Raw genomic sequence first — 143,698 nt, 5'->3', positions numbered from 1 at the left:
CTGACACTTAATGAGAAGCCTGCAAACTGGACATGAAGCATGATAGCCCAGTGACCTTGGGCCAGTCACTGTCTCTCAACCTAACCTGCTTTGGAGGGTTGCTGTGAGCTTAAAATGGACAAGGCAGTGGGGGGGGGGGAAGAACCATGAATGTTATATTGAGCTCCTTGGGAAAGATGGGATCACATGCAACAATGAATAAATACAGCATGGCCCCTGTGTACTAACACATATATAGCAGCATCATTCAAACACATTGCTTGGCCCTGCAAATAACCATTTTGGAGGTAGGCCCTGAGCGTGTGTGCCTTACAGATGACATTACTGCTCTTCCAACAGCAAAAAAAAAAAAAAAAGTTGACATGACTAAATGGATCAGAGGAGGCAGAACTCATGGTGCAATTATCATTAATAGCCTGTCTTCCGGTTCTTAGCAAGACTCTGGCGCTGCAGTGCTTTACCCTGGGTCTCTTATAGATCCTTGAGCTGGGGAAAATCAATGGGACAGGGCTCTCTAGTAACAGCAGGCGCTTCCATTATTTGTTTGTTTGTTTGTTTGTTTGTTTGTTGCCGCATGAGCATCCAGAGATACCCCCCCGCGCGCCCTACCCTTGTGTACCAAAACAAAGAGGTAGCTAGTTTTAGTCTGCCTGTTTGATTTGACAAGATGCAATTAAGGGCAGGTATGTGAGGAACCTTTGGCCCTCCAGATATTGCTGAACTACAGCTCCCACCAAGGATGATGTGCATTGTAAGATGCTATTTGGATTCCTTAAAACAGGCATCCCCAAACTGCTGGCCCTCCAGATGTTTTGGCCTACAACTCTCATGATCCCTAGCTAACAGGACCAGTGGTCAGGGATGATGGGAATTGTATCCAAAACATCTGGAGGGCCGAAGTTTGGGGATGCCTGCCTTAAAAGAAATTGTCCATGGAAGAGGCACTGAATGCACGGGCCTGCGTAAAGTTGGGCTACAATAATTCTTCAGTCTGACTGAGAAAGTTTTTTATTGACAGTAGTCTGAGCTGTCCACCAGTGAATGAAATAAGTAAAATAAGCCACCAGCCTCTTAAGGTGGTTCCTGGTTTCATCTAGCATAAGAAAGGAGTGAGGAGTGTCCTGTTTAGTAAATCAAAGAGGCCATGCCAGTTTATTCTAGCATCTCTTTTCATTCTGGATAGTGCTGTATGGTCAACATTTCTAATTTGGAGCCTAGTGGCGACTAAAATAAAACAGTGGTCAGTCTCCTAAAATAGTCACTTAGCCATGTTTACTGCAAGATAAACCCCTCCAAAGCAAGTTTCCTTGGAGTTCTACCAAATTCTTCTAGCACTGTAATTATGCTGAGAAAGAAAGATTATGATGTAGTTTAACTTTAATTTCACTTTAGGATGAAACTTGGAGCTCCTTGTAGCCTTACCTGCAACCCCATATTTCAAAGACGAATTTTGTTTTTTGTTTTGCCTGCCCCCAAACAACAAAACAGCTTGGAGAAAGTGCAGGAACTTCTCTGTGTTTTGTCTTGTCTACAGTTTGTTAAAGAAGAATAAAAAGAGGTTCTCCATGGCTTTCCTAAAGGTACAAATTCCTCAAGGGCATTGAAACTTCCGAGAGAAGCATTGTAGCTCGAAGATGTTACTTGACCTAGCATAGCACTCTGCCCACCGAGGCCGGTAGAAAGATTATGAAATTTTAATTTGTCTGAGAGCAAGATACAAGAATAATTGGAGCCCAAGTGTCTGCGGAACGCTGAGAACCAAGAAGAGGACGGAATGCCGCAACGCTGAAGCTTTTCTAGGGCCACTCGGCTTCCCTCTGCTATAATATTAAACACAAAAGCCAGGTATTCCTCTTCAACTTGCTATCTGGGGCGCCTTTGCAGAATTAGGAGAAGCAACCTGTAAGGCTATATACATGAATCCTGCCTCTCTTCGGGCCTGTGTGTCTTTCATTTCTCCACCCTGGTTTGAGGTTATCGGTGCCAATGCAGAAACAGAAAGGCCTTAAAAGAAAACCTGTGCCAGAGCTGAAGCAAGCAGAAAACAGAAAACCCAATAAGGCCCATAACTTGAAATCTTGCGCAAACCAGCTTAATGGGGCAGGGGATCATCAAGCAGCCAGCATGTTAAGTAACATGGGCTGTGTAAATAATTTACCTTTAAAGCAAATTCAAAGCATAGTCTTACCCACAGAGAATTCTGGGCACTGTAGTTTGTTAAGGGTTGCTGGGACCTGTGACTCTAAGAGGGGTAAACTACAGTACCCATAATTCCTTGAGGGATAGAATATGCTCCATTCCGTCACCACCCCCCAAACAGGAGGTGGAGCCATAGCAAAGGAGAGGCAGAACAGAAGTAATTCTAGTTTTCTCCCCATCTACCTCTGCTGTTTAAAAGGGCAACACCAAGAAGGGGGAAACAGACCACCGGGGCCACTCCCTGGCTGTAAGCAAGAGTGCAGAAAGGTGGGGACTGGGCTGGCTGAGGACAGAATGATGTTGGCTGGGCACTACCCCATTTGTCCAAATGGATCAGCTGCCACAGCCACACCAAAGATAGGGTAAAACTCATGTGTCAAAACTGGAAGCTGTGCCTGACAGGCCCCTCCTAGTATGGCCAGCCAGGAGGGCCAATACAGCTCATTTTACTAAAAAAAATTTAAAAAAAATTGTACCTCTGCAAACTGGGTTTGTCCCCTCAAGCTTGCTGATACCTCCCTCTTGTGCATAGATGATATCATTTTGGCCACATTTAAATATCCACATTTGGATAATGATTTCTGTTTTAGTATACTGAGGTTGTAATTATATTTGCCTTACCTGCTTCTTGTAATTAAGTGGATTTCTTATTGTGACTGTTTAATTTGGGCAAGATTTAATTCTGCTGTATTCTGCTCTGAGATCAGTAATGATGAATGGAGGATTAGAAATAAACAAACACAGGGACAAAGCCATAAAGCTGAAGGGAGTCTTGTAAGCCATTTATCACCATCATCTGTTTGATTTCTTGCTCACCCTTTGCCATAATGTTTCAGGGCAGGTTACAACAATATAAAAACACAAAGTTAAAATTCATTTTAAAATGTACAATCAAGAATTCTATCAAAGGCACTCAGGAGGGGAAGGCCCTGCCCACCTTTGCTCCCCTCTCCCAATTAACTTCCATCTCCAGGACCCACCCTGTACCATCACCAGGGAGCCGCACCTAGGTCTCAGGTTTGGGCCCTGAAATCTCAGGATCTGGGATGCTCCTGACTTGGCAACCCAAATTCCTAGTGGATATGAGCCAGGCATCTGAGTCATGGGGGGAACCACTAACAATGACACCCCTGGAGACCCCATTGATTGGGGCAAGGTTATAAGGGCTCAGGCTGTCCCTGAGGCATCCTGGGCCAAAGCGTTGGACCAGCCCTGTCTAGGAGCAGGTAAAACACAGGCTCCAAAAAGGAAACTATTATATGGCTGGTTAAGCCAGGTGCTTGCTATTGTAATTACCATTTCCATACACCGTCTGCGGGAGCAGTAAATTAAGCAAGAACTGCTCCCCACAAGAATCCCAGAGGGAGCTGTAACATTCCAGGGCACATACACTGAAACTCCCAGGTGTGTTTTTTTAAAAAAGAGAGAGAGAGACTTAATGAAAGGCAGCTACCCAGATGTAACTGTCCCAACCTCAGGATGGCAAAGCTGTTAATGCAAAAAAATATTAGGAACATGGCTTTCCTCTTTCTAGAAACACCCAGCCTAGAGTGCTTGGAGAGTGCCTGGAACAATAGACAGCATTACCTCCGCCAACCAACATGGAGGCCAGAGCGTTTCCTTTTCTTTTTTTAGGCTCAATAATTCAATTTTGTTTGGATGATGGTGATGGGTCTGGTTTGTTTCAGCATCGCAACAGTAAAGTGGGGAAAAAGTAGGAGCTGGAACAGATCTGGCTCTCCTGTGCCAAGGTGAAGTTTTGCTGAAGAGGCCGTCAGTCGCCTTTGATTTTACAAATGGCCTGTGATGGGAAGCAGGCAAACTTTGAAGGTAGGCAGGGAGATATCAGAGGCAAGATATCAAGCCCGCCCCCATTAACCGTGAAGAGGGTTGTTTGCTGTGCTTGTTGACAGCTAGTGTAACACCGCAGCAGCTAATGTTGTGCGAGCTGTAAGGCGGAAAATCCCTGCATTAAAATCTCACCACAGCCACAAAACAACCTGCTACTATGCCTCATCCATTTGTATCTGTGATACAAGGATAACAACACTTAACTGCCTTTGCGTCTTGTTGCGCAAACAGCCGGTATAAAGAATATAGAATACCTTAAACAATCTTAAATTCTAAGGGCAGCTTGAGATGGTCTGCTTATTCAGCATTTATTCCAATTTGCCTTCCACAAACGTGACACGGCGGTTAGACTGTGTCTGGTCTTTGTTGAGCATTTGCGCCGATTTGTTTAAGGGGCTGTTTTAGGACAATAAACAATCATCCTATGTTCATTCTAGCTTGCTTGTGGGGTGTCCACACCAGGGGCTGCCAGCCCAGTCTCAAAGGTCTTCACTTTTGCCTCAAACAGGTGCCTCAGACCCTGAGCTTTCATTAAATAATAAATAAATAAGTTTCTAGTCCTCATAAAAAGAAAGTTATGGGGCAAAATGCACAGGTACCTTCTAAGCGTGTTCTCTGAAATGAGAGTGAGTTTGGTGTGGCCACCTGGTATATTTTCCCCAGTATAATACCGAGGAATGTTGCCTGTTGCTCTTAGACAATCTCAATCTCTCTATTATTATTTATTTATTATTTATACCCCGCCCATCTGGCTGGGTTTCCCCGGCCACTCTGGGCGGCTTCCAACAAATACCAAAATACATTAAAATATCACAGATTAAAAACTTCCCTAAACAGGGCTGCCTTTAGGTGTTTTCGAAATGTCAGGTAGTTGTTTATCTCCTTGACCTCCGATGGGAGGGCGTTCCACAGGGCGGGTGCCACTACCGAGAAGGCCCTCTGCCTGGTTCCCTGTAGCTTTGCTTCTTGCAGTGAGGGAACCGCCAGAAGGCCCTTGGTGCTGGATCTCAGTGTCGTGGCTGAACAATGGGGGTGGAGACGCTCCTTCAGGTATATAGGACCGAGGCCGTTTAGGGCTTTAAAGGTCAGCACCAACACTTTGAATTGTGCTCGGAAATGTACTGGAAGCCAATGTAGATCTGTGTGTGTGTGTGTGTGTGTGTGTGTGAAATCAAAATTCACCAGCAGGACATAGCTGACTTCCCATTGTAAGCATAACATTGTTGGGGATGCCTGTGTGATTTTGTGTCACCATGGCAGCCATTTTGGTCTATGCCACGATCTGCATCAGTCATTTTGTGGCTGGTGCCCCCAGCACACTCATTTGAAATGTGCCCTCTGGTCCAAAAAGGTTGTCGACCTGTCAGTCAGTTTTCCTGTGAACCATTTTTTTCATCCCACACTTTTCAATGCATTTCCCCATCACTTTCCAAACTGGGAAAGGTTCTTAAAACATACCAAAAAAGGTGGGTTATTACACTAGTCTGAATTCCGCTTTGAATGTGCGCTTGAATTCATCCTACGAAGTACTTACAATCTGGAGGCATCCTTATGCCAATGACAACAAAACAAAAAGGCTGCAATCCTATGCATACACACTCTGTGTGTCAGGGGCAAATTTATTTAAATCTAGTTTTCCTGGCCAAATGGTGCTGAGAGTAGCTAGCAACATAAAATCTATTTATATCCAGTATACAATAATTTAAGTGACAGTCGTGATAATTACAGTGTCTACAAGTGAGCTACCCCCCTTCCAAAGGCCTGAACAAATAGAAATGCCTTCAAATTCTGCCTGAATATGGCCATCAAATGGGGTGGCCTGATCTCTCCCAGGAGAGAGTTCCAGTGGTTGAGACTCAGTGTTCCCTAGCTGTAAAATGGGACTTGGTGCTTAAAAGAGCCGTTTCAACTTTTCTGTTTTCATCCCAGCATATGGTTTATGAAAGTTACTTGAACACTGTATTACTTATGGGATCAATGCCCACCCCCATGTATGACTCATGGAGGGGTAGCTGGGGGGGGGGCAGCCGTCATTTTGTATCTGGATTCACTTCTTATGCCACAATTTGGTACCTCGTTTCTGTCGATTTACCTCAGGGTTTTAGAACCCCACCAACACCACCAAAGTTGATCCTGAAAACCTAGTGTATTTTATTTATGTATTTATGATCTAGGTTTATATTACATCCTTCAAATTTATCAATGGGGCCTACTCTTGATACAATCACCCTACTTATATCTGCTGTGGGAGTTCTAAACTAGGCAATGCAAGAGGAAAAGTGATTTCTACAGGAACAAGACTGGGCATGCGCTGCTGGTGAAGAGGTCAGGGACGGCTCTACCATTAGACAGAGCAAGATATCCACCTCAGAGCAAATAGCTCCTGGCTCCTAGCTGCTCTCTCTGCATCCCCTAGCTAATTCCCATTCACCTGAGCCAGTACCCCGCTGGCAGCAATGGTTTCTTGTCACTGTTCTGAGGTGACTGAACAAGTCAGGTCTAGTCATTTTCTCCTACAATACCATAGTTTTTAAACATGTAAAGTGATGCCCGTTGACACACAGACTAAAAGCATTAATTTCTTATTTGCATTCCTGGGGTCCCAACTGGAGGTGTGTGAGTGTCTTGAATCCTTGGCCTACCTGGCAACAAGTGCAGTATACCAAATCCAAAGTTCAATCCACAAGAGCAAAGTCCAGAGGTCAGGAAATGGAGTTCAGAGTCAAACCTGAAGCACTGCCAAGGTCCACCAACACAGGCAGTTGAGCAGCAACAGTACCTCAGCTCTGCTTCCCTTTTGTAATTTGCATGCTGATCGCAGCATCTGGGCTTGACGAAGCATGTGACCCTCACCTGTCCTGACTGAGCCTACCTCAGCTGAGGGATGACACCTGGCCCTTGCCTGCCTCAGCCTCCCAGAGCACCCCTCTCACTGCTTCCTACACCTCAGAGCAGGCATCCCCAAACTGTGGCCCTCCAGATGTTTTGGCCTACAACTCCCATGATCCCTAGCTAAGAGGACCAATGGTCAGGGATGGTGGGAATTGTAGTCCAAAACATCTGGAGGGCCGAAGTTTGGGGATGCCTGCCTCAGAGCCTGCTGTGTTCGTGGGGACAAGGCCCCTCTGGCTCTGGTGGTGGGTCCTGCTGCTCTGGTTCCTGTGCACCGACTTCCATCCCCTGATCATCCTCCATTGCACTGTGAGTACTTCCTTCCCCATCCTCACCCCAGCTTCACCCCTCGCTGAGATTCTCTTCCTCCTCTCCGTCTTCCTGCCAGTTCATGAACAGTGAGCAGGGATGAGACATTGGAGACCTGGCAGATCACTTGACTAAGATGTTGGCTGTCTGGTAGACATAATCTTGTCCTTTGCCTCAGTCAGCCCGACCCTGTGAGGAAAGCCACTCTTTTTGCATTTTAACTGAACACAACCAACCAAAATAACATTACCATAGATTAGGGGGTTTCCAGGCCAGAGAGGCCCACCCCATCCCCAGGTGTTGTGGAGACCAGAAGTCAAAGGTTCCTAACCAGGAAAGTGTGAACTTTCATGATACATCCTCATTGATTGTCACCATCCCTTGACCTAAACGATAAACTCTTGAGGAAATCGGAGACAATGGGGATCACTGCTAGGTTTTATCGCTATTATCTTCCATTATTGCCAGTTCCCCCCTCCTCATTATTTTGCTCAGTAAGAAGCATGCTTTGCTTTTGCTTTTTTTTAAAAAAAAAAGGAGGAGAATAAAGACAGATTTAAATGAGTGGCTGCAAAACATGGGTTACAGCGAAGCAATTCAAATAACAAGATTTTTTTTAATTGCAGAAATAAATGCTATTAATACCTCCTTTCTAATTAAATTCCTTCAGAAATAATACAGGGGTATTCTTGTCCTCCTGCTCGTTCTTCTCCCGTCATCATTTGATTAACTCTCTTCATGCACAAGGAATTAAGGCATGACCTCTAACTTTGCAAAAGATGTGCTGTTTTTAATATTAACATCGGCCAGCCCTCTTCACTGTACTTCGGAAGGGTGTTGGGAGGAGAAATCTAATTACACACAATGGGGGTATGATTCATACATTACGAGCTGCATTAGAATGATAGGCAGCGAAACATAACAACATAACACCTTGCCTATTGTCCTTTTTAGTGGATTACAGCACCCTTTTCGACTCTTGAGCGGATACGTTGCACAGATCGCACAATATATATTAAAGCTGCCCAGAGATCCTTGGGGAAAGGCGCTCAATACTTTGGGGATCCCTTGTGCAGAAGCTTTCAGGCCATCTAATTTAAACTTACTCTGAAACTATATTTCACCCTGAAGCTCCGTCTGAGGAGCCAGGCTGCAGGATTCCCCACGGTACGCGGGGGGATGCAGGGAGGCAAGGCGCACTGTGACATATTTTCTGATACTTTCCCTGTATTCAATCCTTCTGGAGGGGGTGTGACAGACCAAATATTGCAAATTTCCTCCAGTGTAATCCCAGTGCTCCTATTAGGAGAGAACATTATGCAGTTTGATGTATCTGGGGCATCAAAGGCCCTAGTACATGCGTGACTTTTTTCATTTGGAGGAGCAGACCCCCTTGTCCTGGACATATTCTCTTTTTACCAAAATAACATAACTGAGCAGTCTTCAGCTGCCTGGAAAGGTAAATTTAGCTTTAACAATGAACGCTTTTAGAAAAACAGAAGGGTCTTCTTTTAAAAAAACAAAACACCACCACATACACCTGATGCATGGCCTTCTTCCTTCAGTTTAGATTTGTGTATCTATACGACTTTTGTACTGTAGTTGCGTATTAGGATTTCAGGACAAGATTTTCACATATTAGCGTAGCAAACTATGATGCTGTTTAATTCAGCCAGTTTTCAGCATAATCTACCTCTAATTCAGGGTAGCCAGCATGGGGTCTTCTGGATGTTGTTGTATTTACGGTGCCATCAGCCTCAGCCAGCATGGCCAATGATCAGGGATGGTGGGTAGTTGTTCCAACTTACTTAGTGTACTGGGTCAATTATATGTGGACAGCATCCTCTCTACAATTCTATGATTCGCGGCTGGTGGTCCATATATATTTTTTGGAGGGGGCACATCAGCCCAATACAGTCCTGTGCTTTTCTACCAGATTTATTGATGCAAACATTATCTGATGCAACATTTTTGCATAAGGCAATTATGAGCTTTAGATTTCTTTTTACACAATCAGTCTTTGGGGAGTAACAGCACCAGGCTTAGCAATGCTTCCCGAGGGGTGACATCATGTTTGGGTGCTGCTGTGGTTGACTCCAAGCAACTGGGCGAAGTAAGAGCCATTGCCTAAGTTGAAACAACTCTCTAACTCGAGCCCACATAATATAAATGGGATGAACTGTGTCTAGTCCTTGACATCTCACCAGCTGCTTTGAAAGCCTGTTGAAAGCGTGATCTGCTCACATTTTAATATCCCTCTTCAGCAGAGGTTTAATGTACCTTTAGTTCCATGCCCTCCTCCCATTGATGGGAGGTTTAAGGTCAATGCATGGATAAATCCTTTCTGGTTCAGATTCTTAATATGTGCAAGCCAGATCTTTGGCACGTCTGCCTTGGCCTAGGTTAGAATGGAGCAATATCAAGGTATCAGAAACTTTAACATCTTCTGCCCAGGTTTCATCAGTATTCCTTTAGGTGTTATTTCTTGTGGTTTTGACATTTTCCTTTTAAGAGCTTCCAGTTGTTTCTTTTTCTCAATGTATGTAAATGCTGTTGGAGCTTGAGCAAAGGAGGTTGGCTAGAAGTGGGTTTTTAGATTTGCTGTTCTGATTACTGTTAAAAAGCATTATTATTTAAAGGAACGACTGAGCAGAGTCCGAGAGCTGACAAAATAATGTTAATTTTCTTTAATGGATGGCTGGTGTCTTTTTTTTATGAGAGCTTAATTCTTAGAAGATGCTTTCTTAATACAGTGGTACCTCTGGTTATGAACTTAATTAGTTCCGGAGGTCCGTTCTTAACCTGAAACCGTTCTTAACCTGAGGTACCACTTTAGCTAATGGGGTCTGCCGTGCTGCCGGCGTGTGATTTCTGTTCTCATCCTGGGGCAAAGTCCTTAACCGGAGGGACTACTTCCGGGATAGTGGAGTCTGTAACCCGAAGTGTTTGTAACCCGAGGTGTTTGTAACCTGAGGTACCACTGAGGTACAGGGATCTCTGGGGTATATTTGAAATGGGAAAGCCTTCAGAGTTGGGGGGAGGCAAGCTGGATACAGCATACTAAACTAAGTGTGGGGGGGGGCAGAGGAAGAAAACAAAAAAAGAGAATTTGGAGAAGAGAGAGGTGTACTAAAGGCTAGAAGCATCTCTCTGAGCATCTGATGGATCTGCTGCCTGTTTTAAGTGTGCCTAATGTTTGCATCCATTTATGCTTTACTTCTAAATTTGTAAATGAAGCAACTATTACCAGTCAAAATGCACATCCAAAACAGTTACACAAAAACACAAGGGATGGTCACCCCAGCAAGTGAATAGCCAGTGCTATTTTTTCTAGAAAAGGGGGTGCTGGAGCTCACCATGAACTTCTCCCTTGTTCTTAGAATGGCCATGGCGCCCACCTGAGAGGTGCTGGAGCTGAGCTGATGTGAGCTCTGGCTGAAAAAAACCACAGTGAATAGCACTTAGTTTTACACACTCCAAAAGCGAACCTTTTCAAGTATAAGGGTGAATCGTGCCTCCATTTTTAATTAAGGAAAAAAACTGTATAGGTGACCCTTTGAAAGATAATATTCACAAGGATCTTATTGACTGCATTTGGATGTCGCAATAAACTATGGCTTAGCTCATGATGGGAATGAGTCTAACTAAGCCTTAGGCTCGTGCTGCTCTTCTACTCTGACAGAGCCATGTAGAGGTGTATGGAAGTGCTCCTTTTCCTTTTTTATTAAGTACAGTTTGTTGTTTTGCCTTCCTTAACTATGGTTTGCCTCCTGTCATTTGACTTTACCCCCAATGGTGCACTCTTCCATTGTCTCTTGAGACAGATGGATGCCAACATGCTAACATCTGTATATGTCTGTATAGCTGTCAAGGATAACACGTCACGTGTCTGATGAACTGAGCCCTACTCCACCAAAGACCATGTCGGTTGGTCTTTAATCTGCTACAAGACTCTTATTGCATTTAAATTTTAACTGTGTTGCATAACAGTTCTGTTAAATGAAATTGGTTGGTGTTTCCTCTTTCCCTTTTAAAGGGGGGGGGAGGCAAGGAAGAACCACCCATAAGAAAAGAAGAAGACAATGTTTTAAGAAAACACTAATAAAGAACTATTTTTTAAATAATTTCAAGCAGAAAATATATAGGATTTCGATTTTTAAAGCTATTTTCTGCTTGAGACTATTACAATATTAATTATTCACTTGTGTGGTTTCCAAAACTTTCTGTGGTGTTTTTTTTTCCTTTTTTGAAAAAACAAAAACAAAACAGTTGATGCAGAATGGGAACAGGAAATTAAGTTTTGAATGTTTCCTTCATAAAAATAGGACCGTTTACTCAAGGTAACAGTCCACCTTCACCTCCAGAGCTTAAGGATATCTGATGGGAGGAGTTCATTGGTGCTCTCAACTTAGCAATTGACTAGACATAGATCTGTTTTCTTCCCGCTACATGTAGAAATATACTATCATGGAAAGCTGATAAGAGACACCAGTCAGGAAGCCCAGTAAGAACTTGGTTGCCTCTCTTCAGAACAGACAAGTGGCAGAAAAATTCTGACACCACCCAGAGAAAACTAAGTCCAGTGCCACCTAGTGATTAAACACCATAATGATACTATTCATGCATGCATTTTATGAGGCTTAGTGAGCGGCGGCGCACAACCCTGGCTTCAGGCAAAGTTTATTTTTGGCCTCTTTCTTCCACCTCTCTCATCTTCTCCTGCTATCTCTTTCTAGAATGAGAAGATAAGGTAGACCCACACAATTTAAGGAAATTGAATAAGGGTTGACCTTCTGTTCCTAGGTCCTTTAATCTCTGACCCATTTATCAGTTGGAAAGTAGAAAACGGAATAAGTGACGTATCTACAGGTGGGGGGATTGAGATTGTTAAGAATGCAGAGAAAGGAGGAAGACAATCTGAGGTAGACCCCTTGCCACTTGGGTGAACATAGGTTACTTCCTGTTCATATCTCACAGCCCATGGTTTCTTCCTTCATCTTGACCTTCTCTTTTCCCATCCTGTTAATGTCTCAGTTTCTTACACTATTGGGAGTGGATTGTGTGCGGATCACTGTAACTTCTGGACAGGTCAGCCATCTCAGCCTGAGCACTAACTACATGGATACCACTAATAAGAAGAAACGAATGCATCAAACGCACGACTCTCTTTATCTTCTCCTACCCCTCTCCATGGCACTCGGCTTTCTTCTGCTCTTGTTGTTCCTGCCCTTTCTTTCTTTGTCCTCTGATTTTTCTTCCGCCCTTGTATAGATGGTTCTGTAACAAGGTAAGGATGGGAAGTTGACTTTTTCTAGGGTTTCGCCGACACTGCCTGAACAAAGTCAGTCTGTTGCTAGCAATTCAAAAGGGAGGAGAGAGAGAATGGCAAGCGTCAGATAAACAGGCATTCGCATGCACACAGGGTACAAAACTCTTCCCATTCTTTTCCTGCCCCGGCTCCTAGGTCAGTTGAAGGCAAAGTGAAGAAATTATAAAGGGATGTACTTGTGGAATTTGAAAATGGCTATCTGAAAGGCGAATGTGAACCCTGAAGGTCCTATTGTGCAACAGAAAGCAATCGACACAACACCGGCCCTACCATTTGGGAGCATGAAGCAGCTTCCTCAGCCAGCAGGTGCAGAGCAGAGCTGTGTGTACCAATGGTCCATGGCCAATATCACAAGGCATTCAGGCAAGATACAGCATGGCAAGACATGAAGACTAGACTTGGACATTAGAACCCAGAGTTGTTGTTGCTTTCAACAACTGGAAGATTCAAAGGAGAGGCCTCATATAATCAGGCCTCCTAAACTACACCCTAACCACAGCTGCTGGCCGTGAAGGAGTACCTTGCTCATGACAGTGATGGGATTGCTTGCTCTTGAATAGACTGGCAGCTCTAGGTTCACGAAAGCATACTGTGCCATCACTCTTTGGCTTGACCTAGAAGCTTTTGATGACAGTGGTCAGAAGGGTTGGGCATGGAGATGCTCCACCTCTTCCTGTGACAGTTCCAGGAATTCTTCATTATAACAACCTAGAAGGCCCCTCAAAGGGATCTTCAGGATTGGGTCCAGGGTGCCCTTTGACCTGTGGTGTATCTGGTTCATCCTGTGAGGACTCTTAAGTCTGGTACCAGGTCAGGGCTGAGCATGACATTTTAATATGAAACTAACTATAGTAGACTTGCAACTTATGTGGTGTTTATGTTCTGGGGATGGCACATAAAGCTAAACTCACGTTTAATCAAAACTGACCCCACATGAGCAATCTTACCTTCCAGAGCTTTTATGCTCTCTGCCTTGCATACCGGGCTCTAGGAGGCTTCCATGAGATCAGAGCCTGGTGAGCTAAGCAGGGAGCTTAAAAGCTCTATGCTTAAAAGTTGAAATTGCAAAAGTTAAATGCATGTAAGTTGCACGTCAACTGTAATTCACAATTCATTACACAACATGTGACGTGAAACAACACTATCCTTTGAAGTTCAGATCTTGCAGTGCAGTTCTCCAATCAAAAGATGTTTAGGAATATGTGTGCATTGGAGGAAAATATGCACACAAATGCATATACTAGTGAAAATACCATGCACAAGTGCATTATCTTAGCAGAAATTGCTATCAAAAATATGTGTGTGTTAGGCAAAAATTGTGTATGGAAATCCATATCAGGAGAAATGCACAGAATATACTGATGAATTTTCATGATGACGTTTCCCCCCGGTTAAAGTAAACTGATGCAGAAATGTGCCAAACTCCTCTTAAGACTGGGAAAAATGAAAAAAGTTAAATTGACAGATTTGAGTCCTTATTTCTGTAGCTTGTCATTCCACCAACTGACCTCCCCCAATGAGGGCAAAACAGCACTTGCAGAGTTTTCAAAATCTCTTTAGACAACCTCCTAGGAAGGTTAGTCTTACAGCATCAATCATAGCCCTCTTCAAATTTCCAAACCGTTTTTCTAATTATTTTGTTATCTTTCCCCCCTTTTCCTTTTGCTGTTTCTGAGTTAATCTGATTTCCCCCCTTTTTCCTCTATTATCAGAGCCATGTTTCCCTTAACTAATTTTCTCCTTTCTTTTGTACCCCTACCTACATGGTATTAAATTTTATAGTGATTTACGAGAGATATAATTTCAAACTCTAATACAACAAATTAAATATTTGCCCAAACAATGAGGATTTACCGGTAATTGCCTTCAAAGCATCTCAGATATATTTATTCACCAGCAAATTAGAAATAAATTTCATATTAAAATACAGGGGCTGATAAGTATATTTAAAAGCAGTATAAATATTAACAAATTGTTCCGGACATTAGAAATGAATTGAATTTTTTTTTTATCTTAAAGTCCAATTGTTACTACGGTAAGTGCCACAACCCTGGCTTAGGCCTTAAACTCAGAAGAAGAACCTGGGAAGACTAAGTCTCCACCTGCACTATACATTTTAAGCTATATTATACCTCCTTTGTGGGATCCTGGTAACTGCAGCTCCTTAAGGGTGCTGATAGTTTTTACGAGACCCCTGTTCTCCTTGCAGAGCTACAGTTCTCAGAGTGGTTTAACTATGAATCCCTCATTGCAGGTAACTCTGGAAATTGCAGAGGGCTCTCCAAATAAATCAGAATCAGTGGCGTAGGAAAAGGGGGGCGGAGGGAGCGCATCGCCCCCGGCACCATCTCTGGCAGGGTGACAAGAAGGCACCCCATGGGGGTGCCATCGCGCTGCCGCAGCCATGTGCAAAGCATCCTCCGCTCGTGGCTACACCCTCCGCTGCTGCCTCTTCACCCCCACAGCAAGGATGGAGGGGCGGCAGGAGGAGGAGCAGCAGCAGCCGGCATGGCAGCAGTGGCAGCAGCAGCAGCAAAGGCCACCGCCTCCCCGAGGCACACAATCCCTGCCTGCGTCTGCTCTTGCTCTAACCACCACCGCCTCAGAGTCACCGCCGCTGTCTCAGGCGGAGTTGGGTGAGGTGGGGTGGGGTGAAGAGACGGAAAGAGAGAGCGATCTACCCAGCTCTCCCTCTCTCGCACACCCGATGCCTGACTCTTCTGATGGAGCAGGGCAAAGGGCTGGACACGTGAGGCAGAGGGAGTGAGCAGAGCTGTGCAGATGTTTGCGGCGCCATCAGCAAACCGTCCGTATGGGGGGAGGCCGCGAGCAGGCAATCCCGCCGCCGTATGGACAGTGCATGCACCGTATGGTCAGTTTGACCCACCCCAGGTACCGTTCATGCTTCATTCGCCCCTGCTCAGCATCCCTAACAAAGTAGAGTTACCAGAATTCTTTGGGTGGGTGGGGGGGAGCCATAACTATTTAAAGTGATGTGATACTGCTTTAAAATGCATACTGGAGATAGTGCTACTGACTGGGGAAATGGACCAGGCTCCTGATACTGAACCTAAGGCTGATGATTGAGACTGTGCAGAACTCGAATCAGGACCATCACTAGCACCTTCCCCTGCACCCAAGGATCTGAGTCCCTCTTGCACTTCTCCTCCTGCCCAAAAGCATCAACACGATTGCACTGGATTCTGGAAGAATGTTAGCTCAAAAGACAGAGCATTGGCCCTGTGGCCTAACACGGACAGCAATGGAGGCGTTTAGATTTGTTCAGGTTGGGGCAGGTGGCCAGGATTGCTCCTGTGACTTTCTGTCTCAGTAACGGCAAGGCATACACCAGCCCAGTTCGGACATAACAATGAGTCAAAGTTTCCCACAATGCAAACAAGAGCATGTGCCCCCCTTCTCATTATCTTTCGTGTGCCAGGGGAGATTGGAAGCTTCCAGGTTCTGTTTTAAACAAGCCACAGCTCCTTTTTACATCTCAGCTCAGGGAATTGTGATTTAGTTAAATTTAGCTCAAAGGTGGGGAATCTGTGGCCCTCCAGATGTTACTGGACTCCATGCCCTAGCCAGAATGGCTGAGGATTATGAGAACTGTAATGCAAAAATACCTGAAGAACTACAGGTTCTCCAGCCCCAGGCTTAAGATCTAATTCTCCAGCTGTTGAAGAGCTACAACTCCCATTATCCCTGACCTTTGGCCATGCTGACAGAGGCTGATGGGAATTGGAGTCCGTCATATCTTGAGGGCACCATGTTGTCTAGCTTTGCTCTAGCTGGTGATAGCACATCAGGATCAAGCTCTGATTCCTGAGCATGTTTGCATTCTGTTGTTGTTGTTTTTAAACTAACTTCTGAGTCACAGCTGAGCGGGGATTTGAATTTAAGGAATCTTAGTCCCACCCATTCTCTCAAATCATATGGCCTGGACAGGTCACAGGCATAGCAAACCCTAATGGCCTTTGATATCCCTTCCCCTCCTACAGTTTCATTTGCCATATTTGTCAGCTATATTAATTATGCCAGTCTGGGAGCTTCCTAGCCAAGTGCTGCCACTTGGACATCAGTAGTTCAGTAATAATGATGACTGACAGCAACCAGTTCCACTTCACACAGGCGGCCAAGTTCTCGTAAGCTTCATTTGACAAGAAAGCTGTTAAACAAATCAAAGGCCTTTATAACCCCCCCCCAATGTTCTAAACATCCACCCACCACACATTTATTAAGAATTCACTGCCATGCCATCATTGGATATTCAGGTGAGAATGTACCATAAGTGAACACCCTGAGAGACTTGACAGTAATTCAGTATTTGTTGTTGTTGTTGTTTAGTCGTTTAGTCGTGTCCGACTCTTCGTGACCCCATGGACCATAGCACGCCAGGCACTCCTGTCTTCCACTGCCTCCCGCAGTTTGGTCAAACTCATGTTCGTAGCTTCGAGAACACTGTCCAACCATCTTGTCCTCTGTCGTCCCCTTCTCCTAGTGCCCTCAATCTTTCCCAACATCAGGGTCTTTTCCAAGGATTCTTCTCTTCTCATGAGGTGGCCAAAGTACTGGAGCCTCAGCTTCACGATCTGTCCTTCCAGGGAGCACTCAGGGCTGATTTCCTTAAGAATGGATAGGTTTGATCTTCTAGCAGTCCATGGGACTCTCAATTCAGTATTAGTTAAGTCAATTCAGTATTAGTTAAGCATTATTTGACAGCTGTACAAAGCAAAACCATTATCTGTCATATATTCTGCCAGGACCGCCCTTAAAAAACCCCAGAAACACCCAACACAAGACTATTGTCATTCTCACCCACTGAACTGCATCCTAGCAGGCGATCCAGGCTGGGAGCTGCCAAGAAAACAATTGGTGTCAATTATTCTAGTCTAGTGTTATTCTTTCTTCAGAATTTAGGGGTTCAAACTTCCAGGCTAATCGTGGGGGGGTGGGGGGGAGAATTGCTTATGTACAAGTTTGTTTCCATTTGCCTCTTGGCTTGAATTGTCCACTCGCTCCTCCTCTCTTATCATGTATTTATATATACGGTCCAGTATACCTGAAGGAGCGTCTCCACCCCCATCGTTCTGCCCGGACACTAAGGTCCAGTACTGAGGGCCTTCTGGCAGTTCCCTCATTGCGAGAAGCCAAGTTGCAGGGAACCAGGCAGAGGGCCTTCTCGGTAGTGATGTCAAAGAGAAAAACAGCTACCAGATTTTTAGAAGACATCTGAAGGCAGCCCTGTTTAGGGAGGCTTTTAATGTTTAATAGATTATTTTATTTCATTTTCTGTTGGAAGTCGCCCAGAGTGGCTGGGGAAACCCAGCCAGATGGGCGGGGTATAAATAATAAATTATTAATATTATTATTTTCAGAACATAACTCAATCCAGAGCTAAAAAATTCAATCATACACAAATTTGTCAGGTATTTAGTAATGCATTATCAGTGGTTTTGTTGTTTTTGTTGTTTCTTCCAGATGGGTGTTGTAGAGATAGGTGTATTACATGATCAAAGTCTTAAAACAGTCCACTTACAACCCTAGATTCCAAATCCTTGTTCACGCTCCTTGAAACTTCCTCTTTCTTACTTACCTATTTAATATACCACCTTTTCATCAAATGAGCTCAAGGACCCGTACACATTATGCCCCCTCCTCATTTTATCCTCACAACAAACCTGAGAAGCTGGTTAGGCTGAGAGGCAGGTCATCCAGACAGCATCATGGCTGAGTGGGGATTTGAACCACCATCTCCCCTAGGTCAACACTCTATCCATTAAACCACACTGGCTCACTGGTTGTCGCTTGACTTGCTGGCGTACAAAATAGAGTTGTGCCAGTCCACAGAAAGAGCATCTGTATGCTTCTTTCCCTTTAAGAATGCAATGATTGAGTGAGCTTTTTCGTTAAGTGTGATTTGCCACACTTTGGCACCATCTTGCTTTGTCACTAGGCTACCATCGGTGGAACAGAGTTACCTGTGTCACTCTAGAAAACAGTAAGGCTGGGAGTGGGCAGTGGTGGTTGGTACCCTGTGTGTGCTTTCTAATATTGCCATTGAAATATGTGTAATAGATTTTCCCATCACAGTGGGAATTTGTGTATTGAAGTAAAACAACACACAGCAGCATTAAGAGATTCCTGCATTGCAGGGGGTTGGACTAGATGACCCTCATGGTTCCTTCCAACTCTACAATTCTAGGATTCTATGTATGTAATACATTTATTGAATGCAACTGTTCCCCACTCAACCCAAAGTTCCTTTATTTTGTGGTGCAGTTTGGGGCACTATACAGAAAGGAAATTTTAGAAATGAAAAAAAGCCTTTAATAAAGCTTTCTCCAGCTTGCTTGCTCCTTTTTGTTTACTTTTACACACAAACTCAGTGGAACAAGAAAATCAATTAGGCAAAATTAGCTTGCACAGCTAAGCCATAACCGTTTATTGAACGGTTATGCTCAGAGACCTGAGTTCAGGGGATGACCTTGAAATTCCCAGTCTGTTGGCTAGTGGAAAGCCAGATAATTTTGGAGTTTAATGTGTTTGATTTCCAGGAGGATTAAAACACAAAGTATTTTCAGATCATTTCCTAGGAGTGTATAACAGTACTGCATGAATGCAGTTCTTAAAGAGGCCGCAATGCCTTTGGACTAGTTTAATACTAGAGATGGTGGGGAAATTCAGTTTGGTTTGTTTTTTAACATGAATCTACCTAATTCACACTTCCTGAAACAACACACAAACCAAAAACACAGCTATCCTTCAAAATCAGCACTTCTCTGAATTTTGTGATGCAGCTCCCCTATTTTAAAAATGCACAAAAAAGTATATTAGAGGAAAACGTACAAAAAAATAATTCATAAAATGAACTATATTAAAAGTCATTGCAAAAAATCATATATATAGGGCACAAGTGAATGCAAAAATGTTGCATATTAGGAGAAATTTGCACTAAATTGTTGACAAATTTTCAAAATGACTTTTAAAAAAACCAAATTTATAAACTGCTGCAGAAATGTGGAGAACTAAACTCAAGGGTGGAAAATTTATAAACTGGTAATGTGTCAGTGGACTCCGATCATTCCTCTCACTTGTCTCGATGGAGGCTAGAGAGGGATATGTAGAAACTAGCTTACTGTAGAAAAATAAAATTTACAAGTGTTGTTTCATCCACTTTTTCTTCTGCCTCCACCCACTACTGGTATATGACTCCTGGAAGGTTGTTCAGAAGACAATGTGGCCCTCAGGCTAAAATGATGCCTCCACCCCTGAGCTAGGCTCTGCTTGTATATTTATGAATAAATAAAATACTGCAAAAGACCAGTATGTCTCCCATGAAGGAAGCCAACTCCTGCTGAGTGCTGGTTCTAGAAATTGCAGGAAAATGGGAAGACATAACAGTATCTAATTATTATGTAACTGAATGTTTAATTAGATTGCTTTCTTGCTTCTGATTAGGGACGAGAGAGAAATCTGGTTCCATCTGCATTTTAATGCAAAGCTACTTCATTCATGCTTCCCAAAACTATAAGTGAACTACGGTAAATCACAACTTATCCTTCAAATACTTGTATGTTTTGCAGCATCAATTACCATCCCTTTCTGCATTATGCTCAAAACCTGAGCCTGTGAGCTGTGTGTGGCATGAGGAGACTTGAACCAGGGCAGGAATTCGTTGAGTAGAGGTGCTGCATTGTCCATTGATGTGTTTTGTTGGGAGGAGACATGAGGCCGTCCTGGGTGGGCGTATGCCCTTATTATTGTGAGCTCAATGGCTCCCTCCCTCTGTAGGTGGCATGTGGATGTTGTCACCACACCACAACAGCCCCTGAAATTTGCCTTGATCTGAATATTGCTTCTCCCATCAAGGATTACAAAAGATGCATATAGTAGGGGCAGCATAAAAATGAAGGTATTATTGAAAGCAATGTGCAAAAAAAATGCACTAAAGGAGGGGAAATTGCTTGCAAAAATATGCACGTTAGTCAAAACTGCATTTAAAAATGTGTTTGTTAGGAGGAATAATGAATTTTCACAAGGAGTTTATTTAAAAAGAAAACAGAAAAGGAAATTGCTGCAAAATGTGGGTAACTAAATTTAAGACTGGAAAAATAATAAACTGATAGAACTAAAATGGACATCGTTCCATCCCTATTCGGATGGGAGTCAGATGTCCAGGAACATCGGGACATCCGGTGGAGTACAGGATCAGGTTTAAGGTGCTGCTTTTGACCTTTAAAGCCCTAGGCAGCTTGGGACCCTTGTACCTACGGGACCGCCTCTCCTGGTATGCCCCGCGGAGGACCTTAAGGTCCACAAACAACAATATTTTGGAGATCCTGAGCCATAAGGTGGCTAGATTGGCCTCTACTAGGGCCAGGGCCTTTTCAGTATTGGCCCCAACTTGGTGGAACGCTCTTTCACAGGAGACCAGGGCCCTGCGGGATTTGTCATCTTTCCACAGGGCCTGCAAGACAGGTCTGTTTCGCCTGGCCTTTGGGCTGGACTTAGTCTGACCCCTGTGTTTTTCCTCCCTCATGGTTTGGATTTATGGACTACTTAAAATGAGGCTGCATTTTAAATTTTAATATTGTATTTAAATCTGTATTTTAATTAATTGCTTTTTCTGTTTTATTGTAATTTTATCGGTGTTAGCCGCCCTGAGCCCGGTTTTGACTGGGGAGGGTGGGGTATAAATAAAATATTATTATTATTATTATTATTATTATTATTATTATTATTATTATTATTATCTGGGGGCATCATGCTGGCTCCCTCTGCTGGATAGGATTGGGCTGTTGCACTAGTATCACGGTGGGACAATTCTCTCGCCCCCTGTAAGATTGCTCATCTGGTGGCAGCATTTTTGCCATCATCAACCATTGGATTAAATTCACCCACAGCCACTCATCCCCTACCCCAAGTTATTGCTTTGTGAAATAGCAACATCCTCTCATCCTAGAAAGAAGATCTCCAGGAACCACAATTTCCTCCTTACCGCCATAGCTTAGTAATGTTTTCATGTGGCTCAATTTGCAGCTACAAATGGATGAGGAACCTACGCTTGGGATGGGTACGAGTTTTTCTTGTACCGAGACACCGTAATCGCTTGCATCCCAGCAATGCCTCAAATTGTCTAAGTGATGGCGTCTCCGCCAGGCAGATGCTTTGAAGCAGAACAGAAGGTGATTCTAGTAAGATCTTAGCAGGCTTTGGTCTAGGAAAGAGAGGTTTCCAAGGGCAGCCTAAGAGGAGACAGAGTAAGTTATAATGAAGGAACTCCTGCTCTGGAGGGAAGGAGTATTCTGGGAGAAGTGATCCCCGCTGAATACAGAAGGAGTTTCAGACAGCTGTGAGTGCTGAAGGAGAGAACTGATGGTCGTCTCTTCCATGACCACAGGGTCATCTTGAAGGAAGATGTCGCTCATGGACAACCCGACTCTAAATGAGGCTCTCTCTGCAACAGCTGCAAGGTGCCCCCAAAGAAGGGTTCAACTTCTCAAAACTGAGAAAGTGATATTTTCCATTCCCCTTTTCTCACCCACTCCTGCTTGGATTTTCATTAAAGAGGAAAACAGACAGGAGACAGTTTCTTTTCTCCTTTTTTATATATTTTCTCCAGCAGCACTTGCCTATCAGCAGCCCCACCCAGGGTTGGCAAATGCAACTGTGTTTGTGTCTTAACTATGGACTTCTGATAACTTTTGGCTAGTGATATTCAGTCCGTTAACAAACCCAATGACCGTGATGCTGTCCTGCAGGCGTTAGGAAATGTTTTCATAGGGAAGTCCTAACATTTAAGTGTGTCAGTTTTTAAGAGAAACTCAAAACACTCCTTTAAAATAGCTCTCTCTCTATATATATACACACACAGTATATATATACATATACATACATACATACACACACACACACACACACACACACACACATATATATATGTATATGTGTGTGTGTGTATGTATGTGTGTGTGTGTGTGTGTGTGTGTGTGTGTGTGTGTGTGTGTGTATATATATATAATGGGTCTTCCATTTGCATTTACAGCACCACCCACAAGTTTCCACAGGAACAAAGCACTTATACCGAGTCAGGCCATTGGTCCATCTAGTTCAATACTGTCCACACAAACTGGTAGCATCTCTCCAGGGTTACAGCCTGGGACCTCTCCCAGCCCTATATGAAGATGCTAGAGATTAAACAAAGACCATTGAGACGTCCATTCCCAAGATGACATAACACTAAATAAATAAATAAATAAATAAATAAATAAATAAATTTTATTATTTATACCCCGCCCATCTGGCTGAGTTTCCCCAGCCACTCTGGGTGGCTCCCAATCGAGTGTTAAAAACAATGCAGCATTAAATCAGGAGAGGGGAGCCTGCGGCCCTCCAGATGTTGCTGGAGGACAGCTCCTAATGTAGGTTGTGTGGAAGGATCTGACACCAGCCTCTCTTTCCCTCCCTGCATCTACATGAATTTCCTCAAAAGTTCATACGGTCCCTGTGTGTTTTCTTTGAGGTCACCAACCCCATATGCAAATGGTAAACACTTAGGGAACATAAAATCAAGTGGATGTGTGTAGTAGAGAGCTTGCTGCTGACACGCAGGGTCGGGTCACCCATGAAGTGGTCTGAGGCAGCCACCTCGGGTGACAGAATCCCATGGGGAGCCATCCCCACTTGCCCCAGATGCCGCCAGAGAAGCAGTGGTGATTTCTGGTGAGATCTCGCAGGAGTTTTGCAAGATCTTTTCAGAACAGCTGCCACGTGACTCTAGCAAGTCAGGGGCAGGGGCAGGGGCGGCACTTCCCTGTTTTGCCTCAGGCGGTGAAATGGGATGGACCAGCCCCGCTGCCAATCCTTCCCACATTTACTCCGTATGTTAAGATTCATGTGAGCAGCATCCCTCAACAGGGCTAAGGACGTCAATTACTTGTCTTAGAATAACCTCATTCAGCACGAGCAGTTTCCCAATGCGGCATAGCTGCCAAGTTATCCCCTTTTTTAAAGGGATTTTCCCTTATGCTGAATAGGCTTCCTCGCGAGAAAAGGGAAAACTTGGCAGCTATGCAATGCGGGCACATAGGGGTAAATCTCTTAAGAGGAAAAAGTCCTATTTTGCCACGGAAGGAGGCAGGTCTATGAAGGGAATAGCCAAAGAGTGGCTGGATCCATCTGAACTGATGAAGATCCCTTGGTGTCTCATTCTTCTTTGGAAGCATACAGCTGGTAGTGGCAGTTCTGGGATGGGGGCGGGTGTCAAATGGATGGCTGCAGGTGTTTGGTATGGTCAGCATGTTTGTTTGTTGTGGTGGAGTCTCCTTCTTTGGAGGTCTTTAAGCAGAGGCTTGACAGGCATATGTCAAGAATGCTTTGATGGTGTTTCCTGCTTGGCAGGGGGTTGGACTGGATGGCCCTTGTGGTCTCTTCCAACTCTATGATTCTATGTTCTTTTGGTATTGCTCCTTTTAAATGTGGTTTTAAGGTTGTCCATTTATATCAGTAAGATTCATACAACTTGTTTGTGCAGTGATCATGTCCATGCAGAGCAGCAGCATCATGAAATACAGAGGGCGTCTGATTCCAGTTGGCAGTTCCTGGGATGTCCCTCACCATCATGCCATGAGTTGCTGTGCTCATTAGACCTGACACTCCTGAGCCAGCCCTGTTTCTTCTTCTTCTAAGAGAGTTAACTTCACTTACCCTGTGTGATTTATTGGCTGGCTGGCTCCCTGACAGATGACAAATATGGTGAAGGACTGGGAGACCAAGTCCTATGAAGAAAGGTTGAAAGAGTTGGGTATGCTTTGCATGGAGATGAGGTATAGGAGAGGTGGTGCTAGGCATATTCAAGTAACTAAAGGATGATGGAAGAAAATTGTTCCACAGGGTAGGGTCCCAACCAACAGGTGCAAAAGACAAGCAATGAGATTTTGGGAAAACATCAGGAATGGTCTGGAACCGATTGCCTCAGAAGGTGGTGGACACTCATTACTGTAGTTTGAGGTTCTTAAGTAGGTACCAGATGGCCACCTAGCAAGAATGCCTCTAGTGTCAGGGGTTGATCTAAATTACATTCACAGTACCTTTTGACTGTCTGATTCTGAATCAGCTCATGATCTAGCTCACCCCAGGATTGTCTATAACAAGCAGCTGTTCTGCAACATTGAACCTGAAACTTTTGCACAGAAAGCATGTGCTCTACCAGTTTATGACCAAGATTAATGATGGTTACATAGAACCTCCAGCTTCCGAGGCAGCATGCCATGGTACCTGTTACTGAGGAGGACCAGCGGAGATTTGAACATAGCCATCTTCAAGTATCTGAAGGGCTGTCACATGGAAGATGGAGCATACTTGTTTTCTCCTGCTCCAGAGGGTAGGACCCAAACCAATTGATTCAAATGGCAAGAAAGGAGATTCTGACTAAACATCAGGAAGAATGTTCTGATGGTAAGAACCGTTTGGCAGTGGAATGGACTCCCTTGGATTCTCCTTCGCTGGAGATTTTAAAGCAGAGGTTGGATGGCCACCTGCGGAGATTTCTTCACATGTGATTCCTGCATTGCATGGGGTTGGAAAGTACCCTGGGGTGGAGTGGGGTGGGGTGAAGGATCCTGGGCTAAACTGGCTCTTTGGGCAGGTTCCTGCCTTATCCTCCCCAGGTAAAGGACAATACAGTGGTAACTCTACTTACAAATAACTCTACTTATGTTTCTACTTACGAATGGAGCTCCATCCGCCATCTTGGATGCGGTTTAGATAGCATTTTTTCTACTTACGAATTTTTAGATAGGGTTGCTTCTACTTATGATTTTTTTCTCCCAATGCATTCCTATGGGATTCGACTTACATATTTTTTCGACTTACGAATGTGCATTCATAACGCATTAAATTCTTAAGTAGAGGTACCACTGTAGACAGATGAGGACACATTAATAAAAGGAGTTGGAAGAATCTCAAGTAAACTAGCTCAGTGTAAGGTATAGTTCCCCCCCAATATTATTCTAGGCCCTAGAACAATGTGAGAGAGGAGCAATTTACAATCTAGGGCAAAGGAAGAGAAAGGCCTTTTACCTGATGACTCTCCTTTGGCCCATCAGCCAGTTTTTCCATAGACTCCTTTCATAGATAGTTGAAAATACTTATGACAACTGATTAGAGATTAGCAGAGACTCTATGTGCTGTATAGTTCCACGTTTATTTCTATTACTTTAAATGGGTTTCTTTTTCATTTTGTATGGGTTTTTTTATTTAAAAAAAGTTCTTGTGAAGCAGTGAGAAATATATATTGTGTTTTAAGACTCTTGCGAACCATCTCTCAAGAGTTTTCTGTTGAAAAGCAGTTTATAAATAGCATGAATAAAGGCAGAAAAGGCATAACTGTTCAGTTTAAGACACCTGATTTTATATACAAATCCCGTATCTTTGTTGTTACTTTTAAGTGCAAGATTACATATTATTCGTATGATGGTTGCCGGAACAGAAATGTCACCTTTTCTTCTCATGCCTACTACTTTGGCAAATTCAGGAAAAATACATTTTTTATTTCTTCCAGTTAAAGGATGCCCCCTTCTGGAGAAAAGCAAGTGGCCCAGTAAGCTCAGAAATGCAAGAGGAAGAGAACATACCTTGTTTGTGATTAATCTTCAGGATGATTACTTGTATGAAATACAGCTCTTCTGTCAAACTAAGCTGGCAGTTTGACAAAGCTGTACTAGACACAATGGGAGCTGTAAAATACAATGCCAGTGATTCTTTTAAATGGAGATTGGCTGAGCTGTAAGTTCTGTTGGAAGGGAATTTCATGAGGGGAAGTGGGGTGGGGACAAAGATCCTTCTATTGTTATCATATGTAAAATGTAATCTCAAGTCCCTTAGGGATTTGCCATTTATTAAAATGGAGGGGCAGTGTGGCGCCCTCATTCTTCATCTCTTCTAGGCATCAGCAACAGGGATTGTGCTAGTCGCCTCCATATGTATCACAAACTAGCAAGCCATTTGTCAGACTGAATGCATTTGATGTGTGTGTGTACAACAGTAGCAACAATGCAGAACATTAGTGGTGGTAGCTCCCCAGGGCAACAGATGCGTCTTTGGGGAAGCACCTCCTGCTTCACTTCCAGGTATGTGGCTACCATTGCAAGGGGACATGTGGCAGTCCTTTCAAGTGAGGAAGGGTATGTAGCCAACAATCCAGTTTAAAAGCAACCAGGTGTCAACCTTAATGCCGTGCCTGGTGCCCAACTATATGCACAGAGATCTCAACAAGGTCACTGTCTTCCCCAATAAGCCAGTTCTTCCAATACAGAAGGGAAATAAAAAGGATTCAGGACCAGGTATATGGATTTGAGGTTAGTTGGCATCCCAGTCCACGAGATACTAGGTTTATACAGAGTTGGGATGAAGAGAACATCCAAAATAAATTAGTTTCTTCAGGCCAGGGGGAAGTAGTGTTGTTGTTTTTTAGCACTTGTAAAACACCATTTTCATCCAAGGATGCTCAATCAACCACATTAAGGAATCATGCAGATGCTTTGTGAGGCTTACTTAATCTGTTCCATATCTGTCTCAAGAACCTGTCCTTCAGCAAGATACACCAGGAGGTGGTTACTCGGATCTCCCCTGTTTTTTATGCCCTTTTATTCAGCATTAAAACAACAAGAACTCTGGAGACACCACTACAAATCATCAAAAGGTACTTTGAGCATCTAAGTATTAAGCCAAGATTTTACTCTACTCTACTCCTAAATGACCCAAATTAATTTGGCATCCCAAACTATGTGCAACATCCAGGGGTTATGTTCAGGTTGGAAAGCACTTTATAGGACATTAAAACATGTATGAAATGCAGTAGGGCTGGGAATTAAGTATGAAACAGAGAAAACTAATAAAGTGTTGACACTTGCAAGTGTCCTGTGAAAATTTGCATTTTGAGTGGTAGTTACCACCAATAGTAGTGCATCGGGAAATAAAACTTTTAAGCACTGAATGCATCCTTGAATATTGCAAAAGCAGCCCTAAAGTATTTGTTTTTAACAAACACTGCCTTAAAGAAAACACTGTTCAACTGTTAAAAGAAGGTAAAGGACCCCTGACAGTTAAGTCCAGTTGTGAACGACTCTGGGGTTGCAGCGCTCATCTTGCTTTACTGGCCGAGGGAGCCGGCGTTTGTCTGCAGACAGCTTCTGGGTCATGTGGCCAGCATGACGAACCAGAGCAGCGCACGGAAACACCGTTTATCTTCCCGCTGGAGTGGTACCCATTTATCTACTTGCACTTTGACGTGCTTTCGAACTGTTATCAGTGGCCAAATATGTGATTTGTGTTTAAAGAAGGCAAAATAGTAAGTGGAATTAGAGCATATTATTTCCTGCAGTGCTAGAGAAAGCAGTAATGCATGCATATATACTGTACTATAATGAAAGTTGTGGCAGTGTTCAGTTTTGTGAGTGCATGGATAAATGTCTGTGAGACAGTTATTCCATAGCCTTTCTGAATCTTACAATGCCACATCAGACACAGTGGGAACTAATTTATCTGGATCTCCTGAAAAAGCATAATGAGTGGCCCAAAGGCTAGCAAAGTATTCATAAAGAGTGTTCAAGTCCGGCTAGGAGCCTACATGTATAGAGGAACAAGTTTATCACCAGGCAAATTATCTAAGTGGAGCTTAAGTCACAAAGAAATCAAATGACAAACTGTGGAAATAAGTCATTTATTCTGGGATAATATTGGGTGTTTTAAAAAAAAAGTTAGTACTGGGAATCTACAATACTGATAATTCCACAAACATCTATTTTCACTCTGCCACTTAAGTAAAAAAAGAAAATACCCAGGAAAGTGTACAACAGAAAACAATACACATTTAAGCTTGTCTGGTGTACTAACACACATTTGTCATGTGCTGCTGTCTTGCAAGAAGGATGATGCAAGCAGGGATTGCCATGTACTCCATTTAATCCAGGTGTCCAGTCAAGCTAGGAACTTTGGCTTGGGTACCCAATGATGCTGTGCCTTACCAACTGTGAAATGAAGAACAGTTAAGTGGTGCAACACTCTTAGCCTTTAATTTTTCTAGATCATGTTCAACATTCAAAGTGGCCTTACACATGGGAGAAAATAGCCTCTTGTCTGGACTAAAATACAATGCAATGCAAAAAACAACAACAAACCCCAACCATTCCCTTACTTCAGAACTTATCAGCGCAAACTGGAAAACTGAAACCAGAATAGGGCAGCTGCCACTTTCTGCATGCACTTGTTTTTCCTACAAGCCTCTCTTCCACTCTCCTGGAATCCTAAGGGTGCTGAAAATTCAATGTATTTTCTCATTTAAACCAGTGTACTTCTCTCATTTATATCAGCTTGGACCCAGAGATGGAAAAATCAGGACAAATGAACTGTTATAGTTCAGTCACACTTGAGAACAGCCTGGATTACGAAGGCTTGAGATCTCACAAAAGTTGCCAATGTGGACTTAAATCTGCACAATTTACTCTAAAAGTTATTTTGGGGCACTTCAAAGAATTTTGAATGGATCTCTTGTAAAATGAGGAAGCATTGGGGCAGGAGGTGCGGATATGCTCCAAGAGCAGCAATTTCCCCGTTTGACCTTTTGAACTTTAACAGACACTGCCGTGACATTTCTTGGCAGTCATGAAGGCTGCAGGCATAGACTGCACACAGCCCTGGCCCACATCCACAGGACTGTACAGCTTGGTGTTCTCATACGCTACTTGATATGAAACATGAACTGCTGTTAGTGCAGTATAAAGAATATGCATGCAAAGAGAACTGGCTCCTAGCTTAGCTCATAAATGAAGTCTGCCTCAGTTGACAATTACTAAGAGTTCAGAGCTTTGCAAAGCTTTTGGACTCAGGAGAATATCTAGAGAAGCAAGAGCCATAACAAGACTGAATAATATTCATCAAGCCAGGGAACTGTTTAAAAAGAATACCATAGTGGCCACAGCAATCCTGGTCTTTGAGGCTCTTTATTTTTATTAATCTTAGACAAGTGTCATGAACCCTGAAAGAAGTGCCAAAGTGTGAGGATTGCAAACTATTTGTTTAGCACCTCCCTCCATTGAGCTTCAGAATAAAATTTTATTCCAGCTTCCAAGTGAGCACAATTCTCTATCCTGTAAATTCAAGGATTTATAGCCCTAGCTCAAAATTCCAATCATTATGAATGGAAATGAGTGGTCATGAATGGAAAAAGAGGTCTACTTTCTCAAGCAGTACCTCTCCCCAGTCCCTGGACCATGCAATCATCATCTGAGGCCCTTATTGGTATGCCCCTACCATGGGAGGTCCAAAGGGTGGCAATATGAGAATGGGCCTTTTCAGTGGTGGCTCCCCAATTGTGGAATGCCATCCCCAAGCACCACTGTTACATATCTTAATGGCCAGACAAAAACATTTATCTGTTGTCAGACCTTTGGCTTTTAATTATCTATGGTCCTTTTATATGGATGGAATGTATTAATCTAGTTTTTAAAAACTGACTTGTCTTTTAGATTGTTTTTTAATGCTAGTTTTAATGCATTTTGCACTTATATGCTTAAAAGAACTGCAAGTGGTTTTTAGTTGTACAGTAGTACAGAAGTTTGGCTTTAAGGTTTTAAATGCACACAAAAACAGTGGAACACCCTCCTTAGTCCCCAAATGGGCTTCTCCATATATTGCTGGTCTCTGAACTCCCTTCAACCCCAATCAGTGGACAGAGATTATGGTAATTGTAGTCCAAAACATCTGGAATGCACCAGAAGGCTGTCCTAGAGCATCATGCTTTGCAGTTGCTGAATTTTGCACACTTAAATTTTGCACACATCTTCTGCAAAGGTCGCCATTAACCCAGCCAGTCTCATCAACATCTAGAAATGAGAAATCTACGTTTGAAGTCTTACTGAAGTTGTTCCAAATCTATTGGGCAAGGATGGGGAAGCTTTTTTGCTCATATAAAGGGCCAGATCTCTATCAGAATTGCCCTCTCAGTCCAAAAATAACAGGTGGGTGTTGCTGCCTACCAGTCAACTCCCTTATGCTGTTCCCAAACATGCACTACTCCTGTGTGAAGAGCAAGAAAAATATTTCCAGCACTTCACATAGCAGCATCAGGCACTTGGGAACCCCACGAGTTTCCTTCTCACCCTTCCATTGGGGTGGGATGACAATGAAGCTTTCTTTCTGTCCTTCAGCTCTGACAAAGGAGAGAAAGCAATCTCTCTTCCCCCCTGCCCCCAAGCAGAAAGGAAAGCAAAATAACAAGCTATAACATGTGTATAACATTATGCACCTTGTATAATGGATAGGACACTTTTAATGACTTGTTCACACATAATGCCAAGTTTGACTTGCGATCCTAGCTCTTGGAAAGGAAGTGCCAACCGTGATTTGCCAGTTTTAATGCAACAACATAATACGGTTTGCTCCAAGCAGAAAACAGCAAATTGAATTGAAGAGCTGGGATGGATGGAGAGAAGGGATGCTCAAGGATAAGGCTCCTTCCAGTACCAAACGTGGGTCATCTAGGAGGTATTTGAACCCTTGGTGAAGTTCACCATGCTGCCCACTACTCCATACCCCATTTCATGAATTGGGGAAATGTTTATTGGAAGTGCAAAATGACCACCTTTCATTCCTGTGCAATCAGCTCTCACCTGGTGTTGGCAGCAAGCCCGGTCTGCCACTAAGCAGTGGCCGCTTTGCAGGCAGATGTGGAGATGGAGGTAAGTGGACTGGTCTTTTAACAGACTTTATCAGAAGTGGCGGAGGGTTGCCCTTTGGGCCAGCCAGCCCTGTTTGGAAAGAGGGAAGGAGAAAGCATGGAATGGGGGGAAATAGCCAACATTTCTTTATTAACTGGTCACTCAACCAATACCCTGGAAATTATTATTTAATTTCACTATGGTTGCTATCCTGCCTTCCCACAAATATGCACCCCATGCTGCTAACATTTATCAATGATTAGTAAGTAATAATATACCAAGAAGTTGCACAACTAGCAGCTAAGATAGAAACAGCAGCCGAGTATAAAGCACCTACTATCACCTACCAGCAGAACAACTCAACAAGCAGTAGGCCTGTCTTAATAAATGTTTTCACTTATCGGTCAGTGGTCAGAAAAGACACCAACAGAGGTTCTCTAGGAAAGAAGTTCCACAGTGTAGGTGCAACCACTGAAAGGGGCCTCTCTCGTGTGCCTGCCCAACTTGCCTCTGGTGCCTGCAGATGCAGAGAACGGCCTCTGCTGATTACCTGCAATATCTGGGCATGCTCATATTGAAGGAGGTAGTTTTTCATATAGTTATCTTCCAGTAGGCCTTATCCAAAGGATTTTTTAAAAAAGAAATTGATTCCAACAGTGATTTTACACTGCATATGTAACGTGAAATGTACAATGCATATTTTAACATTCCTGATGGACCAATTAAGTTGCACTGTTAGTTACCCTGGGTTTCTCACCTCACCTCAGGTCTTATCCCAGAGTTAACCATCAACCACACCCACCCTTCTATTTCCACTTTCCTCTCCCTGCTTCACTGTAAATCTTTAATAAAACACCAATACAGTTAACAGGGTTACCAACCTGGTGTGGGGAGAAGACCTGTCAACGGTCTTTCACCCAGTAAAGCTGGCTTAGCTGAAGATACAGATGACTGGCCTAACACAGAATTCCGGCCAGGAGTTGGAAGAAGGGGTGGGGGTTTGCTTAGAGTCTGGGGGAGAGCACTAGTGCTTGGCCGGACACTTGCTGGATACACCGTGTCTTCAGCTGCAACAGCTAAAGCGTCTGTTTCTGCAACAAAGCCTGGTTTAGGAGAACCAAGAGTTAGCACGCAACACACAATGATTAGTGAACACCAGATTTATTAAAAGCAAAGACTGTAGTTTGCCTCTGATTTATGGGAATAACACGCTCTTTAACTACCTAGTTGTTTCCCTCAGGGAAATACCACAGATCTTTTAAAGACGCCTCAAGTTAGATTTACAGACATTGTAAGTTTTATTTATTTTAAGGACTGAGCTTCTGAACTCTTCAGTTTGCAGAACATAATAAAGGTGTTGGGGGGTCTGCTATTGTTTTCACGAGTATTAAGATTTCACATTTTAATTTAATAACTTGTTATAAGTGTAATGTATTTTTGCCACGTGAAATGTCATGGTTACCAGAGAGTGGCAACAAACAATGGAAGTGCTTGCTCTTTAAGACTGTTTTTCCACACTGGACTGGGGCTCTTCCATGGAATACTTCTTGCCACCCCATAATGTGGTCCTTAAGTAGCTTAATTCCTGCCATCATTAAGAACTTAGCAAGCAACAGTAAAACCCCTGCCACACGATAAAAACACGCAGCTTCCCCCCGCTAGTGTATGAATGGGACTTTTAAAAACTGCCTTCTTGCACAGCTGTAACAACATGCTTTGAAGGCCTAGCTGGAAAAAAAGGTCACTGTGTAAAGAAGAGCTGTGTGCATGTGTGTCATGTGATGTACATGTGAGAGTCTGGATTCATTTTAACCACCACCACACACCCAGGCAAGACCTACTGGAAATATACCCACTAATACCACATTATAAAACTATGTCTACAAAGCCAAAAAAGGGGCAAGGTAGTTTTAGGAAGTGTTCACATTCCAGTAAGAAGTGAGATTTTATGGCTTGGGGATGGGGTAGGATTAACCTTTACATTACATATTTTGATTATATATTTTTAATATAAGGTTTAACCAAGAGCCAGTTTTAAAATAGTGGGATTTATAGGGTCATTCTTGGGGAACAGGTGGGAAAGTAATGAATACCTTCAAGCTTAATTCTCCTGGTCTTCAGAAAGTCACTTATTGAGTTCAATTCTTCCATAAACAAATGTTTTCCCTCACTTAACAGAAAGAGGAGATGTCTAATGCCTAGAGGCACATGGTAACTGTCATAGAGATTCCGCTCTAGGTAGTCATTCGCCAGATCAGCTGCTTTGTGTGAAATCTCTGTGCGTTCCTGTTGTTCGCGCTCAGGACAAATTTTCTCAAACGCCTTAGCTATCAGAGCCAATGCATCCTCCATGGGCATATTACGGTGTACTATAGAGAAGAGAGATACCTTGCTTTTTAAAAGGTTACATCAAGACAAAACCAAACACAAAACTGCTGTGTTCCTGCACCATTATTCTGAAGTTCAAAGTCAATGTCTGTTTCAATACGAGAAAATTTATATTTTTAACTGAATGTTATATGTTCATGATTCAACACAAACATGCTCAGTTCTATTAAGTGTAATGTGTACATTTAACTATTGAGATCTCATTTGTGTGTTCGTTTAAAGTAAGTTAATTTCATGCTTGGAACAATTTTACAAAAACTTTTCTAAATAGAGGAACAGTTCTAAGAAATTAGGGTTGAAGATGGTTTGTTTGCCTTTTAAAAGATCCAGGGGAAATACCCAGTCCAATGGTTTACTTTATTGTTTCAGACAGAAGGCGAAATCTGATAAGTGTAAAAAAACACCCTCCAGTAAGAAGAAATAAATTTTGCTCACTGTAGAAAGGGTTTACAACTGTATGAATATTTAATAAATGTAAAAAGTGTTCTTCAGCACATTCAGCAGTTTTGTGAAGCGGTATTAATTTTCAGTTAGAAGCATTATTCCAACTTGTGACATGTTTTAATATTGTATGTGTGTTGAGGAGGAGATCTAGATAGCATATTATGAATGGGGACCGTTTCTGAATGAATCTAAACTTACTTTTGATAGACTGATGAAGCATGATTACGGTGCAAGAGGAAAGTGTTACGTTAGATGGTTCAACAAGAACACAGAATGGGGAACCATCATTTTTAACTTCTTGTAGGGCACGTGTAAGACCTGATTCAGATGTAAGGTATATCATTTCCACAACAAGGCCATGATCCTGCAACCGATGGCCTATGGCTGTTGAATATTCCCTTGAAGGAAAAAAAGAAGAAGCAGGTTATTTTACAAATAATTCCTCCCCAAATATTAGTGCCAGTGTTCTAGTCGCTGCCATTATGTGTGCACGGAGAAGACTCAAGAGTACCAGACTTGTTATGTCAATTGTATTCCTTTGGGATTCAGTCAACCCACTTGAACTGGCAAGAGAGAGCAGATCTGGTTTGGATGATAGTCTTAAACAATAACTTAAGAAGTTGTTTATGCAAATGGAAGCTTCAGTGTGAACAAGGCCTATCCCAACTGGAGGGTATATACAGAGGTTAGGGTTGGAAGCTATAATTGAATGTTAAGAGTGTCAGACAACATATTATGATTTTCAATACTTTTTAACTATATGCTCTATAATGACATACACTTGTTGGTGACGCAATATTCTTCTTCTTTTCATTTAGTTTTCCCTTGTGGGAAACATAGATTTCTTTATCATACCAAACTGAATAGAAAAGTCTTTGGTTGCCTGAGGAATCCATGCAAGCAAGGCACCGTAGAGTCCTGGACTGGGATACATGGGTTCAATTTTCCAAGTACTGTTAAGTTGCAAAACCGCTTGGCGTCAAGGAACATTTGGACAAAATACACTTACGTGTGGACTCATGAACACCTGTAAAATAGGAATTTGTGGGGTTTGGAAACAGGTGTGTATGGGAATTTGTTTATCACTGTGTGATTAATTGCACCATAATTGATAATGAGTATGTGAATACATGTCAACTTTCTTTTCTATTATTTTAAATGTATTTTTGAAACCAAATTGGAAGGACAGCAAGAATTAAATATCAGAGTAATTAGGAAAATTATCACCTGGTTATGGCATTACATGTATTCTTTGACTTTTACTGGCACTTTAGAAACAAAAAAACACCTTTAGTGTCATGAAATAATGGCAATGCAACTAGGTTCCCAATCTGGGTCATTCCACGCTAAATATGGACAGGAAATCAGTTTCAAAGGCTTTGATTTTACAACCAAGATAAAATCATGTGGGCAAAACACCCAAGTTTATCCAGTTAGATGGCATTGAGTGCCAGCCAAGGTAATATAATGTGAATAACTATGGGTACCTTGGCCTTTGTAATATATGTTGGTTCACACACCTGGAGCTTCAGCAATATAAAATATAGGTACTATGCACAGAACACGCACTCTGTATCTGTGATGTTAAAACTCTGTGTCCGTGAAGTGTAAAATGAATTGCTAATGTTGAAATTAATAGAAAGTACAATATCAGAGAGCTTTAAAGACATGCATTAACCTCAGCTACCTAAGAAAGTATGAACAGTTGCTAACTAACATTTTATTACATCTGGGCAAACATTTTAGTGAGTGTTACTTTGCAATGACTCTTCTGGATTTAAAATGGCAGGTGGTCATTCAACCAGAAAGGAAGGTGCTTGTATTCTGAAGACTGTAGGAAGAGGTCTAACGAGAGACCCAAATTATTGATATCTCAATATATCCCGCTCTATGGACTCCCGAGATTTGCTAGTGATATTAGCATCCCAATGGATGAAAGGCAGAAATGTATTCAACATTTCCATGTGCTACTGGATGGGAAATTAGAAGAGGTCATGGAAATAGATTATTAAAGCAAAGCAAAAAATCTAATACAACTACCCTATATTTTTCTTATTAGTATAATATCCAAGGGAAAGTTAATAATATTTAAGGCATGCTTAAACATCACCACACAAATTCAATATACTTTCAGTGAATAAGGTGTTCAAATCATGCTGGTAACTAATTCAGTGAAAGCCTACAGCTAACTGTGGCACTTTAAAAGAGATGGCTATTATTTTTTTGACTCAAAATATGCTTGACCATTATGAGGAGAATCAGAAAATAGTTTTCAGTGGGGTGGTTTCAGAGCAAATTAAGAAGCTCTAGTTAATATTATAACAGACTGAAGAGTCAGGTTGGAATGACAAAGTGAGAAAGACTTGGCTGAAATATCATGGAAATTTCATTGCTTAGAAGCAGAAGCATCATATTTGTCTTGAACTGATAGACACCCTTTATATTAGAAAATATTCCAGGCAGGGACAACACCAAAATGTTAAAAACGACGAAAGGTATTAACAAGTAGTTGAGTACAAGACTATAAATATGTATTTTGTTTTAAGAAGAATATAAAAGAAGTAAAAGCTATTTTAAGAAGCAACATAGAATGTTAAATATTAGGTGCTGATATGCTTATTGAAATTCCTAGCATTCCAAGTCGGCTTACGTAAATACTCAGTACTCAATAACAGCACAATCTAATTGATTAAACAATCTTACAGGCTGCCAGACTACCAACTTTATGAACACCCACAGTCCTGTAAACCTAGAGTATGCTTTGTGAACAATATTCATTCAGCTTAGTTTGTCATTCAAATGTTAATCTTAAAAAGTGTTGAACTATTGAGAAAGTGTGTTGCTGTTTTTTAAAGTCTAATTACCAGCACTGCATTATAGGAACATCAAATTTATGTTTGGGCAATCAAGGAACAAGTGGGTTTATAAATGGAAACTTTAAGATTGCAGAATAATCTCTTAATGTAAACACTTATGGTAATTAATATACAAAAAAGAAAAACTTATATTGGTTCATATTGTACATTTAAGATTCAGATATGAGTATGGGGTGAGCTATACATGGAGAATCGGTTTCAAAATTATTAATTTCATAAAATTTATAGATTGTTTGACTGTAAAAAACAAACAAAAAACCCTCAAAGCGGTTTACAAAAAAGATACAAGAAAATCAAGGAAAAATACATATATGCAACCTGCTAGTTGATGGATAAAATCTGTAGTTACCGTGATACAAATTAACAACCCCACAACACTGTTTAAAGCGACCTTCCTGCTAAGTATAAACTAATAATCAAAAGTAACAGCTTCAAGAAGCACACAAGTTAAGCCCCAAACTGCACTGGATCATGGCAGGCCCACATCTTTAAATGCAGGTCTGCCACACTATGCAAATCTGTGTGGGTTTTTTTTGGGGGGGGGGTTGTTTAAAGGGCACAGAGAGTATGGGTGGTAGAAGCTGACCCCCATTACTTTTATCCCCACTGCCCATGCAACTAAGTGCTTTTGATACCAGCACAGCTAAGAAGAAAAGAACCTGTAGGAAAGTTTTGGCATGTCCCTTTATTATATCTCCTTACATGCAAATAAGGCAGGTCCAACTTTAAAGACACACCCCTGCTGCTATCCCATGTAGTACAGGCTTTAGGCTTGCATCACAGTTGGTACCATTTCAGGTAAATTTTTGGTATGGAAGCAGAGAAATCCTAAAAAGATTAGCTGTATTTGCTCAAGACCAAATTACACATTAAGATGTTAGTTCACAGCTCAGCTTGAATCCTTAAGTACATCTTTAAAAACAAACTTACGCTTGATCCTTGCTGATGGAAACAATGACACAGTCTGAAGGTCGGTCTTTGTCGTACTCCTTCTTTAACTGCTGGTAAAACTGCAAGTATAGCTTGTCCCGAAGAACGTCCTTTGTGTAGTCATCATCTAAAGAGATACCCAGACATGCTGAAGTCGAGTTGCTTAAAGCACTGCACCCTCTCCTTTCTAAGACAATTGCAATTTCAGGGTAGGCAAGTCAACACATTTTAATAGCTCCCAAGTAAACAGTCAGAATTTAGGAATACATAACAGGCATCTTGGCCTGCAGGACTGAGAAACAGAAGCCAACAATATTTGACATGCCTATCACTGATCATCGATGCAAGCCGCCAGCGAAACTCTCTCTTACCTTTTTGAGAATATTGGTATCTCTCATAATTATCTTCATTCCCTGTTGATGGATGATACTGCTGCCCAAAGAGTTCTTCAAAACTAAGCATACAAGACACGAAAGTGAATAAAGCAGAGTTAAAATAAAACTTCCTGCTATTGAAGAGGACTCTCTCTCTCTACCTTCTCATATTATGAGTAATTTCGTTGTTCCTGCAAGGGGACAATGACAATAAAGACGATCTTATCTTCTATTGGGGCGTGTGATTAATGCATAATCATTCCTGATGAAGCACGCTGCTGGTCACTTAGTGCAATGCTGATATCAGTGATACAGCTAATTGGGACACCAGAAAACAAGGGCATAGTGGGGTGTCCTGGTAATATTGTTGAGGGAGGCATCTGATTGAACATTTGAATCAATGTTTAATAATATGAGGGTATAAAATAAAGAATAAATAAATCACATGGCATTATATATATTTAATGTGTGCATGTTATGTGTACCTGTGGCTCTTGGGTTGCTGCCCCCCCCCATTTGATTCAATTTGTTTAGGAGATTAACTGCTGGTTTTTACTTCAAATTGAATTGTAAATCACCTTCTAAACTTTCTAAGCTGAGAGTATATAGTAAATATCTAGGTGCAATTTAAGAGCACAGGAAAGTTAGCTTTTAGCAGGCAAGACTCGGGTACTTATTTGTCGACATCGTCTACTCTGATTGGCAGCAACTTTCCAACATCTCAAGACAGCAGTTTTACACACCAACTGCTATCCTTCCTTTTCTAACTGGAGATGTCAGGAAATGCACCTGTGACCTTGTGTGCATGCCGAGCATGTGCTCTACCACGGAGCTGTGGTCCTCCCAAATTTAGGGTACTCTCATGGCATGAGAAACTGTCTTGTCAGTATGGTGCTGGGCATGCTATGCAAAGGCCACAGCTTCGCATGGAATCAGCGCCTGCCTAAAGCCACCATCAACTGTAAGAGCCATATGGGCTGGCTTTAGCAGTTATGCCCAAAGAGAGCTTGAGATCAGCCATTTCTAGCTGTTGGGAATAAATATATTATGGAAATTCAGCCGTCTTTAAAAGCTAAAAATCAAAGTGTATGTATGAACTTCACATGATGTTATACCCTTAAAATGAATTCATAAAGAGCCAAATAAAAAGAAACCATACTTAAATCCTACGTTCTAATACACTGAACTGTCAAAACACTGTTACGTGCCGAATTGGTCTGTATCTGTTTCAAAACAGTATATAGCCCAGTTTTCCTGAAATGTATCAATATATTTGATGAAAAGAAAACATTTTAGGACATGAGCTTATTTGTTAACATTGGGTTTCACATCTTCTTTGAGCCTTGGGGATGGGGTCAGGTTATTATTCAAATAGGTACTGAGAAAAACCCCTCTAACCTGTTAGCATCTTCATAGTCCTTTGAATAACCCTCTGGAGACGAGTAAGAGCTCTTTTGAAAGGTTTTGTAAGGATTTATGCTGCAAGGCACAAAAATTGCAACATATTTAAGATGCTGGATTGCCATTGTTTGCACCTCTTCTGGAAAGCTCAGTTCTTCTTTTACAATACAGTACAAGATTGCAAGGTTCATCTACATGCAGTTATTTACCAGAAATCCCACTAGCTGGTTGATTCCTCAGCCAGCTTTGCCTGCTGGCCACTTATGGATACTCATGGAAATACAACCACACTCTGAAAAGAGAAACTGTGATAGGCTAAGGGGGAATCAGCTGAGCTGCTCCACGGTGCTGACTCTTTGCCCAACTGGTATTGGCTTCCTATGCTTATTTTTCTACCCAAAAAGGTGACTGCCAGAGAAATTGTGTACTCTTTCCCCTCAAACCATCTTCTTCACAAGGAAGGATACCTAACTATGTTCTCACACCAGTCCCAGATAATGACATGTGTTAAGTAGACTACAGAGAAATCAGTCCTTAGCAAGTGCTGCCAATAGCAAATCACCCAGGCAATTGATGAGGAATATTGCAATCAATGGAAGATCCAGCAATTCCTCCACTTGACATTCTGATTTCAGCGTTTGATGGTACACCCTTCAGGCAAAGGAATAAGATTCTTAAATATTATAAATAAAAATATTTTGCAGTAAGACAGGTAGGTGTTCATTGTAGTACATGAAGCAACTCACGTACAGCATTCAATACAATTTTAAAGGCAACTAAAAGGCTTCACTGGATTAACAGCGCCAAACAAAGCCAAATGTAAATTACTATTTAATGTAAATGTAAATAAAAAAATAAATCAGTGCTATTATTAAAAGGATTCAACTTGCCAGGAAAACATTTACTTCATCCTGCAATTCCCAGATATGACAGTGTTTGGTATATACCGACCTCAACCAAAACATTGCTCAAATTAGGCGTTCTCTTGATCCTAAATGTTGACTACCATTGTGTTAGATGGTGCATGGCCATCACTTTTAAAAGATTGGGAAAGAACTATGTCAAACGACTCTTAACATGCAGACACATGTCTTTGAACGGATGTATATAGACTTTGCTTGCATTTATATCCAAGCGCAAAGTTAGCAAATCTGAGTGCAGTCATACCTCGAAAGTCGAATGTTTTGCCTACCAAACGCCACAAATCCAGAAGTGAGTGTTCAAGTTTGCGAACATTCTTTGGAACCTGAACGTCCGTAGCGGCTTCCAATTGACTGAAGGAGCTTCCTTCAGCCAATCGGAAGCCACGCCTTGGAACGTTTTGGAAGTCAAATGGACTTCCGGAACGGATTCTGTTCGACTTCTGAGGTACGACTATATGTGCATTCCAGAAAGGAATAGGGTGCTCCTTCAATATAAAGAGGGTTTGCAAGAGAACCACAAAGTTAAACAACTGGCCTAGGATAACAAATGCAAGAAGGGTGAATCAGAGAAGAAGCTAATTCAAAAGAACAACAGCAGCACAAGCAACGTCTCAATTTTTATAATTAAATGTAAAAAGACAACCTAACCATCAAACTATTTGAAGGTGTGTTTTTTTTAATAAGTATTTTAAATTATTAAAATATTGAGGATTACTTACTCTAGAAGTCGTGGAATCCATCCAGGTCTATGCCTAGACCCAAAGTGGAAAAAAGTAGGTTAACTTATGCAGAAGATATGCTGCAAGCATCTGTCATTAATTACATCACTGTAGAAATAAAAGGTGCAAATTGTCTTATAAATCCTAAATGCTTTAAGACAGAATGATAAACTGAAAGGATAAAGTATTAAATTATGTATTTTCAAAAAAGCACAATATTAAAATCAAATTTTAAAAACTTAAAATCACAAAAATAAGGTGCATGACTCACAATACACATAGAAGTGAACAGAAATTCACCTAGCAGTATATATCATAAGTGTAAAATGTAAGAAAAAAGAAAAAAGTCCCTCAAATAATTATCAATGAAATATTTTGATGCTCTTGGAGGATGGGGGGGATTAACTATACGAGATAAGTCTATGAAAAGTCTGAGGGTATCCTACAAAAAGTTATAACCCAAGACATACTAAATTCTGATCTCTTAACTGAAAAAATTCTTAAGAGCCTTTTTTTTTTTTACAATGGGACAATCTATTAAAAGAAAAAGGTGTAAACATGATGCATCAGAAACCCAGTTAGAAGCAAGGCATGTTAAGAAATGCTTATTCTGGTTCTGAACAGGAAGAATAACGTTCAACAATCTGATTTCTTGGGAAAGAGGTTGTCTGAATCTAGAGAGGGATAGCTATAGAGCAACTCAAAGATAATAGACTTTCAGCAGTGTAAAGAAGAAACTGTTTAACATCATAAAGCATTAAGAGAAGAAAAATAATAAGTTAGAGATATGATGATTTAAGGAAGCTGCAGCATGCTACTCATGTCAATGAATTATCACTTGATTCCCTTGAACCACTACAATGTAGTATTTTTTAAGTCTAGAAGCCATATCACGGGGAAAGACACGAATAGTGCAACCACCCTTTCCTGCCCCCTTCCAGATGAACTCAGCAATCCAGCTATGCTACACATATTTGCTTAAGCTGCTGGGTTTGAAGTCTGCACAGGTTGGGTAGAGAAGCCCATCCAAAAGAAAAAAGGACAACAGATGTATAGTCTGGAAAGTTATCTCAAGTATCAGAGGCAGCATAAGGATGACAGCTGCTTAGTCTTGCCTCATTTGCTGTTAACTATAGCTAAAGGACAGATAAAAACAAACTCAGTTCTGATGAAGAAACTAGCTTAACTTTGAACTTAAGAAGCAGCGTTCTGAACCCTTTAAGCAGAGTTTCCATCTAAATACACAAACATAGAAAGCCCAAGAGGCCAAGAAACTCAGTGTTCATTATACTGCCCAACACTGTAATGGTACAAAATATAGCACACAACTCCAATCTCTTACTTCAAGTAAAGTTACTCTTCAAGTAATCCTTGTTGGTACAGAAGTGTCCCACTGTGCAAGACATCTATTTGGCACTAGCTGTACCCGGCCACATGTTGCTGTGGCTCAGTCAGGGCCCCCGTTTCCCAGGACAGGTATATGATGTAACGACACCCCTCTCTCCGTTTCCCCCGGCCTGTGACGTCATCTTCCCCCCACATTAGGTCGCCCTTCACCCCAACCCCTCTCTCGGTGAGCGGGTGCTGCTGGAGGCTCAGTCTAACCTGGAGGTGGTCAGGGGTCCCGACGTGGGAGTTCTGTGGGGGATGGGGAGGTACTGGGGCAAGTTGGCATGGCGCGAAGTTCTGGAGGGCGGATCTGACATGTCGTGTCTTACCTGGATACTCCTCCGTGGAGTGGAAGCGGCGTTGGCGGCGGCGGGTGGTGGGAGGTGAGGAGCGGCGAGGCCCGGCCTGTCTCCCGGGCTGCCTGCTGGCCTCCCTCTCCACCCGGTGGCAGAGGTGAGGATAGGCGAAGTCCAGCCTGCCTCTCGCGGCGTTGGCGGCGGCGGCGTTGGCTGCGGGTGGTGGGAGGTGAGGAGCAGCAAGGCCCGGCCTGTCTCCTGACCTGTCTGCTGGCCTCCGTCTCCGCCTGGCGGCGGAGGTGAGGAGAGGCGAGGCCTGGCCTGCCTTCCTGGCTGCCTGCCGGCCTCCCTCCCTGCCCGATGGCGGAGGTGAGGAGAGGCAAGGCCTGGCCTGCCTCCTGGGCTGCCTGCCGGTTTCCCTCTCCGCCCAGAGGCGGAGGTGAGGATAGCCAAGGGCCGGCTTGGCCTGGCTCTCGCGGCGTCAGCGTAGGAGGTGAGGAGCGGCAAGGCTCGGCCTGCCTGCCGGCCTCACTCTCCGCCCAGCGGCGGAGGTGAGGAGAAGCGAGGCCCGGCCTGCCTCTCGCGGTGGCGTCGGCAGCTGCGGGGCCCGGCCTGCCTCTTGCAGCGTCCTGCCGGCCTCCCTCTCTGCCCGGCAGCGGAGGTGAGGAGGGGCGAGGTCCGGCTTGCCTCTTGCAGTGTCGTCGGCGTCGGCTGCAGGTGGTGGGAGGTAAAGAGCGGTGAGGCCCGGCCTGCCTCCCGGGCTACCTGCCGCCCTCCCTCTCCCCCCGGCGGCTATGGATCTGGAGAGGCCTCGATGGCGAGGTAGGAGGAGGGGGCGGGAGTGTGGAAATGTTGGAAACATCCAACAGATGGCGCTATTGCTACACAAAAGGATATGGCGTCTGTTTCTTTGACGTCCAATGGAGGGCGCTATTTTTACATAAAATCATGTTTTTACTGGTGACAGGTGTGACATCTATATAATCTAAGTTTATGCAAACACTCGCGCATTGGAATGGAACGTTGTGTCAAAGCAATCGGTCAAGCGGTTTTGGAGAAAAGTGGTTGAACACAAACATGGACATTTTACATTTTTATATACAGTGGTACCTCGGTTTACGACGACGATCTGTTCCGGGGAGCCAGTCGCTCCCTGAGTTTGTTGCTCGCTGAAGGCACGCTTCTGCGTGAAGCGCCGATAGAGCGCTTCTGCGCATCCACACGCGTGGAACCCGGATGTAAATACTTCCGGGTCCGCGGCAGTCGCTCTCCAAGTTTGTCGTAAATGGAGGCGGTCACAAACTGAGGTTCCACTGTGTTATATATATAGATGCGCTAGTTGGTGTACTGAAGCAACTAGAAAACAAGGTGGGATAAACCCCCCAGGACAAGCAGTGTTGCCAAGGAATATGTGATAATAACAGCTATTTGCTGGTACAGAGCAGCAACAGGGAGCTGCTTTTTCATGTAAGAAATGTATTTGAGGAAACTACTTGAGGTTCCATCTTAAAATGTCAAGGTTATCTCATCAGCGCACCAGTTGCTAGCAACGAGCTGAGAAAACCATTCTTAGCTTCTAAAACAGAAGGGAGATTGGTAATATTATTCAGTAAACCCAGTACAGCAAATGCTTTTTCTTCTGACCAATAATTTATTTCAACTGCCTCAAATGTTTCTTACTAAGGAAAGAGTCTCGTTTTTAAAATTCCACTTGCTTTCCTCATCTCACTCAATTCTAAAAGAGAGAGAAGTTGCAAAAGGCCAAGCACTGTTTGGTGGTTGTTAAATCCTCACTGTGTGGTTACCAGTAATCATGGCAACTGATCATGCCATGAGATAAAGGCTGTTGTTATTATTTTATTATTTAATGTACTTAAATAATATTACAGTGCCCCCCATCACCCTGCATTTTCCATATTGCCACATGGCAACATCCTCTTCACTGCGTGTACAATCACTACTGTACAGGACTTTACTAAATGAAATGAGAACAAGATTGTAGAGGGGCACATGCTCTGCATGCAGAAGGTTCAATCTCGAGCATTTCCAGGAAGGCCTGGCAAAGAGTTCTGTCTGAAACCCTGGAAAGCTGTGGCCAGTCAGCACAGTGGTAGATAGCACTGAGCTGGAGTACCAAATGTCTGACTTGAACTAAGGCAAGTACCTGACACTAACGAGGTGGAGGGGGGTGATAGGATGTGACCATAATATATTTATGGGGTAGAATTCCACATGGACTGTGACAAATTACATCCTGATCTGGAGGTTTTCCTGACACCCCCAGAACCACTTTTTGGGCGGGTACAGACAGGAGAGGGGTAGAAAGCCCTGTTGCGCAAGTGGAAGCCCTTTAAGTGACTCTTGCCTGTAGTTTCTAAAGGTTTTATAATTGCACTCACATTTATGCGCAGAATTCTGAATGACATCAATGGGATTATCTCTTGTATTATTAAATGTCAACTTCAAAGTATTTAGCAGAGCACTTAGAAACATATACAGAACAGAGTTGCTTTTAAAAGGAAATGATCATTAAATTGGGGGTAAAGCAGGGGCAGGGATGTTCTGCCCCTCCAGATGTTGCTAGACCAGCACTCATCATCCCTGAATATTAGTCCTGCAGGCTGGGGCTAATGGGAGTTGGCATCCAATAACATCTGGAGTGCCACTGATTTCCCACCCTTGGACTAAATAATTAAGAGCATTTTACTAACTCTGAAGTAGAAGTAGTAGTAAAACCATTTTCTGGGATTATTAAATTCCAACCAATCATTTTTAACTGTAGAAAAACAAAGAGATAATGCAATTTTATTTTACCTCTTTTCTGGAACAGGTGTTTGTGCTTGATCTGTAGTTACTTTGACCCACGAAGACATTTCAGTTTCTATATGAGGGGGAAAACTATTATTTTCATCAGGGTGAATTATTTCCAAAATAAAAATATTTCACAGACCTTCTATTTACATGACAACCATTACACCAATAAAGACAGTTAACCAAATTTCCTTCAGACTATCACTTCATTCCTGAAATGAAACAAAGACCAAATGCTCAAGACATTTTCTTACTCCAAATTAACTTGATCATTAACTATATACACCCCTTCACTTACAAAAGAGTGAAGGAACTGCAAAAAATATTACCAGGATACTGGGTCAAGTAGATTTGCTTTCTAACGGCATTTATTTTGAGGGAGTCTCCAGGTTCACATTCAAAGTCTATTGATATTTAGCGTTAGAAATGTGTCTTTTCCCAAGTCAGGTTAACTGATTTATTAATTTAGAAATTCCCCCATGGTATGTGACCTGCTTGAAACTATATTTTTATGTGTTTATGTACCACGATAGTCTAGCATACATGGGAGATTCTTTGGGGGTGGGCAGATCCCACCTAAATGAGGAGTCAGGTAGTGGACTGAACTTTCTGTTCTTTTCCACTCCAAAAAAAATTTCTCCTCCAATAAGGAATGATGCCTTATGTTTTTCCATCACAAGAGCGCAGAAAAAAGCACTCTTACCCTCTCTGGGGAACTTCAGTCCATAAAATGCTGCATATAATTACAGGCTACCAATTCAAACACGATTACATACATTGTGCAAAAAAACACACAAAGCAGCGCAAATATAGATTAAGATAGCGGGGAGGGATTTGGAGATTATTTGATTAAGCAGAAGAAGAGGACGTGTAATACAAATTCTGCCAAATATATAGACTGCCTCTCTCTCTGCCAATGGGTGGCAAGAGCCCATGGCTCATACCTGAGGCAAGTTCTATTGTATTTTCAATGTCCTTTATTGTTCTCTTGATAGCCTTAGCTTGGCCATGTTGGTTTGCATAAGCAAGTCCAGGAATTTGCTGTCTGGCACAGCTCTGCAGTTTGTTTTAATCCATATCCCAATTAATCAGAATCCTAGCATTTATTCCTAGGGTTTAGGGGGATTCCCATCCCATCTATAAAAATACAGTGGAACCTCTACTCACGACCACAGTCTGTTCTGGAGGCAAGTCCTTAAGGTGAAATGGGTCACTGGTAGAAGCGCATTTGTGCGCAGGCAGCTTCGGTGGCAGCCCACTTCTGCACATGTGCAGACAACGACGGCAGCTGCTGCTGCGTGTGCACAAATCGCGGCAAACCCGGTGTTTACTTCCAGGTTTGCCACGGTCGGAACTTGGAACGGGCCTAAGTAGAGCGGGACATAAGTAGAGGTTCTACTGTACCTAGAAAAGGCAGCTTAGAATAAAAGTAGCAATGGATGGGTGGGTGGGAGGGAGAGCAGGAGTGGAGAGAGAGCTTCCCACTCTAGAGCCACAAGGGTCTTTTTGCCTAATTTTTTTTTTAGCCAAAAGATTTCAGTATGGGTGTGGAGGAGAGGAATAGGAAATGGTTCACGTTGAGTTTCTTCAAAGGCTCATAGTTGGGAAAGATTTGCAAGAGTCTCATTCTGTTTTGCATTTTTTATTGTAGAGCATCTTAACAGTTTTGCTGTGGATTGTGTGTTTGTGTGCCTCCCCAATACCAAATGTTATTGAGAGCCATCATGGTGTAGTGGTTACAGTACTGGACCTGGGAGACCAAGATTTGAATCCCCACTGGGTGACCTCAGCCAGTCACTCCGTTTCAGCCTAACCTACTTCATGGGGGTAAAAAGGGAAGGAGGAGACGACCTAGGTACACCATTTTGAGCTCCTTAGAGGAAAGCTTGGATATAAAGACTAAAACAAATAATGAGCCGATGCACCACTGTAGTTAAGCATGAGAAACTAGGAACAAGGAGACCCAGCTTCAAATCCCTACTCAAACACATCCCCCCCCAAAAGCAAAAGCTCTCTGGGTGAGCTTGAGCCTATCACACTCAACTACCTCGCAGGACTGTCGTGAGAATAACATGGTAGCGAGGAAGGGAGGAGGAGGACCATGTTATGCCACCCTGAGTTCCTGGCATAAAGGACGGATGAAGAAAAACACAATGGTGATTATAAATAACCCAGAGATCCGGAGAGTAATGCGGAACAAATATGCAATCCACTTCCCCACCTCGAATCGCCGTCTTGCTACCCACTCCCAGTCGAGCCCTCCCCCCCCCCGCGTCCCAACTCACACGTTCAAGGCTTCACGAATCTTCTTCTTCCGCCGCCGCCGCCGCCGCCCGCAACGGCCTCAACCTTTTCTCTCCCTTCCCGCAGATGAAACACAGTCAGGAGGAAACTGGGAGGGTGCGCGGCCGGAGCAGTAACAACAGCGGTGGCAACAACAGCGGCAGCGGCGGCGTGAATCAAAGACAAACACGCTACCGCCCATCCCCGGCTCCTCCTCTTCCGCGGGGCGGAGCATCCTTCGCGCGCCTGCCAGCCCGAGGCCCGAAAGCGAAGGGAGGCCTTTACACGCGCACAGCGCCCCTGGCGCCGCGGCTGAGCTAGGCCCCGGTCTGCTTGGTTTCCATGGCAACGGCACGGCAGTCTGCGGCGACACCCGCCACCCCTCTCTTCCCGGCCTGGAAACGCTTCCCTATGCACGCTTAGCTGGCTTGTTGATTCGAAATGTTTCTCAGCCGCCTTTCTTCCAGTAGTAGGGCTTCCAAAGGACAGGAACGCCAGTTAGTCAAGAGTCCGAATACAGTACAATATCACAGGATCTGAACCTGCCTCTGCTTCCCAGTCCTAGTCCAAAACAGTGTTAAGAAAAATAAAAAAAATTCCTTCAGTAGCACCTTAAAGACCAACTAAGTTTTTATTTTGGTATGAGCTTTCGTGTGCATGCACACTTCTTCAGATACTCGCATGCACACGAAAGCTCATACCAAAATAAAAACTTAGTTGGTCTTTAAGGTGCTACTGAAGGAATTTTTTTTATTTTACTTCGATCCAGACCAACACGGCTACCTACCTGTAACCAGTGTTAAGAAACTTATACTGTACTACTGTATATGAAAGCTAGGAGCTAAATGGCACCTTAAATCTAGGTTGTGGGCACAACAATGGAATGTCTAGGCGTGCTTTTTTATAACAAGAATACAAAGCTGAAAATGAATGAACTTCAGCTAAAATATTATGTTAATTGTTCACATAGTCCCTAGTCTTTCCCCTGCCCACCCCCCTAATATTCTTAGGAGGGTCTCTTCTCCAGTCTTCAAAGAGCAGCTGGAAGTGGGGAGGCAGAAAAAGGCCCCCCTTTCCTCCCACTGCAGTTTTAATCTGAAATCTTAGGCGCAGTACTGCGCCCAGAGCTCAGAAGCTGCTTGCGTTTATGAAATTCCCTGTCGCAAAATGCAAAATGCGCCTAGAACAATGGGAGTTTTGAACACTGGTCCAAAACTATAAGCATCTACAGGAGGGCTGCATGGCTCCGATCCTGTTCTTGCTTCATCCAGGGGCATAAATTCCAGTGAGGCTCATTTCTGAGTTAGAAGTAACTCAGCTTGAGTTAGAACTTACTTTAGCCTTAGGTTTTTTAAATTTAAATTAAGTTAAATATAAAGCTATCAAATAATTCAGCATGACACAAACCTCACAAATATCAAGTCAGAGATCCCTTATTTTATAGTGAAGGCATGTGCCTAAAGGCATGTTTCTGCTTTTAGTGAAGGCTGGCGAGGACCGTCTTAAATTCTTAATTTTTAAATAGTGCCTGGGTTTTTCTTTAACACTGTGGGATAAACAACGGCAGTAAATAATGTGCAGCACCAAGAAATCCAAGGATTGTTGTTCCTGCTGTCTCTTACAGTAGTAGACCTGGCTAGTAAGCATAGCAATGGTACTGATAGTGGTAATAATACCTTATAGAAGTTTAATGTGATCTTTTAGTATTTTATTGTTTTGTGAACCACCCTGGAAGTGCAAATATATAACGTTCTTCAGTCAACTAACTGTCAGTGAAACCTCTGCAATGCAAAGACACAGCAGGAGCGTAAGCATCTCTTGCAACAACTTTTAACAAATTCTAGGGACCAGACGATGGGTGGTCGACGCTACTGACGGTTACGCATGCGTATTCTTCTTTGCCCTTTCCCTTAATCTCCCTCCTTCAGCCTCTTGCCCATACGTAGCCTGTCCAATGAAGACGACGTTTGTTGGATGGCGGGCGCTTGAGGGCAAAACTGCCCAATAGAAAGAAGCGACGCTTTCATTGATATGAAGGAAGTTCGAGAGCTTACGGCGCTACATGGAAAGGGGGAAGAGGAGGAAGAGGAAGGAAACCATAGACTTTGCGTCTGTGATTGGTAGTAGTCTGAGAGTTCTCCTTATTCCCTGCCCCTCACAATGAACTCGCTGGAACAGGCGGAAGGTAATTCGGGGTTCCCCTGAGGCGGGGCGGGGGGCATTATAAAGGCACCAGCCTCTCTCCAGGGAAAGGACATTTTGCCTGTCCGGTACCCCCCTTTTCTTCCTCTCAGTGTCCCCAAACGAGTTTTGGAGGCAGTGAGCCGCCGTGGAGAAGAAAGAAAGCGACTGGACCTACCAAATGTGTCTTCCCAATTAAAATGCCCTCCCGCTGTAGGGCTGACAACTTTCCAGCTGGCCCATGTTGTTGTGCCTTGAAACAGCAGACTGGTCCTCGAGAGACGAGTCGTACCGTGACAGTCTTGTTGCAGGACCGTGGCACACTGGGTAAGGACTAACAGATGTTGTTGCTGTGGCATAAGCTTTTGTGAAGTGGATTCAGGTCTGCGGAAGCTTACACCATAATAACGTTTTGTTAGTCTCGAGTCGTGCCCATCGAAGCTTGCGGCCAGTTTACCTGTGAGAGCACCTCACCCCCATATATGCCCACTTGACCAGTCTGCAGAACTGGCGCCGTTGCAGGTGCCACATAATACCCATTCTGCATTTATAGGAAATACTGTAGATCTTTTTAGTGTAGCAGCACTTACACTTTGGAACTCCCTGCCTATGGATATAAGGCAGGCGCCTTTCCTTACCCAGACATGTAGAATTTTGATGTATTTTTTAATCTGTTTTTAGTTTATTGCTTATTTTATTTTGGAATATTTTGCATAGTTGTTTTTAACTACTTCTACTGATAATTTTATTTATTGTTTTATTCTCTTTCTAAACTGATTTGATGTTGGTTTTTAAAAAGTGGTATAAATTTTGTGAAATAAATAAAATAAATAATATCTGTTCGGCACCTATTCATGATCTTCCTTTTCCAACAAGCCTCTTGAATTGAGGGTTTTGTTGTTTTTAAATCCCAATCTGTATCTGTAGTAGAATTTAAATTGTTTTTAAATACTTATCCCCATGCCTTCAAGTTGCTCCTCAATTGCTTTCTGCAAATCAGGTGGTGGTTAAAAGCAACACAAGCAGATCAGAATTTTTTGAAGCCACTAGTAACTGAACTTTTGTCAAAAAGAACAAAACTACTGAAGGCAGGTTTTAGGGGATATTTCACAGATTGTGCAATATAACCTTATTTTAGACCTATTATTGGTACTGTTTATTGTTAACATAGAGGCAACTATGCTGAGTGTTTTGAAAGCCCCTTCTTAATGTCTGCAAAATGTGCATGACAGAGATAGTAAAACCTTTTTTCAATTGTGTGCTGCATTCCCTTTGGGTAAACTGGAGAGCTGTATGCTGGTGGTCAAACATTGTGAACGTGTTGTGGATTAACTAATCTGGAAAAAAGTCTGTCCTACTTCATATTTTTCACTAGTGTAAAGTAAATTTAAAACAGTCTAACACCCCAATCCAATACTTGTCTACTCAGAAGTAAGCCCCATTTTGTTCAATGATGCTTACTTCCAGTAAGTATAGTATTTCAGCATAAGTCTAATTAGATGGTTGCCTTTCTTTCTTTCAGATCTCAAGGCTTTTGAAAGAAGGCTTACTGAATATATAGCTTGTTTACAACCAGCTACTGGACGCTGGAGAAGTAAGTCAAGCTCTCTAAGAGCAGTACAAATTTGCCTATAAATGCTTCGAACAAATTCTACTACATAGTGTAGTATTAACATTTCAGTAGCTTTTATGATACATTTGTGATGCAAAATTCTGCATAAGAAAAGAAAATATAGAATAAATAATATTGTCTTACTGCCAAAGAGAACTATAGTACAGTGGTGTCCTGAACTTCTGAAAGCAGTTATTTTTGGAACTACCAACAATCCTATAAAGTAGGTTATGCTTAGAGATGCTTACTCAAGACCCTTGTGATTCCTTTACAGCTGAGCAGGGTTTTATTCTGGCTTTCCCACATGAAAGATCTCTATTTATCTGTCTATGTGTCTACTATGTGTCCACTATACATTTGATCACCTCTTAAGATATTGTCACCAAAATGTGCATGATAATTCTTGAGATAAGGAGCAAACATCTATGTTTGAATACAATTGGATTCTATTTTGAACCAAGATGGCAGACTGAACCTTTCAAAACTGCACATTTTTTTAATTGTAATTCCCAAGGCTGCTACGGTAGTTAATGAATACAGTCATGTTAATTCTAGAAAAACAGAAGTCCTCTCCAGACATTACTTGCCTGAACTTCTGCAGCAGAGAGTCTGCTCTTTGAATGGAGGCATGCTTCTGTCTATGGAGCGGCACTCAGTGGCAGAAATTGTGCCCCAACACATTAGGGATGGGGCTAAATGCATAACACTGCAGCCCCCTTGACTGTGCTTCTATCTTCCATGTGAGGAATGCCTGAGTACTGCTATAGTTAATGGTTGCCTATGGAAGAGAGGTTACTTCTGCTCTGAATACCCATGTGTTGGAAAAGTATTTATTGAACTTGGAAATTTGCAACATTTAAATTACTAGCTAAACTAATAAAAGGCACTTCTTCTGACTTTTTGTGCCTATTAACATGAATAGAATTATTTATTGATGGCTGTCCCTGTGCATATTTCTTTTTTAAAGGATGAGTGAGGTACAGGAAGTGCTGTTGAATGAACTGCAGGTTCCACTTATTTCAGTGGAACGTAAATCACCCAATTTAATATGATTATCATGTTCTTTGAGAATAACTAAGACCTTTTCTAGAAGTTATCCCTTACATGTTGTGCAAATATATTGCTTCTAACATTTTCCTTTTCCACTAGTAATACTTATAGTCGTATCAGTCTGTACAGCAACTGGCGCCTGGAACTGGTTAATAGATCCTGAAACACAGAAGGTGGGTAGTAGTATTCTCAAATGTCTTGCTACTGTGTTACTTTCCTATTTAATCTATTTGAATTTGTTTGTGTCACAACCAGGGATCTGGGATCTATGATCGCATCATGATTTTTGCCTTGTTAGGTTATAGCTTAATCTAGTAGCTAGAATGTTCTTAAAATCATATCTACCGTATGTGCCTATTCTTTGGGACACTGCTAGCCTTCATAATTGCAAAGGTAGGAAGTTGGGACATTTGTGTCAGTTAGAGCTTACAAAGAGCCCTGCTGGATCAGACCAAAGATCTGCCTTGTCCAGCACCCTGTTTTCACAGTGGCGAATAAGAGGGAAAACAAATCTGTTACTTCATATATTAATTTCTAAATTAATAATTTATCCCCCCCTTATATTAATGTTAAAATTAGTAACTTGTTTGCCCCTCATTCTCGACTGTACAGTATGCTTCTTTTAAAAATCAAAACAACTTCTGTAGGTTGAAGCAGACCTGTGGACAGATGCCTTAGAGGTTAGCAGTGGTGATTCCTTAGCTGAGTATTGTGCTCTCCAATGAAAATTTAAATATTTTAATTTTATTAATTTTATTAATTTCAAGTGAATCATTTATTTATAAAGTGTTGTTTGGTTTTCTCCTAGGTTTCTTTCTTCACATCTCTATGGAATCATCCATTCTTCACAGTTAGCTGTATTACTCTTATAGGTTTGTTTTTTGCTGGAATACATAAGAGAGTGGTGGCACCCTCGATGTATCCTTTATTCAGTACCTGGCATATATTTAACCATGATCATGCTGGCAATAATTTCAACTGAATAAACTTTTAACTACTGTTCTAGTCTCTCTGAGAACAGAGTCAAAGAACAGAGAGAGTTTGAACACTTTTCTTGAAAAGGGAGTATGGATCTAAGCTCCTGTACTCCCTCCGTATGGTGACATGTGAATAAGGTCATCTCCTCTCAGGGTGGCGCTCTCCACAACATTGTGTGTGACCCTACAGCCACTCTGCAAAACGACTCTATGGTAATTGTTCCCATGATATAGCTGGAGGGCAAGGATAGCCACAGAACTTTGCTACCTATTATTTTACTGATTAAAAAAATAGAGAGAGCATACAACTTGAGTGGGGAACCACCAGCCCACGGGCTGAATGAAGCCCGAGACCTCCCCACCTGGCCTTCAGTTCCCCATCTCTAGTGCAATCACTTTGCTTTGCTTTGCCCTGACTATAGAGTCTGGTATGTTCCTTGATGTTTTCTGTTCAGCATAGCAGCACGATGTCGAACAGTCCTGGCAGAATACAACATGTCCTGTGATGATGTAAGTGGCTTTGGTTTCCCTGGCTAGCTGTGTCTCCTCCCCTAATAATCTTCCACTACACATTGTCTTACAGCTTCTATTGTCTTTAAGTTCCCAGTTTACTCTATGTGCTCCTGGTTTCTTCCACCCATCAGTGGGCTCAAGGTGGTCTATTCTGCATGGGCATTATATAGGGCATCTTTTTGCCCTATATAATGATCCTTCTATAAGAAGTGGCCTAAATATTCCTTATAATGTTGCTAGTAGACAAACCTGAGTGGTCTCTTATCTGACATAAAATCCTTAAATTATTAAGAAATGAAAGATCAATCAGGGCAAATATTGTGCTATCTTTGGTCTGTAGCATTCATTAAAAAAATTCTATGAATTCTGTATATTCATTGCACAGGGAGCTGGGGGCTGATGGTTGTAGTTCCCATATCAAAAAAAGAATTATTCTACTAATTGACCAATTAGATTCATAATCCTTGCAAACAGACTCTGTTCTCAGTTTCCACTCTTTAAGCTAGATCAGCCTTTGTTAACTTGGCTCTCTCCAGAGGGCCATGCTGACCGGGGTTGATGGGAGTTGTAGTTCAAAACATCTGGACAGCAAGTTGGCATAGGCTTAGCAAGACAGAGAAGTAATCCCAACATAGGAGGAGTTGCTGTAATGTGAAAGTGATTTCTTTCTTCCCCAGACTGGAAAACTAATATTGAAACCTCGGCTTCACGTCCAGTAACCCACTATCTTCCTTCAACTCTACTCGCTGATGTGGAAATGTAAGAAAAGACCTTTCTTTGAGAGAGTGAGGCCAAATAGGATTGTGGGGTGTTGAGTTGACAGCAAAAGCGTGAAAACATCTGGTTTATTTATTCAGAATCTCCTTGTTTTTTTTGTCTGTTTTATGCTTTCAATTCCTTCTCTGGCAGCAGGGGCGGGTAAGCTGTAGCCTTCCAAATGCTGGGGGACTCCGACTCCCATCAGCCCCAGCAAACAGTCGTGGGTAAGAGATAATGGGAGCTGTAGTCCAATAGCTTCTGAGGGACACAGGTTCCCCAACCCTGCCACACAGTATTAGTACGTCTCTGGGGTTTCATCTTCAGCATGGTGGGATCCTCTATTTAGAAAATGACTCAATTGGTTTTATGATGTGCAAATCACTGTAAATAGGAAATGGAACCAGTATTTGAAGAGATACTTAAACCTGCCATTCATACAGCATTTTACCATTACATTTGTTCATTAATCATGGCTATCTCGCTCCCCACCCAATGCTGCATTTTATACATAAAAATTCTTCTGGCAGAACTCTTTTTGGTGCTTATTACTTTGAATTTTGTCACAAAAGCTCCTGTTCTTCAGTTCCTTGCATTAGCAGTAGCCGATTTTCAGCAAATTCTATGTTTAGGCTTTTAATATTTTAAAACCTCTGTGTGTTTGGGGCATACAGTAATGATGTATTGTATCTGAAATTTACACTGTGGTAGTTTTGCCACGAAACCAGTATTGCTTAACTTCAGATTACTTGATAAAAAGAAAGTGCCACAAATGTAACAAAGCTCAAGGTAGATTCAGACTTTCCTTTGGGCCCAGTCTGGCATAATGCTGCCTGATTCCTTAAGCATCGTTAGGCAACCTGCAGACCTATATGTACTTTTCCTTCTCACATGAAACTTCTTTTCAGTTTCTGAGCTAGCAAAAGTTACTTCTTCCTTGGTGCCAGTGTTTTTGCTAACCACATTTGGTGCCAAGCCAGTTTGCAAGCCTGCTTTGAATAACTGCTGCAAACTGTGGTTTGACATTAGCTAGGGTTGGCAGAAATGTTAGCATAATGCATTAATTCACTATGCAGTGGAGCATAAGCTGCATTATTGATATTGCAAGAGAGGATTAGATGCCCGGAGGAGGAGGAGGAGGAATATGCGAAGCTGTGGCACGCTATCTGATTATATGAGCAGGCAGCATGACATTTAATGCAAGACCATCTATTTTCCTCCATTCGCCCAGCTGGATCATCATAATCAGGCATGACAAAAGCATAGTAGCCACTGAGTCAAATTCTCTATCCTTAAATGCCCATGGAACTTGGTGGGTAGGGGATGGCAACTAAAATAGCTTTGTGAAGAGGCAAAATCAGCCATCTGAATCTACCTTTATTACAGAAAAGTGTTAAAAGTGGCTGTTACACATAGTATGACTTTGAAATACTGACACAAAGCAATTTAATTTTAAACATTTAAATTCTTCCTGTGCCTTTTTACAAAACCTGTTTCAAGCTATTTTAAGAAGAGTATAAAACTTTAAGAGCACAAAGCAACTGGCAGTGTAGGAAATGCTGCACCACGAGGAAGATTTTGTACATACAGGAAACCAAAACTACACTTGTGTCAATGTTTAATTCTCCTTTGAATGCTGCAATTAAATCCTGTGCTCTTGAAGTCTTCTCTGCATCTCTTGCTCCACCTCTGTTTTTAAGTGCTGTAAATTTTTGTAGGAAATATGTATAAAATAAAAATTTTATTTATAATGATATGTTTGCTGGCATTTGTATTTGAAATTGCAAGTATATAAATGTTAGGAGTGCTGAAATCTATTATTTGAAGCTAGCTGGCCCTGCACGCGTTGCTGTGCGTTAGTCTGTGAGATGGAGGGTAATAGCCCCCCCTTCAGGTCCCCCTGAGCCGAGGCGAGATACTGTGGCCGAGGGAGCCAGCGTACAGCTTCCGGGTCATGTGGCCAGCGTGACTAAGCCGCTTCTGGAGAAACCAGAGCAGCGCACGGAAACACTGTTTACCTTCCGCCGGAGCAGTACCTACTTATCTACTTGCCCTTTGTGCTTTTGAAGTGCTAGGTGGGCAGGAGCTGGGACTGAACAACGGGAGCTCACCCTGTCACAGGGATTCGAACCGCCGACCTTCTGATTGGCAAGCCCTAGGCTCTGTGGTTAAGACAAGTATTTGGTTCTAAATGCTGACTCACTGACATAACAAGTAAGAGAACAAACCAGAAAGTCTTCCATTAACCTTAGTTTCCTGTGGCTTCTGGAACATGAAACTGGCTAAGAGGTTCCAAACAAGCCACTGTGGTTTGAAGTTGGTTTAATGTCTTGTCTGTTTCTGAAGCCATTACTAACCAGTTTCCCAGTTTGGTGTAAGTGGTATGCTACAAATGTTAATGGAAGACTTTCTGGTTTGTTTGCCATGCATGCAGGCCCTTCATACAAGATAACAATAACCTGAATTGGCAGTTATTAGATGCTTTGATACTGAAGCAACTAAAGGAAGACTTGATGCTTACCGGTAGTATTACTGAAAATCTTTTTAATATCTACATTACAAATCTTGTGAACATGTAAGACCTTTGAACACTGCATAAATCTCAGTTTTTGTTTTTCTACCCTGTTTCTCATATTTTAAGACATACCCATAAAATAAGCCATAGCAGAATTTTTAAGCATTCAAAGAATATAAGCCATACCCCAAAAATAAGACATAGTGATAGGCGCAGCAGCAATGCCGGCTGCGGCAGGAAGAGGAGGAAAAAAATAAGACATCCCTTGAAAATAAGCCATAGTGTGTTTTTTTGAGGAAAAAATAAATATAAGACGTGTCTTATAATATGAGAAACACGGTAGATCATGATAGCTTCTGTTTTTATTTGGTTTCAAGTCTATACTGCAGTGTTATGCATTTGGGTTCATGTTGCCACCAGCTTGATTCTGAAAAAATCTGCAGTCTGACTTTCCTAAGTTGCAGAAACTTTCAGGCTGCAGAAATCCAAACCATGGCTGCCCTCCACAAACCTCTTCCTCCCCCCCCCCATTGCTTAGGACAGTCAGTATGAGTCTAAGGGATCCCCCTGGTTTAATTTCTCAGCTTGACCACAGTAGTTCAGATATTGGTAACTTCAATAGTTGATTAGTGCAATGAACTCTATGAGGGGCTTCCCTTGTATTTGATCTGGAAATGGTACTTAATGTAGAATGCTGCAAAACAATTGCTGATGGGTAAGACCCTATCAATCATTTAGTATATCAGCACCTACTCTTTGGAACTCCCTGCCTTTTGACATCGGACAGAAGCCTTCACTGTACTCTTCAGCACCTGCTCATAACATTTTTGTTTACGCAAGCCTATCCAGAAATGTAGAATGCTAGCATGCATTTAATCTTTTCATGCTTACTGTTGATTTTTGAACGTTTTTAAATAGCTGTTTTTAATAGACTTTTGTTGATAATTTTACTGTTTTGATTTTAACTTTCACAAACCTCATAGAGGTTTTATTACAATCAAACACCATATCAATATTGTGAAATAACAAATAAAATAAACTTCTGAAATCTTGGTGGGGGGAATGTAACATTTGATGTATTAGTACCAAATTATTAGGTTTACAAAGTGTTTGTTCCTGTTGTTTGAATTTTACGACTGTTATAATATAATGATCTTCATCAGAATCAGGCCCATGCGACCCCAGGGGCTAGTCTGGACATGTCTAACTTTCCGTAAGCATGTAAATGAACACTCCCCTTCCGCTTCTGGATAACTGAAACAGCCAGTCTTCCCCAGCCTTTGCTGCAGTCTTACGTTTTGAACCGAGACAATTAACGGAAGAGGAAACTTCACAGCGGGTACTATGTGGGAAAGATTCTCATCAAGACAAATATACTGGAGAACTTGGGATTATCATTTCTCTCCCTTCTGCATAATGAAGCAATTTCCTGACAATTCCATCGATTTTTCCAAGACTGACACTGGCGGATCACCTAATATGTGGTATAAGAGACCTTTCGTTTTCTAATTATTTTCTGTTGGGAGTGGAGCAGCTTGCATTTATTATTTAAGTGTTTGCTTCGTCGTACTGCATAAATAGAAACTAATACTTCAGTCCTGGGCTCTATTTCCTAGGAGTAAGTCCCAGTGAACTTGCTTCCGAGTAAATGTGCCTAGCATTGTGCTGTAAGATATGCTTGACGGGAACACGTGTTGTTTCACGGGCTTCTAAAACCTTAATAACGTGGACGTTTTTATTCAGATTTAAGCCAATGCAGCAGTGTTCTGCATTTGGGTTCATGTTGCCACCAGCTTGATTCTGAAAAACTTTGCAGTCTGGCTTTCCTAAGTTGCAAAAACTTTCAAACTGAAGAAATCTAAACCATGCCTGCTGTCCACAAACTTCTTTTTTCTTTCCATTGCTTAGGACAGTCAGTTTGAGTCTAAGAAGACAGTGTTTTTCAACCAATGTGCTGTGGCACCCTGGGGTGCCTTGAATGATGGTCAGGGGTGCCTTTTGGCAACACTGGCCTCTGTCCCTCTTTCCTTCCCTCCCATCTCTGCCTCACAAAGGCTTGCACAGCTGTTTGTTGCAGCAGCCCTGCTTACAAACTCCCCAGGCGAATGGTGCCTCTAGGGCTGGCCAGAGGGTGCTTCCCAGGCCCCTGTGGGGCAGTGGGAGGAGGGAACCTCTCTTTGGGGTAGGGTGGGCACTGGGGTGCCTTCCAACTTTGCCATTCTAGGATCCTGTGATTAAGGCGCCAGGCAAAAACGCTTCTCTTCAACCAGGCATTGGGCTCAGGGTTATTGCTTTGGTTTGGTTTTTGTTATGTATTTTGTGCTCTCGTTTTTATGTTGTGAACAGCCCTGCGATCTTCAGGTGAAAGACAGTATACAAACGTAATTATTAATTAATTAAAGTAATAAATAGTAGTAGTAATTAAAAATAATAACAATAATAACAACAAAGCCACCTTGAACTGTGACATAATATTTCAAAACCCCTGAAATGATTACGTACGGTAGCTACCGTAGAAGCGGCTGGTGCTGTCTGTCTGCAAGTCTGTGCATACAGTACAGTACTTACTTGGGAGTAAGCCCCACTCAACTCCAACGAGCGTGCTGCGGAGTTAAGCACGCAGCTGGATGAGCTGGGAGGGGGGGAGGCTTTCCCCAGCTTATTCTAGCTAAGATGCTTCTCCCTCCGTCTCCCAACCGCTTCTGGCTGTAGCCCGGCCCCCAATGCAAGCGCATCCGGGGCGGACGTTTCCCGGGGAAGCAGCAGCGGCGGCGCCTGCGCCGGAGCCGCACACGTGGGGGGGAAGGCCAAGCCAACACGCCCCGCTTCCTCTCCTCGCTTTCCTTCCCGTGGAAGCGTCCAGGGTTTGCAAAGATTATGGGCAAAAGCAAGACCAAGCGGTTCCGCCACGAGCCGTTTTCTCCAGCGGGGAACATGAGCGTGCAAGACGGGGAGGCCGGAGCAGGATCCCCGGCCGCAGAGTTGCTGGAAAAAGTAAGAGCGGGGCGGGAGGAGGGAGAAACCGGATTCCGCCTCCTTCCCTCTCCGAGCCGGAGAGCGAAAGTAAACAGCCTCCATGCATAATCGCCCGCCAAAGGGTTTCAGCTCGGGTTGCCAACTTACCAGGAAGGACCCGACCTGGTCTGCTCCTGCGCGCGCTCCAAGGGAGCCTGAATGGAGGTTGCCAACTGACCTGGCCTGCTCCCTCCCCCCCCCACGAGAAATCATCAAGTGAAGCTTCTGATAAAGGGCGTGAGGCTGAAATGTGATCGCTTGCTCGTGCGCTATAAGAGAGCAAGCTCTTGATAAAGGCAGATAGAGGGTTCAGCTACGAATTTGGCAACCAGGAGGAGCAAGACAGATCGGTCTCCCACCTACTTTTTCTTAGGGTGCTTCTAGATCACTTTCTGGTGCAACTGGACTTCTCCGCAACCCTTCCCCTCTACAGGGAGGTGGGACCGATTCGGATGGTCCGCCACCTAATGGATCCAAATGGTTTCCAGAGAGTGGTAGGGGATGCTTTATCCCATGTTGATGGCCTTTCAGCCGATTCCCTGGTGGCCCGCTGGAATGTGGAGTTAACCAGGGCTATTGACTGTTTGGCTCCGAAGCGCCCTCTCCGATTGCATGGAGCCCGGACAGCCCCGTGGTTCTCCACGGATCTGAGGGCAATGAAACAATCATTGAGACGGCTAGAGCGCCGGTGGCAGATAACTCATTCTGAATCTGACCGGACACGGGTTAGAGCTCAATGTCGAGCCTACCAAGTGGCGGTAGCGACGGCAAAGAAGACTTTCTTCACCGCCTCTATTGCATCTGCGGAGAACAGCAGCAGGAGACTCTTTCAGGTGGTTCACAATTTAGCGGAACCACCTGCTCTATCAGGGTCCAGTACGGGCCACATGATCTCCTGCAATGATATTGCAAAGTTTTTTGCAGATAAAGTCGCTCAGATTCGGGAAGAGGTAGACTCCACCGTGGGAGCAGGGCCAGGAGAGGGAGTGCTAGAGTCCTGTCTAGTCAAGTTGTGTGGGATCAATTTCACTCTGTTACCTCCGAGGATGTGGACAGGCTGCTTGGACGAGTGAAACCAACCACCTGTCTCCTTGATCCTTGCCCATCCTGGCTTATAAAAACTAGCCGGGAAGGGCTGGGCGATGGGCTTCACGGGTTAGTGAATGCTTCTCTCTGTGAGGGAGCCTTCCCAGACCTGCTGAAAGAGGCAGTTATTAAACCGCTTCTTTAAAAACCATCTTTAGATGCGGCCAATATGGCCAACTATCGCCCAGTCTCAAATCTTCCATTCCTGGGCAAGGTGATCGAGCGAGTGGTTGCTGAACAACTCCAGGCACGCCTGGAAGAAGCGGACCATTTGGATCCCTTCCAGTCGGGGTTCAGGCCTCATCATGGTACTGAAACTGCCTTGGTCGCACTGGTCGATGATCTCCGGCGGGCTAGGGACAAAGGTGAGAGCTGTTTCCTAGTCCTGCTGGATCTCTCAGCGGCTTTTGACACCATCGACCATAACATCCTTCTGGACCGTCTAGAGCAGGCATGTCAAACCTGCGGCCCTCCAGATGTTTTGGCCTACAACTCCCATGATCCCTAGCTAGCAGGACCAGTGGTTGGAGAAGATGGGAATTGTAGTCCAAAACATCTGGAGGGCCGCAGGTTTGACATGCCTGGTCTAGAGGGTTTGGGAGCTGGGGGCACTGTCATACAGTGGTTCCGCTCCTTCCTCCTGGGCCGCGTTCAGAGAGTGGTGGTGGGGGATAAGTGTTCAGACCCCTGGGCTCTCACTTGTGGGGTGCCTCAGGGTTCTGTCCTCTCCCCCATGCTTTTTAACATCTACATGCAGCCGCTGGGAGAGATCATCAGGGGGTTTGGGCTAGGTGTTCATCAGTATGCGGATGATACCCAGCTCTACCTCTCTTTCTAATCAGAACCAGTGAAGGCGGTGAAGGTCCTCTGTGCGTGCTTGGAGGTGGTTGGAGGATGGATGGCGGCTAACAGATTGAGATTGAATCCCGACAAGACAGAAGTATTGTTTGTGGGGGACAGGAGGCGGGCAGGTGTGGAGGACTCCCTGGTCCTGAATGGGGTAACTGTGCCCCTGAAGGACCAGGTGCGCAGCCTGGGAGTCATTTTGGACTCACAGCTGTCCATGGAGACGCAGGTCAATTCTGTGTCCAGGGCAGCTGTTTATCAGCTCCATCTGGTACGCAGGCTGAGACCCTACCTGCCCGCGGACTGTCTTGCCAGAGTGGTGCATGCTCTAGTTATCTCTCGCTTGGACTACTGCAATGCGCTCTACGTGGGGCTACCTTTGAAGGTGACCCAGAAACTACAGCTAACCCAGAATGCGGCAGCTAGACTGGTGACTGGGAGCGGCCACCGAGACCACATAACACCAGTCCTGAAAGACCAACATTGGCTCCCAGTACGTTTCCAAGCACAATTCAAAGTGTTGGTGCTGACCTTTAAAGCCCTAAACGGCCTCGGCCCAGTATACCTGAAGGAGCGTCTCCTCCCCCATCGTTCTGCCCGGACACTGAGGTCCAGTGCCGAGGGCCTTCTGGCAGTTCCCTCGCTACGAGAAGCTAAGTTACAGGGAACCAGGCAGAGGGCCTTCTCGGTAGTGGCACCCACCCTGTGGAATGCCCTCCCACCAGAGGTCAAAGAGAACAACAATTACCAGATCTTTAGAAGGCATCTTAAGGCAGCCCTGTTTAGGGAAGCTTTTAATATTTGATGGATTTCTGTATTTTAATGTTTTGTTGGAAGCCGCCCAGAGTGGCTGGGGGAACCCGGCCAGATGGGCGGGGTATAAATAATAAATTATTATTATTATTATAAATTATTATTGTTGCTGCAAAGAATAAGTGCTTTATTCTTTGGTCAAATTCATGTTAGTGGCTTCGAGAACACTGTCCATCCATCTTGTCCTCTGTGGTCCCCTTCTCCTTGTGCCCTCAATCTTTCCCAGCATCAGGGTCTTTTCCAAGGAGTCTTCTCTTCTCATGAGGTTATATTATTGCAAAGCATTATAAGTAGGGCTGCCTCTAAAGATGATTCGGAAACTTCAGCTGTTGTAGAATTCAACAACCAGGTTGCTCGCCAGAGCAAGAAGCTTTGAGCATATAACACCAATCCTGGCCCAACTGCACAGGCTGTCAATTAGTTTCCAGACCCAATTCAAATTGCTGATTTTGACCTATGAAGCCTTAAATGCCTCAGGGCTACAATTCCTCAAAGTCCACCTCTTCTCATGAACTGACCCAGACCCTGCGATCCTCATTGAGGCCCTTCTTCATGTGCCTCCTCTATGATAGGTCTGGAAGGCAGCAACATGAGAATGGGTCTTTTCTGCTGTGGCTCCCCATCTGTGGAATGCTCTCCCCAGGGAGGCTTGCCTGGTGCCTTCGTTACCTACCCTTAGGCACCAGGCAAAAATATTCATCTTCTCTCAGGCCTTTGGCTAATCAAATCATGCATGGCTTTTTAAACGCTCTGTGTGTGGGGTTATTGTTTTTGTATGTCACTATGGTGTGCATTTTTGAGCTTTTATATTGTAAACTGCCCTGGGATCCTTGAATGAAGGGCAGTATAGAAAATAAACAAATAAATAAATAAAATCTGTTGGCGTCTCCCACCCTATGATGTTCTAACCTCCCTCCCTGTGCCTCTTTCTAGCTTCAACACCCCAGCGCTGACATGCGAGAATTTGCCTGTGCCAGCATCTCCAAACTCTTGCAGCAGAAACAAACAATCCCGGCTTTTCTGCAGAGGGATGTTGTCCGGTGTTTGGGTCCCATGCTGCTTGATCAGAGTTTGGCGGTTCGAGAGACAGCGGCAGGAGCTCTTCGGTGAGTTTCAAATGGTGGCAAGCTGGCAGAGCAGACCACGAAGAAAGCAATGTTTTGAAGCATGCTCAGGAGGACATGTGGGTGGTGGGCTCTGAGAATTCATGAGCATTTTGTGTGCTGTTTCTCCCCCCACCCTTCCACTTAAATGCATAAGACCATGTCTTGTTCAATCACACCATAGAGCCACCCAGATGCTACAGAAAGCAGCCAAATCAGGGAATGGAGATAACGAGCCTTTCCCTGCTGTTGTCCTCAGCACATGGTATTTGGAGATATACTGCCCCTGAACAATGAGGCTCCATTTAGTGATGGCTATTAGCAGTTGATGAATCTGTGTAATCTTTTTTTTAAAAGCCATCTAAGTGGTGATACATTTCATAGGAGAATTCCACCAAGTGTAAAGAGCACACCCCTTAGGAACATAGAAAGCTGTCTTCTAATGAGTCAGACCATTGGTCCATCTAGCTCAGTATTGCTTGCACTGATTGGTCTGGTTATACCAATATGTCCCCCCCAGACAGAAACCATTGTAACCTGTGGTAGATGAGTACCAGATCACAGCAGTTGTTGCTTTGAGGCGGGTAGTCTCCATGCCCAGTGACAAGCACATAAGCCCATCCTTCCCCCATCTCGCTTCCCTTTTATGTGCAATCTTGTTCCTTATCTTCCCCTGTTTATCATCATTCTGTTTCAAATATAAAGGATATGAGTGCTATAACTAAAAGAGTGCCATTCATAGATAAAGGGGAGGTGCAAGCAACGTCAGAGGAACCTCCAGGTTTTTGTAGAAGAGCAAAATAAACTTTTTGGGGGGAGAACCTCAGAAAAAACTTCCCAAAAGTGACCCAGTGAAACTAAGTGCAGTGTGCACAGAATGCTGACGATATGGGGGGCAGGGATGTAATGGGAGGCAGGTACCATGAATAAACATTCAACACTGCAGTATTTTGTTGCAGAACCCACTTGCCTGATAGTGAGAACCAGATTTTCTGTTACTTTGCAGAGGCCCAAGAGACGTAACAGCAGCAGCATAGTTTGCCGAAGTTTACTTATTAGAATACTATTTTATTTCCAAATGTTTTGTATCACCCAAGTGACAATGTATGCACCTGTTGTTCAAAACCTTTGGTTCTTGTTTTAGTTGAAATTTCTCTGATTATTTATTGTTGTTGCTACAGATGATGATAATAAACCTTCATCCGTTATAACTTATTTTAACAAGAATCTGAACCCAAAGTTTTTGGCTGTGTTACAGAAATCTCAGTGCTTGTGGAGGATTTGACGTCTGCGACGACATGGTCACTAAAGATATCATGACTCCTCTTGTAGCTCTGTTGAAAGAGGTATGTAGCCAGCCAGCATGGTGGTGAAAGAACTGAGCGGTGAGCCAGGAAGCTCCCATTTCAAATCCTACCTCCGCCATCAACTCACTAGGCAGCCTTAGGCTGCTTTCATACGGCACTGACCAAGGAGTGCCCATCTAGTCCAGCATCCGGTTTTGCGCACTGTGTGAGTGAGCAGCTTGGTTCATGAGCCGTCATGGACCGGTCAAACGACTGCCGTGGGCCGTTTCCGGCCCATAGGCCTTAGGTTGCTGCCCCTTGTTTAAAACAACTTAAAATCACGAAAATTGGGTGGGTTCTAAAATTATATACACCATGTGCTATGATACTACTTTAAGCAGTCAAAGCTTTCCCCAAAGGATTCTGGAAGCTGGAGTTTGTTACAGGTGCTGAGAGTTGTTAGGAAGCCCCTATTCCCCTCCCAGAGCTATACTGCCTAGGATTGACTGTTAAACGACCTCAGGAATGTGGTACTATAGTGCTTTTAAATGTGTGGTTGTGAACATGGCTCTAATGCCTTCTTGCCACTAGGTGTTTGCTCTGATTTGTTCTGCTTTTCCACCCCCCCTTTTCGTAACACATCTTGGCCCACGCAGTGTCGAACAGGACTTGAGGAGAGCAACGGCTCTCTGAAGGAAATCAAAGATACACACAAGAACTGTATGGAAGATATTGCCAACGAGGCTGTGAACCTCCTCTGGAATGTCTGGTGAGCGCCATCTTGAAATACTTGGTGTCGGAGCTGGGTCCAATTTTGACGGCCCCACCGGCCGTGGCGGCTGCTGCTCACTGAGAGTGGTGCAGTGGAAAGCAGGGAGACCCACAGTAGGCTGAGGCAGAAGCAGTGAGAGGCAGAGGCAGCTAATTCTAGTTTTGTATCCATCCTTGTCCTCTGCTGAGTACTGCAAAGGCGCAACGCCAAGACCAAGGAGAAACTGGCAGGCAGGGCCACTCGCTGCACTCTTTGTAAATAAGGAGGGCAGGTGGAAGGTTGGTTGGTGGGTGGTTGAGCTATGGAAGTCCCTCAGGAAGCTGTGATGGCCGCCTATCTACATGGCTTTAAAAGAGGTCATGAGGTGAAGAGGGAGCGTATACATTGGTATTTCCTTGCAATGCTAAAATGTGGTTTAGCCTTACATTGCTTCCTCTGTTCCAGGACCAAAGAAACATATATATATATATTTAAATTAAGTTTTCAATGTGCTTGCCAAGCTGGTTTGCTAAATATTCTTTTGTGTCTTTGTTAGCGAATGTAACAGTACAGCGGTCTCTATATTCAACAAACAAGGTTGTTTGGATGTTGTGCTCCAGTATCTGAAGAGATTTCGCCAAAACGTGGACTTGGCTATCGCAGTGGGTGAGTAAAGGGACATGTTTATGGTTTTCAGCCGCAGAGAGCCTCCGTCAGGTGTCTCTTGCAAACACATCCTCCAGAGCCTCTCAGCAAGCTAGTACAGTGGTACCTTGGGTTACAAACATCTTGGGTTACAAACACTTCAGGTTACAGACTCCACTAACCCAGAAGTAGTACCTCGGGTTAAGAACTTTACCTCAGGATGAGAACAGAAATTGCACACCAGCAGCGCAGCAGCAGGAGGAGGCCCCATTAGCTAAAGTGGTACCTCAGGTTAAGAACGCGCCTCCAGAGTGAATTAAGTTCATAACCAGAGGTACCACTGTATTGAATCTCTGAAAGCAGCTTCCAGTGCCACAGGTAGAGCCTGCGGTTGGCAAAAACCTGTTTAGCAGCATTTGAATACTGCTTAATTGTTACAAACCTTTAAGTATTATACATGAAATATAAAATACAAATATTAAAATTACTGATGGAACTCGAAAGGTAAAAACAAGTTAGGCTAATTCCCCCCAATATAAATAAAATCAACAGCTTAAAAATATACATTATGAAATAATATGGTGTATTAAAATACATGTAAGGCTTGCCTAAACAGACAAACAAACAAACAAAATATTTTAGGATGCTCCAGAAACAGTAAGAGAAAGCAGCTGCCTTATGTCATTGGGTAGCTGCTGCCTCACCAAAGGATCAGTTTCTTTATAGAATTCCTTGCAGAAAGAATGCTGTATGGCACTTGTAAAAGTGACAGTTCCACAGATTGAATTGCTCGAGTGGGCATATATGGGTAAGATTATATTGACGCATGTGTTTTAATGAGTGACATCTTGGAATTGCAGTCTCAGTTTAAAGGCTTTCCTCTCTCTCCACAGCATCCTGTTTACAGGCTGTGACAGAAGATAATCCAGACCTGCTGTCGTCCTTTGATTCTTCTGCACAGCAAGTTCTGGAAATGATCTTATTATCATCAGAGAAAGGCATGGAGGACATTCTTTTACGGACTCTGGTGGCAGGTAGGTTTCAACTGGGTAATGAGTACTTTGTTGTGGCAGTAGCGTAATGGGAAATTCAGAAGTGCAGGGCCCCTTCATGATAGTCACATCTACTCTCCCTTCTCCTGAATGCCATTAAAGAGGAAGGCTGCCTGATTTTCCTTGGGAGCTCCATAGCTGGGGTCCCACCACCCTTTTCCTGGAGCCATTCCTACCAATGAGATCACAAGCAGGGCCTCTCATCCCAAATTGCAGATTTCAGGTCATAAGGTACGGGTGGATGCACTTTCAAGGACTTGGGTTCCAACTCACCTAAGGGCAAATACAATATTTGTACCTCATCTTTATCTTTCCTGATCTGCATATTCAGCAGAATGATGCGATAGCAGCTGTTCTTGGACTTGATTGCCTTCTGGCAGGTGGGGAAATTTCAAGTATTTTGGATGTTCTCCAATGTGGGAACTCCCTGCATCAAGAAAATTAGAATGTCAAGGAGATAGCTAGCCTAGAACTCTTCTCGTGGATGATTTTCTATATGCAAGGAGTTGTTTTTCATGGAGGAGCACTTGCACTTTATTTGCTCTGCAGATACTATAACCAGGGTTGATGGCTTTTATCTATGTTAATCTCTTTCTCGTTTAAGGTGTCACTTGGAATATAAGGAACACCCTGCCATCTGGTAGCCAGGCAAGCACCATGAATGCCATCCTGAAGATTTTCTCAGAGTGCTTAGCCATTGATGCTGGTGAGATGATTATTCAGATGAAGGAAGCAGAAGTGGAAAGGTTGAAAAGCTCAGTTGAACCAGAGGCTGAGGGAAATATGGGCGATGGGGACATCTCAATACTTAATAATGAGGAGGAGATGGAGGAAACTCCTAAGGGAGCCACCAAACAAGAAAGTGACATTTCAGATCTACTTCCGGTAAGTGTGGCTGATCTTAGCCCTAGATGTTGCAAACCAGACTTTCTCTGCTGGGAAAAAACACATTCAAAACCAGTACTGTGTACATGATTTGGGTGCTGGGGGGGTGGTGTGTTTCACTTTTTAATTATTATTATTATTATTATTATTATTTATTATTATTATTTATACCCCACCCATCTGGCTGGGTTTCCCCAGCTACTCTGGGCGGCTTCCAACAGAAATATTAAAAAACAATAATTTATTAAACATTAAAAGCTTTCCTAAACAGGGCTGCCTTCAGATGTCCTCTAAAAGTCTGGTACAGTAGTTGTTTTTCTCTTTGACATCTGGTGAGAGGGCGTTCCACAGGGCGGGTGCCACTACCGAGAAGGCCCTCTGCCTGGTTCCCTGTAACTTGGCTTCTCGCAACGAGGGAACCGCCAGAAGGCCCTCGGCACTGGACCTCAGTGTCCGGGCAGAACGATAGGGGTGGAGACGCTCCTTCAGATATACTGGACCGAGGCCGTTTAGGGCTTTAAAGGTCAGCACCAACACTTTGAATTGTGCTCGGAAACGTACTGGGAGCCAGTGTAGGTCTTTGAAGACCAGTGTTATGTGGTCTCGGCGGCTGCTCCTAATCACCAGTCTAGCTGCCACATTCTGGATTAATTGTAGTTTTCGAGTCACCTTCAAAGGTAGCCCCACATAGAGTGCATTGCAGTACTCCAAGCGAGAGAGAACTAGAGCATGCACCACTCTGGTGGAACTGAGTGTAAAGGAACTGAGTGTAGGGTAAAGGGTGTAAAAAAATTTATCAACCTTGGCCAATTTGGTGATTCTATTAAGAGCTTTTTTTGGTAATATTACATGCTTGGGGGGGTGTAATATTTCTGAAACTTGTAAATTGTAATTATATAGCATTTTTATGTATCATTTGTACACAGTTTGCTTTTCTGGCAGTTCTCTGTGTGCATTGTTGAAAGGTTGATTTAATCACATCACTTAAAATGTAGGTTTATTGTTAATGGTGATGGTGATTGATAGTACAGTTTGCTGTTGAATGTGGGATTCGTATTGTGTTTCTTATATTGATTCTTTTTGGGGGGGTGGAATTTGTAAACTGCTTAAGGATTTCTATTGAAATATGACTGAGCACATAAAATAAATAAGTAAATAGACCATACTGCCTGGGGCTGATGGGAGTTGTAGTCCAACTGCATCTGGTAGGCCCCATGTTGGCTATCCTTGGAGGTAGGCAACCCAGTACCAGATAGGGTCACTGTCTTTGTGAACTCTGATAATTGTAGCTGTGGGAGGGAAATGTGAGGGGTCCCATTAAACTACAGCTCCCAGAATTCTTTGAAGGGAAGCCATCACTGTTTAAAGTGGCATCATGACACTTTAAATGTGTGGCGTGGCCTAGCATTGAGGGGATTATGTGTCCACCCCTTGGCAGTCATACTGTGGAGTGCTGCAGGGCATTCTTCCATCCCGAATGCTGCTTAATATATATATATATACAAAGCCACTGGAAGCAACCATCTGGCGATTTGAGGCTCTGATTTCTCAGTGACCTCTGAATCAGGCTGTATTATTTGTTTTTATGCTATTTTATTGGTTTTAGGTGGCATTTTTGTGCTAATGGATATTGTTTTTATTCTGTACACCATGTAGAGATTTCTTTATTTTTTACAGAAAGTTGTTTAGAAACGCCTTTAAAAAAACAAATGGACAAATAGCATTGACCTGGTATATCAAATATTTATTGTGTGATTTGCTTTGTAGGGAAATAAGCAGGAGGTGAAGCAGGTGGCAGCTTTACTCTTAGCTCAGCAGACAGCCCTGGAAATCATTGTTAACATGTGCTGCAATGAAGGTATTTCTGTTGCCCTCTTGTTCAGGTGGTATCTGGGCTTCTGTTTCCTTCCTCTTGTAAAAACAAAACAAAACCCTCTCTCATTAGCCCTGTCTGCACTATAGATTTACAGCAGTATCATGCCACTTTAAAAAGTCATTGAACAAATGATCCCGCCGAGATTTTTTTTTTTATGCCAGAACTGCATTTTTTCAGACCCCTCTGATGACGAATGGGAAGAGTTATCCAGTAGCGATGAAAGCGATGCCTTTATGGACAACTACAACGAAGGTGGGAAGCTTCTGTCACCGCTGTGTCTTTCAGCTGAGCTGCACACAGCACTTCGGAACCACCTTGTTCCCAAAAAGGTAGAGTCCTCCTGTTCCCTCCCACCCCTACCCCCTGTGTGCCAGGGTCCAAATGATCATGTGACCAGTTAAGTTTTGTGTTCCCGGATATGGCCTTGGAATTGCATTTCTGGAAAAGTGCTTTTGTGATACTGGGATGTGGAGTTGTGGTTCACTATTCAGAGAAAGAAGTCTACCCATGTATCTTATAGTAAAGTAGGTATTAGGAAGACAAAATTCCTTTTGGGGTAGGACTTCCCGCCTCCAGAAAAAGAAAACCCAATGGTGTCTGCAAAATAGTTGCTGGCTGTTGGAGGGGAAATGCAAGGAAGTATCCTGGATTGGAGGCATGGCTGGTTTTCTGCTGTTCCAGTGGGTAATGCCCAAACCAAAGAATTCAAATTACCAGGAAGGAGATTCTGACTAAACATGAGGAAGAACTTTCTGGTGGTAAAACTCACCTTCGTTTGTGTACTTTTCACTGCAGGTTTTTAAGCAGAGGTTAGCTGGCATTCTTTAGTTTTGATTCCTGCAAATTGTCATCTGGACTAGATGACAATTGGGGTCCCTTCCAACTACAATTATATGATTGTAGCCCATCATCTTGTTCACACAGCGGCCAATCAGATACCTGTGGGAAACCTACAAACAGGATATGAGCACAAGAGCACACTCTCCTCTGGTGGTTTCCAACAACTGATGTTCAGAAGCATAACTGCTTCCATCTGTAGAGACAGAGCATAGCCTTTTCCTCCATGAATTTGCCTTTTAGAGCTATCAAAATTGGTAGCCATTAGCTACTGCTTCCTGCAGGTATTCCGTTGTTTAACTATATGCTGTGCAAAAAAACTTTCCTTTACCTGTCCTGAATGTTCCTTCCTGAAGTCAAGGATGCTAACATAAGTGTTGTGAAGATTATCGAGGCTTTGTGCAGTAAAGCACTGAAATTCTGCATCAAAGCAAGAAATGCTTAATCCCAAAACCTGTATGAATTACGAATTATGCAAAGCAAGAAAATTTGCACATTTTGCATATTTTATCCTGCCATTAAAACTGATGCCCATGCACTTCTTTGCAGCATAAGGACTAGAAACATCTTTTGTTTTTTAAGGAAAGCTGGTTTTCTTAGGAATTTGAATTTTGTACTTGGTGGTGGTGAAGCATAACAGCTTCTTTCTTTTCCTAGATACTTGAAAAAACTGGGTTTCCCAACAGTGTTGCTATTGATGTCTGCATGCGCAGTCCAGCTTGGAAGCCACTTATTAAAAAGTAGGAGTTAATTCACTTTTGTTATGTTTCCAGTCATATTATTAGGAAAGCAATGTCACTCCTCATTTGTGGGGTTTCCAATGGGATCCAGACTCACTGCTATTGAAAAAAAAGAACTGGGACTAGACATTGCTTTATTCTTTTCCATTAAGACAAGATCACTTTTGTTATTTAAGAACTGTCACTTAAACATGTGAGCACTTGCCTATTTCATGGTCGTCACTTTTTTATATATACAAGGACATACTAATGAAGCAGTCTGTTTCAGTGACTTGTTTTGCTGCACTTCAGTTGTTTTTTCCTCCCCCCCCCTTGAGGGGTTTTTGGGGGGGATTAATTCTTGAAATTTATAAAAAGCATTTATGTCTAACTTAATTATTCACTTTTCTATGTAGGGTATATAAAAACAATCCACAAAAATGTGACAATGACAATTTATCATAAAACCAAGCACTGCTTTAGCATCCCTGCCGGAACAAGAATGTCTTAGTTATGTGCCCAAAGTTCAGCAAGAAAGGTCCTGTATAATCTCAATTGGGATGGAGTTCCACAGACTTGGTTCCACTGCACAGAATGCAGGACATTGGCAATATATAAGGAGCTGCTTGTTTGCTCATTTCTTATTTGCACTGTCTCACTCTTTCCTACTTTGAACGCACCCCTTTAAGCATGCCCACATTTCAGTGGAGGCCGGGGTTGGGCACCCTTCCTCCCATCTGTTCTGAATAGAGGAGGGGTGCCCAGAGCCCCCTGTGACTGAGTAGCCTACAGCATTGTCCCTGAAGGGACAGGCATGCCTCTCTCATTTTCTTCTATTTTAAATGCGGCAGCCATTATGCCATACCTCAATGGCAGCCATTTTGTGTTAGGGCATGGCTCCCCCCCCCCCCCGGGCAGCCATTTTGTCGTTTCCCATATACCTCCACAGGAACCATTTTGTGGCTAACACCCACAAAATTCCACCGGCTCAAAAAGGCTGGCAATCCACGATGGAGCACATAGCCCATATGACCTCTAGGGAAATGGGGGCTGGAAGATCCATTTTTTTTTATTGGGGGGTTGTACTGTTGGTGTTCCTCTTCTTTGCTTAATGGCTCTTGATTACAGGCAGTGATGAATGTTCCATTTTCTTACAGGTTGAACATGGTCCAGTATAGAGCCCTGACGTGTCTTCACAGCATTTTGTTGGTGTCTGATGTGGAATGCCTTGGGGGTGCCTCAGTGCTTCAGTCGCTCTCCCAGCACCTGTCCCAGTTAATATTTTCTCAGCCAGGTGTGTTTCATGTGCTATGGTCAAGGCTACCTCAGCAAATCTCTGCCCTTTCCCTGCATATGTCTCTCCTTTTGCTTCTCCTTCCCCCACCCCACATCCCTCTGCTGTTCACAGTTGCTACCAGCACCCCACTTTTATTGTGTTTCCTTATATCGTGCTGGTTTACACGTGGGCAGTATGGGGTTTGTTTGTTTTTATTTACAGCAGGGTTTCTCAAACTCTGGTCTGTGAGGCTTTATTCTAGTGGTCCATGATGTATCTGTGAAGAACACTTAAAACTGGAATTCGAATGGCCATACAATAAAATGAATATGAGAAGTGAAAGAAGCAAGAAAAGTACAATTAAAAATCATAGACACACACCCTAAAAACAACATAACACAGCAGGCAAACAATTCTGGAGGAAAACCGAGAGCGAGAACATATTGGATGCCAGCCAGATCAGAGTCCTGTTGAAGTCTGGACACTATCAAGGAGGAAGCCACACACATGTCCTGGGGCAGGGGGTTACACAGCCTGGGGGCAACAGAGCAGAGGAAGACCCCTACAGGAGAAGTCCAAAGGCCCAGCTCTTGTTTCCCACAGTGGCAAGTCCATGAACATGGGGCAGTGGATCTCTCTTGCTGACGTTCTCCATCAACGCCCGTATTTGAGGTGTTCTAAGCCTCCTTATTTAAACTTGTTGAGCGTAAACTTTAAAAACTAGCTGGCTGTCCACAAACCCAGCTGAAAGTCTTTTATCAATGAGTCATGTAAAAAATCAGTTTGCAGATGGAAGGCAGGCCCCCATAGCCAATGTTGGTTAGGCATAGTTTCTTGAAGACCTTGGCAAATGGTTATCCTTTGAAGGTTTAAGTAGAGCTGGTGGGTAATTTGGGGACGAGATTGCGATGAGGTGGGGATGGCAATAGTGTATAGACAAATGCCGAACCTCTGTAATGTGGGGCGCTACTCAAAATAATTAAAAGAGTGTTGAGAATCGCCAACATTTCCCCAGACACCATATGTGTTGATCTCAATGAAATTTGTCTCCATGTAAGCGTGTGTAACTTCTTGCGTTTCAAGCCCTGAACAACTTTATTGAGATTTTTCCTTTTGGGCAGAATTTTCAAAGGAAGTGGAGTTCCTGGAAGCCGTAACCAGCGCCTTGCGAGCCCTTTTGCAAACGTTGGCATCTAATAATATATCTCAGGTAAGACTGCTTTTTTCCCCAGGGGTGGGGGTACCAGAAGGGGGGATGAACCGAGAAAACTGGAAGAGTTTGGGTGAAGGAGAAGTGTGGAAAGTCTGTTCTCCTAACATGCAGCCAGTGTCATGTACATGTACAGAGTGTTTTTTTGTCTATCTGTTGCTTCTGTGCAACCTGTTTGTAAGTAGCTTGAGGCACTAGCCCTCCACTTTTATATGTTTGGTCCCTTAAACACTTGAAATAAAAAAATGTTCTTTGGCATTTACTTTTAAACAACTTGGATGTTGAGTGTTTTATCTCTCCCCCTCACCAGTCCCAATTTTTATTCTTTTAAACAGAGCATGTCTCCTGAGCAGCTGATGACTTTGTGTGAAGCCGGTATTCAGAATACCAATGTTAGCGTCCGAGTAAACGTGGTTAGCATTCTAGGAATTGCTGGCAGTGTGCTAGCCAAGGTGGAAGACACAGCAGAAACACTAAAGGTAAAACTTATATATGGAAATGTCTATCTTTCACTTCCGGCAATGACATTACTGCTTGAAAGAGCTTTGTGATTTTTGACTTACCTGTTTCTGTGTCATTTCAGATGATTGGGAAATTCCTCCTTGACGTTGCAACGAAGGATCCTTCCCTTGTGGTGGTGGGGGAAGCTCTGGATGCCCTCTTTGATGTGTTCGCTGATGGTAAAGAAGCCGAAGAGGCAGGGGAGCAAATAAAGTTGTTATGTGCCCTTAAGGAATTCCAGCCAGTTTTCAAATCGCGGGTAAGCATATTTTATTCACTGTGATAGGGAAATACTAGAAACAACTAATATGGTTTGTGACTTCACTGATGCCACCAGTTGCGAGAACTGGTCTTTCCGGCAGTTGCATCCAAGATTCATATTGAATACCTAAAAAAACAAATTTCTTGTTGAGGAAAAAAAGGAGAGAGCAAGTTTCTAGTCCTCATTGGTCCAATAATATCTTTCCAAAGATGGAGGCAAGTCAATGTTGTGAAGGGGATAGAAGTGTTAGAATGTTAGTGACAAGAAAGGAAGGTGTTTGTCCCCCCCCCCCTTCTCTTTTTGTTGAGCCCCGTCTGTTGTCATAGACCTGACGCAGCTCCTTGTCGGTATCTCATGAGAGCTGTTCTTTGGGTCCGTCCTTCTTCAGTGTCATGTTGCTTGCCTAGCTTTGCTCAGATAATCAGTGTGTGCTTCTGTTTATTAAATATGATCAGGTGGTTTTTATTAGATAAGGCCAGTGCTAGCTTTTTGGAATCTTGGAGAATTTGGCTTTTCGTAGGGATTGAATTTTAGGTTTTGAGGAGTTAATGGAAAGGCATCGTCTGAGAAATAATTGCAGTGCTGTACCTGCCAGCCCCAGAGAACATGTTGCTCTGGAACACAAGGAAAGAGCTTGTCTGCCAGCCTGGGAGACAGATGCTGCTTAGTCATTTCCTAGTCTGCCGAGTCGAAGTGTACTAGTGTGGGTTCTCCAAGGAGGAGAAAGGACTAAGTAAGGGGTTGAGTGCACACCTATGTGTTCATCACTGGGGGAGGGGGGGTCGCTTCTGAATACCAATTGCTGGGAGCAACAGGAGGGGAGAGTATTCTTGTGCTCGGGTCCTGCTTGCAAGTTACCCATAGGAATCTGGGTGGACATTGTAAGAACAGACCTCTGGACCAGATGGGCCATTGGCCTGATCCAAGTGAAGACTTGTGCATGTATGAATGAGCTAGCACACATCATCCAGCACTTCCAGACCTTTGCTATCAATCGACTCCGGCCTAATCAGTGGTGGGAGTTCACACATTCAGTTCACATCTAAACCAACTATTCAAAGCAGCAACATACCAATTCAAACTCTCAGCCCCCCCCCCCCAAGATTCCTGGAAACTGTAGCTTGTTAAGGGTATGGAGAGTTGTTAGGAGACCCTGAACAAACTACACTTCCCAGGGTTCTTTGAGGGAAACCATGACTGCTTAAAGTGGTATAAGAGTGGCTTTTGAATGGATGGTGTGCTTGTGGCCTTGGTTGCAAGTTCTCCATGACAAAAGTAGCGAGCAAGCCCTAGGATCAGCACATGGCAGCTGTTGAGGCCTCAGCATCCCTGTAGGTGCAACTCTGGCGCATGTACTGAGCCCTTCTTGAAACAAAACAAGGAGGGGAAACCACCCACAATCAGCTACTATAATCAGCAGTGAGCAGCTTGGTTTAAAAGATGTCGCTTTAGTTTCCCATAGTGCCTACACTATGGGTGACACTACACTAGGGCATTATGGGAAATTTTAAAAAGCTACTTTCAGCTGCCCAGTGCTGTCTACTGATGATGACATCAGATGATTCCACTAAGACTCACCTACACAGAAGAGCTCCATTGATTAGGAGGGGACCCAACAGAGGGCCTTCTACTATGGGCCCCCTCAAACCTGGAGCTGGTCCTGACATTTGAGCATTGTACACATGTGGGAGTCTGCCACTTGGGTTGTAGCCAGCTAAGAGATACTGAGATTAGACCAACTTCAACTAATGAAAGTAAATCATGTGTGTTAACTTCAGTGGGACTACACTGAGTAGGACTAGCATTGGATACCACCTAAAATGTTGAATTATCAAAGGGAGGGAGTGCTCACCAGGATCATTATTATTATTTATTCCATGGTTTTATAGCCCACCTTGATCACTGAGGTCATCTGCAGAAGCACTGTTGGACCGTAACAAGAAACCAAGGCATTAGTGCAGAGCTTACTAAATTGTGTGTCGCGACATGTTAGTGTGTTGGCTGCAGTGTGTTGGTGTGTCACACAAATGCTCCCTGCGCTCCTCCCGGAGCTGGAAAAGGGTTAATTTAACCTCTGGTTTGCTGGTAAAAATGAATTCTTGTGTTGTGAAATGATACACGTCTAAAAAGTGTATCACCAGCATGGAAAGTTTGGAAAGCTCTGGTTTAGTGTCATCAACCCAGTCCTGTGGAACACTTTGTCACTAGAGATTCAGCAGGCGCCTTCTCTTCCGAGAAGGTGAAACTCTGAGAATATCGTCGAAAAGTGCATTTATTTCAGTAATGCAACTTATTATTTTTTATTTTTCTTTCATTTTTTACAAATGCTTTTTTTGGAAATACCACAGTAATAAAACAAATAGTTACAATAATACAAAAATAAACATTGCTATTACATTTCATTAATTACATTCCATTTATAATTGACTCGCCTAACGACAAATAATTACAATTACAACAAATACAGGCTTGACATATCTTGCTTTGCATGTCATGCATCTATCTCATATATTGGTTTCACCTTTTACGTTGTATTACTGAAATAAATGCACTTTTCGACGATATTCTAATATTCCAAGTTTCACCTGTAAATACCTACTGAAAACGTTTCTATTCTGTCGGATTTATACAGGCAATTGAGAATACATCTTTCCATAATAGCTGCTTTCTGATTTTTAACTGTATGGTTCTATGTATAATTGTTGTAAACTGCTCCAATTTTTTAATGAATAGCTGAATAGAAATATTTTAAATAAATAACTAAATCCCTGTTGGTGGAGCACTGCCCATTTTAAGCTTGTGACCCTTAAACTACAGTCATACCTCGGTTTATGTACGCCTCGGTTTGAGTACTTTCAGTACTCCGCGGACCCGTCTGGAATGGTTTAATCCACTTTCCATTACTTTCAGTGGGAAAGTTCACTTCAGGTTAAGTACGCTTCAGGTTAAGTATGGACTTCCAGAACCAATTACGCTCATACTGCGGGTTAAGTACGCTTCAGGTTGAGTACTCCGTGGACCCGTCTGGAACGGATTAATCCACTTTCCATTACTTTCAATGGGAAAGCTCGCTTCAGGTTAAGTACGGACTTCCGGAACCAATTGTGTACTTAAACCGAGGTACCACTGTACTATGATATCTGAGTGAGTGAAGATAATTTAGTTATTCTTGCCACCCACTCCAACTTGTTACTTTGGGCAAGAGACATCAATGCCCTGGTTTTGAAAGGACTGCATACACCGTCTCCTTTTGCAGTGGAGGAATGTGGGTTTTTGTTTTTGCTTTTGTATGGTCTAGGATTCCTCTCTTGTAGAATATCAACATAATACATCTGTCTTTTTCCCCCCTTTTGAATTGCAGATGCGGAAAGAAGGGAAAGGACAGTACACCTCAGATCAGTTATGTGTGCTTGACAATGTGAAACTGAACTTAAGAAGATTCATTGCCTATCAAGAGAAATTGGAGAGAAAACAATAATTTTTGAATAGGAAAAAAAGACTGTAAAGCTATATTTTTATTATTGTTTGTTAAATACTTTAGCTTGGGATTTTTATATAGCACCTTGCAGTGATTAGTAGGAGGAGAGTTAAGAAATTGTGGAGTTACGGAGCTATTAAAACTGGATTCAGCATCTGCAAGTGCCCGCACCATTTGATTTTGATTCAGTGTTAACTGTAGCCAGAACGTGCCCTTAAATACAGTAATACCTCGGGTTACGAACGCGATCCGTTCCGGATCGCAGTTCGTAAACCGAACGCGACCCGAAGTGCTATTTTCGCATGCGCAGACCACACATGGCGCTTCTGCGCACGCGGCGAAAACACTTCCGGGTTTGCGCAGTTCGTAACCCAAACTGTTCGCAAACCGAGGTGTTTGTAACCCGAGGTACGACTGTACTGGAAAAAACATATCCCATCCATCAGTTTCTCAAAAAAAGAAAAGAAAAAAAGAAGCCACCCATCAGTTTCTCAAGAACCAGCATCAGATTTTAGGAGTAAGCTCTGTTGAAGGCCTAATGTAATATTCCTAGTCTTCCAGCCATCACTAGAAGATTAGGAAGATCTTGCTTTCCTTCCACTCTTCCTATTTCATTTGCACATGGCATTCCTCCCTGGCCCGTTTTTCAGAGATAATTGAAGGATAGTGTTGGGCCATGGTTAGCTCAAACCGGAGTTTGCACACCAACTTCTAACCATGGCTGCCAGCTCTGATTTGATATAATCATGGTTAATGTTAACATTGGTGCAGACATTAAAAGGGAAGTGAGGGAGCATGCAAGCCTGTGGAGTACTCCCACCCTCTTAACCATGGTTAGAAAATCTAGACTATTACATCGGTACCGGGTTAAAATTTCTGGATTTTATTCTCATTGTGTGGAAATATACATGCCTTCCATGTACAAAAGCATTGTTCTGCAAAGGAAATGTGAATTTAATTTATGCTGGAAGACTATTAAAAAGGTATGCTTTTTATAATATTTTTTATTAATTTTTTTCAAAATACAAGAAAAACAAAAAAGAACAAAAAAGCATTACAGAAAAAGATAAAAAATACAAAACTGAAAAAAGAAAAATACAGAATAAAAAGAAAAACATATGACAAATTCTTCGAATATTAACATTGCAAATGTGGACCCCCTCGGGATCCCTTCCTCTGTGGTTCTTAATCACATATTTACTTTAGCAAATTCTAACTCATTTTAGTCACCTCGTACAAAAAGGTATGCTTTTATAGAATGCTCTGAGGGTATAATTCCCTGAAAAACCAATATTTGCTCTTAAGTTGATCTACTTTAATACACTTAATATTCTTGTGGATTAGACCCAATTGGCTTTATGCTGGGGTGGCTTTGTGCCAACTACATATTAGCTAACTGCTCTGCAAAAACATACCAAGATTCTTTCAACCTTTGCCATATATATCAGGCTCAGACTAGCAGGTGGGGGAGCCATCCCTAAGTACCAGTTTTGATCCTATAGGTGCCAGCTGTACGCAAGGTTGGAAAAATATTTCCAGCATCTCCTTTTCTAGGCAGCGCCTTGCTTGGGATTTTTCCAGCCTGGGCTATATAAATGATAGATTGCCATCGACTGCTACTGTTGAGCAGCTACAACAGGTGTGAATGTTGTCACTCTGCAAAGTCACCCACACCTGTCACCTTGAAATGTGTTTGCTGAACAGTTGGGAAAATATAGATAGCACAAAACCAGCTCGAGATTTCCTTCGAGTCGATTAAGTGGTTTGAAAGCAGGAATTAACAGAAAGCAGCAGGGTAGCCCTGTTGAGCAATAGAATCGTGTGGCACCTTTTGTTACCATAAATATGTGCATGTAGAATGTCGGCTTTCGTAGGCAAGTGACTACTTCCAGCAGCATCAGATGAAAAAGGGTATTTCCTTCAGAAGCTCATACAACAATATATTAGTTGGAGTACAATTCTGGCCTTGGTTTGTGGAGGGGAGGGCATGGAAGCTCCAGGAAAGAGAATATGCTGTGCTGGCATTCTTCCTGCCTTACCCAGCTCACAGGGTGTCCAGCTTTAAAGCTGCCTCTTCTACCAAGGCATCAACCAGCACAGGTCTCATTCTGTGACCCTATTCTGCTGGCAGCATGCATGTGTGAACATCCGAAGAGCCCTGCTGGGTCAGACCAAAGGCCCATCTGCTCCAGGATCCTGCTCCTACAATATCCAACCAGGTGCCATGGGGATATCTGCAAGCAAGATGCCACATGTGGTCAGGTGAATTGAGGTTTTGGGTGGCCGTGCCCTGGTGTATCAGTCACCTGGATCCTCTGCACCGCACCCTCCATACAACAAAGGATTGTACACATAGGTCTTCTAAGGTGTCAACTTGCAGAAGGCTTCCTGGGCAACACAGCAGAAGAATCTTCAATGTATTACAGTGGTGCCTCGACTTACGAATTTAATCTGTTCCGAAGGCAGCTTCGTAGGTCGAAAAATTCGCAAGTCGAAAAGCGCCATTGGAAACGTGATTTCCCATAGGAATGCATTGGAAACGGAAAAATCCGTAAGTCGAAGCAACCCCATCTAAAAATCCGTAAGTCGAAAAAACCCTATCTAAAACCGCCGTGGTTTCCATTTGGACGACGAGAAATTTGTAAGCGTGCGGCCATTTGCCCCATTCGTAAGTCGAAAAATTTGGTTGTCAAGTTGTTTGCAAGTCGAGGTACCACTGTATTCTTTTACCATTTGTAGCGTAGGCGGTTGTTGCCGTATATCACATTGAAACTGTTATATACCGTATTTTTTCCATCTATAAGACTCCCCCATGTATGAGACGACCCCTATTTTTGGGGACTCCAATTTAAGAAAATGGAGGGAGATGTATAAGACGCCCCCAAATTTAGGGTAATATACAGAAGCCAAGAAAATACACTATATTTTGTTTCTTAATATCCCCCCTGCCCAAAAATCTATGAGGGTTTTTTTTTTATTGTGTGTTGTTGGATAGAGAAAAAAAGGCTATTTGATCAGTGCCTACTCCCTGCCTTGCATAGAATAGGAAATCTTGTGATGTTTCAAATGGGCCACATTATATATATCTCTGTTTTTGCACGAAACTCGGATGCATATAAATGAATATTTTTAAAGTATTTGCAGTTCTACTAAAATATATATTGTGGAGATTACAAGTTGGAAAGTTGGAAGGATTCTATTTAGTAAACCAAGTTTTAACTGAATAGTATTTTATTTGAAAAGTGATTCAGAACTGTTAAGTATTTGTCTTAAGTTGTGGGGGTGGAGGGGCATGACATGAATTGCAATCACACAAAATACATAAAATATTGGAAATAGTGAAACCCTGTAATAATGGGGAATTTCTGATTTGTGTTTACATCCCTGGCTGACGACAATAATCAAATGACTCCAGATCTAGGAAATAAACCGTACCTCTAAAGACATGATAAACTGACCACCTTTTCCATACTCCGGCTTTCATAGGTACATTTTCTCTCCACAAACACATTGCTAGTTCTGCATGAGGGTGGCAGGAATCAGAGAAAATTCTTGGCGGTGATTGTTAAGTGTTTGCTGTCTCTGTTTTCCTTCTCTTAAACCTTTTGGGTTTTGCCATGGTGTGGTGAGAAAGGAGTAGAAGTTACAAGCGGTGTCTGTTGATAATATCAGACAGCTGTAGGTAGCGTGAAGGCGTCACCTATAACTTGTTGCTCTGAAAATCTCGGCATCAACTTTTCTGGGATAAGAGAATCTCATGCTGAGGATTTACAGAGGCCATGCCTCTGTCTCTTCATATTGTTAAGGCTGGTAGCCTTTCATGTTGCTAAATACAAACACAATATAAACAGTACCTGCTGCTCGCTAATTTCCTGCATTGTTTTGGTGGGAGGTGCTACACATTTAAAAATCAAGCTTCCACTTAGTAGGTATATTTTTACACACCATCTGCTCAAAGCAATTTTAATCATACATTCAGAGATGGAAAATCTGTGTGAGCCTTTGGTAAGCGAAACAATTAAAACCTTTTTTATATGTACAATCAGAATGAGGAAACTCGAATGAAAACCAAGCAATCTCCCTTACCCAATTAATTAAGACGTGTGTTTATTGCTTCACTACCTTTTGCATTGTGCCTACAATCATGTCTTTTCCAACTGGCCAGTATATATATATATATATGCGCGCTATTGTGGTGAACATGCTGAATCCATTACAGTGGTGCCTCGCTTAACGAATGAATGCCCTGCTTAACGAAATTTCCGCTTAACGAAAGGATTTTTCGAGCGGAGGTTGCCTCGCTAGACGAATTTGTTTTATGAAAAATTCGTCTAGCGAATCGCGGTTTCCCATAGGAATGCATTGAAATTCAATTAATGCGTTCCTATGGGCAAAAAAAAATTCAAAAATTTTTCAATGCTTTCCTATGGGATTCACTAGACAAATTTTTCGTTATAAGAAAAGACCCGTGGAACGAATTAAATTCGTCTAGCGAGGCACCACTGTATTGGGTGTGCCAAATTCCTTTTAAACCTCTTGGGGGGAAAACTGGTGTGGGTATGTCTTGGAAAAGCTACGTAGGGCAGCCAGAATGTGTATTTGTAGTTGCTGCTCTTCCAAGTCCTCCCAATGCACCTTGAGATACTGTCCAAGAACTGATTTCTAAATTAATACTTTTCTCTTGTGGCAAGTAACCACAAACTGAAAGAACAGCTACACTGAGTTCCCAGGCTTTGGTTAAATAGATTAGGATATAACATCATAATTTGATTGTTGTGATTAGTTGCTTTGTGGTGTCTTTGATCCTGCCTTTCAGAACTGTGGAAACAATTTGATGTTATTGTTGGGGCAAGTTCCCTGGGAATCTCCATAGGACTGTACTTCACCTTCCTTTTTATTCAGCGAAGTGTGTGTGTATGTATGAGAGATTGAGAATGAATGTTATGGTATCCAAATTGCAATAACTCTCACCTCAGATTCTTATTTTGATCAGACCAGGTGATATGCCTTGCTGAGTAAAGGGTTTGGATGCTCAGTTTGGGCAAGACAAAAAGGGTCAGTGCTTCTAGTGGAATATATTTGTATTTTGCTACTGAGCAACATTGGTGCCTTGGGGTGTGGGATTCACCTTACAATTGGCATGTGATGTTTTTGGCAATAAGTGTCCCCCCCCCAATCTGTAAAACAAATTCCCAATATTTGGGTGTTTGACCATTCTTTATGGGTGCAGTTATCTACAATTTCTGCAAATGCCAGATTAGATTGCTGCCAGGCATGCCACTGTAGGTGGTATGGTCTAGTTCAGGCTTCCTCAACCTCGGCCCTCCAGATGTTTTGAGTCTACAATTCCCATCATCCCGGACCACTGGTCCTGCTAGCTAGGGCTCATGGGAGTTGTAGGCCAAAAACTTCTGGAGGGCCGATGTTGAAGAAGCCTGGTCTAGCTCAGTGAAGGGGAGCGTGGCCTTCTATATGTTGTTGAACTAAAGTTCCCCCCATCCCTGACCATTGGCCATGCTGGCTGGAATTGACAGGAGTTCGAGTCTAGCAACATCCACAGGTTCCCTATCCCTATCAAGTGCAGAATGCATTTGAGTGATAGAGGGACACAAGCTACAAGTAAATAACGTAACATTTTTTGTTACTCCTTCAGATCTTTTCAACTTGACAAACTACTTCTTCATTTATGTGGCTTCATAATGGTTAAGAAGTCTGTGAATTAATTTTGCTAATGGTTTTGATGAACTTTTGTTTGTGGGGGAAGTGGTAGCAAGGTGTTCTCCAGAAAGGACACTCACATATTTAGCATTTAGTAAGCTTTTTAAGGCCTGGAATTGCTGACCTGCAGAAACTAGTTCAGGCCCTGAAGACTACGTTGAACATTATTATTATTAGTTACAGGTAGGTAGCCGTTTTGGTCTGACGTAGTCGAAACAAAATAAAAAAAATCCTTCCAGTAGCACCTTAGAGACCAGCTAAGTTTGTCATTGTTATGAGCTTTCGTGTGCATGCACACTTCTACAGATACACTCTGAATGTTGTTGTTGTTGTTGTTGTTATTATTTAATTGAATTTATATACTGCCCTATACCCAGAGGTTTCAAACAAATGCACTTGAACAAGGAGTATCCCTTTAGTCAACCAGACATTTTATCTGGTTTTCTAATACATACATCTACCAGATTTCTAATACACCTACCAACACTGTCTTCATTTACTTACATGCTGTATTGCTGACCTCAACCCTTTGACTCCCCCTCCCAGCATTTATAAGTGTGTGTGTGTTTATATAACAAACATTTCTCATGTTGATATAATGGTTCAAAAAAGGGACCCGCAGAAGTTCCATAGGGTGTTAAACCTGACCTTGTGATAGTGGAAAAGGGATGTCCATTTATCATTTAAAAGATCTTTGCGGGGGTGGGGACAAAGAAGTAACCTCAATGGATGTTCACATAGTAAGTCTCATTCTTCTTCCACTGCCACCCAGTCTGGGCTACACACTTTTTTCACTTTTGTGAATAATAGCAAACATTTTGTATACCACAAAGTATGTGAACATGATTAATAAATCTGGGAGGAAACTAAGGGATGAGAGCAGAAAGGGAAGATAACCAAAGCACAACATGAAGAAACAATCAAGTATCTGAAAAATGAAGGATCAATCTAATGGCAGTGAGTTTGAGGATGACCATATTCTATAAAGTGAATTAAAAAGCAAAGAAAGGTGGAGAAAGTCGGAGCCACTGCGTAAGTCGGGAAAAGGCACAATGGTTATAAGCCAATCTACGGATTGAAAGAAAGGGGGGGGGTCAGAATATAAAGCTGGAAAGTAAAAGGTGCTATGGTCTATGCATTTCTGGAAGCAACGTTCTAAGACAACTCTGCAGTGAGGCTGACCCACGATGAATATAGCCTGTTAGTCCAATACTACAGAGAGAAAGAGTTCGATAAAGCTTTCTTTCCTTACCTGCTTGGGATCGTAAAAATAGGACTAAAGGGTCCTTTTATCACACTAAAGGGTGCACTTTTATCACAAATTAGTCTCATTTTATTGAATTTTGCAAATCATTGTTTCCAGATGGAAGATAGAAAATGGTTTTATATTGGTCCATGTAGCTCAGTATTGTCTACACTGATGGTAGCTCTCCAGGATTTCAAATGAATGTTTCCCAGCCCTACCTGAAGATGCTGGGCATTGAAGCTGGGATGCTTTGCTACTGAGGTGCGGCTGTAAGATTATTTCCATTTAATTAAATGATTTTGTCAGGCTTGGTTATTCTGTCTTGACCAAGTCCTTAAATTTAAAACAAAATTGGGGGAGCTGTCAGGACCTGGGAATGTGAATTTGGCAAACTTATCAAACCCTTTATGTGTTGGAGAAACGTAGCATTAGTAGGTAAGTAGAGAGCTGAACAATGTGCTCTACTCATAGTCAAAGTGACTATCTTTAGTATTACTTCACAAGTTCCACAGAGGAGGCATGGTATGAAAAACCAATTGGTTTGGTGGATAGAATGCAGGCAAGCCTAAAGGAGAGATGACACATCTTTTAATGAAGGTAGTGGATACAGACAGCAACTGAAGGAGAGTGTGTGTTGTTGTCTCCCCAGCAAAAGGTTTGTGTGCATGGAGGTGTGTGAGAGCAGTAAAATAAATAAATAAAATAAAATAAAATTTGTACCCCCGCTCATCTGGCTGGGTTTCCAGTAGGTTATGAGGATGGTGTACAAGGCCTCTTAAAATGTAAAGTGACGTAAATGAACTATTAGAGCGGGGTGGTCTAACATGCAGTCCGAGGGCCACATGAAGCCATCAGTGCTTTTTTGGCAGCTATTGCGCTGCCTTCCCAAAGCTGGGAAAGCAATATTCTGGGCTTTGGGTAAGAGGCTTGAGGGCTCTCATAGGGCCCTAGGGGCCTCTACCCTCCTTTCCAATAAACAATAATAATAATAAATTTATTTGTACCCTGCCCATTCAGCTGGGCTGGGTTTCCCCGGCTACTCTGGGCGGCTTCCAACAATATTAAAATACATTACAATGTCACACATTAAAAACTTCACTATACAGGGCTGCCTTCAGATGTCCTCTAAATGTCAGGTAGTTGTTTATCTCTTTGACATCTGATGGGAGGGCGTTCCACAGGGCGGGTGCCACTACCAAGAAGGCCCTCTGCCTGGTTCCCTGTAGCTTTGCTTCTTGCAGTGAGGGAACTGCCAGAAGGCCCTCGGCGCTGGACCTCAGTGTCTGGGCAGAACGATGGGGGTGGAGATGCTCCTTCAGGTATACTGAGCCGAGGCTGTTTAGGGCTTTAAAGGTCAGCTCGGAAACTTACTGGGAGCCAATGTAGGTCTTTCAGGACCAGTGTATATGGTCTTTGCGGCCGCTCCCAGTCACCAGTCTAGCTGCCACATTCTGGATTAATTGTAGTTTCCAGGTCACCTTCAAAGGTAGCCCCACGGAGAGTGCAGTGCACTAGTCCAAGTGGGAGATAACTAGAGCATGCACCACTCTGGTGAGACAATCTGTGGGCAGGTAGGGTCTCAGCCTGTGTACCAGATGGAGCTGGTAGGCAGCTGCCCTGGATACAGAACTGACCTGCGCCTCCATGGACAGTTACCCCGTTCCAAAGCCTAGTTAGTGCTTTCCCAGCTTTGGGAAGAACATGGGAGAGCTCTAGGACCCTTGTGCCTCCTTCTCAAAGCCTGGTGCCTCACTTATCCATTTGGGAAGGCAGCATGGTGGGGTGTCAATTTTTGGCCTCACCGCCTCACCCCCTGCACAACAAGGCAGTGTGCAGTTTGCAGGTTCCATGTTGAACTATTGTGGTCCACTTGGTATGAGAAGTTAGATTGCCCTGTATTAGAGCAATCATAGGGATGGTTGGAGTGACAGATTTGGGGTTGGGGTAGCATGAAGAAATAGCAGCTTGTCAACAAATCAATTTATTATCGTCTCATTGCAGGCAACTCCGCTATGAAGAAAGGTTGCGATGTCTTTGATATTTTAGTTTAGAGAAAAGATGAGAAAGAGGTGTCATGATCAAGGCCATAACTAGGGAAATCAGCTAAAAATATGTCCATAAATATAAATATTATTGCCTCATAAGAAATGGTTTTCAATAGAGAGTGAACTGAATTGGGGGGGGGGGGTTGGAGGAGAGGTGGAAAGAAGAGCTCATTTGTCCATGGCTAGGGGGTGCAATCTGGACGGTTCTGCCAGGGACGCAAGATCACATAACTATGGCTCTGGTCAGGTCATGATAGAAATTTATAAAAGTATACATTGCATGGAGAAAGTGGATAGAGAAAAGTTGTTTTTCCACTCGCATAATAGTACAATTTGTGGACATCCAGTGAAACTGAACAGTGGGAGATGTAGGACAGATAAAAGGAAGAATTTTTTCATGCAGCACAGTTAAACTATGAAACTTGCTCCTATACATGAGGCAGTGATGATAGCCACAGACCTAGATACTGTAGCTTTAAAAGATTAGACAAATTCATGGAAGTTGGAGCCGGAGGCAGCAATGCTTCTGAATACTAGTTGCTGAAAACCACAGGAGGGGAGAGGGCTCTTGTGCCCGAATCCGACTTACAGCCATAGCTGCCAAGTTATCCCCTTTTTTAAAGGGATTTTCCCTTATGCTGAATAGGCTTCCTCGCGAGAAAAGGGAAAACTTGGCAGCTATGCTTACAGCAGGATTCCCATAGGCATCTGGATGAACAACAGGATGCAGGAATAGTTGGGTCATAAACCTGATTCAGCCGGAGCTTCTTTTGTTCTTACCGGAGTGCTGTTGCTAGGATTTTTAATGTTCAAAGCACCAGCTAGTTATGGTGGGAGGGCTTAGGCTGAACAACCGAAGTAAAGTACATACGCCGCTGGTGTAGCTCCCTGAAAGTTTATGCAGCATTAAGTGAAGCAGTCCTTTTAAGGTGCCACAAGACTACATTTTGTGTTACACATATTTAAAATGCCTCGGTGTGTGTGTGTGTGTGTTCTGATAAAATGGCCTCTAGTCCACAGAAGCCCATCCCGCACTAAAATCAGTTTCAGCGCAACCCTGCGCCTGCCCCGCTCAGGAGTGAAGTCCTTTCGCGTTCAAAAGGGACTCGATCCCATTTCAGCGCATATATACAGGATGGCAGCCCGAGGTCTCGATTTTGGCGCTTGCCGTAACCAGGACTTAACATGGCTGCACCTCTGGACTCTTGCCATGATGGGAGTTGCGTGATGGCCCCATTCACGCGGCGGAAAGAAATGGGACGCGAGGATGGAGGTGGGGGTAAGACGACACGACCAGCTCCACGATCCCGGGTCAGCCCTTTCAAGGGCTCCCCCTTCTGTGACCCCAGAAACGCGCCTTCTCCTCCTCCGGAAGAACGTGGGAGCTTCTTCGCTGTGTGTGTGTGTGTCCCCACCCCACCCCAAGTGAAAGAACGACGTAAGAGCTATTGTTATATCACGAAATAACGATGGTGATGGTAACAGTAATAATCTCGAAAGGAGAAAAGAAGCGTGCGTGCTTAGTGTACAGCGCGGCCCATCGCCACGGTGCGACTGCCATGGTGGCGGATGTAACTCCATGGACTGGAGCACGCCTGAGGGCGAGAAAGACGACGACGACGGGCGGCTGAGCCAGGCCGGGCCTAGCCGAGCCCTGAACCGCGCACGCTTTCGGCACCAGCCAAGCCCAGCCACAGCGCGGTTCTCCCGCCGCCGCCGCCTGCTTCTCCTCCTCCTCTGTCTTCCTCCCACGCCTTTATTACGCGCGGCCCGTGCGGCGGCGGCGGCGGCCACCTCTTCGCCAGGGCCCCGCCTCGCTCGCCGAGGGGGGCGGGGGTTGCTGTGTGCTGGAGGCGGCGGCGAAGGAGCAGCGATAGTAGGAGCAGCCCAAGCAAGGAGGAAGCCACTTAGCGCCCGGCCGACCTCTCTCGCCCCGGACCGCCAGTCATTTCACTGGGAGGAGGAGGAGGGCTCCGCCGACACAGCGCAGCGGAGGAGAGTCTCCCTTTTCTCTCTCCATTGCTCGCCGCCGCCGCCGCCTTCGTCCGCCCGCCATTAGCGCTGCGAGCCGGTGGGCGCCGCCGCGCTCTCGGCCGGCTGGGCTGGGCCGGGCCGGGCGAGGCGGGGGAGGAGTAGCCGCCGCCGCCGCCCAGTCTCTCGAGGGCCGGGTCCCCGTTTGATGGATCCCCGGATCGCCTGGTTCCAGCCAGAGCAGCTCGGCCCCTCGAACCGCCTGTGGATGCAGATTTGGGAGACCACGCAAGGGGTCCGCAATCTCTACTTCCAGCAGCAACAGCAGCAGCACGAGCAGCAGCGCGTCCAGCAGCAGCAACAGCAGCAGCAGCCCGGCTCGGCCGCCTCCAGCAGCAACAGCAGTAACACCGCCGCCGCCGCCAACCCCGGGATCAGCCCGGCCTCGCCGCCCGGCATGTCCCGCGGCCCCCGCTGCGACCCTCAGCCCGACTTCCTGCCGCTCGAGAGCGCCAACCACCAGCAGCACAACCACCTCCACCGGCGGCAGGCCTCCTCGCCGCAGCCGCCGGCCGCCACCGCCTGGGCAGGCAGGCCCGGCACCCGGGTAGCGGCTGCCGCCCCAGCACCTCCTGTCGCGGCCGTCTCTTCCTCCTCCTCTTCTATTTCTTCTTCCACCGCCGCCGCCTCTTCTCCTTCCCCTGCCGCCGCCGCCGCCTCTTCGGCAGCTGGCCCTTCTTCGTCTTCCACTTCATTGCCGCCCGCCGGCTCGGGTTCTTCGGCCGCCAGCAACAAGAGGAAGCGCGACAACAAGGCCAGCACCTTCGGGCTCAATTACACCCTCCTGCTCGGGCCCGCCGGGGAAAGCGGGGTCCCGGCGCCGGGGGACGGGCCCCTGGGGAGGCCGCAAGCTGGCCCGGACGAGCCCGCCTACACCGGCACCCCTTGGAAGAAGGCGAACTACAGCCAAGGAGTGGTGGGGTGAGGAGATCAACATGGGGGGTTAGGCTGGCGCTTCTTTCTCCCTCTCCCCCAACCCCCAGTATCTTTTTCCGCCGTGGGGGGAGGCCTAGGGAAGGGGATCACATCGGGGAGGAGGAAGTGGGGTTAGGATAGGGAAAATAAAAGAGGCGGGTAGTGTGACTAGGCCCTAGTCAAGGTTATAAAACGGTGGAGCAGTTGCTTCCCGGCAATGTGTACTCAATGTATTGATTGGTAAGAGCAAGTATTCCAGGCAAAGGTTCATTCGTTCACTTTTCCTTTTACCTCCTTTTTTCTTTTTAAGTGTTTCTATACCTTTGGACCTAGAGGTAGGTCCTACAGGTCGAGTCCCAGGTGCCTAGGGTGGCAGAAGTTACTCAGTAGCCAGGCTGTGCTATTCCACATGTGCTGGCAGAATCTTTCTTCTTTTTTAAGGATCTCTTCGCATTGAGGTTTCCATAGCTGTGCTCCAGTGCTGTTTGACACCCGCCCCCATTTGCTCATAGGCTCCCATTGAGAAATACTGGACAGAAGTAGAAACTTGGCCAAAAGCTCATATCTTCAAGCTGGGGTGAAGAACTTGCAGCAGTGATACCAATGTCATGAAGGTGGTGGGGATGGTAGCTAGGTTTGGCTGGAAAATATAGTTTTGTTGAAGTATTGTTCTTGGGGGCTAGTCTGGATTACATGATTACATGATTGCCACTCAAGGCAATGCTGTTGTGCCCTTACTTTTTGGCATTGGGGCAGGGCCAGGGGACAGAGTTGTCTTGCTGCAGAAGTCTGAAAGGGCCTGGAGTGTGTTTGGGGATTGGCCAGATTTGTCAGCTGCTCAGATTTGAATTTGACAGAATTTGGGGTGCAGTTAGCATAATGGCCATTGGGTGGGTGAGTAGGGGAGAACATGTGGCCACCAAGACCCCTGTATTACTGTTTTATATTTTAATCCAGAGATCCACAATAACTCATATGAGTTGCATTTGTGAGATTATTGTAGCGTTTCTCATTATATTCCGCAGCAAATGATGTGCTTTAATAGGGGGTGGTCTCTTTAAAATGCTGTCTGGCAATCTTGGCCCAGGAGCACATGGCGTGGGAAGCAAGAATATGTTCCTGTTCTCATCTGAGATGCAAGTCAGTCTCTCTCTTTCTCTCTTCCTTCTCTCAAATTGGGATCTAGTGCACCCCTTTCTTTGTTTCTTTTGAATATGGGAATTCCTCTACCTTTGTGTGCTATGTGCATCCAAGTTGAAATGTGGGGGGTGTGTGTGTGCTTTCACATCTCCTGTTACGCAGATTATATATTTTTGCTGTGGCATGCTATTTGGTCATTGTACATGTAAAAGGTTGGAGAAGCACCCTTCCCTCTATGGAGGGAAGAAAATTAGTAAACACGTGCTACTCATGTTCTTAAATACCACAGCAATAGGTGCACATGTGCATGGTATCAAAGGACACGCTCAGGGTTGAGTCTTTCTGTGCTGTCGCAGCATGTGTTCCAATGCATGGTAGCGCATGGGCCAGGAAGCCTACACGCAGAGAAAAAGAGCATAGCATTCAGGGGCTATACATTTGGGTTTTTACCGAGGCCTGTATGTTCAACACATCAGGGAGGGGATGTTACCTCATCTATTGGCCCGTGCAAAGACTTGATTTTCTGTACAATCCACATTTTCTAAAGAGAATATTTGTCACTCATAATGTTACATTATGCATGGTCCCAGGAGATAGGTGCCTTTCTGAATACAAATGTTTTGCCTGTGTGCAGTACAAAGAGGGCGTGGAAGAAAGTAATCTGCGCAGTTGATGCACAACTCCTCCACGGCACGTTACACACACATTTGTTAAATTAAATGTAAGGTATTTGAACATGTCTTAAAATGCCCCACCCGTGCACAAAGCCCCATTCTTTGTGCCTCCATCATATCCTGTCTGCTCTTTTTGCTTTTATTTTTCGACATTGCAATCATTTTAAAGTTCTCTGGGAAGTGGCCATGCTGCCTGTTTCTTCTGTGCTTGGGTAATTTTTTGTAACTGTACAGTAGTAGCATTCCACATTCACTGTGCTTTAGTACACTTCAAATGATTTTTACAGCAATATGTAACATCTGTCAACAATGTGTTAGTCATGCCCATTTAGTTTAGGGGGTGGGTCTGCTCTGGGTAGAACTAACATTACAGTACCGGTAGTTACAACCTGCAGTGTTCAGCAAAACAACTTGGCTTTTGGAGTTTCAAGGTAGTTTGCAGCTTTCACTTGTTTGATTTGTGTATCTTTAATTGTGATAATATTTTGTATATATGGAAATGCGTTAGGGATTTTTACCCCGACTTCTCATTACTTTCTAATTTTACAAATGCTGGTGCCATTGCAGAGTCAGCATTATTGTTTTTCATCGCAGGGTTGACACATTGTCCCACAATCACAGAAGGTTAGAATGTATAGAAGAGAGAATATTTTAGCTGCATATTTATTGCTGGTAGCAGTATATGTCTCTCTTAGAACCTCCTTCAAGGCATGTGGGACCCATATGAACCTTTCCAGTAAATGTAATGTTACCTCTGGAGTGTGAAGTGTTTGTTTAAACTGAAGAGAAGAGTTCCATTTAGAATTCCCAAACTTTCTGTTGACAAATCTTGTTTCAAAGAATGGAACTCCTGTAAGTTTCTCCTGCAAAGCAGATTGTGCTTCTGAAAGTGGCTGAGGCTTGATTGTCTGTTAGATGTTGTTTTTGTGCATTTATTTAAGTACTGTCCCCTGTTTTAGTATGTGCATTAAATTCAGTAGTTTGATGCTCTGCGATAAACATAGTTTAGATCCCAAGCCATAGTTTGTGCTTCCAAACATATAACCAAATCATGGTTTAGAGCTGCGTTTCTACTGTCGTTTAGGACCATAGGAAACTGCCTTCTATTGAGTCAGACTGTAGGTTCTTCTAGTACAGTATTGGCTATACAGACTGGCAGCAGTTCTCCAGGACTTCAGACCAGGAATCTTTCCTATTCCTGGCTGAAGAGGATTTTACCTGGGACCTTCTGTATGCAAAGCAAATGCTCTTAACATGAAGCTACATTGCTACTGCCTCTAGGCACAGCAGCCCCCAGATGCCAATCTGTAACTACAGTATAGTCTGTCCATTCATACATCACAGCAAATCATAGTTCATTTCTTTTTCTGGGGTGGATGCAAGGAGGAGATTGGAAGTTTTGCTTAGTTAACTGTGTTCTATTATTTATTTTATGTTTTCAGGGGTATTTATACCCACCTGCTAACCAAAGTTCTTGATCTCAGAATGTTGTTTGTTTCAACTCTGGTTGGGAAACAAGCCAGGATCATAAACCACATTTTGAATTTGGCTTGTTTCCCAAATAATACTTCAGACTAACCATGTAAATGGAAATGAAAGCTTTTGGTCATGCCAGAGGGTAGAGCTAACAAGCCCAAGGGTCATGCACATAACTCTAAGCCATAGTTGAACATTATGTCCAAATGCAACCACAGTTGGGCATTGGGTGTTGAGAAAGCATGGGAAATAGTGTGTGCTACTCAGATGTATTGACTTGCGAGGTAAACTATATTGAGCTCTGTAGTTGCAGTCAGAATAAGGCTGCATAAAAAAACCCTCAAGTTAATCATCACCTCAGATTAGTAATTATTGCTCAAAGCAGATATTAACAATCTCATGATCTTTCATTTTGGCAACTCCTGTGTTGACCCACTGGTAAGTGTTATAATGATGATCATTTAAAATGTAATCCTAGCAAAAATCTGATTATATTTATAATTTTATTCTTTGTTAATATGCACTGCATCTTCAAACCTTTGCGGATAGCTTTTGGATCTCAGAAAACTGGTCAGTTTAACACTTGTGGACAAAATCTTCTGATATTTTTATTATAGTTGTAGAGAGCCTTGTAGGCCATTTATTCAAACTCCCTGTTCATTGCAGGAAATCAGAGCTTGAACATCCTGTATGGCAGAACCCACCATTCTGTAATGAGCTTCAGGGTTGAACTGTTCCAATTGTTGTGTGTATGTGTATGTCCTAAACTTTAGTTTATCACATAGTTATTTATTCTTACAGCACCTTTTCCCCTAATAACTTGTCTATTTTGCAAAAATAAATTGCTTTCATGGTGTAGCATTATTATAGATACATGATTACTCACTGCTCTGGCCAACACTCTGATCCCATTATATCTGTCCTGACTGCAGTGTTACAAGATGCTCTAGCAATGCTGCCTACTTAACATTTTAGCTTGCTCTGAGTAGTATTAGTATCTTCTGCTAGTGGCGCCCATCCATTTGCAAGCGTTGGTTAAAGAACAGTCTTACATTGGGTCAGGCCATTGATCCATCTAGTCAAATGCTGCATGCCTTGACAGCAGTAGATCTCCAGCATTTTGGGTATAGATTTATTCTGTGAACCGCCCTGAGACCCCCAGGTATAGGGCGGTATATAAATTTGATTAATAATAATAATGATAGGTTTTGCTCTGTTATCTCAGATCCTTTTAAGTAGCAAGATCAGAGGTGGCAATTTGGACTTCACACGTGTGAAGCATGTTGTACCCCCTCCCAGTGAATCAAAACCATTTCCTACCTGTACTGTCTCTCAATCTGATCAGCACTACCACTTACTAACAGTCTTCCTCCAGGACTGGAATTTTAGTGAACTCAAGTAAGCTTAGCTTTCTTCCTGGTCACCCATCAAGCTACAGGGTCTAATTGAGACATGTGAAAGACATGTTGTCACCATCAATATACCATATGTTCAGAGTTTAAAATAATAAATTGTAGGATTGGAAGGCCCCAGCCTTCAAAGCAGGGTCATCTCTTTGCCCAAATGCAGTTGAATTTACTGGCCACCATTACCTGTACTTCATGGAGAATATAATCTTGCAGTGCTTTTTTGCCCATAAAAGTATTGTACTATGTTCCTTCACACCGCCCATTTGAATAGTTTTCATTCTAAAAATAAGTTTTTCATAATGCTTTGAATTTATTATTGAAGGTTCAGAAATGAAATACACGAGGCAGTAGCTGGTTTAGCAAGGTGCATCAACAAAATGCATGTCTTAAAATAATCTGTACATACCACAGAGCAGTTGAACCCATTCTGTATCGCTGACTAATGGGACAGCTGTAGACAAGGTGATAAAGTTCTTATACTGTACAGGGATATCCAGAGATGCTCCTGAGTAATGTTATCCATTAGTTGTCTACCAATAAATTGAAAGGTAAGGCAGTTCATTTGAATCCTTGTACAATAATCCAGTATCTGTTTTCCTCACCTGTCTAATTGGATGCTTCTTTTCCACAAAATTGTTCCTCAAGCGGCTCACCACATATCAAATGAACAATAAGTATAACAATTCAAAAACATACTGGAAATGGTCATAATGTCAATAAGTAACCAGAAAAATCCATACAGCACTGTATAAAACAAGACAAGCTGAAAACTCAACAGAGAATGATTCCTAGCAGAGAGAAAATGTGTGTTGGGCGGGGGGGGGGGATTGCCATCCTATAAGGGTGTTTGTTCCACAGAGGTTCATTGTAACTAAATTGCATGAATTGGATGGGAACCACACTCTCATGTGTGGCAGTCTTCCCTCCCTGCTCTCATGTCCCTCCCCTCCCTGAACACCCCCTTCTTTCATTTAGGAAGGTAAAGATTTCAGCTCCTCCTTCAAGCTCCACATGCAGTCATAGTTTTAATACTGCTCACATTCTCCTACATCATACATCACTTTCCAGGCACTTAAGAAACCACAAGCCAAATTTGACCACCTAGAGCAGGCACCCCCAAACTTCGGCCCTCCACTGGACCTGCTAGCTAGGGATCATGGGAGTTGTAGGCCCAAACATCTGGAGGGCCGCAGTTTGGGGATGCCTGACCTAGAGTTTTGCCTGATAGCGTGCTGCCCAAGGAAGCCTTGCTCCTCTTTGCCCTGCACTTCATACCAGCCTTGATCCAACAACTTTCCCTTAACAGCAACAGCAAAGAAAAGACAGTGTGGACAGGGATTCCTTATAACCATGTTATCCAGTAGTTGAGATCCAAATTTTCCAAACATCCAGGGGACCCAGCAGCATCTCTCATCTGGGATGATGCAGATGTTCTAGCTCTCACCCAGAGGGCCCTTATGCCCCCTCTTTTTGTAGGCTCTCACACCACGTGGTGGCCAATAACTTTCACGTTTGCTCATCCATTCAGGAGGTGGGTAGGGCTCTCACGGTAGTCTTTGAAGTGGCAACCCCACTTCTCTTCATTCTAAAAATACCTTCTAATCTAAATAGCTGTCTTAGTAACCAGCGTTCATATTTTATACAATTTAGTGACAAAAATAATGATTTCACTTTATTATGGCCTGTTTCTGACATTCTACATGTGGAAATGTACCGTAGCAACGTAGAATCAGCTGTCATGCTACTACATTTTGAAAACCCTTTGGGTCAACTCTATATATTTCATTATCCTCCAGAATGGTACGAGTAGCTATTAGGGTGATTTTTTGGTAGATTGGCAATATATGAAAAAGTTTACAGACCCATCTATTGATATTGCCTTGAGATTTATGGGTATATCCAAATTTAATAATAATAATAATAATAATACCAGTAACCATTTTTACCCAAATTAAATCACATTGAACATATTCCTGCCCTACTCACTGCTTGATGACAGAGTACAGTGGTACCTCTGGTTACAAACTTAATTCGTTCTGGAGGTTCGTTCTTAACCTGAAACTGTTCTTAACCTGAGGTACCACTTTAGCTAATGGGGCCTCCGGCTGCCGTCACCACGCAATTTCTGTTCTCATCCTGAAGATACATTAAGGTACTATTTCTGGGTCAGCGTATTTCCCCCCAAATATTTATTTCTTATGGTTAATTCTACCAAAGCACATCAACTTTCTTTCTCTAAATGTAATAAAATTAATTTGCAGTAACCATGCATATTTTTTTCATCCAGAGTTTATTGGTAGAAATGAGCTAATTTTCCAGTATTGTAGTGCAAGTAAACATGAAGTTGCTAATAGATTGGAGACAAATTCGTCTTTCTTTCATTCAGCACAGTTCAGCAAAAAAAGCTGTCCACTTTGGGGAAATGAGATGGTAACAGTCTGAAATCTCTTTAATTTTCTCATTTTAAGGCCAAACACATAAACTATATGAATATTTAGCTGTTTTTATTATTTAATCTCCAGCACCATTGGTATTAAACATTTTTTTCCAGCACTGAAAGAGGGAGACACCACTATGTGATAATAGTTTAGTGTTCAGTAATATGAACATGACTGTGAACAGTGTTAGAAACTGGGATAGGAAAACTAGGAGCCAAACAGCTTCTGAGACCTGGGTTGTGGGCGCCAAAACAGAATGTCTAATCACCATGGGGTGGGTGTGTCAGCAACACTTTATATTTGTTATTTGATCAACATGAATTAATATGCAATTCACTTAAGTAACACATTGTTAATATCACATTTTTAGCAGAAATTGTTAATACACATTTAATTTGGTGTTTACAGTAAGAATATCTGTACCATACTTCAGTTTTCAAAGCACTCTACTCTTTATTGTTAAACTCCTTAACATATTGTCTATCCTTAACATATAATTTGAGGTTTCAAAGAAAATACATTCCAGTAATTCTTGAGTGTTAGCCAGGTGCACAAAATAGCACCCAGACTTTTGGAGGTGCTCACCAATGGAGAATGTTTAGGCGCAAAATGCACCTGGCACCCTGCTAATTTCAAACCCTGCCTGTGAATATCTCAAGAGGAGTAAATGATAGGGAAATCATTTCTCCTATTTTAATGTGCAATAGGGCCCAGGCATAGAACTAGGACATCTGTGTCTGAATCTTCCAGTGGAGTGTGTGAAATGGGTTCTGTCTCACTAAGCTATGAAGTCTCCCCTAAAATGCATACCTGAAGATGCACAGACTCTTTTATTCCTGCCCCTTCCAGAATACTTCAAACTGTTGAATGGGTGTGCCCCATCCACAGTTTAACTAGTCCTTTTAAGGGTTGATCTGTTTTAAGGGAACCATTTATCTTTCCAATCCCTCTGTACCCTTTTCCTGCATACCTGGAGTGCCTCTTGTGTTTGCAGGAACTTTCTTTTCTCTTGGAGGCTGAACTTTGCTGTTGTACTGGAAGGTAGGGGCTGCCAACTTGAACAATTAGAAGAAATGATGTTGAGGTTTTTCATCATTTCCCATATATATTCTCAATCTGAAGGGCTTTTGAATTAGCTACACTGTTAACAGGGGTCAGCAACCTAAGGCCCATGGGCTAGAAATGGCCCATGGAGGGTGTTTGACTGGCCCACGAGCTGCCCCTGAATTGAGTCGCTCGCGCGCTGCGCTAAACCAACACTGCGTGGGGACTCGCTTTCGCCGTGTCAGAAATTGCAGGGGCATGTGCACAACCCGGCCCACATAGGGATTTCCACGGGACCAATCCAGCCCAGGCAAGATAAACCTTGCTGACCCCTGACTATTAATTTTGCCTTTCTCCAATCCTGTTAACGTGTGTCAGATTTCTAGCACTGGCTAATCCATTATTGCTCTCAAGCTGTTGGTGCCAAAAAGTACTTTGCAGACTTTCACCTTCAAGCTAGCTAATTACCAGCAAATCTGATAATGCCACATGTCCCAAGCTAGGGGTGCTTTTCTCACTGGGTTTCCCATATATAGAGTAACTTAAAGCCTTCAGATTGTCCCATTTTGAGTGTAAGCTTTTCCATAACTTTTATAGCAGTTGCCTTACTCTTTCTGTGCCAGCTATGTATTTATATTCAAAGATACACGTGTACCAGCCTTTCAAATAATTTTCAAGGCATCATATATATATTAATGAGATGTAAAACCATGTGAAATCCAATAGAAATAGGTTTTTTTTAAAAAAAACGAACAACATAAATGACACAGCAGTTGATAAAGTTGAAGCCAGAATTCAAATGTGAGCAGCAATAAATCTAATGATTGAAGGCCTGGGCAAATAAAAAAGTTTATTTGGCAACTAAAGGTCATAGGAACGAGTGCCAGGTGAGCCATCCTGGGTGGGGGAGAACTGGGATACCAGCACCAAAGAAGCCCTCTCCCTAATACCCACTTGCCTCGGATCATCATAATTGTCATGCAGGTTCATGTGGTAGCAGATTCCTAGGTTTCATTCTGTATTCCAGGGGTCAGGAACCTTGATGGGCACATTTGGAATTTTGAGAAAGTGTCACAAAATGGATGCTATGGGGGTGTGGCATAATACAAAATGGCAGCCACATCTAAAAAAGCAGAAAAAGACAAATCATGCGAGTATTTCCTGCCCACCGGCACCCTTCCTTAACAATGGAAAAAAGGCAGCTATATCAGCCACCACTGCACTTGCTCACATGGAGAAGTTCTTTATACCTCTCCTCTGTTTGGAGTGGTAGGGAGGGTGGATGAACAAACCTGGCATCCAGTGAAATTCAGGCATGTTTAAGAGTGTGTGGTCCATGTAGGAGAGGGCGAGCTGGTGCAAGTAGGAACTGAGCAGAAAGAGCAAACCCTTTCTGGTGCATTGTTGATTTTTGGGGGGTTATATTTACAGAGACCTTTTGCAGGCACCATAGGCGGTACTGGCTTTGGTGCCTGCAGGTGCCATCTTGGTGACCCCTGCTGTATATTATACAGTGTACAGGGTTTTAAATATTAAAACCAGCACTTTGAAACAGTCAGGAAAATACTGCAGTTGATCCAGAACTGGTGAGATGATTTTTTTTTAAAAAAAATATTTTATTAAAGTGCTTTCATATTACAATAAGATAAAAGAAACCAATCTAAATAAAAACAAAAACACAGAGAAAAAGGAAACAGAAAATGCAGAGTCCTCTCTTAACCTATCTCTCACACTGAAAGTGATGGACCCTCACAGCTTTTACTGGGAACTTTCCTTTCCTTCTCCCAGTCTCTTGTCCTGGAAGGTCTTCCCTTCCCTGCCTCTCATTCAGGGTCCTTCCACCAACCAACCACCACCTTCATGTTAGACCCCAAAAACGGCCCAGAGTAGGGGACACCAAAGGAAAACCTAAAAATAAAAATAAAATAAAATAAAAAGGACTTCTGATTTTCTGTCTGTCAGTTACATGCAAGAAATTATTCAAAATATTCACTTTACAATGACATCCAACTGATATACTTTCTGTTAGGCAATATTTGCTCAATCCTCTGACCCAAATGTCTCAGATTATTTCCTTTCCTTTTTCACACAAATGTCAGCAATGGTTTTTCTCTTCTCAAATATATCTACTTTGTCTCCAATAACCTCAACAACCATTCCTCCATATTATACAATGTCTTTTTCTTTTTCTTGTTACATAGTCTTTCATTTACACCCAAGAACAGGTGAGATGTGTTCCAACTGGCCACTTACATGTTTTGAATCAATTGTAGTAGCCTAGTCTTCAAATGTATGTACAGTACAACATCCATTAAGTATGACTTGGATGTTTTAGCGGCATGGATCAAAATGACCAGCCGGGCTTTATCTAAAAGGGGCTGCAACTTGTGCAGCGACCTTAGCTGCTGAAAGGCCTTTTGTACCAGAGATGCTACTCGGACGTTTTTGAAGATACTTTTGGAGCCTCTGGGCTAGTGTGGTGCATGCCACAGGCTCATAATGTCTTCCTTTGTCTAAATAGGAAGGGGGAGTTGAGCCTGTAATCGCATGCGGAATCATGGGAGTGGCTCATCCCAACAGATTGAGGTGATGCTTTTGTGGCCAGTTACTTACCTAGTTACATAACCTGATATAGTTGTCCTATGTCACTTTCTCCTGAAATGGGTGTCTGTGCTGACAGGTATAATAGCCCTTTCGACAGAGAGCTCAAACAAGGGAATGATGAGGTGCAACTATCAAATAAAATTAATGGGGGTGATAATTATGGATTTTATGGTTTAGATTTCATTAGTTTTTACCTGCTGATAGAATACTCATAGCAGAAAACTGCCTGTGTTGCACAGCTGTCACTGACTTGCCATAGTGTGGTTCCAGTTATAGAATGCATTAAGTTCCTCTGTGACTTCTGCCATGTAAGCTACTACACTTGGATGCCAATTTGTGTGTCTGTCTCTCTGAATGTCTGTTCCATATAGGCAGTAACTAGTCTCCTTTATTACAGTTTATTTTTGTGACTCTATTATTGTGAGTCCTCTTCCAAAAAATGGGAGCTCATAATGTGAATCCAGTTGTACTTTTACACAGGAGCAAATTAAAAACAATTATAATGAAAGTCTGGCTACTTGTATATTGCTTTTTCAACAGATAGTGTGAATTATTCCTACAGATCCTGCTTCAGGAGACGGTTACTGCACCAAGGAAATGAAATTAACATTGCATTATGTTCTAATAGGCTACAGGCCATGCCAGTCCTCCTTTGATTGTTTCCCTTTGCTGATAAGGAAATATTTATCAAAATCTTGATACTTTTGCATGTGTACATGGAGCAGGGCAGTGAATATTTGAATATCTTTCTTTATAGTAGCCTGTGCTTTTGAAATCTGCATCACAGAATGCTTTTGAAGACTGGATTCCTATTGAGCAACTGGATTTCGCTCAAATGATAGCTGCTGAATATTGAATGCATGTGCCCTGGTGCAAAGATATTTGGTCAGTTGGCAACCCATATTTATTATATGGTTGGTAGCATGAGGCCAGTCAACAGTGGTCTTCAGAAAGAAGGGCTTTTCCTTAGTAGTGAGGAAAACCCAGTTATTGTTGGACCTGAAAGAGAGTAGTATTCTTCTGGGATACATTGTAATTGTCGTTTGAAATGTGCAAGCATCTAGGTCATTTGTGCTGGCTGGTCATGCAGTTGTGGATGCTGAGAAATACAGTACAGTATGTGTTGATTTTAGTTTCCAGGTCCGAAATCAGGGGTAGGAAAAAGTTGGCCTTTCAGAAGCTTCTGAACTTCAGTTCCTATCAGTCTCAACCCGCATGGCCAATCAGGGATGATGGAAGTTGTCATCCAGAAGCACTTGGGGGTGTAGTGGCAAAGGTTTCCCGGCCCTGTCTAAATGAAAGAAGTGGATTGATGTCTAGGGAAAATGTGCCTAAAGACTGACTTGATTTGATATATTTTTATTCATTATATGTAAATTGTTAAATCAGCTACTATGCCTATGAACAAGAATACTCACCTGATTGCCTGTGGTGTAGAAATGTTGCTTACAGGTGACTATGGTTGTACTTGTTTCTGACGGCACTTTCTGCTGCTCTTTATGGCTGGGGATGGTGGTGACAGCAGACAGGGAGAGAGAGCATGAGCACTGCAAACCCTACTCTGTTTGTTCACCTGAGCAAACACAGTAGGATATCCTGGCTGCACTTTCTCTTCTCCACTGTTGCTCCAAGTATAGATGGATACAGAAAGTCAGCTCCATGGTCATTCATAACAAGAAGGGTTATCTTTTTCTTCTTCCAGCCTTTGAGTCTATAACCATAAGTTTGAAAGGGTGGAAAAGCAAGTGTTGTTAGCCATGAAAACAGTGTACAGTAGTACAAATGGTAGCTGTTGTCCTTGGACACCCCCTTGTTTATTTTGAGGTGTGGCTAGCTAGTCCTACTGATTAATGCCAATTAATTTCATTGATTCTACTCTGAGTAGACCAAGCATTAGCTACAACTCTTTATTTTTACAAGGCAAGTTTTCAAATTTCCAAAGTACTTTACAGTCTTAATATTTGCACCTGTAGAAGTAGGACTATTGTTTCCATTTTACAGCTGACAAATGGATATCGAGGCAGAAGCAGGAGTCAATCTCAGGTCTACCAGATTCAAATTTGCAATACTATCCACCCACTCATGTTTGCTTTCACTGTCCATTTGGCCTTTGACATTTTATTTCATGTTCAACTTGAAATTTGTGCCTTACAATGACCTTCAGGGCAAATTCCAATGTTGCAAAGTTACATAACTTTACAAGTGTGCAACTGCTGTTTTTTGGGTGTGCACATACATACAGGGTTGCAAACTGAATGACAAATTTGTAATCTTTTTACAAGTTACTCATGGAGATTTTAATTGCTTTCTTGTATGCCCAGAGGAGAGATGAATAGCTCAAAAGTAATGCATATTACTCTCCATCATGTTTCTGCAAGTGGAAATATTTTCAAGCAATTGGCAAGGCATGGTTATAGAAACTTGGCCTTCCTATATTTGGCAATGCTCCTATCTTTGTTTGTTACTAGCATTACATGGCTATTTATCAACACATGTTCCCTGGGTAGCATATGGGGCAGAGAATAAAGTGCAATATAATAATTACAAGCATCAAGAAAGATAATAAAATGCAGCATAGAGCTTTTTAAATAGCTCAGTAAAATAAAACACACCTACACAATGAGAGCCCAGAATTTGCAAGTTTAAAATGCTATGTGTTTAAAAGACCTGGATGGCTATTAAGATCTTCACCTGCTGCCCAAGAGACAATAAAGTAGGTACCAGGAGAGCCTCTATTGGGAGGTTATTCTACAGCAAGTGTTCTACAACCAAGAAGGCCCTCTTCCTAATAGTCACTTGTATCACTTTACAGGGGCACACAGACTCCAGTTCCATCAGCCAGTATGGCTAGTGGTCAGGGACAATGAAAGTAGGAACCCAACTCCATCTGGAGGGCCTCATGTTCCCCACTCCTGCTTTAAAGTTTCAAAATACCACTTTAAATTCAGCCCAGAAGCTAGAGAAGCTGATAAAACACTGGCATAATATAATTGAAATTATTAAATGATTAAAGTTGTTTTGAACCACATAATCTCCTTGTGCTTCTAGTGACAATGTTTGATTCCCAAACACACCAGAACTGCAAAACGCTCTGCTCCTTTGTGGGGAGTGCAGCCCCTTTCAGAACAGTTTGAACACCAACCACCAAGAAAAACCCACCAGCAATACCTCCTTGTCCAAACTGAGTATCAGTTTAACCCCTCTCTGGTCCTTTACTGTACCTTAGCACTGCTTCTAGAAGTGATAAGGCAGTGTATGTTCCGTGAATAAGTGTTCACCAAGATTTCTACCCTGACCCATACAAAGTTCTGCAGTTGCATATGACAACTCACTCCTTGGCTAAAAGCTATTCCAGACAAAATTTCTTGGCAGGCAGTATGTAGCATGTTGATAATACATTGTTTAGAAGGTTTCAGCAGTGCTTTGTCTCACTCATTTTTGATGATTTTTCTGAAAATGGAACATCTCTCTTAATCCTTCTCCTTTCCCAAGGAACTTGGCATAGTAAGAATGAAAAACTCGGCTGGCTTATCCCACTGGGCAACACACTGAGCTATGTAACCTTCCAGTTCTTACATTCCCAGGGATGAAATTCCTATATGACCTTGTCAATTCTTTGAAATGAAACTTGATAACAATCTGAGCTTTGGTGTAGTATTAAAAGGCTTTCTAGACTGTTTTAACATCAAATGTCAGTTGATCAAGATCATCCAAACATTTCTTTAAACTCTGCTTTTAATAATACAGTAACACAGTAAAGAAACGTAGTTCAAAATAGCCAAAATAGGTTGAGTCTGTCGACACAACCAAATGTCATTGCTTAAAAGGACAAAATTGAGGTGCAAATCATGATTTTTGGCTTCTTTTGGCCATACACTTACATTGATATGCAACTAGGGATACTGTACAGGTAATTGCAAATGTGGTCATACTCTCTCTCTCTCTCTCTCTCTCTCAGCTCAGTATTAGTACAGGGGAATCCCTGCTTCCACAGGGGTTCCTGGCTGCCACACGTGCCAGTGGGATGGGTGCAAATCCCGTCCATCCGACTCTGCTGCGTTCTGCTCCCACCCTGCTCCCTTTGAGTGCTGAACACGGCATGTGTGTCAGCAGTCATGCACATGCTGATTGCACACACAGGTGGGAAGGTGCGTGTATTACTTTAGGAGGCACTGCAAGAAATATTTTCAATCCTATTATACCAGCATCCAATGTATATGTGACAAGCTTACTACACAGAGATGATGAAATTCATAAGCTTCAGTGCCTGGGTTTTTTCCAGATCTGTTGTTACAATACCAGTACTATTTATTTCTGGTGTTAAAATTGAGCATTGGTTGATCATATTTATACTTTTGACAGGAGTCTGTACTGCTGGGCTAATAACCGTTAATTATACAAGGTCAGATTTTTTAAAATAAAAAAAGTATTATTGAAGTTGCATGTAAAAAAGATGCATGTAAAGATATGACTATTTACTCAGTATAGAATTTATGGGGATATGTGCTTTTCAAGTGGTGGCATTTATTTAAAGTAAGCCTTTCCCTGGAGGCTAGCTTTAATGAAGAAAAGATAATTCAAATGGAAATATTTTGTGAGGTAAGATGATGAAGGTTAGAGTGTCGGACTAGGATCTGGGAAACCAGGGTTCAAATCTCCACTCAGCCAGGAAGCTCCCTGGGTGACCTTGAGCCAGTCATTGCCTCCCAGCCTAACTTCCCTCACTAGGTTGTTGTGGAGATTAAATGAGGACAGGGAGAACCACGTACGCCACCTTGAAGTCATTGAAGGAAAAGGTGGGATACAAATGCAATGAATGAATGAACAACATGATAAGAAAAACTATGCAAATACAGTCATACTTCATGTTACGTCCGCTTCAGGTTGTGTGTTTTCGTGTTGTGTCCTGCGGCAACCCAGAAGTGCCGGAATGGGTTACTTCCGGGTTTCACCGTGTGCGCATGTGCAGATCACGCCGTGCATCTGCGCAGATGCAGTGCTTCGAGTTGCGGGATTTTCACGTTACGGACGGGTCTCCGGAACGGATCCTGTCCATAACACGAGGTTGCACTGTAGCTTACATAGCAACTGTTGAAAATTATGCTTTTTTGCTTAAGTGATATAAGAATTAATGCTGTAAATACTGTATTGGAATTGTCCTTCAGATCACTGATATGTCAGTTTCTCCATTGGTGAAAGTACCGTAATATTTAAAGAGCTGACTCTTGTCTGCTGAGACAAAAAAACCATTGACCCTTCCCTAGCTAAACTTAGTTGTGACTAAGGCCCAAACCAAATGTAATGGGCTAACCATGTTTGCATTCATGTATGTGCCCTAGTCACACTTAAAGCAAACGTGTGTGTCTTTTCACCCCTTTCTTTATTATTTTTGCATGAAATACAATGTGTGTGCATGGGGAGCAAAATCACACACACCACCTGCCCTCATCTATTCAAGCAGCATTTTCACCAGCCTGACTTACTTTTCTTTATTATGCGATGGGTTGAGAGAAAAGCACTTGAAGCATCAGAGCAAAGTGAAATATGGTGGACTAAGCACATGGGACTAAGCTTCATTTGCCTCTTAGTTCCATTTCATGTGGGCAAGGCACCCCACTTCATATGTAAATAAAATTATTTGTCTCATGGCATGCAATTCAGCCCCAAGTTCCATTGAAACCATTGAAAGTTAGCTGCCACTATCCTATTATTTTTTGTAGGACTTTTCATTGGATTTGGGCTTTTAAGTTCAAGGTGTGTTAAAATGTGCTCCTGAGTTTGAAATGCGTAATACAAAAATAGAGTACATAGCAAATTCTCAAGATGAGCTGTGAGTCTGGCTTCCTCCCAAACAGACCATGAATACTGACAAATTGACTGCTGGCATAGCTGTCAGTCTTGACTCTTACATGCTTTGAGTAAGCTATCTATTATTATTATTATTTAAGTGTAAAACTGCTTCAGGCACTGGTGGGGAAGGGGGGCAGAGTTTCTTGGTTTCACTATAGGGATCAGGCAGTTGATGCAGTTTTTAGCCAATTGCTGTGTTAGCCAATTGCGGTTTTTTTAAAGAGCCTGACCCCAGGAACCGATAGGTGTGTTTGTATTAAACAAAAGCATTTTCCCCCCTAAAAATATCACACAGGTCTTTTCACTAAAAGTAAGAGATGCTTCTTTGTGAACCACAAATCTCATGGCCTTCAGTGAGTCTTTCATGTAATGATAATAACTAGCTAAAGGCTTTGTAAGAAACTCTTACAAATTGCTCCAGAATTCATTTATATTTAGTATTCTTTAAACCCAGCCTTGTCTTCAAAATGACTTGCAGGCCGCTTACTTTTCTACAGCTGTCTTTTTTTGCGTTTGGAATAATACATTTATTGTGCAAACTGCACTAAAGACAGCTTGGGGAACCTTTTATGAAGTTGAAATAAATAAATAAATAAATAATTCTAACATCTTGGAATTATATTATTCATGTAGGTGTCTTTCTTTTTTAAAAAGGGAAACATTACATTATAATGAATTATTAGTGAAGTAGCAGAAATAGTTGGGATTGGTGCAAATGACCCTACAAGCAGGTCTCTGCAGCTGCTGGCTGAGCTGGGAGCTCTCAACATCCCCTTGTTGGTTGAAGCTGCTGTGCAGCCATTATAATTGCTTTATTACTTATTGAATTTGTATACCGCCCTACGGTAGTATACGAATAGCCTAGTGGCCTCCTGTCTTCTTGCTTTTCTGTTGCAGGAAAAGCAACCAGAGACCTTGCTGATTTGGCTACTGTGCAGCTGAAGAAGCTTCCTGCCTCCCTTTCTTGAGGAAAAAGAGGCATAGCAGTTGCTACCTTAGCCATTCAACCATGCAATGGTTCAACTAAATGCTGCCCTTTCTTGCTGGCTGATTGGGGAGAGGGCTTGCCTGTTTGGTCCTACATTGCCCATGCACTCTGGGTGCCTCACCAATGCACCATCCAAAAAGACCCCGGCCTTCTTCCCAAGCTTGGAGCTTGAGAGGGGGCTGGATATCTCCATGCACCTGTTGGGGCAGAAATTAGCAGCTCTACAGTTCAGGAGAAAAGCTGGGGGCTCACCATTCTTGCCGGACGTTTACAGCACACTTACCATGGTGAGTGAAGATGTGGAAGCTCGATTGCTATGTTGTCCTTATCAAAAAGGCTCAGTCCTTCTGATGAATTTTAAATTTGTTGAAATTAATCTAGAGAATTAAGACAACATGCCACTCTTCTGTTTTCTCTACGAGTCCAGTCCATGCAATACTGGCGGCACTGTTCTTGTTGAATGGGTGCCTCTGTGGCAGACATCTCTGATCAGGAAAAGGAACACAAGTAGCCATCAGTGTCAGAGATTGTTGCCTAGGACAAGCACTGTTGTCTCCATAGCCCAACTACCTTTCATACTGAGATATATCGCTGGTGTTTCAAAAACAACAGCAGCAAAGGAAAGAACTGTTTGGTGAATTGTCCATATTTACATAAACCTTAGTTAACATTGTTCAGTTATAATATTGCATTATTTACATTTAGAAAATACATTGTTTCACAATAAAGGTTCACTAGTTTGTGTCTGTATCTAGGAGATGTAGCAGATCTGCTGATAATGTATATTTTTTGTTCTAGTAAGAGGTAATGCTTTCAAAATACTTGATCAACATGTTATGATGTTTATCTCTGGTAAGACTGAGGGAGGGTTTTGTTTTTGTTTTTTAAGAAACATTTTGATGTTCTGATTGAGGAAATAGAACACCCTAATCCTCAAGATTAGTCCTAGCCAGCATGACCAGTAGTCAGGAGTGATGGGCAATGTAAACTTTGAGGCAGCCCAGCAGCCCCTCTGAGAGCACCTGCCTGGGTAGGTGGTGCCTGCAACAAAAGTGAGGTGGAGGCTGAATCCAGCAACTTGTTTGTAATTGATGAAGCTCATAATCATGGGTTATACAGCACTGCCTTTGCGGGTGGTGTGCAGCAACATCTGGAGAACCACAGGTTCCCCACCCCTGCCATAATCCAGCCAAGTTTGACATGTTTGGAGGAATGTATACCATGCTAAATGGCTGTCAGTTTATTGTATTTTATGCTGTCTTTTTTAAACACACATGTCCCCATTATGAGCCGTGCTAGAATTAGTATTTCTGTGTTCAACTTTGGATATAAAGATGTACTTTGGAAGCTATAAGTGGCATCCAGTGCTAGTCCTACTCAGAGTAGACCAATTGAAACGAACAGTCAGGGGTAATAGACTCTGCATTTTTGAGAAGCTGACTTTCAGTCAGTAAACTTGCTGCCAGAGCAATCTCCATACTCCATGTCTATTGTGGAATAAATCATTTAAAGATAGGAACCTATCTGCCTGAATTAGGAGAGAAGCAAAATCACAAGATGTGGCTTTCTACCCTAACATGTATTCTTGGGTTGAAATAAGTTTAATGAGTAGCAACTTGAACTTTAATCAGTTGGGGAGAAACTGAATGATGAAAGACTAATAATCTTACTGCTGTTGTGTATTGACATGTTTGAAAATCATATGTTTCTGGCTATTTCAGATTAACTATTAGTGCTGCTATGCAGGGTTCTGAAAGGTTTTTGTTTGTTTGTTTTTTGTCCAAATACAGTTTGTGTTCATAGGTAGTAAAAAACCTAAAAACTTAAGATTTAAAAAAAATCAGATTCATAGGTGTCACCATCATATTTTTAGGCACCTGCAAAATATTTAGTCCACACCTTAAGATGTTTGACTAAAGCCTACAAATTATAGAGGAGACAATTTCCTATTTGTCCCCAACCCAGTAGTTATAGCAAAAGCTATAAATGCATTTGAAAAATACACATCCAGGCATTTTGGCCAGTTGTGAATCCTGTGTATTTGCCAAAATTTCCTTTGTTACCGGTAGTATGTTAGTATTAATTTTCAATGCCAACCTTGTGTGTGTCTGGGTGTGATGAATCTTTATAGCTGAGCAGAGTGTGACTCTCAGACATTTTGTATGTTCCTCAGGGTACTGGAATTCAGAGAAAAAATTACTGATTTTTGGCAGATACTCTAGAAAATGCTAGTTACTTCTGACCAGCACTGTTTAGCAAGGTTTCCTGAATTAAGAGTTGTACTTATTATACTTGAAAGAACTGTTTAAATCAGTGGCTGCTAGTTTTGTACTCGGAAGTATTGAGTAGAAGTTGAAAAGAGGAGGAGAAAAAAACTTGATTGAAACTGCTAATTGGATCTCCATTCCTCCGTGTATCAATCCAAGTACCATATATTCCGGCGTATAAGATGACCCCCAACTTTTCCAGTTAAAATATAGAGTTTGGGATATACTCTCCATATAAGAAATACGACCCAGCGTATAAGATAACCCCCGACTTTTGAGAAGATTTTCCTGGGTTAAAAAATAGTCTTATACACAGGAATATACAGGAATATATTCATGACTGAACTAGGATATAGTTGATTGTCCTACACACTGTGGGTTCTGAATGTTGAAGGATGGCAGAAAACCCAACTGATTTGTCATAGATGGTCACTTTAGGGCTTCCTTGGAGAGAGGAAGACTTACTCTAGTGTTGGGAACACACTTCTACACTCTTCTGCTGTTGCTAGTAGAAATAGGTTTTGACCCCTTGTGGTTGGTTTTCACCATAAAGGCTTGCTGAAATCCATAATAACTCTTGTTTGGAATATGTGATTGCATTTGATGCCCTACACTACAGTATTGTGTTTTGAAACATGGAGATGATTGAACTACTTTAACTTAGAAAAGCCAGTTAATTATCTAACCAGCTTTCCTGAGTTTAAAAAAGTAGTTAAATCCAGGTTGTCTACCCCAGACTAGAGCAATGAAATTTACAGTTTGTGGAACTTTACATGCATATTACAGCAGTTCTTAAAGAGGTAATCTTTGTAAGTATCTGATCTCAAGTTGGAGTTGGAGTCTAGAGCATCTGCAAGGTGCTGGGCTGCCTACCCCTGCTCTAATCTGTGCATGGCTGTTGCTATTTGGAAATTTAGAAAACTTGTTCATTGGATTAGTGTTACGTGTGAAGAAGTTACAAATAAAACTACAGTATCATGGTAAAATAGGCCTAAGTCAATTGAATTTTATTTATGTTCAGTTACATTATTTAGTTACTAGCTGGCCCTGCCACACTTTGCTGTGGGTTATTTGTGTGATTTCCCCTACCCTGTGCCGATCCATGACGTATTCCTGTGATTCCCCCCTCATCCCCCTCCCTCATCCCTGTGAATCCCCCAACTCTGTCCTGATCCATGACCTATTATGCCCCCTCTTCCCCCCACCCCCGGCTTATCCCTGTGACCTGTTCATTTTGCACACAATCACTTTAAAAAAAACACCCCATGCTGTTGTCTTTCTTCAGTGCATCGGTTCAATCCCCTTGCTTAGATTCCCTCTACCAAAGTTTGTGGGGCTGGTGTAGCTTAGAGGAGTAATGGCCATTGTGGTTATAGCATGGGGGGTTGACGTCATGATTCACCCTGCCCTGTGGGGACGGGGTTTGTGGATGTGGTTTATATTTCACAGGTAGGGAGGGGGTGTGCTTTGGGAGGAATTCCACTTGAGGGCGCTGTTTTACTTTGTGGAAAAGCAGGTTTTTACCTGCACAGGTGTGAGATTTGAGGTTTTTTCCCCCTGCAAACACTCGGGGAGTGGCATGGATCATTGTGTCCAAATTTCAGGACGATCGGTCAAGCGGTTACGGAGAAAGGTGTCTTCCGCACTTTCACCATTTTTACATTTTTATATACTGTATATAGATATGTGTTTCCTCTCTTTTTTGTGAGTAGATCTTTGCAGCTTCACAACTTACCTGTGAAAGTAGATGGGCCTGAGAGAGAGCAACTTGGTCACCTTTTAAAATTATCCCTCTGCTAGAATTAGACCTGAAATGAATGTCTAATAAGAGGCTTTTGGGGGTGGAGGTAGGATTTTCTTTGGCATGGGGGGTCACAGCTGAAGGGGGAAATGGTTAGCCCTCACATTCCCAGCTGTGACCCCCCCCAATTCCCCCATGCAATATAGGGTGGAGGAGTAGGGTGAAGTGGGGAGCCCTGGGCACATGCTTAGTGCAGATGCTTACTTGGCAACTCATAAACTTGACAATGAGTACTTTGCAGCACCGTTAATAAAACAATTGCTCAAGTAAACTGTAAACGGTTTGGTGGTGTTTTTGTGTGTGGCTTAGTTCCATATCTTGATATTCCCATTGTTTGTGTATCATGGTGACTTACTTGTAACATTTTCAAAAAATAGAATACTTTTCTTATAAGCTTCTCTTTTTATTTGCATTTTTTCTTGATTCTGAAACTTTTGGAAAGCTTTGTATGTTTTCACTTATGGTGAACTGGACCACATAGTGAAAAGGAAGAAAATTGGTTTTCTGAACAATGTGATATGTAACCTGTGTGCTTTTTTAAATTAACTTGGGGAAAGAACTTCTAGAAGCACATTGTAGACATTCCATAAATATAGTCCGTTAACTCAAGAGAACTCTGCTTTTTCATCGAAAGGGAGAACTGTGGGTTCTTGTGGAGTAGACAAAAAACAACCAACACTAACTTGGCCAGAATTTTTTGCATTCTGTATCCTGTGGCCACAGCATCTCTGGATGCATGTGTGTGGCTAACCATTTATATTTATCCCAGAGCCTGATGTGGGTGACTTCCATGCTCTTGACGCTCAACTTCTCAGTAATTTCTAATGCTGATAATCGGGTATAGACTATTCCCCCCCCCCTCAAAACCTACTTTCGATAATCGGGTATAGACTAAAACAGGGGGGACGGACCTGTTACCCTCCAAATGTTGGACTCTAGCTCCCATTAGCCCCAGCTAGTATAGCCAATGGTCAGGTAGGATGGAGCTGTATGGTCCAGCAAACATTTTGAGGGCAACTGATGTTACACTGGCACAAAATTTAGAGTAGGTGCCATTCCCTCTCCTTCAATCCTTTCTTCACACCCTTCCCAGGGAAGTGTTCCTGCAGACATTCAATAGGCATAAAAGCTGACATATCTTTATTTAACTTCTTTCCAAACTGCAGTTTGTATAATTACCTGGAACATAGCCAAGCTTTGAATTACAGTAATGCTCAGAAAAGTGATATTTAAAAAAATGGCTATTCACCTGTTGTTGATAGCAGAGCATTCCTCATAGGGATGACACTTCTTACTGGAAGAATCAGGCAGGGTCCTCAAAAGCCATTTGCCTAAAAAATGGCTGCCTTGGTCTGAACAGTCATAAAGGTTGGATAGTTGGTTAGGGGTTGCCCGTATACTCTGAAACTCTCTGCCCACTGATATCTGGGGTGACGCCTTTGCTGTATTGTTTTTTGGCATGTGCTAAAAGCTTTAACTTTTTTTGGAGGGGGGGTAGTAGATCAGCTTGTTTTTACCATTTTTATTTGTATTTTTAATGGGTGGTATATTTTATGTAAACTGCTTAGATGTTTTGACGATTGACTGGCACATAAATCTGGTTAAATTAAAAAACAGAAGGAAGTCCTGTTGAAATCTGTGGGACCAAAGACACAACTACATTTACCCAGCAAAGATAGGTTTCCAGGTGTGAATGTCTGGATGAGGGACAGTTGTGGGTTACCTGTTAACCCCAGGATTGCCTCCTCTCAACCCACACCTCCTGCATGGCCTGCTTTTTATCTCAGAGCTTGAAAAAAATAAGATGAACATTATGCAGTGTAAGGAGTGCAGAGATGAATCTTGGGGTGACAAATGTATTAAAAGAGCCCCTCCTGCCTGCTAGTATCCTGCCTGCTAGTTTTTCTCTGCAAATGCTTCGCCTCAGCATAGCATTTTGAGGCAAACACTAGTTTAGACATTTCCTTTTCACTTTATAAAGTCGCTCAGATTCGGGAAGAGGTAGACTCCACTGTGGGAGCAGGGCCAGGAGAGGGAGTGCTAGAGTCCTGTCTAGTCAAGTTGTGTGGGATCAATTTCAATCTGTTACCTCCGAGGATGTGGACTGGCTGCTTGGACGAGTGAAACCAACCACCTGTCTCCTTGATCCTTGCCCATCCTGGCTTATAAAAGCTAGCCGGGAAGGGCTGGGCGATGGGCTTTGCGGGGTGGTGAATGCTTCTCTCTGTGAGGGAGCCTCCCCACACCCGCTGAAAGAGGCGGTTATTAAACCGCTTCTTTAAAAACCATCTTTAGATGCGGCCAATATGGCCAACTATCGCCCAGTCTCAAATCTTCCATTCTTGGGCAAGGTGATTGAGCCAGTGGTTGCTGAAGAACTCCAAGCACGCCTGGAAAAAACGGGCCATTTGGATCCCTTCCAGTCGGGATTCAGGCCTCATCATGGGACTGAAACTGCCTTGGTCGCTCTGGTCGATGATCTCCGGCGGGCTAGGGACAAAGGTGAGAGCTGTTTCCTAGTTCTGGATCTCTCAGCGGCTTTTGACACTATCAACCATAACATCCTTCTGGACCATCTAGAGGGGTTGGGAGCTGGGGGCACTGTCATACAGTGGTTCCGCTCCTTCCTCCTGGGCCGTGTTCAGAAAGTGGTGGTGGGGGATGAGTGTTCAGACCCCTGGGCTCTCACTTGTGGGGTGCCTCAGGGTTCTGTCCTCTCCCCCATGCTTTTTAACATCTATATGCAGCCGCTGGGAGAGATCATCGGGGGGGTTGGGCTGGGTGTTCATCAGTATGTGATGTTCATCTACCTCTCTTTCAAATCAGAACCAGTGAAGGCGGTGAAGGTCCTGTGTGAGTGTCTGGAGGCGGTTGGAGGTTGGATGGCAGCTAACAGATTGAGGTTGAATCCTGACAAGACAGAAGTACTGTTTGTGGGGGACAGGAGGTGGGCAGGTGTGGAGGACTCCCTGGTCCTGAATGGGGTAACTGTGCCCCTGAAGGACCAGGTGCGCAGCCTGGGAGTCATTTTGGACTCACAGCTGTCCATGGAGGCGCAGGTTAATTCTGTATCCAGGGCAGCTGTTTATCAGCTCCATCTGGTACGCAGGCTGAGACCTTACCTGTCTGCGGACTGTCTCGCCAGAGTGGTGCATGCTCTGGTTATCTCTCGCTTGGACTACTGCAATGTGCTCTATGTGGGGCTACCTTTGAAGGTGACCATGAAACTACAATTAATCCAGAATGCGGCAGCTAGACTGGTGACTGGGAGCAGCCGCCGAGACCACATAACACCGGTCTTGAAAGACCTACATTGTCTCCCAGTACATTTCCGAGCACAATTCAAAGTGTTGGTGCTGACCTTTAAAGCCCTAAACGGCTTCGGTGCAGTATACCTGAAGGAGCGTCTCCACCTCCATCGTTCTGCCCGGACACTGAGGTCCAGTGCGAGTTGTAGGTCTGCTCTTATAAGTGTTTTTAAATTGCTTGAGACTGTTAACCTTACCAGACTTGGGCTATAATCCAAAGCACATGTAATGTGGATGCAAGTCCCATTGAACACAGTTGGACGTACTTTCAAGTACTGTATCTATGTACAGGATTGGTGTTAAAGATTATGACTGAGACACTGTTCTTATTTTAGTCATATTGCTGTGTAATTTGTCTAACTCAGCTCTCTTCTTTTTCAGTCTTCATGAAGAAATCATTGATTTCTACAAGTACATGTCGCCCAGACCTGAAGAAGAAAGAATGCGAATGGAGGTGGTGAATAGGATAGAAAACGTTATAAAGGGTCTATGGCCCAATGCTGATGTAAGGTTAACAAAATTCTATTGTACTTTACTGTTTTGAATATTTCTATTTCTGCTTGGTGATTGGTATGCCCCCCCCCCAATAAAAATCCACAATTCCACAACTAGAAAATGTAAGCCTTAGAATGAAAAAATATGTAAATGAGGCAAATATGAACAATTTCAACCTCAGTTGATATTAAGGACATGATTTGTTGTACACTTATTCTCAGACTCAGTGTGTTAGGAGCATATTAGAAGAAATTCCCGTACTGATTGGAATATCACTGGAGATTGGAAGCTCCAGCAGCCAAAGTTTAGCAGCAAGACTGATGCTTCTTTGTGTGCTAGGGGTTGTTTTTTGTGTGCTAACGGTTGTGGGTCCGCAAATCGCCCCTTACATTCCATTTCACCACTTGCCTGCAGCAGTTGCCTTCAACTGCGTAGAAGAAAAGGGGGATAAAGGTAAAGGGAAGAGAGATAGATATCCCCCAAAATAATTATAAAACAGACAAGCTGCTGAATTTTGGCTATGATGAGCTTTGGATTTTATTCTGTTGCTGCAAAAATTCTGTGACTTAAGTGATTTGCAAAAGAGTAACATATTAGGACATATTAAACTTGGGGGGACTGTTTAATATGTCCTTTACATAAGGTAGTGAAAACATGCTCTGAAAGCTGGTTGAGAAATTCATTTAGTTGCTTACTGGCTTAACAGACAAGCCATCTTCGCTGGCAGGAAGAACACCTGTAGAAAACCTGCCTGCCCCTTCTCTCTACTCATTCCTAAATCCATACTTTTCCTGTTAACTTGATCCAGTCATACTTGCCGTCCAAAAACACTGCAGTCTTATATTCCATAGAAATATTTCCTGTGGCTGCACACTTCATAGAAAGCTCTTGAACTCTGCCTCCTTTTTAGGGAGGATTTCTTTCTTTCTCTCTTTCTTTCTTTCTTTCTTTCTTTCTTTCTTTCTTTCTTTCTTTGCATATACTTGGTGTGTTTAAGAAAAAAGATAAAACAGGATCGATGGCATTAAGCAAGCATTTATTAAAACTATGCCTTTATTTATAGAAGCCAGCAATTGTGTCATTTGCTCTATTGCTCCAGGGAATGTGCTTAGACGGAAACATTCCTAGTAAGTGAGAACTGTTCTTGGCATCAGCCAGGCTCCACCATAAGAGTGGCTGAGAGAGGCTTTAATTATCCTAGGGTTGGGACGACAGCACAACTGACATGAAGAGGAAACATGTTAGATTGGTTTTGAAAAAGAAAGTAAACCTTGTTAAAAGGAACAAACAGTACATCATCACATTTTAAAACTCTAAAGTGTCCTTAGCATGACGCCATGCAGTTTCCTGCATAGGAATCCTGGCGCATGCTTACAAACACCATTATTAAATGTGGGGTGGCTAGGAGGGTGTGCACATGCCAAGAATCTTTCGGCACCTATCGCAGTGACTCTCCCGTGTCCACCAAGGAGCCTTGGATCAGGAGTGCAGCTAGAGTTATGCCTGGATTTGCATCACAGAGTCCTCATAACTTAAAGGGCTTTCTAATGTCTGCACACTAATATTTACACTAGGTCCAGGATCAGTCTTATCACTGATGGTTTCTATATAGCTGGTTCCATTGAAAGAGAGTTTCAATTATATCCTCGCCTAGGGCCCTCAAAGCTGAGCACAAGATAAAACCTTGTGTTGTTTTGACCACATTGACTTCACATTTTGTATTGCATAATTACAATAAGAGTGTGTGAAAGCTTCAGTACAGGAAAACCTGCTGGAGGAAAGTGTTTGGCCTCTGAAAACTGACCGGAGGAGCGATAGCTCAGTGCTTCAGGTCATGTTTTGCATGGAGGAGGCCTGTGGTTCAATCCTCGATGCCTCCAGTAGCAAGAATCTGGTAGAAGGTCAAAGATTTCTCATTGCCTAAAATCCCAAGAGAGCCACGGCCAGTCAGAATAGACAATCTTGGGCTAGATGGACAAATATTCTGGCCTAGTAAAAGGCAGCTTTCCTATGTCTCTAAAGATGTTGGCTTGCAGGGCAAAGGGAGAGCTACCTGGGGGAGTTGTGCAAGATGTATGGATCCTGCCCTGCTTTGTCTGTTTCAGTAAAAGGAAGCTTCATAACTTGATTTGGCAAATACTTCTTAAAAACAATTTGGCAAATCCTTCTTAAAAACAAAGGTTGAATATGCTTTACAAATCTTGCAGGAAAGGGGTGGGACATACAACTGGCTATTTGGATCCCGAAAACCACTGGGTTCAAAATAATCCTGAAGGTCACTTCAGGTTCTACAGAAAAACTTGTGTGCTGCTGCAGCCTTGCCCAAAGAGCACATCTTGTCGATCTAAATTGTAGTTTGTAGAACCTGCAGTTACTGTGATTTGTGCTGGAGCTGTTTTCATAGTGTGTGTGTGTGTGTGTAGTGACAGTGTTTTCTCTGTTCTGGACAGCTCAGCATGATGATGACACAAAATGTCTAGTTAGCCAATCTGTTTGAAGAGAGCTGCTAAATTATGGCACGTGAAGGATATAATTGAAATCCAGAATTTTCTTACAAATAGATGGCAGGTACATTGTAGGGGACGCGGGTGGCGCTGTGGGTTAAACCACAGAGCCTAGGGCTTGCCGATCAGAAGGTTGGCGGTTTGAATCCCCGCAACGGGGTGAGCTCCCGTTGCTCGGTCCCAGCTCCTGCCAACCTAGCAGTTCGAAAGCACGACAAAGTGCAAGTAGATAAATAGGTACCGCTACAGCGGGAAGGTAAACGGTGTTTCCGTGTGCTGCTCTGGTTCGCCAGAAGCGGCTTTGTCATGCTGGCCACATGACCTGGAAGCTGTACGCCGGCTCCCTCAGCCAATAACGTGAGATGAGCGCCGCAACCCCAGAGTCTGTCACGACTGGACCTAATGGTCAGGGGTCCCTTTACTTTTACATTGTAGAAGGCTGGCATAACCTGATCAGACTATTTGCCTAGCTCAGTTTTGTCAGTTGTTGGTGGCACCAAGTGCCAGCTCTCTGGCACCTGATTTTTATTTAATTGAACCTGAAACCTCCTTCATGCAAAGCAGATGCTCTCACTGAGCTTTGGCCTCTTCCTATTTGTCCAGTCTGGGGGGTATGGATAAAGCTATACTCAATGTAATTTTCCAAGTGTGGTTGAGAGCTGACTTTTTCTTAATCTATGCTATCTAAAGCAGTATCATACCAGTTTAAACCAAATAATCCTGGGAAATGTAGTTTGATAAGGGCACTGAGAAGTGTTAGGAGAAACCTTCACCTTCCAAGAGTCCCAGTTCTCAGAGTGATTTAACAACCAGTGACTCTTCCCAAGGAACTTGAGGGAATTAGCGCGCTAACAGCTCATGGCACCTTCACCCAACCATAGTTCCAAGAATTGTGAGGCAAGCAATGACTGTTTAAAGTGGTATGACGCTGCTTTAAATGTATAGTGCAAATGGGGCCGTAAACAGAAACTAGGTTTTGAGTTGTAAAGGCACCAAGAGGAGCATCTTATTTCCCCTTCCACTTTCAATTATTTTTGTAAGGGTTTGTAAGTTTTAAAAATTGAGTATAGTGTCACTGTTCTCAATCATTACAATTCAAGTGGTATTTGGAATATAACAAAATTGTCCAGTAGCACCTTAGAGACCAACTAAGTTTGTTCTTGGTATAAGCTTTCGTGTGCATGCACACTTCTTCAGATACACAGAAACAGAAAGGATTACGATTTACCACTAAACAGAAAACTATGGAGAGACCTGGTCTTAATAGAGATATTGGATTCCTGACTCATTACATATGCTAATCATCTGCATACTATCCCTTGCTTTTTCCTGTAGGACTAATTGCAGTCGTTAACAGTCGTCAACAGGTTTACCATACCCATTGAGTCAATCACCCATCTCCTACTACCCTCCTGAGAAAAACCCCACCCCACCCTCCCACTATATATAATGGTCTGGTGACTTCTGTTTCAATGTATCTGAAGAAGTGTGTATACACCCGAAAGCTTATACTGTACCAAGAACAAACTTAGTTGGTCTCTAAGGTGCTACTGGACATTTTTTAAATATATTTTTATATATTTTGACTGTGTCAGACCAACCTGGCTACCTACCTGAATCTGGAATATAACAGTTATCTAGTTTTGAAATAATTCTGTTAAAGTGCTTACTTAATAACATTGCTTTTTAGAATTGGCAGTTAGCTGCTATGGTGTTGAATATTCAGAGTTCAAACTCATGCCTTATATTATTCTTCAAGCTTTTCCAAAGTCTGCCAGTTGAGGGCAGGCACGTTCAATGTTAATATTTTCTCCATATGTTTTTGGTGAAGGATTTTAACTTCCTACTTGCATGTTTTTTCTCTCCAGGTACAGATATTTGGAAGTTTTAAGACTGGTTTATATTTACCTACAAGGTTAGTAGTCTTTAATTGCCCGTTATTCTTACACTGAATATCACATTTCCCCCTCCCTGCTTATATTTAACTTGTAAGTCATACTGAAATTGCATAACAGCTGTTTTGATGTTATGGAGATGAAAAGTTATATAATTTCACCGGAAAGCAAATTTGAAGTTCAGGGGAGTCAAAGTCGCTGTCAATATCACTTTCCCTTTACTGACCTGGCTGCTGACAAAAGATAGTCCTGCATGTTTATAAATTATTGTTTCTAATTAGGTATTTCCAACATTTACCAAAGGAAATCTGGCCAATGTGACTTGCAAGTACAGTCAGAATACAATAATAAAACCACAGTAAGATTTATTGAAGCTGGAGCAGACACCCGGTTTACCTTTTGTCTAGTTCCCTCAATCTCCTGTTTGCTTCAGCAGGACATTTTGTGATCCTGTGGAGAGAAGGGACGGTCTACTTGGAGTAGGCATTGGTTGGTATATTTGCATGCCTCCATTACTGTCTCTCACTCCTTTCCACAGGGCAGCTTCTGTCAGACAATGCCCTGAGTAGGCACTTCAGAGACAGCTGCTTGAACTGTCATTTAGTATTTGACCTAGATGATGCTGTGCAATAAAATACCTACCTGCTTACCTACCTGGCCACCTACTGTGTTCTGACACCGGGCTGGTGATGCATTTAGTCTGGAGGATAAACTGATTTATAGATGCTTCTAACCCACATTTCAACTGTAAAACTCCTTGGAGCGGTTTAAAGTTTAAAATCACAATAAAAAAAAATCCAAAAACAAACAATAACAGCGGTGTCAGAAAAGAATCAACACAGGGTAGAAGTAGCAAAATGAAACCATTAAAAGCAATGGATGTGAGTTTAAAGTTCAAGTAGGTAGGATGTACTCAGCCTGGTATTTTAATGGTAACAGTGAAGGCTCCAGGCAAAGCTCCTGTAGAGGGAATTCCATAGATGAGAATCTGCCACAGAAAGGGCCCTTTCCTGCAGTTGATAATTGCTTTATATCTGAAGACAGGGGGATTCAGAGAATGACCCCAGAAGGTTCACTTGGGTAATGGTGGTATTTCAGGTACTTGGTCCCAAATTCTGTAGGATGGCACAGGGGGTGGGTTATCTATGTCGGAGCTATTTGTGTCATGCTGTGCCTTTGCTGTGGTTATGATTTTGTACATTCCCCTGCACACTTAGTTTTATCGCCTCTGTGGCTGTGGTTCAAGGAGTCATAGTGTGTTTCCCGCCCCACCCTATCTTGGATCCTGCAGCTGAGAAACTCTCTGTTCCTACAGATTTCCTCATAACCTATGAGCTGGGAGATATTTGCCTGAGACTTGGGGACTTCAGAGCCATAAGCCACCAAACTGCCAGGGATATGAGTTTGTATATTAGGAGGTGGCCGTTTCTCGAACTCTCACTGGCAAGAAAAGTGCTTTGAGTCACTTCTGTTCACGCAGGAGTGTGAACTTCAGAAATACATGGCATGAACAAGATTTTCGATCCCTGCCCTAGAAAAGCTTTGTGTCAAATTTAATCACAGTTCTGTGATTAAAAAGAAAGGTCTTTCTGAATTTACCTCATAGAGAATCCTCTATTAATTTGCTGCCTCTTGATTTCAGTGATATAGACTTAGTTGTGTTTGGGAAATGGGAGACGCTGCCGCTTTGGACCCTGGAAGAGGCTCTCAGGAAACACAACGTGGCAGATGAAGGTTCAGTAAAGGTTTTGGACAAAGCAACTGTAAGTTTTCTCCGTCTCTATGCTTTACTAAAATTGGGTATTCTTTAACAAAAAGAAAAAAGAAAAAAGAAATACACTAAAGGAACTTTGTACTGTACAGCTGCCCTTGATCTCTGAAAGTTGCAAGCCGAGTCAATAAATTATTGTTGATTGCTGTTGCTTTTTAAATTATCTGTATCTGTTAGAAGTGGGTCCTCACACATGCAAATAAGCCCAAAAGATTGAGGAAGGGGCAATAGAGTAAGAATGGGCTTGGTAAGGAAGGTTCTCATCCTCAGCAAAACAACTATGGGGGAGGCTGAAGAACACAAACCATGAATCTTTTTCATGGGCACACAGTTACTGCAAATGTTGCCAGTGGGACAATTTGCATCCTTTAAAAGAAGCCATCCTTGCTTTATTACTGTTCTTGCGCCAGAATCCAGAGAACCACACAACTGGTTGTGCATGCCCAAAGGAGCTTTGGGTTTGCATTTCCCCAAAACACATCATTCTGCACAGCAGAACCACTGCCAAAAACAGTTTGGGAACACCACATTGGGGGTTGTTGTCATTGGTGGTCTGCAGTTCAACAAAGAAAAAGTGGTTTCAAAGGGCATCCTCAAGCCTCTGGTCACAAGTGTTGTTGCATTCTGGTCTCAGTCAACAGTTACTGGTCTCAGTAAACAGTTAGTTAGCCAAATAATCTAGACTTTTAAAAAAATATTAGAGATGAATTTCAAATCCTTGATGGACTTTAGCGCTATGAATTTGAGTCTAGTTGCTATTGCTTTTTGCAATGATATTTCCTTGAATCCTTACATGTGAATTCAGCTCCTGATGATAAAGCCACATTTTCTTTCTGAAGTAACATGAGAAGCACCTCTGGGATGTGAATGGCTTGCTTCTTATGTGAAGAATAGCTTTATTCTGTGGCCTCCTATCTCCCCCTGCTGCCTGTTCATGACTGAAAAGCAACTGCTTTGTGATTGGAGTACTGTTGCATCCCTCCATGGTTGTATAAAGGACCTCTTGTATGTAGCAAAAGGCTGAGCTCTGTGAAGATCGTTTTGTTTTAATTTTAAGTGTGTGCTGTCCTTGTCTAACAATAAGTGTATCGGAGAAAGAGAGTTCACTCTTTGAGATAAATGTGTTGTTTTGCTTTTTCCTCAGGTCCCTATAATTAAACTGACTGATTCCTTCACTGAAGTAAAGGTTGATATCAGTTTTAATGTACAGAATGGGGTAAAAGCTGCTCTTCTCATCAGAGATTTTATCAAGGTTAGTTGATACATGGAAACATGGGCTGGATCTAGACACATTAAAGAAGTGTTTCAGTAAAATGCGTTGCAAACTTTGTATGAGAAATTGGGTGAGCAAAAACAGAACTCCACAGCGCCTTCTGGTGTCACAGTGTTAGAATGCACAAACAATGCATATAAAGTGCTTTTTCTTTGCCAGTGTAGCTGAGGCCATGGCTAAGCTTCAAGAGGTGTAGGCAACAGGAGATTTGAGGCACGTTCTTGAAAATTCAAGTTGTTCCTCCTCACTCCGTTTCTTAAAAAAATACATTGTTTGTATTTCTGATGGTGTCCATATGTTGTTGGACTCAAGCCTGGCCAGTGGTTGGCATAGATGAAACTGTGCAGTCCAATAAAATCTGGAGACCATCAGGTTGAAGAAGGCTGCTGCTAGAAAACCTCATCCCAACTGTGTTTAAAAGAGTGAAAACAATGAAACAATTGAGAGGACCAAAGCATTTATATAGGCTATCTCCAATGGTGGATTTGCTCTAGTAGAAGCTCTTGCAATCCGCCTACCTTTCTCCAGGCCTTCCTACATCATGTTGTCTCCCAAAAGCTTCTCCTAAGTTTGACAGCTCTGGTACAGTGTGATCTGTATTCTGGTGAAAAAGAAGCCTTGAAATGGGAAATGGACTTAATCAGAGCCTGTGAGAAGTTGTATGGAAGGGATGGTGGTCCTGGGGTCAGGCCTGGCCTGCCCATGAAGCAGGGTGAAGCAGCCACCTCAGGTGGCAAAACCTCAAGCAGTTGCACCCCATCCACCCCACCCTTTTTGCTGCCACCGGAACTCCCCCCCCCCGCACAGTTTCGGGAAGAGGGAGGCGTTCTGGTGCATTGCTGCTTATCTTCCCCACCCCTGGGAAAACACCCCCTCATCTCAATGAGTTTTGTAAAGGGGGGGGGCATTCTGACAGCAGCAGAATGGTGGGATGGGCAGAGTGGCAGCAGCAGGGGGCAGAAGTTGGCACATTTCTGTTTCGCCTCAGGTGGCGAAACGGGACGGGCAGTCCTGCAACTACAACCAAGTTGAACCTGCCTGCATACCAAGGCTATTCGCAAAAGAATAGAAATGGAAGTGTTAGGTTTTTGTTTGTCGAAGTGGTCCTTAGCACCCCGGGGCCACTAAGAATGGTGGTAGAGTCCTATGAGAGGGGCAGGTGGGGCTTGTCAGCCTGGGAAGGTAGCCCATCTAGGAGAAGGACAGCTCTGATCCTAAACCTCCACTGCCTTGTGGGATATCTTTGGGAGAAGAAAAAGCTAAGGAGTAGACCCTACACAAATCTGGAGTAGAGTCCCTAAGATGTTTGAATGGCGCCTTGTCCGCCTCCTTCCAGCAACACCTGCAGCTAAGCTGGTGCCAAATGTATTGCTCTACTTTCATTTGGACCACTTCAGCAAGGCTGAGAGGGGGGTCTTATCATCTGGGCTGCCCAGGACCTCCTTGCACACTGCTCAAGCTTGCGCCCGGGGGACTTCACCCCCGGAGGCACACTCCATTGTCTCCCAAGACAGGACACCTGACCCTGAATGGTGTTGCTCTTGTTTTTAATTATTATATCACTAGGTGGCACCAGAGGATATGTGTGGATCTGTCTCTGTCTCTCCCCAGTTAGCATTTCTAAAGTAGACTTTTTGAGCAGTCTTCCAGGTTATATTATTACTTATTACCAAATTTGAAAGCTTATTGTACAATTAATGCAAGCGTTTGTTATCTCATACTATTTCCAGTATAGAAAAGTCTTATACCTTTAGCATTGGATGAGATTCCAGAGGAGTTTTGTTTGTTGTTAGACAGACAACCAACAGGTTGTACATTTTTATGGTGCGTCTGAGAGTGCCTGTAAGGTGGCTTAGGGCAATAAGTATGAAGGCTGATTTCACATTTTGTTAGCAAACTGGAAGTTAAAGTTCAGTGTGAGAAGGAATTTAGAAAAGGAACCATACAGGCTCGTCCACTAGTCATGCTAGTCCATTATCTGTTGTTTCAGCAAGTAGCAAATCAGCAAATAAGTTGGCAGTCCCCTTTTCTCTTGCAAGGTATGACACTGAGTGACAGTTCACCTATTAAGCTGTAAATATCTTTGTGGAATAAATGGAAGTCTAATTCCCATCTCCTTTTTCTCCCACAGAAATATCCTGTATTGCCATATCTAGTTTTAGTATTGAAACAGTTCTTGTTGCAGAGGGACCTGAATGAAGTGTTTACAGGTGGAATTGGATCTTATAGTCTTTTTTTAATGGCCGTCAGTTTTCTCCAGGTAAGTTGGGAGGAATTATTATGTGCTAGGTCCTGAATGGCCTTTCCCTTCTTTTAAGTGTAATATCACTTTAGGGCACACAACATTGTAGTCCGCCCATTGGCCGTAATAAAATAATTACTATAAAAATTGCATATAACGAAACATAGTATGGTAACTAGTACTGCAGTTAAAAAAATTTGGGGTAGCAGAATAGCTCTGGAGTAGAATGAGCACTGCTTTAGTAATAGCAATTCTAAAACATTCACAATTGTTTAAACTTATTATTTGCTTTGAATTGTTTTGTATAGCATTTCTGCCAGGTGTTTTGGGGATATTTTTATCTGCAAACTAAAAAGGCAAAGACACATACAGGGAAGGGTGTGGAGGGATGAAGACAGAGGAGGAAGATCAGTGTGATAATATCAGAACAATGTGGTGAGGTAGCCTCACCCCAGATACGCCCATTCTACTACTTTGATCTGCAGAACTGCCACTGTTACGGGTGCCACATAATTCTTGTTCCGCATTTTGTAAGAAATCGATCTTTTATTGTGGCAACACTTAACAATTTGGAACTCCCTTCCTACTGACATCTGGCAGGTGTTTTCACTGCACTCCTTTCAGCATGCTTGCTAATTTTTTTGTTTTTGTTTAGGCAAGCCTGTCCAGATATGTAGAATATTGACAAGTTTGTAGTCTGGTTTTGCATATCCCAGGTCCCAACTTCAGCTCACTCACTATTCAGTGTGCTTCACTCACAATCTGGTTAGGTCTTCTTCGTGTGTTAAGTGTGTGTGTTGCTACTTTCCGTTTCATTCCTCCTTCAAAAGAATCCTGTGAAGGTTGATCATGCGTTCGTTCTATTTTATAGATTTGGGGCAGAGTAAGGCAATGACTTGCCCAGACACACCCACAGAGTCTGAGTGGAAGACTTGGGGCATTTTGCATTGGAAATAATTGGAAATAATAATGATGGGATATGTGCAAAAGCTTTTTGTGTTTTCCCCCCGAGCCAGCTATTAAAATGGTTGATTCTTTAATTCACTAGTGAGTTGAGTGTTTACATGGATTTTAAAGGAATCTGGAGATTTTTTGTAAATCATTTTTTGTTTTGTTTCCCCCCCAATAGCTACATCCCAGAGAAGATGCTTGTACCCCCAACGCCAATTACGGTGTGCTTTTAATAGAATTTTTTGAATTATATGGGCGTCATTTCAACTACCTGAAAACAGGAATCCGAATAAAGGACGGTGGCTCATATGTGGCTAAGGATGAAGTGCAAAAGAATATGCTAGATGGCTATAGACCATCAATGTTGTATATTGAAGACCCACTGCAACCAGGTATTTGGGCTTTTCATTAGGCCATAGGAAAGTAAACAGTTTCTATGGAGAAATTCTATTGTTGAGGATGACCATAAGACCAAAATGTGTCTGAGTTTATTTTACTGAGTTGAGTAATATATATACCGTATACATAAGCCAAAAGTAATAGCACATACAGTATGTCTAAAAGTGACCCACCTTATATACACATGCTCACGTATTTGTATACATACATACATACACACATGCTCTCTCTATGTGTATAATGTGTGAAATTTGCAAATAGATATATATTGTGTGTGTAACATATTGATCCAGCAGTTTTAATATATTGCCATGCCATAGCTGCAACTTGTACAGTAGAAGCTGAAAAGCAAAAAGCTGATGAATTATCTCTCTGTATATGTATATCCCTCACTTTAGGGATCACTGAGGAAGACCATAAAGTCAAAAAACATTTGGGATTATTTTATTGAGTTGAATAATTTCAGGTTATGTTTTTGACTTTTTATATTTGTGATATAAAAGTTGCTGTAATAAAATTGCTTATTACTTTTTTGTATTATTGGGATATTTAGATCCCAGTTGATTGGTAAATTACCTTGTTTTGTTGGGACTAATTTCCTTTTTGCAGTGTAAAATCATATTATATTCAGAGAAAATGTTTGCCTGTTACAATCACCCTAATGGTTGTTTTCTTTTTTTTTAAGGTAATGATGTTGGCAGGAGTTCTTATGGTGCCATGCAAGTGAAACAGGCCTTTGATTATGCATATGTTGTTCTGAGCCATGCAGTATCGCCAATAGCTAAATATTATCCCAACAATGAAAGTGAAAGGTAAACATATGTCCCAAGTTGGATCCATTAGTGGTGTCACTCTCCCCCCCCCCCTTTTAAAATCCAGTTAACCTTTTCTTTCTCTTAAAATGTTCACAGTATATTGGGAAGAATTATCAGAGTAACACAGGAAGTTGCAACATACAGAGACTGGATATCAAAGCAATGGGGAATGCAGAATAGCACAGAGACGTCATGCAATGGTAAGATTTTCCTATATGTAGGCTTGCAAAACCCTTGCAGCCAAAAGTTCACTTTAGATCCTAGCAGAGAACCCTGTAATATAGGTATAAAAGCTTCTTCCTATTCAATAATGTTTGATTTGCATTATGGACATTGGCACAAAAAGCTTCAGCCGTAATGAAGCTTGCTTCTTAGTAAACATATATAAGATTGCATGGACAGATACAGAAAAGCAGAGGCAAGAAGCCCACAAGCATAGGTTTATGATCAAGAGGAAAAAAAGTTGACCTGATAACTGACTACTTTGGTAGAAAGAACCCAGGGAGTAATAAATACTCTAGTGACACTCTCAAAGAGAATAGAATATAGGCTGTGGAAGTTTCATAAGCAGTATAAGATACTTTGGGTTGTATCTGGCAGATTTTTTTCTCAAGAGTAGGCTTACTGAAGTCAGTGGATGTGATTTAAGTCCATTTGTTTCAGTGCGTCTACTTGAGTATGACATACTGTAGTTGGGAGTTCTCATTTTAAAACAAGTTTGTTAACCCTCATGAGTTGCAGACTGAAATGTTAACAGCAGAATCTGTTAAAGGCTTGATCTGGGCATAATCCCTTCTGTTGTCATAACACTTAGAATGGTTGAGTCAAAACGAAAACCAAAGCTGCATAATCTTAAATTGGCCACTCACTAAATCAAGGCCTGCTATTCCCAGATATTCTGAACAGCATAAAGCCTGTATGGAAGCATGCAGACTCTGATGATCCAGACTACGATATATTGAAAGCAGAAAACAGGAGGTAGAGGAGAAACTACAGTGTCAAAGATAGCTGAAAGAAGTGCAGTTGACCATGCTTTTCAAACCGCCTGTGGCTGATATCCTGTGCCCATTTACTTAAAAATAAGCCCCACTGAACACAGGAGTTGTTTCTAAGAAAACATGTTGTTGGGATGCACTGGAGGGATGAAAGAACTGTTGCAGGCAATTTACTAAGCACTCCTATTCAGCAAATGTTGATTTGTTTTATTGATATAGACCTAGGCCCCAGTTCTAAACACACTTTCTAGATATAATGGAGTTTGCTTCTGAATAAATGTGCATAAGATTGCGCTGATGGACACAGAGAAGCAGGGTGGAGAAGCCTGCAAGGAAAAGAAAAGTCATGGTCCAGAGCAGACACCCCCAAACTCGGCCCTCTAGATGTTTTGGGACTACAATTCCCATCATCCCTGACCACTGGTCCTGTTAGCTAGGGATGATGGGAGTTGTAGTCCCAAAACATCTGGAGGGCCGAGTTTGGGGATGCCTGGTCCAGAGAGACCAGAAAGGTTATTTGATAGCTGACTATTTCAATGCAAAAAACTGAGGAATAAAAACAAAAATGGTGAAATTCTTAATGAATTGAGATAAATGATCGTAACTATACCTTGACAGAGAGTCCCTGTTCTATATAGCATGGGTCAAAACATGAGTCTCTGAGGAGTGTGAGATAATGTCTTCCTCCCAGGAGTAGTATATGTGTTATAGAGAACCACTCTACCAAAGAGTTGTTTGTGCAAATCATGGATTTTAACAGAAGTTTTAGCAAATTCTTTTGACATAGCATTAACTGAAAAGATCCATGTCTGTAATAGGCACTTGGAGCACTGTGTCTCTGACAGCATTCTTTGTTAACGTCATTTATTAGCACCCATAAATACTTTATGCGACTTTCCCAAAAGCTCAAAAGCACTGTACAACCAACAAAAATGCTCCCAAGTTCTAAAGTTTAAAACCACAACATTTCACTTAGCTTTTCATCATGACACCCTCTTTCAGTTATGCTATGCCAACCTTGGTGTGTCATTAATGTAGCAAATCTTATTAATCTGCCCTGCCTTGCAGAAGCTCTGTTAGGATGAAGCAAAATTAGATCGGACCAACGCTTGGATAATTACCTACAATTTTTTAGAGAAACTTAACTGGATTCAACTAAATACCCCCAGTATAGCTAAAGTTAGTAATGAAGAAATCCCTTGGGGAGTAACAGATCTACATTAGTTGTGTTCATTGTGTTAACACGGGTTTCAGTAGTACATAGACATGACAGACTTATTTGGTTAAAAGCCATGGTCACAGGTATGACTGGCTTGCTGCCCTGAATGCCATTTAACACCTATTGTCATCCAGGGCTTTGAAACAAATTAAACCCGTCTTGCATGTCATTTTTGCAGTAGATGCATCTCAGCTGCAAGCAGTTATGTTCCATGATGCAAAAGTGGAAACTGGTTTTCTTTACAACCCATTGTTTGGCTGAGAGGGGAGCACAGTGTGTGTTTATCTAACACTTGGGGTGGGGAACCCTTATGCTGCTGGTGTACATTCTCCCCCAGACTATTCACCATGCTGGGTGGGGCTGGACACCACATGTTCCCCGGAACCCAAAACTCTCTATACTGTTGTGAGCAACTTCGTTGTTGTGAAAGAATGCTTGTTCTGTGCTCACTATTCTGCACTTTGTATCAGGTAATGGGGTGACCTTGATAGACAACCAGCAGTTGGACAAATGCAACAATAATCTTTCCGAAGAGAATGAATCACTAGGGAAACCTAGAAGTAAAACAGAGACACCAAGCAAACACTCATCAAATTCTTCATCAGGCCCTTTATCATCGTCATCTTCTACACTCTCCAGCTCCAGCGACGTAGTAAGTATCATGCCCTGGTCACTGTCCCATTGGATTATTGTAATGCACACTAGCTTCCCTTGAAGCAGTGTAGTTACCCCAGCTGGTCCGGAATACAGCAGCCAAACTATTGTCTAGAGCTATATTACGCAGATCTTGTGTTGTCTTCATTGGCCACTGTTTCCGGGCTCAGTTTGAAATGCTGTGGCTCTGGTCTTTTAAAATAAAAACCTAAGTTGCCAGGGTATCTTGGGAATTGCCTTTTCCCATATGAACCCATTCAGAAACATTGCTCATTTTCTGAGGTCCCCCTTGTGGTACCACCGCTGGCAGAAGTTCAATTAATGGGAGCAAGAAAAATGACCTTTTAAAATTGTGGCATCCAGGTTATACAATGGCTTCCCCATAGAAATGTGCCCACCCCTCCAGGAACAGCAGTTTTTAAATGGGCTCTAAAGACAGCCCTGGCTCAAGGGACATTTTAGTTAAATATTTCACAATTGGATAATTTATTCCTTCTGTCTGTTTTGTATTGTGCTAATAGTCTTTTTTAAATAGTACTGTATATTCCTGCGTATAGGACTACTTTTTAGTCCAGGAAAATCTTCTCAAAAGTCGGGGGTCGTCTTCTACGCTGGGTCGTATTTCTTACATGGCGAGTATATCCCAAACTCTATATTTTAACTGGAAAAGTTGGGGGGTCATCTTATACACCCAGTCGTCTTATATGCAGGAATATAAGGTAGTATTTTTTTCTTCTCTTTGCTGCTTTGTGTCTTCATGCAAAGAAAGACAGAATCAAACTGCTTTGCTCAGGAAAAACCCCTCCCACCACCACAGAGTTGTTTTGTGTATTTGGGGATGGGCAGCTTTGAATTTTCCTTGCCTCAAACAGTATCCTTATAGCAAACAGTTCAAAAACGAAACAAAATTATGAAGAGTTGCAAAAGCATATTTGCTTGCATTCAGTTATAAACTCATTCTTATCTTTTAGCTCCCAAAGGCTGTGCTTACATTATCAATTAAAACAAGACATAATTAAGAAATGAGATACAAACCTGTGAGAGGGGCAAAAAAGCATAGGACAGTTCAAAAGTTTGGCAAAACAGAAAATCATGTAGCGGATTAATAAAAAGCCAAGGCAGAGAGGCTAGTAGTCTGCCTTCCTCAGAAGAAGTTCTGAAATCTGGATGCCATAGTCAAAAACGCCATTCTGCCAGTTCCAGCCACCTAAACCTCCAAGGCAGTGGGAGATGGAACGTGGCAGTCCTCTGAGAAGAGTGCAGAGGGAGGTTAGTGAGGCCGGGGTTTATAAGAGTCTGATCTTCAGGGAACATAAGTTTTAAAATGAAACGAAACCATACAGAGGAAGCAACCTCTAAGCATACTTTAAAGCAGCACCTTTGTTTATGCAGCCCAGAGATTATGGCAATACTTGCTTTTCTATTTTATGTTCTTAGAAACAATACACGTTAGTTACAGTGGATGCCCTAAAATTTGGTGAGCGTCGATTGTTCACATGGGAATTCCAAAAACCACACAATGAAGTTTAAAATGTCCAGAAACGGATATACTTTCCCCTGCTACTCACACAATAGTGAATGTTCACAATAATTAGGCAATTGTCAGGATTCCCTGGTGTACCCTTGCACACACTCAGCGTTTCTGGACTGTGATGCTTGTACTTCTCAATCTGGTTCCGATATGATGCTTTTGGTTTCTGTCTTTTGGGTTTGATATAAGCAGCATGTGCTTGTACAGCTGCACTTGTAACTTGCAAGGCATATAGCTCACCAGCTCTGTATGGCAGCCCAACAGGGACTAGGTGATTCTCCAGCATTTACTGCCTGGGACAAAAAAACAACCCAATGGATGCTGAAGCTCCCAGCGGCCCTTAATACGTTGCTGGTGGGTTGGTAGTTGTGCAGGCCTAGCCGTCTAGATCTGGTTTTCCTGGAAAGTTTATTGGCATTTGTAGGATATGAAAGAAATTTATGTTTGTATAGGACCTGCTTCCTTAGGTATTCCTGGTGGCAGACATGAGCCAAAACTATCAGGACAGCAAATATTTGCCAGACCTGCATTAGCCTCTGAGATAATTAAAAAGAGGGGAAACGGTGTATGAGTTGGGATTATCTTAAAGAGCTCTCTCTCCTCTAGCCTCATGGCTTTCATAGAAGCAGATTATATACAGAAAATGCAAAAAGAGCTAATTCCTTACGCCTCTCTAACACGATAAAAGCTAGTTACATAAAGAAAAGGCAGGAAAGTGTTGCATTTTATGCAGCTGTTGGTGGGTCTAAAATAATTAGATGGATGCTTGCATCAATCCAGCATTTTAAAAGCTCATTTTTGTGAAGAATATTTGCATAGTACATACATGAAATGTGATTTGGGAACATTCCCTCGGTACAAATGTGATTCTGATAAGTCACTGGATCTGGGAGCAATAAACGGCCCTTATCACGTCATATTTTTGAGAGCAGTAGTCCCTTACCTGGTTGTAGTTTTGAAGGTGCTGACCATCTGAAAAGCAATGGCCTCTCCTGTCTTTCCCCATAACTGACATGTTCCTGCTGATGCCTGTTTCCCAACAGGAGTCTGATGGAACACCATGCAAAACCTCTAAACAGCTGGGCTGCCGCCAAACTACAGCAAACAGAATGGCTACTCAGGACATATCACTGGGATCCACGCAGTTGAGTGGGAAAATACCAAGTGGCCAAACAGTGAATGCATCCAGTGTTGTAAACAAGTCCCAGGTTGGTAGGGCATTGGGCTCAATCACCTTGGTCCCCTTCCTTCTTCCACTACCAGCATTATTATCCTTAAGTGGCATCCCCACCCCGCCTGGGATTTCAGTACAGCATTTTGTTGCTTGCAGAAATTCTGTAACCCCAGACTTACACAAGCTGGCATATTTTCCCTTGAGGTTGAAATCTGGAGGGATGGGTCTCTTCCCCCTCCCCCCTACCTCTTCAGAGATGGATGGTAATGAGGAGGCTGCTAAAATAAGACTTCTCCAGCAATAGGAAAAGGATCTATAAAAGGGGTTTCAGCGGTCACCAAAGAAATGTGGAGAAGTAATTTTTTGTGTTCTGGGGTACATCTGCACCAAGAGTTTACAGTAAATTATTATTATTCTACAGTACTTTTAGGCCATCGTTCTGAGCAAATGCCTGTCCAGAGCAACACCCATTTGAAACCTAAGATAAAAAATAGTGCAAAATTTAAAACTTTAAAAGCTTAGCTATTGTAAGTCATTAGCACCTGACATAGAATGTTCTACGTGTATGCTGTGAATCATTATGATGTGTTCACATACTTTTTATGGGGTACCTGTGTAACATCCTGAAATGGTTGCCTTATTTGCTTCTTCAGTTTTTTCCTAGGCCACAGAGAAACAAACATCTTTTGGGAGCAATGGAACAGTAACACAGTCTCCACAGGTGTAGATCACCTTAGAGCTATTGTGTGTGTGTTTTTAGAGGCGTTGTTTTGACAAGTGCAGTGGTGCATTAGGAGGGTGAGGCTATTGCCATTCATCTGTACCACAGCATACCTTCATTGAGATTCCTGCATTGCAGGGGGTTGAACTAGATGACCCTAGGGGGTCCCTTCCAACTCTATGATTATCTTTCCAGTGAACATCATTTTAGATGTGTATTTTTTAAAATTAAGTAGCTATTTTAATTACTGCTTATGAGCCTATATTTATTAAAATATTTGATGGTGCAATAGCACAGAAATGAAAATGCATTTTCTAGAAATTATTCAAAAGGGATTGAAAAACACTGCCCTTTGCATCTTTCCTGTCCGTGCTGCGCCATTTTATCTTTAAACCGTGGATGTGCTTTTCTTCCTTTTTAACATGATTGGAGTAGTTGCACAATAGTGCTGAGATTTTGAAAACTCCAAAAAAGCCAAAATGTTAGGCATCACTTTTAACAATCGGTCAGTAGTTCAAGAAAAGGCATGTTGTGGCAAATTGTCCTTCGCCCCCAACTTGGATGGATGGCAAGTAGTTGAGGTGCATTCAAAGAGGTTCTCTATACCCCCTGAAGGGTGAGAAATCTGTTGAGATTCCACATGTACCTTACAATGCAAGATTAATTATAAAGTTGCTAGCAGCTGCTAGTTTGGAGTAGCCCTGGAAACTTGACATAAACCTTCCTGATCTGTATGTGACTTCATTCCTCGTGTGGAAGTGCCATGGGCTGCTTGCCTCTCTGCTCATGTAACTGTGGCTCATGTGTTGTGAGAGCAAACGACCTGTACGTAGCGAGGGTGCTCACGCTGGCTTTCTCGTCTTCTCCTTTGCAGCACGGCTCCACGAGGTTATTCCGCACTTCTTCCAACAAAGGCTTCCAAGGTCCAGCAAATTCAAGCCATGGCACCTCGGTCATGAACAAGCAGCACCAAGGCAGCAAATCACACCAGTATTTCCACGGCAAAAAGAGGAAACACAAGAGGGACGTGGTCCTTCCAGACCTTTGTAGATAGTTCTCCTATCTGACAATTTTGACTGTTCTTCTGTGTGCAATGATCTCTCTCATGCTACAAGAGTAAGTTGGGACAGTGAATCCCCAGACCTCATCTGGAGTCTCAAAAGACTATGGGAACGTTGATTAGCAACGCATTTTAGTTTTTATTTTTTCCAGCTCGCCACGGAACAGATCATGAAGACTGATAAAGGCAAAGGGGGAGGGAGGGAGGAAGCAGCAAAAGGCCACTTATGTGGCGAGTTATATGCTACCACAGGGTTGTTTAGGATATAAAGGCTTGAATGTAAAATAAATATTTCCCATCAGCTTTTATGCTGACCTGTAAGGGGGGGGGGATAGTATTCAGTGTGTTTAAGGGGTTGGTAATGAACTAAAATAAAAGGATAAAAAAGTGAAAAAAATATTATATTTTGAGGGAAGCCCAAAGTTCAAAGGAGAGTGAGTAAATTCACGCATGATAATTTTTAAATTATTTTTGCATATATTTACCATTTTATTGTGTATCTATAGATGACCATATAGGAAAATTGACATTTGTAATAGTGGATTTGTTAATACTTTTTACATAACATTGGCATTTAAATTGTAGAAACACCCCCCCTCCTTTTCCCTCAGGACTAGCTTAAAAATAATAATAATAATAATCTGAACTGTCAGCTGAACATCGAACAACGTAGTGAGTTATATGGCTCAGAAATTGTGGTGTGCTTCCCCCCCCCCGTTAGCATTGAAATGATTTAATAGCACATTTATGTGTCTGTACATGTTGCTTCTCTGAAGGAAAAAAGGCAGATAAGATGCAGGGGTGCAAAGACTTGTTTGTAAAGTGTAAAAATGCATCATGTGTCAACTCGGAGCTTGTATTTCCTCTCGCACGAGTGGAAAATGAACTCTTCACCTTCTTTCTGATGTGCCATCTTCTCAGGCAAAGGGTTATTCCAGGTTAGTTTTCATCAGAAACCTTAGGGGGTTATTATTATTATTATTATTTGATAGGAAACCAAGCTACTTGAGGGGGGACAGGGAAAGAAGCACTTTGCTACATGAAGGAAAACATCTCAAGTTCATTGGTGATGTCTACATTTTGGGACCTCCTCTAAACCTTATGTCTTTTTTTGTGCCTTCATCCCCATTTTTTCCCCTCCTTTACCTTGCAACTTTGTATCTTTTTCTTAAAAAAAAACTTGAGAAATGGAACTGTTAAGGCAGTTGCAAAAAAAAATCCCTTGTTATCTCATTCCTTTTTTAAATCCACTCTTAAAGAATTAAACAGTCTTCAATAATGGAAATAAATTTGTATTGCTGTCTAAAGAGCTGAAACCTTTTTCATATCCAAGTACTTCTTTGTCAAAAAATCTCCCACCCCGCCTTTTAAAAACGTTTGAACATTTCCTAAGCTCAGCCATGCTGTGGGTTTTAAGACTGACAAGAAGTTCATGCGATGAATGCAAAATGGGGACATGTAGGTTTGTAGTCACTTGCATTGTTTGCAAAAAGGATTTGGCGCACTTTAATTGATAGAATGTAAAGTGACTTTTACTGTAACATTTTTCTTTGAAGAGGAAAGTGTGTTTGTGTGACTGTGTGTGTGTGTGTGAGAGAGAGAGAGAGAGAGAGAGAGAGTGTGTGTGTGTGTGTGTGTGTGTGATTTCAGTATGCAAGACTGTGTTCAGTGTATCCAGTCTGGAGAATGATGATGATCCTTTTATGAGGAATAATATTAGCTTTTAGGTGTTTTCTTTTATAATTGCAGACCAACTTGACCTTTAATTAAGCACTGACCTAGTGCAAAAACTTTTTAAGTAAAATAATGCAAAACGACCAAAAACTGTCATCACTGAAAACTTAATAAAACACACACTCTTGATGATAAAGCATTTATTTAACTTCCAAGGAAATGGAGGGGGGGAAACACCACCTAGCCCACCCTAATGCTCAAGAACACTAAGCTTAAAGGAAAAAGAATGTTAACCTGTCAATGTTTTCAATTTTAGATCCATATTCTGTTCTGATCAGTTTTTATCAACAATATTTTTGTTACTATAATTTGCTGCAAGTACATTATGCATTATTAAAAAGTATTTATTTTGAATTTTAAAAAAATGTTTTATAACTGTGTAGGCCTACCTTCACTGCTTTGGGAACAAATTCTAAATTATAGTAATCCAGTATTACTAGCTGCTGTTATCAAACGCTGTTACAAATGTGTAATACATCGATCTGTATTACTTAACCACACTGAAGGGTTGTTGTTATTATTTTTATCATTATTTAATTTTTCTTCTTCAAAGAATCACCCTCATTGTTGGAAACAAATGTTCTGTCGGGATGCAGAGTTTGGTGTTCCAATAAGCATGTGATTATTTTAATGTGGTGGTAGCGGGAAGATAATCTTGATTCCGTTGGGAATCTTAGGTTTGCCTCAATTTATGGTTTTCATAAATTTTAATGGAAAATTAGCTTTTCCTGGACTGCTCGAGTTTCATTTTGTAAACAGTATATTTCTTAACAGAAGACAAGATCGAAGAAAAAAAAAGCATGAAGGAGAAATTGAGGTATTTACTTTGCCTCAGATTACCAGCATTGTATTCATGAAACACTGTATGTCTAAGCAAAACTTTTATTTAAACTGGACAGTTGAACTGTTCGCCTTTTTCAATCTGAAGTAAAAACAAAATAGCTCCAAGTTTTGCCTGCTCATTTATCTTGTACATTTCATCTCTGTATTCAACTCAAGTCTAATTCCTTTTTTGAGTTTGAATACTTTTTTTGTGAACATTTTGTGGAAATATATATAGATATAAAATAAATGTTTAAACACCCACATTTTTTAAAATCATTCGTGACATCCATTTTCTTTTGAAAGGCATGTGATTCCACCACCACCCCATCCACTTGCGCACTATCTCCAGCCACCCACTGCAAACTCCAAATGGCCAGATTACATAGGAGCATTGGAACCTGCCTTACACTGAACGAGACTCGGCTGGCCTTTCTAGCTCAGCATTGTCAGACTAGCAGCCCTTACCTAGAGATGGCACCTTCTGCATGCTGAGCAGATGCACAGTCACTGAGCTATGAACCTTGCCCTAAAGACTATTACACAATAATGGTAGTACAATTGGGACTGAGGGATGGCAGGGAACAATCCCAGGAGTTGAGTGGCAGCCGATCCCTTGGGTGTGAGTCCTGAGACTGCACAACAGGGCACATACCTGCATTTACCCATTCACTCCTCTGCTTGCATGAACAGCAAAGCAATTGCAGCTTCCCGGTTTAACACAAGCCTTCCGTTATGTACAAAGTGGAAGATAACAGTGAATTGCTTCTAAAGGAGCCAGGGTTTGGAAGCAAGCTTTAAACCAGGGTTGAATCCTGGGTTTGGTTTCCCCCCCCCAAAAAATAGTTCTTGCTTCTCACACGGAACAGGAAGCTTGTTTGTGTGATTGCTTTGGTGCTCGTGAAAGGGGAAGAGTGAAGGAGCTGATGCTCCTGGGCTGATTGAGCCAGAATTTGATCTCTGAAACATGGCTGCTGTGCAAATCATCTACTGTAGCGTATGTGACGTTTCGTTTTGAATTTACTGAGACTGGCAACAGCACAGTACAAGAATGGCAGGTAGGTGTGTAGATCTTTTTATTACAGGGAATCCCACATGCTTTTGACTTACCTGTATCTGCAAATGCTACAGCAACCCCACAGCCTTCAAGTTGCCTGCTTACTGTATAGTGCATTTTATTTCCTGCTCCATCTCCTACAAAGGCCTTTATATCTGTTGACAACCTACTTTGAGTGCAGTAATTGCAGAAAAGGGTCTATAAATAGACCTGATTTTATTTGTGCCTGAATCCAAGAGGCCAGGGAATATTTCATAGCCAAACTGTCTCCTTCAGGCTTGCAGTTAATGGGTTGGCAAGGAAAGCAATTTTTGTGCATGTGTCACGCATGTGGCCCTGGTACAGTAGTTCCTTGTTGAACTCTACTGTGTGCACAGGGCTACCTATTAAGTGTCTCTCTGCTTTTCTTTGACGAAAGGTGCATCTCTCTGTATATGCAAGGAGAAGCACCACCATAGGCAAGGAGGACTCTAAGCAGTGATGTGTATATGGAGCAATAGATTGTGGTGGGGGCACTGTATGATCACAGAATCACCTGCAGAAACAAGTAAGTTGCATTATAGTTTGATAATTCAGTGTTACACTAGTTCAGTTTTTAACAACGGGTTATGTAAGGAAACAATTCTATGAGTGCACACTATGTCTTTCAAGTACATTCAAAGCACATTTCCCCCCCCCTCTAAAGAATTCTGGGCACTAGTTTCAAGGTGGCTGGGAGTTGTAGCAGTGTCAGGGGGAAACTACAATGCCCAGAATTCTTTGAAGAGGGAAAATGTGCTTCAGATGTGTTTTAAAGGTGTAGTGTGTACAGAGCCCAAATAGTTCATTAGGTTTCCACAGAAGGAAAATGATTAGTCTTTTACATTGAAGATGAGAGCTTGTTTTCGCTCTTCATTGTCTCTTGCAAAATGCTAAAACACTAAGAGAGAAATAGGATGGGGTCACTGATGAGCTAAACAACATGTGCATTAAAAATAGCCTCCTCTGCTCCACAGCGGCTTGTAGGCAGACTTACAGCTTGCCGAATCCTGGAAGTAACCTGAAGAAAACATTGCATGAGGAGGTTGAGAGAGTGCATGACATAATACAACATAATACCAGACAATGGTTTGGAATTATCTGAACTATACCACAGACAAGTAGAGGCAAGAAGCTTGCGGGTATAGATTTGTGGTGTATTATAGGGTTTATAATAGATTCATAGGAGTTGGGAGGCACCCTAAGGGTCATCTAGTCCAACCCTCTGTAATGCAGGAATCACAGTTAAATAATTCCTGACAGATGACTATCCAACCTCTGTTAAATCTCCAGTGGAGAGTCCACTACCTTCGGAGGTAGTCCATTCCACCGTTGAACAGCTTTTGATGTCAGAAAGTCATGCTTAATGTTTGACCAGAATCTCCTATCTTTTAATCTGAATCCATTGGTTCAGGTCCTACCCTCTGGAGCAGTAGAAAATAGCCTGCGGCAGCCTTTTAAATATTTGAAGATGGCTATCATGCCCCCTCTCAACCTTCTCTTCTGCAGGCTGCACATACCCAGTTCCCTCAACCAGTGTTCGAAACTCACATTGTTCTAGGCCCATTTTGTGACACTGAATTTCATTAGTGGGAGCAGCTTCTGAGCTCTGGGTACAATTCTGCACCTAAAATTACAGATTAAAACTGCAGAGTGGAAGGAAAGGAGGACCCTTTTCTGCCTCCCCACTTCCAGCTACTCTCTGAAGACTGGAGAAGAGACCCTCTTATGAATATGAGGGGGCTGGGTAGGAGAAGGACTAGACTACGTGAAAAACAAATATAAGATTTTAGCTGCAGTTCATTTATTTTCAGCTTTGTATTCTTGTTATTAAAAAAGCGTGCGTGCCTAGACATTCTGTTGTTGTGTCCATAACCTAGGTTTAAGGTGCCATTTAGCTCCTATCGTTCATATCTCAGTTTCTAACACTGCCCTCAACCCATCCTTCATAAGGCTTGGTTTCTAGACCCTTGATCATCTCGCCCCCCCCTCCCATTTCCCAAAATCCTTAGGGGGGGGCAGAACTGGGCACGTTACTCCAGGTGGAAATATTCTCTCTTTTTTTCTTCCAAATAATATTTATTCATTTTAAAATAATACAGAATACAAAAAATCACAAAAACAAAAAGACAAAAACAAAAACAAAAAAAACATAAGAAAGAAATATCAATTACAGCAAATCTTTCATTTTTACTTGACATTGTAGACTTCCTCAATTCCCCCCTCACTGGGTCCATTTTTAAATCCAACTTAAGCAATTTTCATATTACATCTTAAATCATTTTAACACATTTTTTCCATTATCTCTCAACTATTCCTAATCTATAAACATCAACTATCTGTAAACTTATAATTCACCAATTATTCCAAATCACAAATCATTTCCCCAACCATCTATTTCACCCCTTAGCCTATAATTTATTCCCCAAAATTATCCATAAATTCAGATATTGGTTCTTTCTATCCTAATAACATTTATACATTTAAATCTGATTCAGCCAGCCGCCGCCCCCCCCCCCGGACTCGAGGTCTCCCAGACGATTCAGCCAGTTTCATAGGTCATTCCAGTTTCGGACCATCTTAATCAGAAAATAACATCCATTATTGCTCTTTATCCCACTCCCACTCTGTCACAACCTATCCACCACACTTCCTTCTTCATCCCCTGCTGTCTCCCCAATTTTCTAACTGTTACACGATACCGTCCATCTAGATTTCTACTTTTCAATCCTTCCACATTTTTTGTTCCCCTTAGATTCTGACCCCAGTATGGATCCTGCCCTCCCTCTCTCACTGGGAGGGCATTACAGGTGGAAATATTCTCTGGGGGTTGTCATTTTCACAAGGAACTGAGACAGTATTTAGGGATGGTAACAGTCTCAAAACATGGGTATGTAAATGTTCATATCTAAGCGACTGCAGTGAGCCAAAGAGGTGTTTCTGGTTAAAGAGATAAGTCCCTCTTTCTAGGAACAGATCCCCTGCTTTACACTCATCTGAGTGTGCATATCATGATTAACAGAAATTTTGGGAAATTCGTTTGACCTGGCATGAACAGAAGGTAGCTGTTTTGCCTCTGCCAGGCACTTCGGCCGAGGGCACTTCGCCTGCTGCTATACTTCTTAGATTAAGAAGTGGGGGGAGAGTCTGTGTGTGTAAGCAGAAAAAGTGCGAATGGCAACATCAGTTCACGCTTTTTGTTTACTTGCTCTGGCTCAGGATGCTGAGCTGTATATTGCCTTCTGATTCAAGTATTTATTTTAAGTTTCTTGTGGGGAGCCTGTGGCCCTCCATCTGCTGTTGGACTTTTGTCTCCCATTGGCACCAACACTTACAGCTAATGCCCACAGATGATGGGAGCTGTAGTCCAGCAACATCTGGAGGGCCACAGGTTCCCTCCCTCTGTTTTACACACCGCATTCATCCTAGATTAGCCTCCAAAACAGCTTGCAATTAAGATCCATACAAAAGAATTATAATAATATGCATACATGCTAGCATTTGTTGCTATCTTCTGTGGACCACCAGGGCCGAGGCAATGCAGGTGTGGATAACAAGCCGAGAGGAGAAAGCTGTTGGAAGCAAGGCTTCCTTCAGAAAATGGGTGTCTTGTTCAAATGAAAACAATGGACGAAGGCATTCGCAAAAATGCAAGGAGATAAAGAGCATCCGGAAGGATCAAGGGGGTGGAGCAATTCACCTATAAGGAAAGGTTCCAACATGTTGGCAGAGACCCTGAGGGGGTCACCTAGTCCAACCCCTTGCAATGCAGGAATCTCAACTAATGCACCCATGACAGATTATCATCCAAGCTCTGTTTTAAAATCTCCAAACAAGGAGAGTCTACCATCTCTCATGGGAATCCATTCTACTGTCATATCTCCGCTTTACTAGGCTAAACATACCCAAACGTTCCTCATAAAGCTCAGTTTCCAGACCCTCGGTTGTCTTGGTTGCCCTCCTCTGTACACATTTCAGCTTGTCAATATCGTCCTTAAACTGTGGTGCCCAGAACTGGACGTGGTATTCCAGGAGT

At 42.7% G+C, this 143,698-nt stretch overlaps 4 protein-coding genes across 7 annotated transcripts; 3 read left to right on the top strand and 1 right to left on the bottom strand.

The window, feature by feature from the left end:
• Window positions 1–28,285: 28,285 nt before the first annotated feature.
• Window positions 28,286–48,342, bottom strand: LOC118087721 (nuclear receptor coactivator 5). The gene is made up of 11 exons (XM_035120656.2): window positions 48,136–48,342; window positions 45,854–45,920; window positions 41,355–41,387; window positions 39,710–39,790; window positions 38,309–38,391; window positions 37,938–38,064; window positions 34,330–34,529; window positions 33,393–33,668; window positions 32,181–32,402; window positions 31,252–31,389; window positions 28,286–28,611 (listed from the first exon to the last, which is right to left on the bottom strand). Exons 2-11 carry the CDS (start codon window positions 45,910–45,912, stop codon window positions 28,562–28,564), a joined length of 1,269 nt encoding a protein of 422 aa, XP_034976547.2. The 5' UTR covers window positions 45,913–45,920; window positions 48,136–48,342; the 3' UTR covers window positions 28,286–28,561.
• Window positions 48,343–50,159: 1,817 nt separating this feature from the next.
• CNEP1R1 (CTD nuclear envelope phosphatase 1 regulatory subunit 1) lies at window positions 50,160–56,974 on the top strand. Of its 2 annotated transcripts, none has more exons than XM_035120654.2 (6): window positions 50,160–50,318; window positions 51,837–51,908; window positions 53,076–53,149; window positions 53,785–53,894; window positions 54,409–54,463; window positions 55,144–56,974. In XM_035120654.2, the coding sequence occupies exons 1-6, from the start codon at window positions 50,294–50,296 to the stop codon at window positions 55,183–55,185; spliced, it is 378 nt and encodes a 125-aa protein (XP_034976545.1). In that variant the 5' UTR covers window positions 50,160–50,293; the 3' UTR covers window positions 55,186–56,974. The 2 variants fall into 2 exon arrangements, with proteins under 2 accessions (XP_034976545.1, XP_060132075.1); XM_060276092.1 differs by lacking the exon at window positions 50,160–50,318 and adding an exon at window positions 50,326–50,641.
• Window positions 56,975–59,072: 2,098 nt separating this feature from the next.
• On the top strand, window positions 59,073–79,892 carry HEATR3 (HEAT repeat containing 3). Of its 2 annotated transcripts, none has more exons than XM_035120652.2 (15): window positions 59,073–59,221; window positions 64,431–64,603; window positions 65,859–65,946; window positions 66,543–66,655; window positions 67,194–67,303; window positions 68,176–68,316; window positions 68,939–69,219; window positions 70,987–71,077; window positions 71,273–71,424; window positions 72,590–72,672; window positions 73,809–73,945; window positions 75,049–75,137; window positions 75,473–75,616; window positions 75,721–75,897; window positions 79,262–79,892. In XM_035120652.2, the coding sequence occupies exons 2-15, from the start codon at window positions 64,452–64,454 to the stop codon at window positions 79,376–79,378; spliced, it is 1,875 nt and encodes a 624-aa protein (XP_034976543.1). In that variant the 5' UTR covers window positions 59,073–59,221; window positions 64,431–64,451; the 3' UTR covers window positions 79,379–79,892. The 2 variants fall into 2 exon arrangements, with proteins under 2 accessions (XP_034976543.1, XP_034976542.1); XM_035120651.2 differs by lacking the exon at window positions 59,073–59,221 and adding an exon at window positions 60,513–60,731.
• Window positions 79,893–90,224: 10,332 nt separating this feature from the next.
• On the top strand, window positions 90,225–142,128 carry TENT4B (terminal nucleotidyltransferase 4B). Of its 2 annotated transcripts, XM_060276090.1 has the most exons (12): window positions 90,227–91,339; window positions 116,714–116,837; window positions 121,200–121,246; window positions 122,869–122,989; window positions 124,142–124,249; window positions 126,402–126,530; window positions 127,642–127,855; window positions 128,548–128,674; window positions 128,774–128,877; window positions 131,362–131,543; window positions 134,120–134,284; window positions 135,846–142,125. In XM_060276090.1, the coding sequence occupies exons 1-12, from the start codon at window positions 90,567–90,569 to the stop codon at window positions 136,023–136,025; spliced, it is 2,274 nt and encodes a 757-aa protein (XP_060132073.1). In that variant the 5' UTR covers window positions 90,227–90,566; the 3' UTR covers window positions 136,026–142,125. The 2 variants fall into 2 exon arrangements, with proteins under 2 accessions (XP_060132074.1, XP_060132073.1); XM_060276091.1 differs by lacking the exon at window positions 134,120–134,284 and having other exon boundaries at window positions 90,225–91,339; window positions 135,846–142,128.
• Window positions 142,129–143,698: the final 1,570 nt, after the last annotated feature.

Source organism: Zootoca vivipara, chromosome 6 (assembly GCF_963506605.1).
Source record: "Zootoca vivipara chromosome 6, rZooViv1.1, whole genome shotgun sequence".
Lineage (NCBI taxonomy): Eukaryota > Metazoa > Chordata > Lepidosauria > Squamata > Lacertidae > Zootoca > Zootoca vivipara.
This window is presented reverse-complemented; position numbering and strand designations above follow the sequence as displayed.

Excerpts from the sequence above, each read along its gene's own strand:
- LOC118087721 (XM_035120656.2), bottom strand. The coding sequence starts at position 45,912 with ATGTCTTCGTGGGTCAAAGTAACTACAGATCAAGCACAAACACCTGTT. Across the intron at positions 38,065-38,308 it reads ATACCAATATTCTCAAAAAG|ATGATGACTACACAAAGGAC; the intron begins GTAAGAGAGAGT and ends GTATCTCTTTAG. Across the intron at positions 28,612-31,251 it reads GGGCTTGCTGCCAACACCAG|TTGGTAAGGCACAGCATCAT; the intron begins GTGAGAGCTGAT and ends TTCATTTCACAG.
- CNEP1R1 (XM_060276092.1), top strand. The coding sequence starts at position 50,515 with ATGCCCTCCCGCTGTAGGGCTGACAACTTTCCAGCTGGCCCATGTTGT. Across the intron at positions 50,642-51,836 it reads GCAGGACCGTGGCACACTGG|ATCTCAAGGCTTTTGAAAGA; the intron begins GTAAGGACTAAC and ends TCTTTCTTTCAG. Across the intron at positions 53,895-54,408 it reads AGAGTGGTGGCACCCTCGAT|CATAGCAGCACGATGTCGAA; the intron begins GTATCCTTTATT and ends TTTTCTGTTCAG.
- HEATR3 (XM_035120651.2), top strand. The coding sequence starts at position 60,615 with ATGGGCAAAAGCAAGACCAAGCGGTTCCGCCACGAGCCGTTTTCTCCA. Across the intron at positions 65,947-66,542 it reads TTGTAGCTCTGTTGAAAGAG|TGTCGAACAGGACTTGAGGA; the intron begins GTATGTAGCCAG and ends TGGCCCACGCAG. Across the intron at positions 75,617-75,720 it reads ACACAGCAGAAACACTAAAG|ATGATTGGGAAATTCCTCCT; the intron begins GTAAAACTTATA and ends GTGTCATTTCAG.
- TENT4B (XM_060276090.1), top strand. The coding sequence starts at position 90,567 with ATGGATCCCCGGATCGCCTGGTTCCAGCCAGAGCAGCTCGGCCCCTCG. Across the intron at positions 126,531-127,641 it reads TGGCCGTCAGTTTTCTCCAG|CTACATCCCAGAGAAGATGC; the intron begins GTAAGTTGGGAG and ends CCCCCCCAATAG. Across the intron at positions 128,878-131,361 it reads CACAGAGACGTCATGCAATG|GTAATGGGGTGACCTTGATA; the intron begins GTAAGATTTTCC and ends ACTTTGTATCAG.